Raw genomic sequence first — 129,035 nt, 5'->3', positions numbered from 1 at the left:
GTGGCCTAAAGGAGGCGAGGTTTTAGGCTTTTTAAAAGGTTGATGGGCAAGGTTTTTATGGGGGGTTCCAATCAAAGGGGAGGGTTTCTTGAAGTTTCGGCGAGTGGTATTCCCATGCAAGTTTACCTTTGGAGGAGAGGGTTTTTAGGGTTTTGAGCGGTGGGAGTTGTTAGCGGGCTTCTTTCGGGGGGGTGAAAGAAGCTTTTTCATTTGTGTGGTGACTTCATGAAGCACCAATTTTGGCATTAAAAAGAAATCAAAGCCAGCGAAACTTGCGAGAAAAGATAGTGACCAAGGATGTGTTTAGGGGGGGGGGGGGTGGCTGGGTGGATAGAAACAGAAACATGTATTACACCAAACACGTTTTGCTTAATAAGCTCTTCAGTGGTGTAAACAATAGGAGGATATGGAGGGGGTATAAATAGTGAGGTGTGGCTAAAAAAACTGCAATAGGTACTAAATTAAAGAGGGGTAGTACCCATTGAAAGACAGATAATGACCACTCTTTAAGTGGGTACCTTACAAGAAAGGAGGGAAAGGGAGGGAAAGGAAGAGGGTTGGTAGGGTAATAAAGTTTGTGCATGGGCTGCTAAAAGGAGTGGCTAGAAATGTACAAAAAGGGAGAAAATTCCAAGTATGTTGACTCTGTCTAGGGAATGGGTGTAGTTATTTAGAGGGGTTGCACATAACCGAGAGGTAAAAGATTATCGAAGTAAGCTGAGGCAGGGTTTAGTAAAAAATGAAGGGTGGAATTCCTATTTCCTTGGGGGGGGGGGGGGGGGGGGGGGGAAGAAGGTTTAGAGAGAAAAGTGCCGAGATTGGGCGCATTTGTACAACATATCAAAGGTTTAGGTAAATACGCGTGGTCGGTGTTGGATTTAAGAAGCTTAGTGAGGGGTTTGATAATGGAACGGGACAAATTGAGATGGCGTATTAGAGGTGAGAAAGGAATCTTGATGATGCTTGGAGCGGGTTTGGTTTTGGACACAGATTGGAGGAGAGAGGGTCTCAGGTTGTAGGAAAGGTATCGGAAGCAAGCTTCCAAGAGGGGAGAAGGATAACCTTCCCTCTTAGCCTAGCAAGAAAAGGTTACGAATGGAGATAAAACTTGAAAGAGAGCTTTCTCTAATAATGTATCTCTGAAGCTCTGAGAGAATAAAGGCGATCTTTTGGTGCGTAGGGTGCCAAGATTGCCAAGGGATGTAGTTGTATGAATTGAGGCTTTTTTGGTAGCAATGTGTATCTAAGAATCCATAAGCGCCAAAAGAGGGTCCCTTGAAGAAGTGAATATCCAGAATAAAAGCTTCTTGCGAGGATGTCGCAACGGAGATTTTGATATGTTCTTGGAGAGGGTGTCCATACTTTTGGAGGAGCTTGTTTAGGCTAGAGAGAGGACTGTCCCATATTCCAAAGGCATCATCTACAAATCTCTTGAAATAAAGAAGGGAAGGGGAAGAATGGAGATTCAAGCCCTCTTCTAAAAAGCAAAGAAAAAGGAAACCATATACCACCGCAAAGATTGACCCCATAGCGGTGCCCTTAATTTGGTGCCAAAATTGTCCATTGAAAGAGAGATAATGGTGGTTGAGGATAAGAGAGGCTAAGGACAATATAAAGTGGATCTTAGGAGAAGGGAAGAACCCCTTGATGGAATGCTTAAGGGCAAAGAGGCCATCTTGTATGGGGATACTGGGATACAGAGACTCCACATCAAAGGTGAAGAGGATAATGTTGGGAGGAAAAGGAATAGAAGCTAGGTCTAAAATCAGAGAGTGAGAGTCCTTCAAGTGTTGTCTTTTGGACAAAAGAATGGGGTAAAGCTCTGCATGGAGCCATTTAGAGGCATTCTCCAAAATGTAGCCTTTGTACGAACAAATGGGGCGGCCAACGAGGATGGGTTTGTGGATTTTAGGTAAAAGAAAAAAAGGGCAAGGTTTTGGGTTTTCATGCGAGGAGGAGAGGATGAAAGCTCTTTCGTTGCCGGGAAGAAGAGGGTAATTAGTGACAATAGAGAAAAGGAGGGAGAGTACAAAAGGTAAGGGGGGTGTGGAGATTTTGGAGTAGGTGAAAGGGTCCATGAGATGACGCAAAGCTTCAAAACAATACCAAGACCTAGAGAGGATTACGGGACCTAAATTCTTATCTACAGGTTTGATAATAATGCTACTATCCTCTCTTAATGATGAGATGCAATTCATTAAAAGAGGTTTGATAATAATGCTACTATCCTCTCTTAATGATGAGATGCAATTCATTAAAAGAGGTTCAGAGTGAAAAGGAGGAAGAGAGGAGAGAAGATTCCTAAGGAGAGAAGAGGTAAGCTCAAAGGTTTGGCTAAGAGAAGTGGAGGGAGAGGGAGGATTCCAAATAGGATTAGAGATAGAGAAAGGGGAGGGAGGAAGAGAGGGTTCATTTTTAAAGAACATTTTGAGTTGTAAACCACTTTCTAAATTGGAGTAAGCTTGAAGAAAAGAGGAGAGGGGGAGAGGGGGAGAGGGAGGAATGTAAATGAGACCCAGGCCTACAAGCCTTTGTTCGGAGTGGGAGAGAGGGCGATTGGAGAGATTATGGTAGGAGAGGTTGGTAGCCTTGTGCTCAAGGGAAAACGTAGTAATTTTGCTAAGAGACAAAATCTTAAAAAGGTGGGGGTTAGAGTGGGGGAGCCAAAATTTACAACGCTTCCTACCCGAGTAGGGGAAGTGGGAAAGGAGAGGAAATATACACGGAGCAGGGGCTTGTGAGAAGAGAAAATGGACCCAAGTGGTAGGTGCTCTTTCCCTACTGCACTCTCCTCCATTGCAAGTTTTTTGAAGTTCTAAGCAAACTGTGCTTAGGGTGGAGGGGCTTGGATTGTTGCGTGAGAGAGTTGAGGAGATAATTGGGGATTTTGAGTAGAGAGGGTAGGGGCACGATGTTGGATGAGGATGAAGATGGAAAGGAGTTCTTTGGAGTGTTCAAAATGGGAGGATTGTAAGAGGGGAAAGTAGAGCAGGTGTGGCCTAAAGGAGGCGAGGTTTTAGGCTTTTTAAAAGGTTGATGGGCAAGGTTTTCATGGGGGGTTCCAATCAAAGGGGAGGATTTCTTGAAGTTTTGGCGAGTGGTATTCGCATGCAAGTTTACCTTTGGAGGAGAGGGTTTGTAGGGTTTTGAGCGGTGGGAGTTGTAAGCGGGCTTCTTTCGAGGGGGTGAAAGAAGCTTTTTCATTTGTGTGGTGACTTCATGAAGCACCAATTTTTGCAATAAAAAGAAATCAAAGCGAGCAAAACTTGCGAGAGAAGATAGAGACCAAGGATGTGGTTGGGGGGGGGGGGGGGGGGGAGGCTGGGGGGGTAGAAATAGAAGCATGTATTACACCAAACGGGTTTCCCTTAATAAGATCTTCAGTGGTGTAAACAATAGGAGGATATGGAGGGGGTATAAATAGTTAGGTGTGGCTCAAAAAACTGCAATAGGTACTATATTAAAGAGGGGTAGTACCCATTGAAAGACATATAATGACCACTCTTTAAGTGGGTACCTTACAAAAAAGGAGGGAAAGGGAGGGAAAGGAAGAGGGTTGATAGGGTAATAAAGTTTGTGCATGGGCTGCTAAAAGGAGTGGCCAGAAATGTACAAAAACGAAGAAAATTCCAAGTATGTTGACTCCGTCCAGGGAATGGGTGTAGTTATTTAGAGGGGTTGCACATAACCAAGATGTCAAAGATTATCGAAGTAAGCTGAGGCAGGGTTTAGTAAAAAATGGAGAGTGGAATTCCTATTTCCTTGGGGTAGGGGGGGGGGGGGGGGGGGGGGGGGGTGGGGCGGGAAGAAGGTTTAGAGAGCAAAGTGTCGAGATTGGGCGCATTTGTACAACATATCAAAGGTTTAGGTAAATGCGCGAGGTCGGTGTTGGATTTAAGAAGCTTAGTGAGGGGTTTGATAATGGAACGGGACAAATTGAGATGGCGTATTAGAGGTGAGAAAGGAATCTTGACGATGGTTGGAACGGGTTTGGTTTTGGACACAGATTGGAGGAGAGAGGGTCTCAGGTTGTAGGAAAGGTATAGGAAGCAAGCTTCCAAGAGGGGAGAGGGATAACCTTCGCTCTTAGCCTAGCAAAGAAAAGGTTACGAATGGAGATAAAGCTTGAAGGAGAGCTTTCTCTAATAATGTATCTCTGAAGCTCTGAGAGAATAAAGGCGATCTTTTGGTGCGTAGGGTGCCAACATTGCCAAGGGATATAGTTGTATGAATTGAGGCTTTTTTGGTAGCAATGGGTATCTAAGAATCCATAAGCGCCGAAAGAGGGTCCCTTAAAGAAGTGAATATCCTGAATAAAAGCTTCTTGCGAGGATGTCGCAACGGAGATTTTGATATGTTCTTGAAGAGGGTGCCCATGCTTTTGGAGGAGCTTGTTTACGCTAGAGAGAGGACTGTCCCATATTCCAAAGGCTAAGGACAATATATAGTGGATCTTAGGAGAAGGGAAGAACCCCTTGATGGAATGCTTAAGGGCAAAGAGGCCATCTTGTATGGGGATATTGGGATACAGAGACTCCACATCAAAGGTGAAGAGGATAATGTTGGGAGGAAAAGAAATAGAAGCTAGGTCTAAAATCAGAGAGTGAGAGTCCTTCAAGTGTTGTCTTTTGGACAAAAGAATGGGGTAAAGATGTGCATGGAGCCATTTAGAGGCATTCTCCAAAATGTAGCCTTTGTACGAACAAATGGGGTGGCCAACGAGGATGGGTTTGTGGATTTTAGGTAAAAGAAAGAAGGGGCAAGGTTTTGGATTTTCATGCAAGGAGGAGAGGATGAAAGCTCTTTTGTTACCAGGAAGAAGAGGGTAATTGGTGACAATAGAGGAAAGGAGGGAGATTACAAAAGGTAAGGGGGGTGTGGATATTTTGGAGTAGGTGTAAGGGTCCATGAGATGACACAAGGCTTTAAAAACAATACCAAGACCTAGAGACGATTACGGGACCTAAATTCTTATCTGCAGGTTTGATGATGATGCTACTATCCTTTCTTAATGATGAGATGGAATTCATTAAAAGAGGTTTAGAGTGAAAAGGAGGAAAAGAGGATAGAAGATTCCTAAGGAGAGAAGAGGTAAACCTCAAAGGTTTGGCTAAGAGAAGTGGAGGGAGAGGGAGAAGTGGAGGGAGAGGGACGATTCCAAAGAGGATTAGAGATAGAGAAAGGGGAGGGAGGAAGAGAGGGTTCATTTTTAAAGAACATTTTGAGTTGTAAACCTCTTTCTAAATTGGAGTAAGCTTGAAGAAAAGAGGAGAGGGGGGGAGGGGGAGAGGGAGGAATGTAATTGAGACCGAGGCCTACAAGCCTTTGTTTGGAGTGGGAGAGAGGGCGATTGGAGAGATTATGGTAGGAGAGGTTGGTAGCCTTGTGCTCAAGGGAAAACGTAGTAATTTTGCTAAGAGACAAAATATTAAAAAGGTGGGGGTTAGTGAGGGCGAGCCAAAATTTACAACGCTTCCTACCCGAGTAGGGGGAGTGGGAAAGGAGAGGAAATATACATGGAGGAGGGGTCCAAATATGGGGAAAGAGAGGGGCTTGTGAAAAGAGCAAATGGACCCAAGTGGTAGGGTGCTCTTTCCCTACTGCACTCTCCTCCATTGCAAGTTTTTTGAAGATCTAGGCAAACTGTGCTTAGGGTGGAGGGGCTTGGATTGTGGCGTGAGAGAGTTGAGGGGATAATTGGGGATTTTGAGTAGAGAGGGTAGGGGCACGATGTTGGATGAGGATGAAGATTGGAAGGAGTTCTTTGGAGTGCTCAAAATGGGAGGATTGTAAGAGGGGAAAGTAGAGCAGGGGTGGCCTAAAGGAGGCGAGGTTTTAGGCTTTTTAAAAGGTTGATGGGCAAGGTTTTTATGGGGGGTTCCAATCAAAGGGGAGGGTTTCTTGAAGTTTCGGCGAGTGGTATTCCCATGCAAGTTTACCTTTGGAGGAGAGGGTTTTTAGGGTTTTGAGCGGTGGGAGTTGTTAGCGGGCTTCTTTCGGGGGGGTGAAAGAAGCTTTTTCATTTGTGTGGTGACTTCATGAAGCACCAATTTTGGCAATAGAAATAAATCAAAGCCAGCGAAACTTGCGAGAGAAGATAGTGACCAAGGATGTGTTTGGGGGGGGGGGGGAGGCTGGGTGGATAGAAACAGAAACATGTATCACACCAAACACGTTTTGCTTAATAAGCTCTTCAGTGGTGTAAACAATAGGAGGATATGGAGAGGGTATAAATAGTGAGGTGTGGCTAAAAAAATTGCAATAGGTACTAAATTAAAGAGGGGTAGTACCCATTGAAAGACAGATAATGACCACTCTTTACGTGGGTACCTTACAAGAAAGGAGGGAAAGGAAGAGGGTTGGTAGGGTAATAAAGTTTGTGCATGGGCTGCTAAAAGGAATGGCAAAAAATGTACAAAAAGGGAAAAAATTCCAAGTATGTTGACTCCGTCTAGGGAATGGGTGTAGTTATTTAGAGGGGTTGCACATAACTAAGACGTCAAAGATTATCCAAGTAAGCCTCTAAACGGCTCCATGCACAACTTTACCCCATTCTTTTGTCCAAAAGACAACACTTGAAGGACTCTCACTCTCTGATTTTAGACCTAGCTTCTATTTGTTTTCCTCCAAACATTATTCTCTTCACCTTTGATGTGGAGTCTCTGTATCCCAGTATCCCCATACAAGATGGCCTCTTTGCCCTTAAGCATTCCATCAAGGGGTTCTTCCCTTCTGCTAAGATCCACTTTATATTGTCCTTAGCCTCTCTTATCCTCAACCACCATTATCTCTCTCTCAATGGACATTTTTGGCACCAAATTAAGGGCACCGCTATGGGGTCAAACTTTGCGGTTGTATATGCTTGCCTTTTTCTTTGCTTTTTAGAAGAGGGCTTGAATCTCCTTTCTTCCTTTTCTCTTCTCTATTTCAAGAGATTTGTAGATGATGGCTTTGGAATATGGGATGGCCCTCTCTCTAGCCTAAACAAACTCCTCTAGAATTATGGACACCCTCTCCAAGAACATATCAAAATCTCCGTTGCGACATCCTCGCAAGAAGCTTTTATTCTAGATATTCACTTCTTCAAGGGACCCTCTTTTAGCGCTTATGGATTCTTAGATACCCATTGCTACCAAAAAAACCTTAATTCATACAACTACATCCCTTGGAAATCTTAGCACCCTACGCACCAAAAGATCGCCTTTATTCTCTCAGAGCTTCGGAGATACATTATTAGAGAAAGCTCTCCTTTAGGCTTTATCTCCATTCATAACCTTTTCTTTGCTAGGCTAAGAACGAAGGGTTATCCCTCTCCCCTCTTGGAAGCTTGCTTCCTATACCTTTCCTACAACCTGAGACCCTCTCTCTTCCAATATGTGTCCAAAACCAAACCCACTCCAACCATCATCAAGATTCCTTTCTCACCTCTAATACGCCATCTCAATTTGTCCCGTTCCATTATCAAACCCCTCACTAAGCTTCTTAAATCCAACACCGACCTCGCGCATTTACCTAAACCTGTGATATGTTGTGCAAATGCGCCCAATCTCGGCACTTTGCTCTCTAAACCTTCCCCCCCCCCCCCCCCGCCCCCCCCATCCCCCAAGGAAATAGGAATTCCACCCTCCATTTTTTACTAAACCCTGCCTCATCTTACTTCGATAATCTTTGACCTCTTGGTTATGTGCAACCCCTCTAAATAACTACACCCATTCCCTAGACGGAGTCAACATACTTGGAATTTTTTCTCTTTTTGTACATTTTTGGCCACTCCTTTTAGCAGCCCATGCACAAACTTTATTACCCTACCAACCCTCTTCCTTTCCCTCCCTTTCCCTCCTTTTTTGTAAGGTACCCACACTTAAAGAGTGGTCATTATTTGTCTTTCAATGGGTACTACCCCTCTTTAATATAGTACCTATTGCAGTTTTTTGAGCCACACCTCACTAGTTATACCCCCTCCATATCCTCCTATTGTTTACACCACTGAAGAGCTTATTAAGCGAAACGCATTTGGTGTAATACATGCTTTTGTTTCTACCCACCAGCCTCCCCCCCCTCCAAACCACATCCTTGGTCTCTATCTTCTCTCGCAAGTTTCGCTCACTTTGATTTCTTTTTATTGCAAGGCGTGTTACACATATTCTCAGCAATAGATTGACCGATGGTTTGAGCAAATGCTGCCAAATCTCCTAAATAAGCAGGTATAGTGGCCGCAGGTGCAGGTGCTCCTGGAACTACATGTGGGACGGGAGTTGGCCTGTTGGAATTAGGGTTGCAGAGAAACACACACAGCTTGGAGAAGACGAAGGAAGCTCAAGGCACACAATAGAGAGTATGTTACTTAGTGTGCAATGGAAAGATAGATAGCCCTAGAGTGATGGGCGTATATACAATGCACGGGGGAAAAAACCTCCTAAAGAGGGAAAAAATGCCCCGGCGGTCCTAGTGTGTTCACACACATCACTACCACATGTATATGGTAACAAATCCCCCCTGGAGTGATGCGGTGAACGAGAGCTGGCACATGAGTAAAGGGAAGTGCCATGCCCTGAGGACAGGATCAGTCCACAAAGGGGAGTAAGCCCAAAGCTTTGCGGAAAGCTTCAAGCTTCTCACGAGACAATGCCTTTGTGAAAAGATCTGCAAGGTTGTCCTGTGTTGGCACATAAGCCAAGCTGATCTCTCCTGCTGAGAGCCTCTCCCTGACATAGTGGTAATGCACCTCAATGTGCTTTGTGCGAGCATGAAAAACTGGGTTCCTCGCAACTGCCAATGCGCTCTGACTGTCAGTGTAGATAGTGTTGGCAGTGTCCTGTCCAACACCCAAGTCAGCCATAAGGCGTCTGAGCCATACACACTCAACCGTAGCTGTGAAGACTGCCCTGTACTCAGCCTCACAACTCGAAGTGGCCACAGTAGGTTGCTTCTTGCTCAACCATGATATACATGAACTGCCAAGCATGAAACAAAAACCACTTGTGGACACTCGCGTGTCAAAACAACCAGCCCAATCTGAGTCCGAAAAAGCATGTAAGTCTGGCGGCAATGATCCCCCCTTGGGATAAAACAAGCCAAGATGTAAAGTGCCACTAAGGTAGCGGAAAATCCTCTTGACAGCCTGCCAATGCTTAGACCCTGGGCTATGCATAAATCTGCTGACCTGCGAGACTGCAAACTGAATATCTGGCCTCGTGTTGCATACATAAATGAGGCAGCCAACAGCAGTTTGGTAAAGAGTGACATCAGCAGGATCGCCAGCATCATGTAGACTCAACTTCAAACCTGTTTCCATGGGAGTGGCAATAGGTTTGCAATCCTCAAGTCCAAACTTACATAGCAATGTCTCTATGTAACTTTTCTGACACAAGGCAATACCACCATCACACTGCTTAAACTGTATACCCAAGTAATGATGCAACAGCCCCAAATCTTTCATCTTGAAAGTAGCATTCAAATCAGCCTTAAATTCAGCAATATGTCTCTCATTTGGTCCAGTGATCAGCAAATCATCAACATAAAGAACCACAATGAGAAATACATCATCCTCACGCTTTACATACAATGTGCTTTCTGTTGGACTGTTACGAAAGCCTCGTTTAACCAAATGAGTGTCAGCTTTCTCATACCAAGCACGAGGAGATTGCTTCAACCCATACAAAGCCTTCTTACATTTGCACACTTTGTCCTCTTGTCCTTTTATGACAAAACCGCGAGGCTGCGTTACATAAACTTCCTCAAATATGTCACCATTCAAGAAAGCAGTAACAATGTCTGATTGATGTACATCCCAACCAAAATGAGCTGCCAATGCACATAGAAAACGCACAGTAGTCATACGACAAGTGGGAGCAAAAGTCTCTTCATAATCTATGCCTTTTTGTTGTGCATAACCCTTTGCAACAAGTCGAGCCTTATGGCGATCGATCTCACCATCCGGCTTGCGTTTCAACTTGTAAACCCACTTCGTACCAATGGCCTTTTTGCCAGGAGGCAAATCACATAAAGTCCATGTGTCATTTTCTATAAGTGCATCATATTCTGATTTCATGGCAGCAATCCAATTTTCTGAATTCTGTGCTTCATCAAAAGACAGAGGCTCCTCAACATCATGTAAACTAGACACAGCCAAAGCATAACAATCTGATGCATAAGATGCATGGCGAGAGCCTGAACGAGTACGACTAGATAAAGGTGCATCCAATTTACTGTCACGCAAAGTGTGCACCAGCCATTTTGGCATACCTCTAGCCTGCTCATTTTCAGCCCTTTCCTCATCAAGTACATCATGTACATCTGCATCAGTAATAGGCTGTTCTAAAACATTTTCAGAAACCCCCATAGGCTGTACATTTGCCTCATTGGAACTTACATTCGTATTTCCACCACTGAAAAGAGGCAACAAAGTGTCATAAATGTCCTGTGAGCTTACATTACTGTCTCTAGTACATGACAGCAAGGGTTGAACAGAATCTTCCACAAACACTACATCCCGTGAAACCAAATACGTTTTGTTTGCGGGTGATACAACCTGTAACCTTTGCTTTCAGCACTATAACCAACAAAAATACATTTGACAGCCTTATCATCCAATTTTTTGCGCTGCACTTGTGGCACCAAAGCATATGCCAAACAGCCAAAAACACGCATGTGCTCAATAGAAGGTTTTCTATCATGCCATGCTTCATATGGAGTAATAGACTGCAAAGCTTTCGTAGGACACCTGTTAAGTACATAAGTGGCACACATGATGGCCTCAAGCCAAAAAGAATGCGGCAAAGCTTGACTTTTGACCATACATCGTGCCATTTCCGTTAGTGACCTGTTTTTCCTCTCAGCAACACCATTTTGCTGAGGTGTATAAGGCACTGTACATTGGTGTTTTATCCCACGACTAGCCAGAAATGCATTAAATTCATGAGACATATACTCCCCCCCTTGATCGGAACGGAGGGTGCCCATAGTACATTTTGAGACATTTTCAGCCATAGCCAAAAATTGTTTGAAGCACATAAAAACTTCGGACTTCGCTTTAAGCGGAAATACCCACGCATGCCTGGAGTAATCATCAATGAAAGTCACGAAGTACAGGTAATTGCCCAAGGACGGAGTTTGCATGGGCCCACAAACGTCACTATGCACAAGCTGCAACCTGCATGTGGCCCTAACTGAACCATCCTTTGGAAACTTAGAACGCTGCATTTTACCCAGAATACAGCCTTCACAAACATGTTTGATAGGTGCTTCAAGAGGCGGCAAAGAAGCAACCATATCAGATTTCTGCAAACGCAGCAAACTGGCAAAATTCAGATGACCAAAACGTGCATGCCAAAGTTTTGCATCTGAAATAGCCCTTGAATCTGCAACAGCATTTGCAAAATTTTGTCCACACTTGTCATACAAAGTGAGCTTATACAGCCCACGGCACAAAAGCCCAGATGCAACAATTTCATCACCAAAACTGAGACCATGAACTGTACATCTGTCATCCACAAATTTGACTACAAGTCCAAGTCTAGCAAGTGCGGATACAGACAATAGATTCTTCTTGATCCCAGGTACATAAAGTGCATCAACAAGTGTGAAGGAACTGCCATTAGCAGCAGTGAGCACAATCTTTCCAACTCCCTGAACTGGATAAGAGGCGTTGTTGGCACAAGTGACTGAATTCCCATGAGGGACAGACTCGAGAGAGGTAAACAATTCACGATGTGAGGTAATGTGCTTTGTAGCACCACTGTCGAAATACCACACATGTGAATCTGCAGCAACTGACAAGCATGCATCATGGACAGCAGGATTGTAAGTGCACTCTGCGCTAAAAGCCCATTCTGCATCAACATCAGCATCACAATCTCCTTTCACAGAAGACTCAACAATGGCTGCATTTGTAGTGGAACCAGCATTTGCAGTGGAACCACCCTCTTTCTTCTTAGCCTCTTTGGCCTTCAACTTAGGACACGACTTGATCAAGTGATCATTGGCTTTACAATAATGGCAACGCATCTTCTTTTTGCCCTTATCACCAGAATTGCCAGACGAAGTGCTGCCAGCAGAAGCATTAGGAACAGAATTTTTGCCACTCGCAGCAGAACCATAAGAAGTGGCTGCATTACTGTTACCACCCTTTCTTTGAGAAGCAATAAAAGCCTGTTCAACTGCACGCTGCCTAGTCCTGTTTTTTCTAGAAAGTGACTCTTGCAACAGCAATGTGCATAATGCATCAAACTTGACAACTTCAGGATTTCCTTGGGTCATCAGTCTCCAAGTACTAGCAAAAGTCTGGTAGGAATCTGGTAAGGCATCAAGAACAGTCTGCACAAGGGAACTGTCAGAAATGACTTCACCTGCAGAAATGAGTTGCTCATTGATATCCTTGACACTAGCAAGGAAAGTGTCCATATCATCTTCCTCATGCATAATCTTCGACTCTAGCTCTTTACGCAGCAAAGCAATTTTAGCCTCATTGCGGCTTGCATAAAGACCTGCTAGAATATCCCAAGCCTGTTTTGCAGATTTTGCTGAACGGATGTGAGGAATAATGGTGCGCTTCACAGACAACGCAATCAATGCATGAGCCTGCGCATCCTTAACATCCCAACGAGCTTGTTCTGCTGTAGGCAAAACAACTCTAACAGCTGCAATCCTTGCAGCAAGACCTGCAACATCCTCAATATCGCCTACATCTTCAGAACCAGGACGTACATCAATGCCCTGCACAATGTTCCAGACACCTTTTGACACAAGAACGTGTTGCATCATATAAGCCCACATAGGGTAGTTGTCCCCATCCAACATGTCCTCAGCAGCAAACATCTTGAACACATCTGTGTTGTTGTTGTCAGCCATGGTAAATGCTGCACCTGATGTGAAAACTGCCCGAAAATAGGAGAAATGGAGCGGGAACAACTTGTGCTATATAGCACAAACCGTAGAAGACTATAAGGCACCTGTTATGCAGAAAACGGCACTGACAGAAAATCTGCACAAAATGACGAAATAGCCTGTGCAGTACTGCCCGTAGTGGAAACGGAGGCCGAAATGAGCCCAAATCAAAATTCTGAGCAGACCGAGCTCTTCGAGCCTTCCCAAAATATTTGTCGACCTGCGAACGCTCGCCAAAGCTCACTGAAATCGGAGAAAGTGAGCAGGCGTGTGCTGGAGCAGCTGGCGACTAAGCCCGGGAGGACGTGACCTGCTCTGATACCAATTGTTGGAATTAGGGTTGCAGAGAAACACACACAGCTTGGAGAAGACGAAGGAAGCTCAAGGCACACAATAGAGAGTATGTTACTTAGTGTGCAATGGAAAGATAGATAGCCCTAGAGTGATGGGCGTATATACAATGCACGGGGGAAAAAACCTCCTAAAGAGGGAAAAAATGCCCCGGCGGTCCTAGTGTGTTCACACACATCACTACCACATGTATATGGTAACATGGCCTTGGCCTTGGCCTTGGCATACATGCAGCCTTGGTATGGTGGTGTAGAGAGAGAGAGAGAGAGAGAGAGAGAGAGAGAGAGAGAGAGAGAGAGAGAGAGAGAGAGAGAGAGAGGGAGAGAGGATTGAAGATGATAACTTGATTAGAAACTAATAACATGCATACACTGGGTTGGATTAGGTTGGAAAGTGTATACAAGAACTTGCTACTTATAGCCCATATGGCTCGGTGCACCTCTCAAGGGTCACACATGTATCTTTCCCAACGGTCAAGGGGAAACTCTCAAAGTTCAAGAGTGTCTCCTTAGAATATTAAAAGCTAGGATGACTAGGAAATCTTTTTGGACTCTTGTACAACTCATGTGCCACATGTGCTAAGCCATGTGCCCTCACATGCTTAGATGATGACTAGACTATTGAATGTACAAGAGATGATTCTCACACTAGTTGTTGGTATAGGCCAAAGGCCACAATCTCAACAAACCTCCCCTTAGACCTCAGACTAGACTAGTGACCAACTACAAAGAGTATTACTGCCATGGATTCCATACCATGTAGGTTATAATGACTCAATGGACTATGGTGCCATGCAAGCTAAAGACATCTCCCCTTGGACCACAAGTCTCCTTGGACCAATAAATCCAACACAGACCTATATTTCCTCCAAGATGACTCCAAAAATGAGGTTGGGACTCACCTATATTTTGCTTACAAGTTGCCACTATCACTGCAAAGTCACAAGATATTGGCTTTACATTCATCCCTTCTATAGTGCTATTGTATCGATGCAACTTATGTTTCTATACTTGGAAGAGGGATCCCCCATCTTTCCATAGTGTGTACATGCTTTAATCTTTCAGCAATCCTTTGCTAAGTGTCCGGGATTTCTACATTTGTAGCATTTCTTGATACCTTTATTAGATGAAAGACTAGATGCGGTGCAAGAAAAAATAAATGCATTGCAGTTTGATGGTTTTGATGCTCCTCCCTTTAAAGAAGGCTTTTTCTTTTCTCTCATGGTGCCCAATGGAGCCATCTTACCACTTAAAGAATCTGCAAGGTCATTGTATATCTCCTTCCATTAACACACAACCAAATCATCTCCATAAATGAGGTTTTGGACATACATTGCAATGTGTTGTAACATAGATGCGGAATTTGAATTTTGAATTACAATAGTTTAGTGTGAGAGAGATTATTTTGAAGCTCAAGAAAATTCACAATTTGAACACCCTATGAAGCTTCTTCTAAGTTCTTGATGCTTTGGAAAACTATTCTTGGAAGCTTGACAATGCCTTTCCTATTGTTCTTTGACCTTTTGTAGGTGTGAAGTCCCCTAAATTGCTTTGTGAGTTTTCACCGTTGGGCACTATCCCTTGGGTGGAGCCATAGATCTTGGATGGGGCAGGTAACATGGGAAATGCTGCCTCCACATTTTTTTGCTATCGTGGGAGCACCACATTTGACATACACCAAGTACGATATTTCTTCACCAAAAATCATCAACAATCTCAATGTGAGAAACCCTTACTTTGCACTTGTCTAAAGTAGCCTAGAGCACTCCAAGAGCGCATATCTTGTAGTAACAGCCCCTGACTAGAAATCACATCATGGATTCTGATACCCATGTACCAAGCACAACATCTTTTTTCAACAAACTTTGACTAACAATATAGTTGTGAATTTTTGTGCCCATATCAGCATCTTGCGCCTTCAAGATACATGCAGAGGTGATTGCATTTGGAGAGAGGCCCTCGCTTTGCATACTTATCAACCAAGATAGTGCCAAGCACTACATCTTTTTTCAACATCCTCTGACTAACAATACAATTGGGAATTTTTGTGCCCATATCAACATCTTGGATAGAGCCATATGCCTTCAAGATGCATGCATAGGTGATTGCATCTGGAGAGAGACCATCGCTTTGCATCTACTGAAAAAAAATCAATCCGGGGAGAGGCCCTCACTTTGCATCCACTAAAAACAAACTAGAGCTTTCTGCCCTTACCCCTGCCTGCCTTTGTAGGACAAATCTTGCAATCAGTGCATTCCAAGTATCCACACTCCAAACAGGAAGCTCCTCGAGCACTTGCGTAGATCCAAATGCCTTTAAGATGTAAGCGTATCATTCAAGACAAAAGTATAGGTGATTGAATTTCGAGAGATACACTTGCTCTTGCATCTATTGAAAACAACCTAGAGCTTTCTAGCACTGCTCTTGTTTAGCACATCCCGCAATTAGTGCATTCCAAGAGGCAATATTCCGGACAGGAAGCTCCTCAAGCACTTTTTGTGCTTTCTCATGCGCACCACATTTAGCATACATAACAACCAAGACAGCACCAAGCACGGCATCTTTTTTTTTGCATAGAGCCACATGCCTTCAAGATGCATACGTAGGTGATTGCATCTGGAGAGAGGCCCTTGCTTTGCATCTGCTGACGTTCCGAACAGAACACCGGAAAATTGCAACTAAAAGGGACATTCCAAGAGGATTCCAAGAGGCGACATTCCAGACAGGAAGCTCCTCAAGCACTTTTTGTGCTTTCTCATGCACACCAAGGCTCCTCAAACACTTTTTGTGCTCTCTCATGTGCACCACATTTAGCATACATATCGACTAAGACAATGCCAGGCATGGCATAATTTTTCTTGCATGGAGCCACATGTCTTCTTTAAGGTCTCTTGGGATGGTTTCCTACGATGTTAAAAATCTTTTCTTCTTCTTCTTCTTCTACGCGTCATGTTTAGACCAGTTATGCCACTTTGAATTGTCTGACTTGAAGTCAACTTAGTAGGAGGAATCTTCAAAATATTTTTCCACAAGAGCAGCTCTGCCTACTCATGACAAGTTCACCTTTTATATCTTCAATGACAACATTACGCACTTTTCGCTTTTGGATTTTCATTAGCAAGTGCATCCAATTTCTTTTTCCATCACATTCACCTCTACTCTCAAGGTTTAATTATGTGTTAATCATCATGTGTGCTTTCTCACATCTTTTGTTTTAGAAGGCATTCCTGCCCTTAGCCTAGTGACAACATGCTCTCGCAATTGAGAGAGAGAGAGAGAGAGAGAGAGAGAGAGAGAGAGAGAGAGAGAGAGAGAGAGAGAGAGAGAGAGAGAGAGAGAGAGAGAGAGAGAGAGAGCCCAACCACAGCTACCACTCTAACAGGTATTTGGGCAAAGCAAGAAGAGAAGAAGAGAAGTTTTAACGTTGTAGGAACAATCCCAAGAGACCAGTTGTAACGTTGTAAGAACAACCCCAAAGATCTGTCCGGGGAGAGAGAGATGATATAATATGTTAATCTCTTCAAAAGGTCCACATGACCTATGAGACCGGAAAAAGTTACAAAGTGGTGAATCTGATACAAAGGTCCGAGTACCAAAAAAGACCAAAAAGTACAAAAACTAATGTAATACCCTAAACTGCGGGAAGTGAGCTAAGCAGCTAACTAGAACTGTGTAGGGTATGAGTAAGTGTTGATACAATGAGTGAGGGATGATACAATGAGTGATACAATCTCACTGGAGGAGGGTGGTTAATGGGTGGGGTGTGTGATCATCATCAAAGTCACAAGATATCCCTCATCAGCCTTTCAAGTATTCACATAGGCCTGGCAAGCCTTTTTTCCTTTTGAGATATCACTATGTATATTCTCAAGATAGGCTCCTATCTTGAAACATCGGAGTGAGTCCCATAGGTATGGTTGTTGCTGCCCTTCTACTCTCCACGTGTCTGTGTGCACACGATCATGCAAGAAACAATAATATTTGTAACTTAAAATGCCTTCTTTCACATTTCTTCCAACAATTTCATGCAAGAATGTCATAATAACTAATATCTAATTCTCCTAAATGATTTTCTCATGTTAAACTGATCATTTAATATGGGGAAGTTCTAGGGGAGAAAAAGCTAGAATATTGGTTAAGCTGGCAGACCGTCCATAGTAGGGATCCAAAGGAGGGAAAATAGGGATCCAAAGGGGGGGCCATCTGCAAAAGAGAAATGTACAACAATAGGCTTTAAAGACCCTAAGGTTCAGCCCATTAAAACTTCCAAAACTCTAAGGTTCCAAAATTCAAAGGTTGTGTCCAAAGATCAAAAGCTTAGGAATATTGGATGCGTTGTGTGTGTACCAAAAGTCTTCACAAATCCTACAAAGGAGGGGGCGAGCCCTGCAAGTAGGGGATGAGAGAGAAACACACACACACACACACACACACACACACACACACACACACACACACACACACACTCATAAGCCTCCTTTACACAAAGGGAATGAGGGACACATGTTAGCTCCCTAGGCCAGATGCCCACAAGGTGTACTCAAATCCTATTGGATGGCCATGGACGTGGACCAATGAGAATTAGGCTAGAGTAAATCTAGTTTAATTAATTTAAAAGCACTTAATAAAAGAACCAATAAGAATTAAGCTCTCTAGAAGACTATTGGAAAGTCTCCCAAGTGGTCCAATGAGCATTCAGCAGCCCAATGGCTTGCCTGATTTCTATTGACCAGGAGACAAAGGGGTCCAATGAGAGTTTAGTTGGATTAATTAATTACCTAAAGCTCTTACAAAAGGGGAAAGGGGAACACATGTCAGAAGGCTATCACGTATGCTACTTAACTTTCATTGGCTAAGCTGGGAGAGGTCCAATGAGGTGCTAGCAAGAGCAAATAGCAAGAGGGATCGACCAAGAGAAAGAGAGGGGGCTGAATTTTACAAGGCATTATGGCATACACACTCACACTAACTCATGTGTGAAGCAAGAAGACTCTCTCTCTCTCCTTCTCAAGCTTTAATGGAAAGGTTATCACCCACTCCAAGCTTGTGAGAAAGGAGGCCTACACCAACAACTCTTGGCTTTGTGATGAAAATCCAACCAAGAGCCAAAGCTTGAATGCATGCTCATCTCCTATACCATGCTAATTACTAAGCTATGCTATGTTAATATGAGTGATTATGTGAGGAGATGTACATCTTTCTCGTAAGACTACTCCTTCTTCCTCTCAATCTACTCTCATACTCCGCTAGCTCTCACCATCTTCGAAGGTGTGTGAGTTCTTGGGTCTTAGACTGTGAGGGAATTGGTGTTGTGTTTTATAAGTGTTTTGCTTAGTGCTTGAAGCTTGCATCTTCATTGCACTAGCTAGTATTGAAGGAACACAAACAATTGTATTGTAAAATGTTACAATACAAAGAATTGTATTGTAAAGTGTCTCTCTTTATAAGATAAACCATAATACAAAGCCTTTTGGAGGGAGGACCGGCTCCATGTAAATCTGGTCCTCAACTGTTGTCAATAGATTAATTTCTCTCTCTATTGAAATATTGTTCATGCTATCTAACTAGGTGTTATACTTTTTGTTGCTCTCTCCACCCAAGCACTCTTGTTATTCTCATTAGGAATCTATTCTAATGAAATGCTCACTATGTTCATGCTATTTTCTGCTACACACAAGTTACTAGGCCATTAAATGTTACATTGGTATCAGAGCACAAGGTTTCTCTTTTCTTGCTCAAGAAGGGAGGTCCTCAAGCCAGCTATAAATGGTTGTTATTATTAATTGCAAATGAGTAAGTAGAATAGGGATTTTTCAGCCTTGTAGTGTGTCTGCCTTTGTGCAGATAACGGGGAATCACCATCGAGAGCTATGGTCTTATTAGTGGAGTCCTACGGGGCTTGCCTACGGCTTAACCACTATTGAACTATTAGAAGCTTGATAGGAGCCGGTGTTGTTTTGGTGTTGAACGGCCTTCTCTTCTATTCCTTGCAATTAGTGGTATTCGAGCCACGGGTACAGTAGCTTGAGAGCTTTTCTAAAGGGGTAAAGAGGAGTAGCAACTAGGGCTTGAAGTGCCAAAGTACACCTAAAAAGTTTACACCTAAAAGTTGTTAGAATGGCTGACAATAGTAAAGAGAGTGAAATTAATGTTGATAACTTTGATTTTGCTAATGAGCAGGCTACTAATGATGCCCCTATGCTTATTAACTACCTTGTTTCTAGGCTTCAACAAGCCATGGGCAATCCATCCCTCCAAAGTGCAGTGCAACGGTAGCTTCGTGCTCATGGGATTCTTCAAACTCCCCATCATGACGAGAGAGTACCTAGGAAGCCTCTTGGTGAGACTTCCAAAAGAGGCCTCTCTCCGATTCAGGAAGAAGAAGAGGATCCATACGAAGGGCTCAAAATTTTGCTTCTTGATGATGCATCTCCTTCTCAAAGGAGAATTCAAGAGCCCCCACCGAAGGAACGAGAAAGAAGTGAGTCTCCTGCCACCTCGACGAAGATGGTTCCATGAAGATGACGAGCTAAACGCTCTCCATTACCTCCAAAACGGAGAAGACCATCGCACAATTCTCCACATCATAATTCAAAGAGGGATGACAAAAATCAAGAGAAGAAAAAGGAGAGAAAGAGGACACCCTCTTCTCCATCTTCTTCATCCTCTTCCTATTATGAAAGTGATGGTGCATACAAAGAAGATCAAGGCAAGAAATAGGCGAGAAATAGGTCACCCTCTTCTCCATCTTCCTTGAATTCTTCATCTTCTGAAGAAAGCGATAGTGCAACTTTTGAACCATCGAAAAGAAGAGTCCATAGGAAATCCTATGCCACATGGAAGAGGTCATCCAAGCTCAAGAAGTTCAAAGAGGGAGGAAAGAGCATCTCTTTCCTTACCTACGATGGCACCTTTGGTGCTACGGACAAAGTCTTGGCCTTTATCCAACAATTCGATGCGGCGTTTGGAGATGAGGGCTTCACGAAGTCCTCTAAGCTACTCCATGTAGCTATGCACTTTCAAAAGTCCGTCAGGCAATGGTGGTCTAGTCTACAGGCCAATGGTGAAGCTCCACGAACATGGAAAGCTTTAAGAGCTTCCATTATGAAGCAGTTTTTGGCCACCAATGCCAAAGACAAAGTACTCACCGAATGGAGAAGCTTGAAGCTCTCTCCCTACGAATCCATTTACAAATATGTAGACAAGTTTTGGGACCTACATTCAAAGACACTGTCTTCAAAAAGATGGATTTTGGAGAGCAAAAACAACAATTTTGTGTGGGCTTAACTGAAGAAATGGTGAGTATGTCAACTCCCAAAGGCCATGCACCATATCGGCGGTTATACACCATACTATGGTGGCTTCTCGAATTAATTTCCAAACAGGGCCTAAGAGAAATTCTAACCCCACGGAAAACAAGGGTTCCAATGAGCCTAAGAGGAAGGACAATGTCCAAAAGACTCCTAAGGGCAATTCCAACAAAGCTAAGGAGAAGGGAGTTTACAAAGGCAAAAACAAACTCTCTCCTGAAGAGCTTGAGCATTATCGCAAGAATAACCGATGTTTCAAGTGCGACGAACAAGGGCATGCTACCGCGCTTGTCTCCAAAAGAACACCCGCCATGAGCCTCCTAGAGCTACCTTTGTTGAAATCCAAGAGGAGAAAACTCACCACAAAGGATCTCTTCTATGCCATGCTTGGGAAAAGGTAAGAGAACATGATGCTTTTATTCTCTTTGACCATGGTTGTGCTCACAATTTCATATCCACAGAGTTGGCCACCAAGCTAGGCATCCAAGCCTATGAGATAGGAGATGTCCTACCCGCAGATGGTGATTTCAAGGGGCAAGAAGCTTCAGCCACTCCCTTAATCGGAAAATTGAGGCTCCATGTCTAAAGCTATGTGGACAAAGAGGACTTCTTTATCTCTCCTCTCAAGCACAAGGATGTAATCCTAGGGGCACCATGGTTTGATAGCATGGCTGCCAATGTTAAATTCCCTGAAAGGAAAATCTACATTAGGTTAAGGAAAAAAAATATGTACATAGATGCTAAAGAAATGGGTGACACCATACCCATTGTACATGCGCCAGCTTTCAATAAGTCAATAAAGAGCTCTATTTTCGTGTACATGATTTTTGTTAAAGATTCTCAAAATGAACCTAATGTTTTAGCAAAAGAAAATCTACACACTCACAAGGAATTATAGTTATCCAATTTTCTCAAGGGGTTTCAAGATGTCTTTATTGACGACATCCCTTGTGAACTACCTCCTAAACGAGGCAATGATGACCATGCAATTGAACTTCTTCCAGGAATTTCACCACCTAATAAATCTCCTTATAGAGTTTCTCAAGCTCAAACAAGAGGAGATTATGCGACAAGTGCATGAGTTAGTTGAGAAGGGCATGGTTAGGCCTAACTCATCTCCATTTTGCTCACCTATGCTATTAGTGCAAAAGAAAGACGACACATATCGTATGTATGTCAACTATAGAGCACTAAATAGGATCACTATCAAGAATAGGTTTCCCGTTCCACGGGTAGAAGACCTATTTGATAAGCTACAAGGGTCCACCTACTTCAATAGGATTGACCTAAAAAGTGGCTATCATCAAATAAGGATAGTTGATCAAGAGATTGTAAAGATCGCATTTCGCACTATGTTTGGTCTTTATGAATACATTGTCATGCCTTTTAGCTTGACCAATGCACCAACCACATTCAACCGCTTGATGAAGAAGCTATTCAGGCCTCACCAAACCTTTACTGGAGTGTTCTTTGATGATATTATCATCTACTCTAACTCACTAGATGAACACAAGCAACACCTCCAGGTAATATTTCAAGTTCTAAGAGAGAATAAACATTATGTTAATCCAAAGAAAAGTGAATGTTTATTGCAAGAGATTCAGTATTTAGGTCACATTATCTCTCAAGATGGCATCCAAATGGATCCATCAAAGTTAGAGGTAATAAAAGGATGGCCTAAACCAAGGAATCTTCATAAACTAAGAAATTTTATAGGTATGTGTGCATACTATAGACGCTTCATATAAAAGTTGTCACAAATTGCAGGACCATAATATGAGCTAACAAAGAAAAACGTTAGGTATATATGGTCTGCCAAGGAGAACAATGCTTTCAAAAAGCTTAAAGAAAATGTTATCTCTCAACCTATGCTTACACTTCCGAATCTCCCAAAGCCATTTGAGGTCCAATGTGATGCTTGTGGTGATTGCCTTGGAGTTGTTTTGCTCCAAGAAGGGCATGCCATAGCTTATGAAAGTCGAAGGCTCGACCCTATTGAGCAAGCTCTAGGCATATATGAAAAGGAACTCCTCGCAGCTCTACATGCCTTAGACTCAAGGAAGCACTATTTATTGGAGACTCCTTTCATTCTGCGAACGGATCACCAAAGTCTTAAGTACTTCATGACGCAGACCAATCTCTCCGACAAACAAATGAGGTGGGCAAATTTCCTTCCGCAATTTCATTTTCATATTGCTCGCATTGCTGGTAAGCAAAATCAAGTAGCCGATGCACTCTCAAGACTACCAAGAGTGAATGCGGTTTCCATAGCAACTCACAATGATCTATCTTCTATGATAGATGAGTATGCTATTGATCCCAACTTTAGAGATGTGATTTCAACCCTTGCACTAGGGAAGAAAGAGGAACCATTTACTTTACAAGATGGTTATCTTCTCTATGGCAATAGACTATGTGTTACTAGCTCATTACGTGAGAAAGTAATGAATCTCATGCTTCTCCTTATGCAGGGCATAGAGGGATTCAATCTACCCTAAAAGGGATTGAAACATATTTCTATTGGCCTACCATGAAAGCAAACATACAAGAGTATGTTTCTAAATGTGTGGTATGCCAAAAGACGAAGTTTTATAGAGGGAAGCAACCTGAATTGCTTCAACCTTTGCCAATCCCTAATTTACCATGGGAGAGCATATGTATGGATTTTATCTTTGGATTGCCTAAGTCTATCCATGGGAATATGGGAATATGGACGATAGTAGACAGAGTCAGTAAACAAGCTCATTTTAGACTTGTCAAAGAGACTATCAAAGCCATCAAATGGCAACCATCTTCATTTCACAAATCTTCAAGTACCATGGCTTGCTTAATGTCCATAGTGTTGGACAGAGATCCTAGAATGACCAGTAATTTTTGGAAGGGTCTCTTTGAGAATTTAGGAACAAAGCTAAATTTCTCTTCGGCCTATCACCCGTAAACGGATGGCCAAAGTGAAATAGCTAACCTAACAATTCTCGATCTACTAAAAGCCTATGTAACGGAAGTAGATCAAAGATCCCAATGAAAGAAGTACTTACCCTTAGTGGAGTATGCCTACAATAACACTGTACATACTTCCACGAGAAAAGCACCATTTGAGGTAATTGAGGGAAGATCAAAAAGTCTCTTGCTGCTACTTAAGGTACACGGGAAGATCTTTGCTACAGATGAGTATAGCCGAGACCTACAAGAATCTTTCCAAAAGATTAAGAATGCTATCTCTATCTCACAGGAAAGGCAAAAGGTTGCTGCTGACAAGCACAGAAGAGCCCAAGCCGTTAAAGAAAATGATTGGGTCTTACTCAAATTTCCCAAGGCTCGATTAAGGCACACGACAGGCAAGAATCCTACGGAACACCAAAAGTACTATGCTAAGTTAGCAAAAAGGTACATATGGTCCTTCCAGATTCTTAGGCCAATCAATGAGATAGGCTATCAACTCAAGTTGCCCAACCATTGGTTCATATACAATGCTTTCCATGTGAGCCTATTATAGCCTTACAAAGGAGAGCCACCTCAAGAACCAACTATGGAAGACCCATCGAAGATCGAGGACCAAGAAGAGGTGCTGCAGCCCGAGTCCATTCTCCGACATGGAGACAAGGTACTAAGAGGCAGTAAGACTATCCAATGATATATTATTAAGTTTAAGAATTATCATTTTGAAGATGCTAGATAGATGCAACGCATACAATCAAAGGATAACCTAAACCTTGTCAATGCTTACAATGCTTCCCTAGAGTAAGCAAATGTACAAATGTTTAAAATGAACAAAGTTTTTGTCTTATAAGACTCTCTTTTTCTTTATTGTGCACAAAAATGAAGTAGTATGCATGCTTAGACCAAGTTTGCGGAGATGACGTCTCCCAAACACTCAAGTAGAGCTTGTCACTTTACTATGGAAGATTGATAGGACTAATGTGCAGACATGCTTGAAAGGCAGCTTAGGCTCTCAAGCGCCAAATGGACTAGTCATCCATTCTGGAACGATGTCATAGGGTAACATAGGGATCCTCTCCCGCTAGAAAAAGGACTAATGAATAGGCTTTATCTTCTCTGCCCCATAATCGAGGACGACTATGATTTCAAGAGAGAGGTAATGTCATAATAACTAATATCTAATTCTCCTAAATGATTTTCTCATGTTAAACTGATCATTTAATATTGAAAGTGTCAGGAGAGAAAAAGCTAGAATATTGATTAAGCTGACAGACCCGGCCACAGTAGGGATCGAAAGGGGGGACCATCTGCAAAAGAGCAATGCGCAGCAATGAACTTTAAATACCCTAAGGTTCAGCCCATTAAGACTTCCCAAACGCTAAGGTTCTAAAATTCAAAGGTTGTCTCCAAAGGTCAAAAGCTCAGGAATATTGGATGCTTTGTGTGTGTACCAAAAGTATTCACAACTCCTACAAAGGAGGGGGCGAGCCTTGCAAGTAGGGGATAAGAGAGAAAAACACACGCACGCGCGCACACGCACATGCACACATACACACTCACAAACCTCCTTTACACAAAGGAAATGAGGGACACATGTCAACTCCCTAGGCCAGATGCCCACAAGGTGTACTCAAATCCTATTGGATGGCTATGGAAGTGGACCAATGAGAATTATGCTAGAATAAATTTAGTTTAATTAATTAAAAAACACTTAATAAAAGAGCCAATAAGAATTAAGCTCTCTAGAAGACTATTGAACAATCTCCCAAGAGGTCCAATGAGCATTCGACAACCCAATGGCTTGCCTGATTTTTATTGGCCAGGAGACAAAGAGATCCAATGAGAGTTTAGTTGCATTAATTAATTACCTAAAACTCTCACAAAAAGAAAAAGGGAGACACACGTCAAAAGGCTATCACTTATGCTACTTAACTTTCATTGGCTAAGCTGAGAGAGGTCCAAAGAGGTGCTAGCAAGAGGGGTTGACCAAGAGAGAGAGAGAGCTGAATTTTACAAGGCATTATGGCATACACACTCACACTAACTCATGTGTGAAGCAAGAAGACTCTCTCTCTCTCTCTCTCCCTCTCCTTCTCAAGCTTTAATGAAAAGCTTATCACATACTCCAAGCTTATGAGACGGGAGGCCACACCAACTCCTCTTAGCTTTGTGATGCAAATCCAACCAAGAGCCAAGCTTCAATGCATACTCATCTCCTCTATCATGCTAATTATTAAGCTATGCTATGCTAATATGAGTGATTATGTGAGGAGATGTACATCTTTCTCGTAAGACTACTCCTTCCTCTCAACCTACTCTGATACCCCGCTAGCTCTCACCATCTTCGAAGGTGTGTGAAGTCTTGGGTCCGAGACCGTGAGGAAATTGATGTTGTGTTTTATAAATGTTTGCTTAATGCTTGAAGCTTCCATCTTCATTGCACTAACTAGTATTAAATACAAAGAATTGTATTGTAAAATGTCTCTCTTTATGGGAGAAACCATAATACAAAGCCTTTTGGAAGGGGATTGGCTCCATGAAAATCCGGTCCTCAACTGTTGTCAATAGCTTAATTTCTCTCTTTTGAATTATTGTTCATGCTATCTAACTAGGTGTTATACTTTTTGTTGCTCTCTCCATCCAAGCACTCTTGTTATTCTCATTAAGAATCTATTCTAATGAAATGCTCACTATGTTCATGCTATTTTCCACTACACACAAGTTACTAGGCCATTATATGTTACAAGAAACAATAATATTTATAACTTAAAATGCCTGCCTTGATCTCTCTTCCAACAATTTCAAGGGATTAGGAATACCTATCCAGCCCCACAAAAGCATTTTCATTCCATGATCATCGGCGTATGAATACAAGGATTTTTCATAGCACTATCTCCCGGATGAAATCATCCGTCGCTAAGCTTTTTGTTACATTGTAGAGAAAGGATATATACCAATATTAGCCTCTTTGTGGGTCAACACTACAACTCTACATGCGAATTATCAATCATAAGCATGGATTTACATAAAAAGAATCCCATGCACCAAGGTGATACGCTAGCCTAAGATTATCATCACCATCTGCAACTCAGAAGGGTCCACAAGCTTCCATGCTGAGTGTGGCGGAGGCCAGAGTAGGTTGTGAGATAAATTCTTATCTATATCCACAAAATCTGCCCTCCACAGGTACCATGTATGGTCACTTTCATTTGTACTAATCTCTGCCTCTGCCGTCCCCATTTGTGTTCAGCTCTTTCTCAGGCAACTAAACACTAATAGAACCCATAAATCTCTCTTTTTCGTGTGCTGTTATGCTCATGATCTCTAGCACTTCAACACAAAATGGAGCTCCAATCACCACAAGGGGGTCATGATTGCACAGATTTTCCAATCTACCCTTCTGCAGGCACATTCAGATTGAAAGCGCCAGTTCACTGATTGACCCACGAATCTTTCTATGACGAATGATCTCTATCCCTTTGGGACAAAATGAAAAATGATCAGGCCATGGTGGCACCGGCTCTCCAAACCCTCCTTTTTGCGGACGCATATGAATCCCAAGCACCAACTGCCCATGAAAACATCATTAGAAGCCAATATATTGAGATCTCAAGCGCTTCGCCCACCAGCTTTCTTCAGCATTCCACTCGGCCATGGAAGCATTTCCAAGTCCTGATAGTCTGGCTGCCAGCAGGGCCTCAGAAATTGGGCCCTGTTTGATCATCGCATCCTTGAGTAGTTCTGATGTGCTCTCTTCTGTTTGTACACCATCTTCCAGACATATTTGTTTCAGAATGTCCTTCGACTGAACTCCCTCCGGAAGCATTCGCATGCTCAGCACTCGCAAAGCTTCAACAGCATCTTCTGTCTGATGGCAATTCAAATATGCGGAGACCACAAGTTCACAGATAGATATTGTAGGCTGTACCTTTTTCCGGTGCATATACTCCACTAAAAACTCAATCATATCCAGGCGCTCCTGTAAAAAAGTCGAAGTGCTATCAGTGGAGAAATATCCAAATAACAAACTGATGAGAAGAGAATAGTAATCCCAATAATCCAAGCCTAGGAAACTTCAGCAATGAATAAACATAAAGAGTGGTCATAACAACTCATGATAGGACGATACAACTGACCTATAATGAAAAAAAGCATTGAAATGGAATGGCTTAAACCAGTGGGTTTTCACTGCCTCAGCTCTTGAACAGCTACAATTTAAACACTCAACAGCAGCAAATTGAACAAAGAACTGCTAAGCCTGCAACACAATAGCGTGTAGTCATCATGCCCTTCCAGGGTCTGCACACCCAAATGGCATCATTGCCACGGCCATAGTTTCCCCATACGGTAAAACCATAAGGGAATGGAAGTATGATTGGAGTATGTTTCAACTCTTGAACTTGAAACATACTTTATTTCAAAAAAAATAAAATTAAGTGAGCTAGCAGTGTAAGACCCTGGGCATAATTTACAAGATAACAAACAAAGTGCACAAAATGAGAATCAAAACATAGCACCGTACCTTAAGCGAAGCACAGTGAATCAGAGTAACAAACGTTGCTTCGTTAAATGCCAATTCCAACTTTTCCATGTCTCTCAGAAGCTTGACTGCTGCATCCAGATCACCAGCATAACAGTACACCTTCACGAATAATACCAATTGATCAATTGATCAGTGATGTATCAACAGCGTCAAGCTATCATGCACATGCTCTTTCCTCACAATAATAGGACGTATTATTTATTCACACAATGTTTACACCGCTCATTCAGTCGGGGTGAGTGTGTGACCATTTTCTAGCGTATGTGCACAGAAGTTTTTGCCAACTTATATACCTTTATTAGCGTGGTGTAAGTGATAAAATCCGGCTTGAGATTCTCCTCGTGCATTTTATCCAAGTAATAAAAGGCGTCAGCAATCTTCCTCTGTTCAGCACACCCATTCATAAAACTGTTGTATGTTTCTCTATCCGGCTTCAAACCAAGAACTAGCATTCTATTGAAGACGTCCTTTGCTGCAGCCCACTATAAAGACACAAATGTAAAACACACTATTCAAAATGCTAAATGTACTATCAGTTTTGACAGATAAAAATACCTTTTGAGCTCGATTGCAGGCCGTTATTGCAATGTTGAAGGTAACAGTATCAACGATGGGAAGGCCATCACCACCTACACAACCCTCTGCAACATGCAATCGCCGTAGTACAGTGTCTACCATGCCTTCTGTAGAAAATGCAGCCAACTACAAATCAAACAGCCCAAATTTAGCAAATTGAAATATACACTGAATGTTAAGATGTTCAAAAGTGCTTGGATGAAAACAAGGATAAAGAGGCAAGCACATAAATTCATACAAGGTATTTCCAAAAGAAGGTGGTGAGAGGTAAATGCACAATTTTCTCAAGCTTGAGAGAAAGTGCATGCATGAATAATACACGGCTTAAGAGTTGCATTCACAAGTGCTAAAACTTGCAGCAATGCTCTAGTTGCTCTTTGTACAAAAGACTAGATGGAGAATCCTACCACAGTATTGAAGGTTCGGAAGTTGTGATGCAAATTGCGTCGTTCCATGTAAGTTTCGATGGCTTCAAGCCTCCGAGCAAGCTCATTATGTGATTCTGGTGTTCCATGCTCAAGCGGAAAGTTGACTCTTCCAAATGCTTGCACTAAGTAGAGAACTGTGACTACATCTGGCTCGATATCAGCTTCAACCATTTTTGAAAATACACGCAAAGCGCTTATAGGATCATCCTGCAAGAAAATCCAAATGGACACTTTGCTTAAGTGGCCTCACTGAACTGACTGTTCACTCTTGTTGGAACCTTTTAAACATTTAGGCCACGAATATATGCAAGAAAACGCAAACCAAAAACCAAGTAATAATGGAATATAAAACATCTCCCAACCTCATACCAAGGTTCCACACGCTTTCAAGATTAGGTTGAACGATATTGCCGAAGGCCCTTGATCTCCGCCAGTCTTCAGCATGCGCTCAAGCAGAGCCTCAGCCTTATCAACCTCCAGTTTTGCACAGAAACCGCTTAAGATAGCATCGTAAGTTCTTGTATTGGGTTGCACACCATTTACCTCCATAGCTTTTACCTGCAAATATGTGGTTGTTTACTTGAAATGGGCCTTAAGCTTTCAAATCACCAAGAATTTTCTTCAATGAACCAGTTTGTAACTTGGTAATGCATATAACAAAACAGAGCCTGCATGCACATGACTTCTTCATTCTAGGTGATGTAGTGAACTAGTTGCTTGAAGGTCTGAATCTAGAAGCAAATTGCCTGCCCCTTTAAGTGATAGCATTTTAAGCCTCCACATTTTTACCTTACGTGTGTACCAAATGAGGTTTATAACTGAGTGAAAACCAAACCTCCTTGCAGCAAAATGAGTTCCATGTACTTATCGAATGATTCAAAATTCAAAACTCACCACCTGAAAGGCCTGCTGAAGTCCTTTCTCTTTAACTACAGCTGTTAGCATCGAATTGTAGCTGCTGACATCAGGCTTTAATCCAACAGCGCGCATCTACAAAATGCCCACACGAAAACCACAAGATTCAGTAAAGTCAATCAAACAGCCTTCCGGTGATATTTGCAAGCTTTTCAAGGTACCTGAGTAAACAGTGCTGCAGCTAAACGAAGCTCTCTTTTGTGAATGACCACGCTAAGGATGGCATTGAATGAATCCACCAACATATTCTTCAACCTAGAAAGCTTATCTTCATATGGCCAAGTCATAGGACTTTCTAATGACTGCCGACTCTCAGGAAGCTCTTGTGATTGTGACTGCTGTAAGTTTACCATGGCAAGCCTTGTCCAACCAAGAATCTGGCTAAGAAAAGATTTATCTGGACTAACCTCATCTTCCCCTTTAGTGCGAACTGGAGCATCCTCCTGAAGCAATGCAGTTTTACACTGTGTATCTATTTGTGCAGATGCACCCTGTTCAGATGCATCAAGCTTGTCACTTTCATCACAAGCAGCTTCATCACCTAATTGGTCCCTGCTGGCAATCTTATCGCCTGAAGCAAGGGGTTCCTTTCCCAAACAGCTTTCGAACACTTCTTTTCCCTCCATTATCTTTCTGATCTCATCAGAATGTTCCATCTCTTTACTATTGAAAGGAGAAAGTATCCCCAGTTTCCTCTCAGAAAGGAGAAAGCCCTCGTTTCTTGCAATCAGTCGTACCATTTCCCGCAAGGTAAGAAGAGCCTCTTCTAGTGACTTTATTTTGCACAAGGCTCTTACTGCAGCACAATATGACTGCATAGAGGGAAGACCAGGTTTGCAACATCTCAACAAAAGAGACCAAGCTTTATGAACAGCTTTCAAGTCTCTCCTCACACCTGCAAGCTGCAAAACCACCAAGTTAGCATACCTTGATAAAGAGAACCTTTATTTGCACCAAAAAATTTATAAGTCCTTTCATGATGACATTCAGAATCCATTGCACTTAATAAATGCTTATGGGCACTGTTGGAAATGCTTTAAAAAGGGCTTGCCTTCAGCAGTTCAAGGTACACTAATTCATTCTCCTTCAGGCCCTTCTCTTTGATATAATGCAAACATTTTTCGGCATGGGAAGCACTTTGTGTAGACCAGCACCCGTTCAAATAGATGCTGCATAAGTCAATGTGCGGCTGCACATCAATACCTTTGCCCAGCTTATACAGCAGCTTCAAGGCCTGGTACAAATAAAAGTGAAGATAAGAACTTTCGGGCTTCAAGAGACACAAGGTGAATTAACTCTTATATTACACAGGATCTTCTATTTCTTCTATCATGCAAGCAAATTCACAAAATCACCAACGGCACATAATGACTCTGAGAAGCAACAAGCTTTCAGAATTGCATGTGCTTGAATTATACTGCCCGTCTCTGAGCAAACAGTCGTTATTAAATGCCCACGCTTCACCTATCTTCACTGACTGAATAACATGCAGCGTGCATATATTATTTGCAAAAGATAAACAAAGACTATCACAAGAGAAAAGGGGGGAATGTTTGTGCCTCCCATACCTCATCAAGTTGTCTACCTCGACACAATGCATGGAGTAAGCATGCTACTGTGTATATGTTTAGGCTAATTTGTTTCTCCAACATAAACATCCATATTGATTGCGCTACCTGCTGCCAATCTTCGAGATCAGAATGCTTCTGATACAAACCACCTTCACATATAAAACAAAACTATACTACTTCTGCACAAAACAAAACAATATTCTAAGGTGAGAATGAGCATCCCAATAACCTAGAAAAGGGGCACGTAAAAAAATTGTCCACACCTTTGTTACAGACATGCAACTTGACATAGCAAATGTTATATTAGGACATGGTTTTATGACAAACAAGACACTTTGTAGGCAATTGTTAAATTTCGGCCTGTTTGCTATCGTGTCGGTGATGCTGACCGGCTCAGGCAGTCACGGCACCTTTTTTGGGGCACTGCACTTTCTGAATAACAAAAGTAAGAGGCTACATCTCCTTTGCATGCGCACACATGTTGCGTAGAGGTTAGAGCACTCATTTCTCATCGGAGAGGTGCTTGGTTCAAACCGCGTGGAGAATGCCGTGTTGACTTTTGGTCAAAGTTTTATTGCCGGTTGAAAGTGACGGGCAACAGGGTGGGTCTGCTTCGCCACGATGGCAAGCAGGCCGAATTTAACTAAAACCCACTTTGTATTTAGACTATGTTCATCACTCTCTGTTTTTGTAAAACATGACATGCCTATCTATCTATTTCTTGCTGTAACCAGTTTTCTGTAAATAATGTTTGCAATACCAATTGTTACAGCTTTGGAAACGTTCAAGGATACTAAGTCTTCGGGTGTGGGTTTTTATCATTGTTTTCCATGTCCATGGCTGATTCACTGGTACTTGGCATGCCTATCATACTAAACTTTGTAAAAATGATTCTTGTGCTTCTGTAGAACTTCGAATCTGCGATTGTCCAAGAAATCATGATTTCAAGGTCGTATTTATTGATGATCTGCCTCCAGCCTTACCACCTTCAAGATAAGTAGATCCTGCCATCAAAGTGGTAGGCGGAAGCCAACAATTTTCGAAGCAACCTTATCAATTTAGTAAAACCAAGAAGGATGAGATTCAATAACACCTTCAAAATTCTTTTGATTGGGGGTTTGTTCGACCTCCTAAGTCTCCATGGGGAGCACTGCATACCTTTCTCGAAATAAAGATAACACTATATGCACTCCTTGATTAAAAATGTCTAAACAAACTCATTCTCAAGAATAAATATACGCTCCCTCGCATGGACGATGTGATGGATCGAAACGTAAAATGTTATACTTCAAACCCTAACTATACAAGGGGCCAACGGGGCAAGATTTAGATCTAGACAGACAATACTAGGAGCTGGAGAAAATGTGAGAGTGACAGGTCTCAAGGACATAAACAATGTGGAGAAAGAGGTCACAAGCCTTTCATCCATGATGGGGATGGAGAAGCCTTTGCACACAAAGGCATGGAGGGTAGGTAAGAAAAGTGATGGCACGGGAGAGTCTTCAAAGGGGAGAGCTCTCATACTACCCTTCTCCTCGTTGGAAGAGAAGAAGGAATTCTTGAGGAAGAGGCCTACTCTCAAAAAGACAGGTATCTTCCTCGGTGATGACCTAACTCTCTCGCAGCTCGCACATATGCGAGAGGTAATGCCAGAGATTACAGCGGTAAGGGAGAAGGGAAAGATAGCCTTCTACAGAGATGGACGGGTGGTGATTTTAGAGTGGCGCAATGCATGACGGTGCGAGACCTATGGGACCACGCTAAAGATGGCTACCTGGAATTGTAACGGGTCTATGAGGTTAGACGTGGGTGCATTTGAGGACAGTTTCAAAGACAAGGATATTGTATTCTTCTCAGAGACTTATCAGGCCCCTGGACAGGTGATGCCACATGTGGTGGGATACAGATGGGAGACAGCTCACAGGACAAATGCGAGATCGGAGCATGGGAGTAGAGGTTCAAGAGGAGTAGCAGTGTTATTCAGAGAGGAACTAAAACCATTACTGCATATTGTACGAAGAGATGATCATGCTAGGTATATGTGGGTGAGATTGAGAGCTGACACAGGCCAATTCCTATATATTGCCATATGTTACTTTCCTCCCAGTACATCAGTGTATGCTGTATCCAGAGGGTAGTCGCCTTTCTCTGTTCTAGATTATGACATTTGGGAGTTTTCTAGGGATGGTGATATCATTCTCCTAGGGGACTTCAATGCTCGAACGGGCAACTCGCAGACAGTCTTCTACAACACTTCAGATGAGATGCTTAGAGAGCTGGATGTGGGTGAGTTGAGACTTGATAGACGCTCAGATGACAGAGAGCAGACGGAGTATGGGAGATACCTCAGGGAAATGACGACTACACATGGATTAGCCATACTTAATGGCTTACAACGATTTCCTGGAGCAGCCGGTTTCACATGCTTTCCGCACAGACAGGGGGCAAGTACAATGGATTATGTTATGACACAACCGAGCTTTGTCCCCTGCATTCAGGATTTTACAGTGGGAGCCAGGCAAGTGGACATAGCAGTAGATCATGCTCTCTTGACACTGTTCGTTAAATTTCAGTATAGTACAACCGAGACATCCGGAGGCACGTCACACACCCGCTATACATTTACACCAGAGACTGATTTCGTTTATACAAAGGAGATCTGGGATCGTTTATTGGAAGGCACAGCTGGCACAAATGGTACAGGCCTCTCAGTGGAGGAGTGCACCACTCTACTGACTGAGACACTGCATGGGGCTGCATCGGTGGCATACCCACACACTCAGCCGGGCAAGAAACGACACTCTGGGAGCATGCCCCAGAATAGTTGGTATGATGAGGAGTGCAGAGAGATGAGAGCCTAGCTTCAGAGGGATCTTCTCTTAGGAGTCATCACTTACAAACAGTCTCGGATTGCTTTTCGACGCCTTGTGCGACAGAAGAAGCGAGCTTACCTAGCTCAGATGGAGCGAGACTTATATCAGATGTTCTTGAGTAGGGACTCAGGAGAGGCATGGCGACTCTTCCATGAGCACTCCCCTCTCCCAGTGATTACTTCACCTGATGTGTGGGGCCAATATGCGACATCATTATATACGGTTCCTGGACAAGAACCCCTTCCAGACCCTACCAAGCCTTGCCCAGCTAAGAGCACTTTCTTTATACCTGAGATGGTACAAAGGGCCATCGACAGGATGAGGACCGGGAAGGCATATGATCATGACGGTCTAGTAGCGGAGCACTTTATACATGCCAGGAATATGCTGATGGAGGTTCTTGCAGTGTTGTTCAATCGTGCCATGTGTGAGGGATTACCTGAGACTTGGAGGTTGTCTAATATTGTGCCCATCTTCAAGGCTGGTGACCCTATAGAGCCTAGGAACTACCGCACTATTATGGTGGGACACACATTGGCACGGTTGTATGCATCTATTCTGGAGCAACACTTGAGTAATTGGGTAGAAGGCGAGGGTGTACGAGCAAAGGGTCAGGCCGGCTTCAGGAGGGGTTTCTCCACTCTTGATCATATTCTGACACTCAGGGCCATCATTGAGAAGGGCAGAGCACATGGGAGACGGATCTATTGTAGCTTTGTGGATTTTCGCAAAGCATTTGACATGGTACCAAGAGCTCGATTGATGCGCAGACTACAGGAGATGGGGGTGCCCATAGAGGTGATTTGGGGGATTATGGCTTTGTACAGATCGGTGATGGGACATGTACGCACTCCGAAAGGGGTATCTGATTTAGTTCACTCTACTATTGGAGTGAAACAGGGCTGCCCATTGTCTCCTACTCTACTTGGTATGTATGTTGATGAGGTGTCGGATTACATTGACAGAGAGGGTGATAGGGGGCGCAGCTGGCGGGGACGTGGATCCCATTGTTGCTTTATGTTGATGATATTGTGCTGATATCTGACTCACCAGAGGGTATGCAGCGACATTTGGATGCACTACGCAGTTTCGCAGAGGATAGTGGATTGTGTGTAAACCTAGGTAAAACCGAGGTTCTGGTGTTTAACACCACACCGCAATGGGTCAAGAGATCAGTACCTACTATTGGAGTGAAACAGGGCTGCCCATTGTCTCCTACTCTATTTGGTATGTATGTTGATGAGGTGTCGGATTACATTGACAGAGAGGGTGATAGGGGGCGCAGCTGGCGGGGACGTGGATCCCATTGTTGCTTTATGTTGATGATATTGTGCTGATATCTGACTCACCAGAGGGTATGCAGCGACATTTGGATGCACTACGCAGTTTCGCAGAGGATAGTGGATTGTGTGTAAACCTAGGTAAAACCGAAGTTATGGTGTTTAACACCACACCGCAATGGGTCAAGAGATCAGTACCTACTTTCAAATATGGTCAGGAGATGGTGGAGTATACAGATGCATACACTTACCTAGGGGTAGTCTTTACTGGGCCGAGATTTTCTTTGCGAAGAGCAGCAAAGACTAGACTAACTAGAGCTGGTGCGGCTCTAGGAGGAATGGGAGGATGTGTTCGCAGGTTCAGTCCCAAGAACCTAGGACAAAGTTATGGCTCTTTGATACTTTGGTTGCCTCTACTATGTTATATGGGGTGCAAGTTTGGGGACCTTCTATAGGCCAGGATGGTTGGAGGCGTATGGAGAAGTCCCTGGTATCTATGATCTCTCGGCTGATTAGAGCCAAGGCTTCCGTACCGCACGATATCATTCGAGCGGAATTAGCTGCCCCCCCTATGGAGATTGAGGCGCTTACCAGATCAGTCTCCTTTGTACACAGTCTGTGGGATACTACCAGAGACAGATATGCCAGGGTAGCTCTAGAATCCTCCAAACAAGTAGCTCTTAATGGGGATACATCATGCTGGTATGCACAGATGGCATCATCGTTTCAGACACATGGTTTCACCATAGACAGGTTGCCTCCTTTTCAATACTCTCTTCAGGCACCCATGAGGTCTCTGACGCGGGTAGAGATTAATAGACTCATTCGTCAGGATCTGATCCAGCTCGACACCAGAAGGACATGGATAGAGCCGATACAGGAGTTGGGCACAAAGATGGCTTTCTATAGAGAGCATCTTCTCCACCTCACGGGGGATGGGTTTGTGATTCGACCTAGCTATATGGACACGCATCTTTCTCATGGCTTGCGTTGTGCCATTGGCCAGATACGCACGTCCTCACATCAGCTCGAGATTGAGACTAGCAGATTCAGAGGGACACCAGCAGATAGCAGGATATGCCGCTTGTGCCATCTAGAGCCAGAGACAGAGGTACATTACATATGGCATTGCACAGTGTACTATGAGATACGAGGCCGTTTTCATTGTCTATTCAGAGAAGGTTTTGGGCCTCTATCTAGGGTCATGAGTTATGAGGATCAAGGATGTCTTGGGCTATATCTACTTGAGTTACACAGACATAGAGAAACTTTACTGAGGAGAGTTGAAGAGAGACAATCCCAGAGACAGATCACAGATTTCTTTACACTAGATAATGTACACCCAGAAGAACAGACAGAGGAGCAACCAACAGTGGATAGGTCTGCCCGCACTACTAGCATTCTCATAGACCGAGCATTGGAGCTAGGGAGATCTAGACGACCCCGATGGAGAAGAGGAGCTACACAGTTTCGAAGCAAGCTACAACAAAGGATTCGAGCCATACTTTTTCGTCGTCCAGAGTGCAGATGAAGATGGATCTCTACTTCCCTCCCATATTGTCTACCCATTGTACTGCTTAGTTCACACATTTCACGCCTTTCACTTTTCACACCTATCAGCTTAGCTTAGGACTCCGCAATATTTATATTTTGTTATCATAGTTTAATTTATTTTCTTAATCTGACTTTGTATCAGATACACCGCATTGTAACTTTCTGGTCTCATAGGTCACTTTGGCCTTTTGAGGACGTTAATATAACATTTCATTTCTCTCTCTCTCTCTCTCTCTCTCTCTCTCTCTCTCTCTCTCTCTCTCTCTCTCTCTCTCTCTCTCTCTCCCCAATAGTGGGGCTTTGACCCTTTGCATTACATAAAATTGACCGCAGATCCATATATAAGAAAATGGGAAAAATCCTAAAAGGTATACAAGGAGATCATCCCAAATCAAACCACAAGATACATCTAGGGATAAAGATACTCTAATCAGGTCATGAAGTATAGCTATCAAGTTACAGAAATCTGCCCGAAGCTCTCTCCACCTCAGGCGCTGTAGCAAAAACCACAAATTTCCGTATTGAATATCTAATTGATAAGAAGCATCCGCTGTAAAAACTTCCTGTAGCAGCTCACAAAAGCCAAGGGACTATGAAACCCCTAGGCCTCCGCATCCACTATAACATGACCTCATGATGTACCCTACAAAAGGATGTGGACCTACAACACAACCAAAGTATAAGAGAGGCAGGAGGGACCCAGTCACTATCCACCTCAAAAGCCAAGAGAAGGTACCAAGATGCACATCTCTCTGACCATACCAACTGCCCTAATGCCTCTCTAAATTGACTCTCAATCAAATCTGCAAACTGTCTGATATCCATAAAGTAATTGGCGTAACCATTGTCTGCTCCTAGATGGTATAATAGACAACCTCCCTTGTTCAAAAGGAGTCATCATGTAAAACCTGCACTCTAAATTTGATCATGGAAGCTCTCTTTGGACCAAGGAAAATGTGACGTGCTCTTGACAACTGTAGGAAAAACATGTTGACACATAGTGGCCCACTCCTCAACGAAACATCTGGAGATCTCCAGAGTCCATGGGCCAATCGCAAAGAACTGAGCAGGTAAGATATCAGAAACCGGAATATCTGCTATAGATGTGAAGCCTGCTAAATAGTTAAAATCCTCAACAAATTGTGAAGACTCACTCTCCTGCACCCCTTGAACAATGCCTACTATAAGAGGCAACTCAAGCTACGCTTGGACTGCCATCGACTACAGGTCCTCTATCTCTTTGTCCAGCTGTCCTTGTACCTCCTCTCGATCTTGATCTGGTAACCTCTGCTCCAAGGGTCTCTCTCGGGGCTACTCTGCCTCTGTCGACCTCTATCTCACTACCAGTTTGTAAACAAGGATAGGTTGTGCATGTACCTATCTGCCTTCCTGTCTCTGTCTCTTTGTCTGCTCAGCATTGTGATGCTGCTTAGCACTCTGCACAGGGCCCTGCTGCTATGCAAAACTCTGTTGGGTTTGTTGTGGCTCTGAGGGTTGTCTCCCTCTAGGTTAATCCCTCACCAAGTGCCCCATCTCATGATATCTAAGGTACTGGTTAGCCATAATCCTTTACAAGTGTAGCCCCCCTTTCCACTCAAACATGATAGTATCTGGAAAGACTGTGGAAGGGTTGGTAGCCACCTTTATAGATGGCACAGATGCTTGGATTTGCATTGAATGCATGAATGGTTTGACAAAGATAGAACCCATCTGCCTCAACATGTCTGGCAACCAAAACTGTGTAGGCAACTCTAGAAAAGCGATTTTTACTCGATACTTTGGGACCTGACATCTATCCTCAAAAGCAGCTAATGTAAAATCCTCGTACCACGGATGCAAAAAAACCAATCTGTTCCGAAGCCGAGAGAAGTGTAGCTGATGACTCTAGAGGTGAGTTCCTTTGATGAGATACTGGCAATGAAAGTACCTCTGCCTAGCAAGATGATGTCCTCCACTTCGCCTTCATCCGAACCAGCTAGAGTGCACACGAGCCACTCCCAGACGTTGACATGAGCATAGGAGCATCCCCCCAAGCGGACAACAGCCCCTCTCTCGATACAATCACCAATCTTGCATTGTAGATGTTCTGAAATAACCACAGACGGTGCCATAATACTTGAAAAAGAACCCAATCGATGAAGCTTGGAAGTTCAACCTTTAAACTTGTAGAAACCGATGGTCCGACAAATGAATTCCCAAGCCCGAAACCACTTTCCCTTCCCACCCCCTCAAACCTGTGTCCCACAAGAGAGAGAACCCGTGTCCCGAGAGAGAGAGAGAGAGAGAGAGAGAGAGAGAGAGAGAGAGAGAGAGAGAGAGAGAGAGAGAGAGAGAGAGTGTGTGTGAGTGTGAGTGAGTGTGAGTGTGTGTGAGTGTGAGTGTGAGTGTGAGTGTGAGTGAGTGTGAGTGTGAGTGAGTGTGAGTGTGAGTGTGTGTGAGTGTGTGTGTGTGTGTGTGTGTGTGTGGCAAAAGAGGTGTAATACGAAAGGGAAACTGCTATGGGGACAAATTTTAATTTCTTTCTTTCTCCACTGCCCAGCAAAAAACAGAAACAAAGAGGACCTCCATGAGCATCCAATCAGCAAGCAGTACAAATATCTATAATATCAAATACGAGCAAATCACAAAATCACATACCTTGCGAGTTTGTCATCTCCAATTTGCATCATTATATCACTCAAAATAGTTGTTGTAGTTGTTACATCATGAACTACTTTGTATGAACATGAGTATGTTGTTTCTTTCGAAATGGCCAGAACAAAAGCTTTACCTGTGTGTTGACATGAGACCAACATGCTTGAAGCATTTGATTACAGTCCAATAAGCTAACATTGTTTAGTTTAAAAAAACTACGGAGTTGCTTCCTTGCCATATCTTCCTCTTTGCTTTCCAATGCACGAAATATTCTTAACTTGATTGCATTCTTCATAACGGCATCCTCTACAAAGGAGATATTTCAGCCTCTCTCTCTCTCTCTCTCTCTCTCTCTCTCTCTCTCTCTCTCTCTCTCTCTCTCTCTCTCTCTCTCTCTCTCTCTCTCTCTCTCTATATATATATATATATATATATATATATATATATATATATATATATATATGGAGGAGATTGATGAGATCCGCCAACGACCGATGCTAGATCTCCTGTGATTCAGCTATCCCAGCAAGCCGCCCATTTTTGCTTAGTTCACATCAACCAGTCTAGGATTCCATAGTATATATCTTTGTTTTGTTTTGTTATGTTGTTATTTTGTTACTCTGACTTTGTATCAGATCCACCACATTGTAACTTTCTGGTCTCATAGGTCACTTTGGCCTTTTGAAGACGTTAATATAACATAACATTTCATTTCATTTCATTTCTCACAAAAAGTGGTTTTTGACCCTTAGTGTTAAATAAAATCTGACCATAGGTCCATATACAAGAGATATGGGAAAAAGGCTGAAAGATACACAATGCGATCATGGGGGAAAATCCCAAAAGAAACCCTAGGATACATTAAGAGATAAAGATATTCTAATCCTTAAGTGATAATGAAGCTCTCTTGCTGTGAAAAGCCTACACAAACCTGCCAAAAGCTCTGTTTGCCTCGGGTGATGTAGCAAAAACCACAATGTCCAGTGCTAGGTATATGATTGATGTGAAGTATCGACTGTAAAAAGACTCCTGTAAAAGCTCACAAAAGTCAAGGGACTGTGAAACCCTTGGTTGTGCCTCCAAAATCATCCGCATCCACTCTAACATATCCGGATGTTGTACCCCAAAAAAGGATGCACATCTATGAACAGCCATACAATAAGAGAGGCAAAAGGGACCCAATCATTGTCCACCACAAAAGCCAAGGGAAGGAGATACACCTCTTTCTAATCACTAAACTGACTCTCAAACAAATCTGCAAACTATCTGATATCCATGAAATACCTGGTCTCAACCATCGTCTGCTCCTATACGGTATCAAAGACAGCCTCCCTCGTCCAAAAGAAACCCTCCTGTAAACCTACACTCTAAATCTAATCATGGGTGGTCTCTTTGAACCAAGGAAAATCTGATGTCCTCCTAGCAATTGCAAAAAAACGTGTCGACACGTAGTGGCCCACTCCTCAAATAGACATATAGAAATCTCACTAGACCAACTGCAAAGAACTAGGCAGATAAAATCTCAGGTATTGTAACATCTGTTGGTGATGCAAAACCTACTGAACAGTAACTCCTCTGCAAAGAACTGAGAAGACTCTCTCCTACTCACCCCAATAGTGCCTACTATAAGAGGCACTTGCGACTGGATCTCCAAGGAATCCAAAGACTGCTAAACTGGCCTATCCTCGGACCTCAAGCTGCCTGCAATTGCAAGTCTTGCTCTATTTGTCTGTCTTGCTGCTCTCTCTATCCTAATCTGGTAAACTCAAAGGAACAAGGGAGCTTTTCACTACTAGAGATATAAAATTCCTTGATCGTGGAATACAAAATAAATAAATTAATGCACCTGGGTGTCCGGCTGATATACACCCGGCTTTGTCTAGGCCAGAGCACCGCCTGTGCTGTGCACACATGAAGCACTAGTGTCACCATCATCGTCATCATCGTTATCTTCTTATTCATGCCAAGACCCGTCCTCCACTGCAAGATATGTTATACGCCTGCAGATTTCTACTAATCGATCGAATGAACAAATGACTGGATGGCCTTTATATACATCATTTCGTACAAGGGTGAGAAAACCTTGCAAAATCTTCCAAAGTTTAATGTAAAAACCTTCCAGTTTAGCTCTAGAAAAATTTGCAAGTGGGACGCCAGTTGGAAATTAGTAGGGCTCAAGTTGACTAAACTGGAAAATTTCAAGTACATTAAATTACTTCTTCAGATTTCACAAGGTTTATAACTTAGAGGTACATCTCAACCTTTGGAGCCAAGAGAGGAGGCAATGATGCTAGCCATGGGAATGGTTCCTCTGCTAGGCTGATGTGCAAAGCTACTGGCCGCAGGAACAAAGGCTTGCTTATTTTTTGGGAAATAGCAATTGCCCACGGAATGCCTTCAAGAGCTGTGTGTGAATGCCGCCGGTGGACCTGCTGGAAGGTTTAAAACTTTGGGGGGATTTAAAGTCCGTATGCGAGGCTTGAGTCATTGGGTGTGTGTAGGTGACCTTACGAACCCGAGAACCTTTGAAAGCCAACTAATGGGGCACTAAATCCGTGTTGACCACCAAAATTAGCACGACAGAGTCGACCCCACGACCTCACCGAGATAGACTTGAAGCCACCGCTCATTTTGGAATGGTTTTGAGACTTTAAGCCCTCGGGCTCTGTTGCAAAAAGAATATCTTGAAACCAAGAGAGAGAAAGAGCTCCGATGGCCTAGCTAGAGAGATGATGCAAATGCAAACCTACTAGGATCTAGTGCTAGACAAAAATCGATCTAGCTTTAGGCTCTGATATCACTTGATAAGTAAGTTGATTAGGGTGGATAGATTAGGCTTGCATTCATGATGATGGTGAGGACATCATGTGCAGCCACACTAAGCACAATTAGGAGACTCGATGCACATAGATAGTGGACACAAATTGGATTGATTATTGAACTAGAGTGCAAATACATAGTGAGCCATTATATAGGCTTCTGGGCAAAGCTTTGGATGACATCATAGGTGATGGTAGGCATCAACATCAGCCCAAATCTCTTCTGTGTCGTGCATACTTCTCCATGAGTGTGTATGTGGGTGTGTGTACCATGTGGAGTCAATGCAAGCATCAACTAAAAGTGGTAGCCAAGTCTAGTAGGCATATACATTGAATCTAGACAAAATAAAGTAAGGGGAGAGCTCCATGGTGTGGGCTTAGGCACAAATCCTAACACTATTCTAGACTAATAGCCGATAGATTCAAAGATGTGGGCCTTTGCCACCTGGCAAATAGAGCTTTTGAGGCATCTAAACAGCTTGGTGAGTCAAAAGATAGAGGATTATGATATGCACGTACTCGTTCACACAAGATAGGATATACATGGATCATCAGCTACCCTTCAAGTATGGCTGGGATGCTCCACATATCATCCTCTCACCCATTGAGAGGAACAAAATATTGAGGCAGGGTCTTCAAGAGCTCTATATACACGAGAGACATGGATATCACCTAGCCGGCCACTACCGCCAAAGATGCTATACTATTGCACTCTCTTCATGAGCATTTTGGAGGATGGATTCAAATTTCATACAAAGATCCATATATAATCATATATGGAGGGATTCCTCCCATATGGTGCTAGAGTAGCAATTGGCCAAGACAGAGAGATGCAGATTGTGCCAAGGGTAGGTGGAATCCAAGGAGCGCAATGTTGGCAGATGCAGAACACATGCCACCATTAGAGAGAGGTTTTACACTATTTGAAGAGCAAATTTCAATGCTCCCTACGACAACCCTTGGGATAGTTCACACTAGAGATTCAGCACCACAAGCTGATTTCCCTATAAGCTCAGATCCGACAAGGGGGAGGACTGCAACCACAGCACATCAAAGATTTCTTTAAGAGGAACCCATTGCCCACATAGCCATGGGTCATATTACAGCAAGTAGAGAGTCTACAAGTCTGTACGCGACCAAAAGCACCAAACTATCAGATACCCAGGGCTTTTCAGAGAGAAATGACAGAGCATGACACCACAAGGAGATAGAGGAGAGATGGATACAGTTCCACTAAAATCTAGGCTTATTCTTCAAAACGCTTTTTACACCCCCCCCCCCCCCCCCCACCCCCACCCAAAAAAATACACAATGTCACTAGATAGGCCATGCACAGTCATATAGTTTACATTTTGAGCCGCTAGACATAGAGCTCCATCCTTCTCTACATCACATCAGCCCAGAACACCCTCTCTTTGTTGCATTATTATAATCCACAACCAACTCTTATCTCCCATTTTTAATTTTTTCAATCAATGTTTCCCCATTCCATCTTCAACTTGGTTTTGTGATTCCTTTCCAAGATGACAAAGAGCCTCTCTCAGTTGTACATTGATGTCTCATAGGTTGAGGTCCGCCTTCATAAGACTCTCTCCAAGGTGGTTCAGAACATATTGTATGTGGCGTATATGTAGTATGTACGTATTGTACGTTGTTTCGTACAGGAAAAAAATTTATGTAAGTAAAAATACGTACTCTTGTAAAAAGAACTCAATTTACCAAACTTCCTAGGACTTAAAAAACAAGAGAGGGCAACAACTTTAGAGACATTTAAAGACATGTTTTACAAGACAACCACATATTGTATAACTATTGCAAGAGACTTCAAAGTTTAGACGATATTGATGATTGAACAGGCATATCAAAGCTCAAATAAGAACTGGTTTGATCACCCATAAGTCAGCAAAAATGCATCAAAAACCCTCGGCCACAATCATCTTCCAAAAAAAAACCCAAAAAAAGTGCCCTGTACGGATCGATTTGTGCTGTACGGATCGTATAGTACGTCTGTATGGTCCGTACGGAACAGATCCGTACATTTTGAAACAACCTTCTCTCTCTCTCTCTCTCTCTCTCTCTCTCTCTCTCTCTCTCTCTCTCTCTCTCTCTCTCTTTGTGTTTTGGCCAGAGAGGGGCTGTATTCTATGTACAAAAGAGACCTCTGGAGATGCTCAATGGCCTATCGTCCTCTCTCTCTCTCTCTCTCTCTCTCTCTCTCTCTCTCTCTCTCTCTCTCTCTCTCTCTCTCTCTCTCTCTCTCTCTCTCTCTCTGTGTGTGTGTATGTGTGTTTTGGCCAGAAAGGGGCTGTATTCTATGTACAAAAGAGACCTCTGGAGACGCTCAATGGCCTATCGTCCCCTCTCTCTCTCTCTCTCTCTCTCTCTCTCTCTCTCTCTCTCTGTGTGTGTGTGTGTGTGTGTGTGTGTGTGTGTGTGTGTGTGTGTGTGTTTTCGCGAGAAAAGAGGTTGTATTCTATGTACAAAAGAGACCTCTAAAGATGCTCGATGGCCTATCGCCCAAAGAAAGTACAAAAGCAAGGTAACAATGTGTACGCTATGTAAATGTCAAGGTGGTTTGTACGATGAGTGTAAAATGAATCACTGGGGATAATGCCATGTGATGTGGGCATGATCCTGATTGCAAAGAATTGACAATCTCACCCATGTGTGAAGAAAGATGCATCGACACAGCTTCGCTACAATGGAGGACCAAGATGAAGAATCCCATTGACTGCGAAGAGTATGCAGTAGCTGAGTCCAAATGGCTCAAAATGGTGGAACTGTGAGCCCAGAATGTGGGCACATCGAACCTTCCACATGGTTCAAAGCGGGATGCTCCATATCGTGGTGAAAACTGTCTCGCGCTGGCAGAAATCCAAGCGATGACCTGCATCTAGGATCATATGTAGAGTGCCCACTCTATATCCTAAGGAAGTAAGCATGAAGACCATATATGTCGCCAAGCCTTGAAAAGAGGGGTGTGACCCCTAAAATTGCAAAAGTCATGCAATTGCCCCCCACATCACGAACCCATCATGGATGCCCACTCTAATCAACATCCAACAAATTGCCATCCACTTTGGCTGCGCATATGAACAAACCCAAAAAAAGAGCCTCAAGGACTTGGGCTCTAAAGTACATCTCTAACAAGTCAGATCATGATTAGTGACTGCAACCCCAAGTGCCATGTGCTATCATCCACATGAAAAAACATATCCTGCGGCTGATCCTAAGGATCCAAATGCATGACCAAAACTGTCGTTGGAAAGTTAAGAGGATAAGTTGATCCTCCCATACCTCTAACTAGCGCGGACCGTGAGGAGGGTGCCATGTCGACAATAGAAGTGTAACAAACTGTTGACGTGTCAAGGCCTAAAGAATGGAGCCAACTTACAGATGTGGGCCGAGGGGCCTAAACCCTAAGAAGAACAAGTAACAGAAGAAGTCCTACCAACTTATGGGGACCCCGCCGATGGGGCCCCACTGACAAAGGGATTAAAATAAAGCAGGACCTGCACACACGCAAAAACTGATGACGTGGCACATTTCCGAAAATTGCGCTGACATGATGACGTGGCAGGCTGTACGGATTTCCGCGTTTTGCGCGGGCTGATGACGTGGCAGGCTGTACATATTTCCGTAAATTGTGTTGGCAGCTTTTTGGCTTTGCTATTGGACCAGAAGCTTTTGAGTTTTAAAGGCTTTTTACAGTAACTACTTTTCAGGCCAAGGGCCTTTAAATATGAGGCTAGGGCTTATTCTCTGGCATGCTTCCTAGAGAAGGTGCAGAGTCTGGAGTACCGGCTTGTACTTTGATGATGCAATATAAAGAAATACCCAAAGGGGCACCAAGGTTTGGGGCCAATACTCTCTGGGGTGGAATTTCGCCACTCCGTGTCGCGTGTCGTCTCTGTCTTTCAATTCATTTGTTATTGAAGTGCTAAAAGTCTGTTCGGTCTGCTCTTTTCTGTTGGCACGTGGTGCCCATCTTGTGACAAGAAGCCTCGATACAATGTACTCAAAATAGGATAGAGGAGCCCCAACATCGCACAACAAAGTCCACTACCACTCACTAAGATCCTAGTCCAACTGAACAAGGGGCTTTCCTTGCCAAATCCACAATCTCCATAGTGGTGCCTCATCAGTAGTGCACCGACCAAGGAAGCATATGACCAATGGCGTAAAGAGCTTGCTGGCCCATCATCCCATCTAGCCTAGTTAATATGAGTCCTCTCGCTTAGCTGACACCCTTCTGAATCTGTCACATATGCATTCCAAACAAGTAGTTGCCTCGCTACCTCCTCGACATAAGAAGGCGGGTGTCGCATCAAAGCAAGACGTAATTCCTTCCAAATCCACAATAAGCAACACATAGATGGTGCCAAAGAGACATATCCAAAGGTGCATTTGTGAAGATGAATATGATGGTCACACACCAAACACCCGGCAGTATATTGCATATACTTGCTGAACAAAAGACTAACTTCATTACCTTTAATTGCACAAGAGTGATACAAAAATAAATTTCCCTTTCCCCCTCGCACACACAAAACACGACAACAAAAAACACAACTACTTAAAGAACAAATAGTAAATTTAAAAACGCAAAGATCCAATATCCAAGATGAGGAGAGGTATGTCACAAAGCATGGTGCAGAAATAGTTTCCAAGGCTCAGCCCCTGGAAACAATCAACATCTTATGAGCTTAGCAAGCAATGACTTGCTCTGTAGCTCTCGATTATTAATCCCCAAGCCTCCCTCCTCTCTAGGCAAAATGACTTTCCCAATAGACTTGTGGTTTGAGTGTCAGTAGAGCATCTAGGCCAGCCCACAAAAGTTGTGTACAAGGCACTTCAAATGCACCATGATGCTAAAGTGAAGAGCCATGCAGGATGAAGTGAACCAAGCCGTCGTAAGAATAACCCAATTCACCACAAGGGCTCTGCCAGCCAAAGACAAATGTAAGGATAACATTGGCAAAGTTTCTTCCTGACAGACTGTAGTACGGGTGCAAACTGCTGCTCAACTGACACATCCAGATTCCATGCCAATATGGAAACCCAAATATCTACAAGTCAGTCCTCTAGGTAGCCAAGTGAAATTATCCTACGCACCCACTGACAATCCTCATTCATTCCATTGAGAGAACCAAAACAATTGTGTCACTTGACGAGAGCACCACTGGCCAAGCAAAAGGTATCAAAAGTATCCCGTAGACTGTCCAAGGTGGGTGTGTCATACGGTACAAAGAGCATAGTCTTCATACTCCTGATCCAGCAAACCTCGCGAGTAATCCAAAGGCATAGTAAGACCTCTCAACTGTTTAGTCCTGTGGTGCAAGAAGAGAGACATGGCCTCGGTTAAAAACGGAAAGTAGGCTGCCAAGGGACATCCCTATCAAACTGAACAAGACAGAGGAAAGCGCCATCCAATTGTGGCCTCTAATAGTGACACTGCTAGAGTCAGTAAGGTATAATGCAGATATACACTGCAAGGGGAAATCCATCCCTAAATGCCCTCCAAAAAACCCCAATCTACTCTTATCATAAGCCTTCTCAAAATCAAGAAGCATGAACGCTATAGGCTCTGTTTGACAAGCCCATTCAATTGCCTCATAGAGTGAAGATGTTATCCAAAATACAGCGACCTTGCACAAAACCTGTTTGTGAAGCATGGATGAGATCAGACATAAAGAATTTCAAGCGCATATTGATCATGCAAGCAAAGATCTTATCCACGGAAGACATGAAAGTGATCGGTCTCCACTGTCGGAGGGACGATGTATCTCCATCTTTCGGTACAAGAGAAATAAGTCCTGAACACATAGAGGCAGGCGTTTCTCCTATGTCAAATATATGTTGTAAACCTAAAAGCATAGTGGGGCTTAGAGCATCCAGAACTGCAAAAAGAATTTGTCTAGTCAGCTTATCCTCTAAGAGGCACCATCGAGGTCAGTAACGTATGGCACATAACCTCTGTAACCACTGGCTGCACATGAGACCAAGCCTCTTCTCCGGCAGGCAAAGACTTGCGTCCCTTTCGGTATTTCTTTATTATTGCTCGCCGCAACAATACAACTCCTGAGGGTCCTCTGCTCTTAGACTCTGCATCTTGATGCTCTGCAGAGTGAGGCCCCAGGGACTCTTATAAATAGTAAAAGGGTTGCCCAAAAGCACTTCACCCAAAAGCACTAAACCAAAAAGCATCTAATCCCAAAACCTAGCGTCAAAAACCGCTCAAAACAGCCATCAAAATTTGTGAAAATCCATATAGCCTGCCATGTGGCATTGCCAATGCAAAACGCAAAAAATTCGTACAGCCCTGCCACGTCAACATCCATACAATTTTCCACGTCAACACGACCCAACTGTAAAGAAATGGCAAAGAGGACAAGGGAAACTAAACCCATAGAACCAAAGGAAGTTCTACACTCGGAAGGAATGTGTAAGGTGTAGCGGAAGTGATGTTGAACTTTGCTCAAGATGAGTGCTCCGAACTGTGCTCAAGGGTTCCTTTTACTTACGAAAGGGAGAGCCTTCCGTTCCTTTAGTGAGAGAGTGCAATGGACACAAACAAAGTGGATGAACACTGTGAATGAAGGTACTGAGACTGAGAGATAGAGAGAGAAGAATACGACACTAGAATGTTGTCAAACCCTCCTCCAAAGGCCCCACTCTCTATGGCAAGAGCGGTCTACTATTCATTGCACAAATCTCTACAATGCTTGGACTTGCCGACGATGTCGACGACGATGAGGACGACGGCGATGCCAAGCCATAATGACATCTTTATATTCTTCCGATATCCAAGTTGATGCGAAAATTTTCTTAAACTTCACCCATTGTCATAAGTGCTTCTCTGCATAACAACAAAGTAGACCACCATGTCTGTACATTTCCTTTCAAATAAGATGTCACCCTTTGCACCTTGGAACGTTCCGAGAACCGACCTCCTGAGAAGGAGGCGGCAAACTACTAAACTCAAGGGCTCGATGGGTGTCCTGATAGCCTGAAAAACGTGTCAAACCTGACGGCCTGACCCCCTTCCTTGAATTCCTTGGTCTTCTTGCTCATCTATTCACTGTCAGAAGAGGACAAGCTCTCCTCCTCTGAACTGCTAGACGGCCTCCCATGCTGTCACATGACACATCCAACCCTATGTGTCCGTGCACAAGCTACAGCATGACCAAGGTTCATATCAATCAAGTCAGTCTAGAATAGGAAGTGATCTAGCACCTTTGTGAGTCTGTTCGCAAACCGTGCATGTCCACACACTTAGATTAGATGCATATCCTCCGGTTGCACACAACATGATCATCAGTATTCCCACCAGAATCCATCAGGGGAATTTTCCAGTGCATTAAACCTATTTTCCCTATTTTTGATATTTTTCACTTATTAATTAAGTGACTTTTGTTAGGAACTAGGTAGGGCAATTTTGCTAAGTTTGTATATATAGAAACCTAGCGCTAGCACTTTCTGGCAAAGGAGGCAGCAGGAGCACCTTGCTCAACAGGCAACTTCTCAGCAAGACCCCTCCACATTAGCAAGGCTAGCGTTTTTGCATCTGCAAGGACCTAGCGTTTTCATCCACACGCAGCCTTGCGTTTTGTGCACGGCAGATCAATCCCGCCAGCAGCAAGACAAATTAAGAAGCCTAGCGTTTTGCATTTGCAGGACAACCAGCAGCAGAGCAGAATTCAGCCCTAGCGTTTTTGGTTTGCAGATCAACCTCAACGTTTTTGCAGATCTTCGCGACGGAATCAGCCCTAGGACCAGCGTTTTCAGTTTTCAGCACTTACGTACAGCAAAACAAGTCCAGAACCTCGCAGATGCAACAGATCCTCGCCGCACGGTCAGATCCAGCAAAGTTCGTAGTTTCAGCGCGTCGTCATCGCATCGTCGCCATCGACATCGTCATCGACATAGAGTCAAAATTCAGCAGATAAAGATTTACAGATTTCAGCCTTAGCAGTTTCAGATTCCAGCCCGTCTCGTCGTCGACATCGTCGGCAAGTCCAAAGCATTGTAGAGATTTGTGCAATCATAAGTAGACCGCTCTCGCCATAGACAGTGGGGCCCTTGGAGGATGGTTTGACAACATTCTGGTGTCGTATTCTTCTCTCTCTATCTCTCGGTCTCATGCACCTTCACGCACAGTGTCGTATTCTTCTCTCTCTATCTCTCGGTCTCATGCACCTTCACGCACAGTGTCCATTCACTTTGTTTGTGTCCATTGCACTCTCTCATTAAAGAATGGAAGGCTCTCCCTTCCAAAAGAAAAGGAACCCTTGAGCACAGTTCGGAGCACTCATCTTGAGCAAAGTTCATCATTCATTCCGCTGCACCTTACACATGCCTTCTACACTTTGTAAGAAATCTACTTTTCTTGCTTTTTCTCCGCTTCTTCCACCTTTTCTCATCCTCACTGGAACTATAGGATGACGAATTGCTCTAAAGACAATGAAGGTCATTCTCAAAACGAGCACGCTTCTTGGATCTGCTTGCCACCTTGTAAGTAGACTTTCGGCCCAAATAACGGGGAAAGTCTACCAATTTCGTCTTCTTCTGAGAGTGCTTCAAGCCTTTCATTATCTGGTTCATCTTCTTTTCAAGAGCGTTGTCCAACTCTTTCTGTGAATGCAATTTCCACTTTTCTACACTTGACTCGTCTCTCGGTTGCCTTCCCGAGTTGAGAGGAGAATCAATGGTCTCTCGCCATCTCGAGTGAATCTCATCCATCGGGTAAGTCTTCAGATGCTTCACATATTGCGGGTTCTGAGAGTAATTTATCAATCTTTTCACACACTAGTCAACCTGCAGTTGACGTAGTACTCCGCTCTAACAAAGTTCGTTGCCAAAAATTTGTCTGGTCTTCATTGGTTTTTGTAGTTCCCACACATGATTTCAACTCCTCTTCACCTTCCCGCAGAGAGGAGTGGTTTCTGTAGGATTCCATGTGTGTTGTAGAAGGGATCGGATCCTCCGTAGAAGAAGAATCTTTCTGAGCTCTCATACCACTGTTACAGGCTTGGACACTCCAAGCGAGAAATCAATAGCAACACACGAACAGAAACTGCAAAATCGGCGAACTTTACACAGAGATAGAGAGAGACAGAGAGAGAGAGAGTCGACACGGCACGGCGGAGTTCCACGCCAAGACGCACTGGCCCCAAAGACGCGCCCCTTTCTTTATTATTGCTCGCCGCAACAGTACAACTCCCAAGGGTCCTCTACTGCGTCCAGATGCTCTACACAGTGAGGCCGCAGGGGCTCTTATAAACAGTACAAGGGTTGCTCAAAAGTACTAACCCCAAAAGCATCTGATCCCAAAAGCTAGCATCAAAAACTGCTCAAAACAGCCAAATTACTAACTTGTGATCTCATAATGCCTGAAAGACTTGAAGCAGATGATCTCTAAAGAAAGTGCCAACAAACAGCCTGTACTCTCGAAAAATCCTGTCCATCATTCTAAATGTCGCAAGAGCATTGGTTAAGCCAAAAGGCATCACCAAAAACTCAAATAACCCAAAAGTCGTTCGAAAGGCTGTCTTGTAGACGTCTTCTGGCGCGATTCGGATATGATGATATCCACTTTTCAAGTCGATCCTGCTAAAGCACGAGGATCCCTGAAGTCGGTCAAATATATCATCGATTCTAGGAATCGGAAATCTGTTCTTGATGGTGATTTTGTTGAGAGCTCTATAATCAATGCACATTGTCCAAGATCCATCTTTCTTCAAAACCAACAACATTGGAGAGCAATACAGTGAAGTACTAGGCTGGACAAGACCCTTTTCCAAGAGGTCTTTCACTTGGTTCATAATCTCTTCGTTCAGGGCTCGGCTCACACGGTAAGGTGGCCGGTTCGGTGGTGTGCTTCCAGGTATCGGATCAATGGTATGATCTTCAAGACGAGTGGGTGGTAACTCGCCTAGCGGGCCCTCTGAGAAGCAATCAGCATGAGACTGGAGAAAATCTTGGCATTCTTTATCAAGTTCAGACATATTTGTCCTATCCTCATCACTCAACTCTTCCATAAAGATCGAGTAAACAAACAGACTGGATTTCATTAACTTTGAAATGGCCGAAGCCGATACAATAGGGATAGACTCGCCCTTTGTTAGGGAATAAAGGCCTAAGTGCCTTGTACTTATAACTTATAAGTTAAAAGGACTTATAAGTGAGGGGGCCCAAGTGTGAATGGCCCCCTAGTCACTTACTCATATACTAAAAGGTGAAGCCCAAATGAAGCATAGCGTGACTTTTCCCAAATCTAACGAGCTCTCTCTCTCTCTCACGTTCTTTCTCTGCGCAAGCTTCTTCTGCACCACTCTCCCCTTCTCCTTCACTCTCATTGCATAGGACAGCAAGTGGGCTCTCTCTCCTGCTCCCCCACACATGGTATCAGAGCTTTAGGGTTTCCAAGAGAGCCATCTTCGCAACACAGATCAGAATTCTGTTTTTGCTCGCTGCGGGAAGGATATTCAACCGTTTTCAATCAACTCTGTCGCGAAGGGATCCTCTCACCGTGTAGAATCGACCTCCGGTGACAGTTTCCCCAAAATTAGGGTTTCAAAAACTGGCGAACAGCAGCCTATTTCTGCTGAAATTGACCAATTTCGGGGCCAATTTGATGCAATTTCATTAGGGCAAGTCTCACAGGTCAATCTTACAGGTGTTTCCACCAACGAGGTTCTGAAAATTCAGCAAAACAGGTGTTTACAGGTCTGATTTTTGCCCTAAAACAGGGAATTTCAGCAAGCAAATGATGTATACACCTTGTGGAAACCTTTGGTAAGGGTTTGGCAGTGAATGTACGCCGTTTTGGGGTGATTTCGCGTGAAATTTGCTCGCTGTTTTTTTTGTAACAGCAAGCTGTTTTTTGCCCGATTGCGCACATTTGGGCGTGTTTAGGTCGGCAAAACAGGGTTTCAGTGTTTGCAATCACTCAGAATGGTTTCTAGCAGTGAAAGTGGCAATTTGTTGCACATTCGCAAGCTTGAAGGTGCCCATAACTTTGCTATATGGAAGAAGCAATGTTATAATGTGATGTTGCAGAAGAAACAGGCGAAATCTATTAAGTTACAGGGTGTGAAACCGGTTGATATGGAGATTGAAGAATGGGAAGAAGTGGATGAGTTGGCTCGCTCCACGATCATGCTTTCGGTGTCTGACAATTTACTCTTCAATGTAGAGAATGAGCAGACAGCATGGGGCATGTGGAAGCGTTTAGACGAGTTGTATGCACAGCAGAGTGCTGCCAGTAAAGTGTATTGGCTTAAGAAGCTTATGGATCTCCGTATAAAAGAGGGCACGCACATGTCAGTGCACCTCAATGAATTCAATTCTATTTTCAGCCAACTGACGGAGCTGAAATTCACGATTGATGAGGAGTTCAAAGCTACTTTTCTGCTATGCACATTGCCCGAGAGTTGGGATATATTCCGGACAGCTCTTAGTAACTCAAGTGCGTCACTTAAGTATGCAGATGTAGAGAGTTCTCTCTTGATGGAAGAGATGAACAGGAAGAACACCACAGGTGGGTCTTCTAATGCATTGCACTTGAGAGGCAGGTCTCAACAGAGGGAGAAATCTAACAGTAAGGACAGGGCACGCAGCAAATCTCGTAGGAAAGATGTTGTGTGTCATCATTGTGGAAAGAAAGGGCATTATAAACGGGAATGCTATGAGTGGAAGAAAGAGAAGAACAAGGGTGCTGAAACTGATGCAAAGGACAAGGGAAATGCCAAGAAGAGCACTGTGTTGATTGAGGAAATCAATGTTGCTAGTAGCTGTGACAGTGACAGCAGCACTGATGTACTCAATGCCTTTTATGTGGATGCACATACCCTTGCTATGGGTTCTGATGTGGACATGCATACTTGGATTCTTGATTCAGGTGCCTCCTTCCATGTAACACCTCATAGGGATTGGTTTACACGGTACTCAGGTGAGGTGCAAGGCACTTTATTTGGGAGACAACTATGCATGTGACATTGCAGGTATTGGCAGTGTCCAGTTTTCCTTTGCTGATAATATGACTTTTGTTTTGCACAAAGTGCGCCATGTGCCACAACTCAAGAAGAGTTTGATTAGTACAGAGCAGCTAGATGATGCAGGCTATCACACCACTTTTGGTGATAGCAAGTGGAAAATTTGTAAAGGGGCCCGGATTGTAGCCAAGGGTTGTAAATCGAACACTTTGTATCCTTTGCATGTATCTAGTGTGCGTGACCATGTTGTCGCCGTAACCGAGCAGCCAAGTGTCTCTTTGTAGCATGGCCGGTTGGGACATGAGTAAAAGAGGAATGGAAACTCTGTCTCGTTGTGGTTATTTGCTGTGTTTGAGGTATGCTGATTTTTCTCATTGTGAGCACTGTATTTATGGTAAGCACAGTCAAACACCGCACAAAAGGTCACTTTTTTTGAAGTCTGACAGGTTAGACTTAGTGCATTCCGATGTATGTAAAATGCCACAGTTGTCCTTAGGGGGAAAGAAATATTTTGTCTCGTTTATCGATGATGCTACACGTAAGGTGTGGGTGTATCCAATACGTGCTAAAAGCGATGTTTTGGATACTTTCAAGAAGTTTCTTGCGTTTGTTGAGAATCAAACTGACAAGAAGCTTAGGTCTTTGCGCTCAGACAATGAGGGGGAGTATGTATCAAAAGCATTTATTGACTTTTGTGCTACTAAAGGTATTAAAAGAGAGCTCACGGCTCCTTTTAATCCCTCTCAGAATGGAGTTGCAGAGAGGTTGAACCGGACTATCCAAGAGAAAGTTCGGAGTATGCTGTCACATGCTGCATTACCTCATGGTTTTTGGGCAGAAGCTGTGCAAACAGCTATTCACTTGATTAATCGCTCACCTAGCAAGGCTTTGGGTGGAAAGGTGCCTGAGGAGGTGTGGTCTGGCAAGCCACCCTCATATGCACATTTAAGAGTGTTTGGTTGTGAGGCCTATGTTCACATCCGCAGTGAACTGCGCACCAAACTAGAACCAAAGTCTCATAAATGCATTTTCCTAGGATATGGTGAGGATGGTGAAATGGGGTATAGATTATGGGATCCCGCATTACGGAAAATCATACGCAGCAATGATGTCATCTTCAATGAGAATTGCATGCACAAACAGCCCACAAAGGTCGAGGAAGTGCGCCGGGTTGTTTTTCGTGAAGATGTTACATATGGACAGCCAAGAAGGCCCAATGTTCAGCAGCCTTTACATGCTGAAAATGCTGCTGAAAATCAGCCATTAGCTGCTGAAAATCAGCCCCAACAAGTTGCCATTGATGCACCACAGGTAGGGGAACAGGTTGATGCTCCTAGACCGCCCGTTGTTGCGATGCAACCGGCTGAACAGCCTGCTGTTTTTGATGGTTTACAGGCTGAAAATCCACCTGTTATGGATCATTGGGTGCGTAGGTCTACTCGGGTGACAAGGCCCCCCGATAGATATGAACCGTCTTTGGACTATGTCATGCTTACTGATTGTGGTGAGCCGTCTTGCTATAAAGAGGCTATGCAACGGGAAGACAGTAAGAAATGGTTCAAAGCAATGGTTTCGGAAATGCAGTCTTTGGAGAAAAACCATACATGGGACTTGGTTGATTTGCCTAAAGGGCATAAGGCTCTGCCATGTAAATGGGTTTACAAGACCAAGGTCACATCTGATGCTTCTTCTAAGTACAAAGCACGTTTGGTTGCTAAAGGGTACAAACAAAAGCATGGTGTTGATTTTGACGAGATTTTTTCTCCTGTTGTAAAGCTTGCCACATTACGTCTTGTTTTAGGCCTGGTTGCTTCTGAAGATATGGAGTTAAAGCAAATGGATGTCAAAACAGCGTTTTTGCATGGCGATTTGCTTGAGATGATCTATATGATGCAGCCAGAAGGTTTTGTGTCAAAGGGGCAAGAGAAGAAAGTATGTAGACTCTTGAAGAGCTTGTATGGTTTGAAACAGTCTCCCCGTGCATGGTATCACAAGTTTGATACATTCATGAGGTCTCAAGGATACAAAAGAAGTAATTCTGATCACTGTTTGTATATCAAAACGGCAAGTGATGGATCTCTTCTATTGCTGATTTTGTATGTTGATGACATGCTTATTGCGGGTAAAAATGTCACGGAGTTGGATGCATTACAGCAAAGCTTAAAGAATCGCTTTGACATGAAGGATCTTGGTAATGCTAATCATATTTTGGGCATGCGTATCTCTCGAGATAGACCTAACAGGCGTCTGTATCTATCTCAACGAGATTATGTTAATAAGGTGCTACATCGTTTTCATATGGATGGGGGAAAGGCACTTGGTACTCCGCTGCCTCCATATGTAAAACTGACTGCACATGACTGCCCAAACACAGATGATATGCGGGCTGAAATGGCCAAGATTCCTTATGCATCAGCCGTTGGCAGTTTGATGTATGCTATGGTTGCTACACGTCCGGACATTGCATTTGCGGTGGGAGTGGTAAGCAGGTACATGAGCAATCCTGGCAAAAAGCATTGGGAAGCAGTGAAGTGTATCTTGAGATACTTGAAAGGCACTAAAGACTTGTGCATTTGTTTTGGGAAGAGTGAGACATCTGTGCATGGCTTTACAGATGCGGATTTTGCTGGACATCCAGATTGCAGGAAGTCTATCTCTGGATATGTGTTTACATTCACAGGAGGTGCAGTTTCTTGGATTTCTAGACTGCAAAAATGTGTTGCTTTGTCTACCACTGAGGCTGAGTATGTGGCTGCCACTGAGTCACCGGTTCCTGTGCTACACTGTGATAGTCAGAGTGCTATTATGCTTGCAAGGAATCCTGTTTTTCATGCCAAGACAAAGCACATAGAGGTGAAGTATCATTTTATCAGAAGTGTGCTTGATGACAAGAGCATTACACTTGTCAAGGTGCACACAGATGACAACCCTGCAAATCTTTTGACCAAGAGTCTTCCAGCAGAGCAGTTTGCATATTGCCGACAGATGATGGGTGTTGGATGAGTAAGTGCATGATCAGCTGTTGTATCATAGTTAGCTGATTCTTTGATCTCCCAAGGTACATTGCCTTTAGGTGGGAGGTTGTTAGGGAATAAAGGCCTAAGTGCCTTGTACTTATAACTTATAAGTTAAAAGGACTTATAAGTGAGGGGGCCCAAGTGTGAATGGCCCCCTAGTCACTTACTCATATACTAAAAGGTGAAGCCCAAATGAAGCATAGCGTGACTTTTCCCAAATCTAACGAGCTCTCTCTCTCTCTCTCACGTTCTTTCTCTGCGCAAGCTTCTTCTGCACCACTCTCCCCTTCTCCTTCACTCTCATTGCATAGGACAGCAAGTGGGCTCTCTCTCCTGCTCCCCCACACCCTTAAGTTTAATATCAAGTACAATGGTTCTGCCCTTCTCTGTGGTCAAAGTCGCTTTCCTCGTCCGATAGTCAACCACAGCGTTGTTCTTGTGGTACCAGGGAATTCCCAAGAGGACATCACAACCTTCCAAAGGCATTATGTAAAAGTCCTCATGCCCCAAATACCCCTGACAATGCAACCGAAGTTTGCCAATGAAAGGTGTAGTGGCTACGTCCCTGTCGCGTGCCGCTAGAACTACCTCCGCAAGTGGTCCCATCCGATCGGGAGTGATCTCGAGCCGCACCGCCAATTCCGGTGAAATGATGTTGACCTTGGCTCCTCCATCAAAGAAGATCAGGGCTTCTTGGTCTCACTTTGCCCCAAGCTCGACAAAGTTTTGTACTCTCGTCCATCGTGTTAAGATCGATACCCACGCAATCTAGAACCAGTCCTGTTTCATCTTGCCTTTTCTTCCACGTTCCTCAGCTGCTCTCAAACTCTCAGGCCTTTCGTCATCCTTGTCGTTCTGTGCCTTTTTAGGGCACTTAGCAGAGAGATGTTTAGTTTCCCCGCATCCAAAGCACTTTCCTTCCCTGATGTAGCGAGCTCTCTCCTGAGGAGTGAGTTTGGGTCGTGCATCTTTCTTTTCTGGATTGCTCTTCCTCTTTCTACTTTCATTTGTCGAAGTCTATTCGGCTCTTTGTGTCATGATCTCATCGGTGGGGTAGCTCAAGCTGCCAGAGTGAATGGCAAAACCTCGTTTCGCATGACTCATCAATTCCTGAATGGAAGCTGACTTTTGTTCCAAGTAGTGATCTCAGATCTCTGTAGGTAGACCCAAGGTAAATCGCTCAATCTGCTCCTTGAACGAGATCTTCTTAAATGAAGAGGCGGGTAGAAAAGAGCTCCAGAATCTCTCACAATAAGCGTCCACAGTATCTTTCTTGGTCATCTGAAGATGGTTCCAAGCAATTCGTATATCGCGTTCATACTCTCGAGTCAGCTAAGAAGAAATAAAAATCCTCTTGAATTTCAGCCATTTAACCGGTGCAGTCTTGTTAAATACAAGCGTGGACCACCAAGTTCGAGCATTCTCCTTAAAGTAAGAGGCAGCTCTCCGAATCTTAAGAGTGCTCTGAGTAACGCCCTCCCGCGAAAGCGATGTCAAACTGTTGTACAAAAGACAAAGCCTTCGAAGCATCTCTATAACCGAAAAACGTGTCAAATTTAATTGACTGTCGACCTTCCTTAAACTCTCGGACTTTCTTACTTTTGTCTTCCAGAAAGTCATACTGGTTGGCTTTATAAAAATTCTTCTTCTTTGCATAAAAGTTGTTGTCATCAGAGTCCGAACTGTTTGTATACAGTCCTTTGTAGACTGTCAATCACGGGGCGAGATTTAGACTTTTTTGCCTTTTTCTTGCCCTTTCCGAAGCGTTGCTTTTTGCTTCGCTTTTTGCCTTTTCGGTCTTCTTCGCTCGAATCAGATGAGCTAGAAGAACTGTCAAAAGAAGAAGAAGAAGAAGAACTGGGTACTCCTTCAAATCAAACACGCTTCTTCTGCTTTCTTGCCTTTCAAAAGTAGACTGACGACCCAAATAACCCGGGAAGTCAGTGCCTTTCTTTTGCTTTTTGTCGTGCTTTTTAGCTTTGTTCTGCGCATCAAAAATCTGAGCAATTCGTGCATCAACCACCTTTTCTAATTCTTTCTCTGTATACTTCCTGGAGGTAGGAGGTTTCTTGAGAGCGGGTTTGGGGGGTGGTTTTGTGGTCTTCTGCCACTGCGTGTGCACCTCATCGAAAGAGATCTCGCTCATATATTTTGCAAATTTTGGATCCTTCGCAAAATTGAGCATTATCTTTGTTGCGTCGCCGATCAATCGTTGACGCTCCACCGGAGTAGGCCGAGGCGGGCCGTACTCCTTGCCTGAATCTTCGTTGTGATCCCTTCTCGCATCTCCGCATGCAGAGGGAGTCGATTGATCTTTGCCTGAAGCCATAAGTGCCGCGGAAAAAAAAAAGGGATCGGATTTCCTGTAGAAGAGAAATCGGTCGTTACCACGACACCACAAATAATCACTTCAAACAATTCACAATTGCTTCGACACTGGCCCGGCGGAGTTCCGTGCCTAGAGATATTGGCCCCAAAGACTGGCGCCCCTTTCGGTATTTCTTTTTGTATTACTCTGTGTTCAAAGTAAAGAGAACGGGCAGGCGCTCACACTCAGACTCTGCGTCCAGATACTCTGAGTTATGAGAGGCCCACCCGCTTATTTAAAGTGTTTACAAAGGGATTCTAAAAGCTGATCCCAAAAGCTTCAAAAGCTGAAAATCAAAAGCTTGAAAAATAAAGAAAACGCTTTCTTTGCCTCTCTCTCTCTCTCTCTCTCTCTCTCTCTCTCTCTCTTCAATTGGGTAGAAAAGCAATGCCCGTGATTTGCACCGCAAAACGTGGAGACTACCATGTCAGCAAGGTCCATACGGTGGATAGTGCCACGTCAGCATTTCGCGTATCCGGGGTCTAGTGGGCATCCACATCATCAATTTGTGACAAATCCTACGCTCTCCATTGACAATCCTCCTCAACTCCAACCAAAAAACCAAATGACTTGTGCGAGTTGATGAGAGCATCATTGACCAAGCAAAACATAGTGAGAGCCACCCATAGACTGTTCAATATGTGGATCATACTGAGTAAAAAATAGAATATTCTTGGTCTATCAAAGCAAGATACCCTTCAAAGGTCATATGGAGACCGTACAACAGAGGAGCCTAGCCTCTCAAGTAAAGTGGCATGGCCTCAGCAAAGAATAGAAATACATATGGGCCAGCGGGCATCCCCACACACGGTGCGAAATACATGACATCGTCATGACTCTGATAGTGACAGCTCTCTCTCTCTCTCTCTCTCTCTCTCTCTCTCTCTCAAACAGATCAGAAAATACCAACCTTGAGACTGCTCCATCGAGGTGGTAGAGCAAAATGCAACCAGGATTGTGGGGTTTTGTGAGAGTCTTCTCCGTGGCCGCGACAAGGCAGAAGATGTTAGCTTCCACATAGTTAACTTGTCAGCAACCAGAAATTTTCGACCCCTTCGCTCTCGCGGGAGCGTTCAAACCCCGGTTTGCAGTGTTGGTCGAAATGTAATCTAGGACATGATTTATTTGGACCTTAATTTTCAATCTCAACCAAATATAGTGGCCACGATCTTGGAAAAGTTGGTATTAATCGGAATCTACTTATATTCTCACGGATGGCAGTTCCTCTTTCTCATGCAACACACACGTGGAGCAACACTTGGATCTGTTCTTATTCTCTTGCAGTTGACAATTCCTCTTTCCCATGCAGAACACACATGTGGAGCGACACTCTCTTTCCTCTCTCCACGTTGGCATGTATGGCGACCCTTGACCCTTGGTGACCCTCTTACTTCTTTGTTTGATGAAAACCAACATTGTTGCGGACGTGGGAGGGTAGGTGGCCTAGTCGCAAGCTATATAGGCGGGATGCAATAGTGTAGGTGTGGCTGCAAGAGGCATGGTCATGAGGCGGGAATTGGGGAAGCCATGGACATTGGATAGGGAGGAGGAACAGGCAACCTCTCTCTCTCTCTCTCTCTCTCTCTCTCTCTCTCTCTCTCTCTCTCTCGTTTGGCTTGCAAGGCGATCGTGGCGATGGTGTTTGAGATCTGACGAAAGGAGTCATGATAAGAGTAAGGGAATCTTTGAAGAAATGTATTTTTTTACGAGCGAGCGAGTATGTCCCTATGTCTCCCCAATCTTGAAAATTTAAAAATCCTTTCAAAACATCTCGAGTGCATAAGTGAAGGGTGAGTTTAGCAAATGAAAAGACCATGGAGGTGAAAAGTCAAAAGACTTTTTGTATGCATATAAATAGAAATGGTCAATGCACCTTATACATTTGTGTTTTTCTTCTTGATTATCTTTTCTCTAGTGTTTTCAAGCCATTAAAGCCATTAGGCCTTCCCAATCTTGAAAATTTAAAAACATCTCGAGTGCATAAATGAAGGGTGAGTTTTGAAAATGAAAAGACCATGGAAGTGGAAAGTCAAAAAACTTTTTGTGTGCATAGAAATAGAGATGGTCGAATGCACCTTATACATTTGTGTTTTTCTTCTTTATTTTCTTTACTAGCGTTTGAAGCCATTAGAGCCATCAGGAAAGCCTTTTATTTTTTTTAGAGCCTATAGGAAAGCATTATAGTTACCACTCCCCATTAACAACCTAGATTTTGGCATAAACACAAATTATAAGTTTGCCCTTGAGCTTGAGGCGGATAATGTTTTTTTTTTGGGGGCAATGTGTTAAGTTATATTAATAAGGACGTACAATGAGGACTGCATTGCCTTTCAAAGTTATGCATGTGAGCATGCTGAGTTTAACATGCCATAACAAATAACGAAAATGGGCTTTTTCTTCTATCTTCTAGTTCAAACAAAGGTATATGAAGTTTTGAAAGGAAGTTTTGAGGTAGTATATAATTTTCCTCCTCTATTTTGTTGTCCAAACAAAAAGATATGCAAGATAGCAAACGTCAATGCATTATGTGAGATAGAAACAAGTACTAAGTGGAACTAGATAGGTTTATTACACAAAAAAGCAAACATAACTAAGCATGTTAGACAACAAGAAGTGTATCCTAATTAAGTGGAACTACAATTATCCCACAATTGTAAAACCAATGGCAAATACTCATGGGAACATGCCATTGTTGTGAAATCATGAATCTTGGGATGATTGTATATGCAAAATGAAACAATAATTAAAAATATCAAGGTGTGCAATTGTCTTCTACTTGACACACCAAAGCTTCATATCAAGCTTTTTCCATGTATCAAACTCCAAAGCATAGCATAAAGTTCACAGAGTTTGATTTCCCAAAATTCCATTGGAAACATAGGTAACCAATTTATATGTGAGAATATATTCTACCAGCACCTTTAATATATTGATCATGAATATTTTTTAAATTTTCTTATAAAACTCTAGTTGTCAAGATAGGCATCTATAGATAGATAGGGATGTTGTGAAGAACATCCCTAAATCTTTTACACAACTCACCTCATTGTAATACTTTGTCAACAATGTTGTAGACGAATGCTTCTTATCAATCCAAAAAAGAACAACATTGTCAAATAAGACCGTTCTTGCTCAATGTACATTTGAACGACTAATTGCATTGCACTGGCAGTCAAAAAATCTTCATATATACATACATCACGGTTAAGAATACTCACAACACTTGCTAGAAAAGATAACAGATAATAGGCACACAACTTACAACAATCAAGGGAAACATCACATTTCCAATACATGTGCCACAATGATTATCTCTATATCCCATCTTTTATTGACATAGCCCACTAAATTTTTTTTCTCATTTCTAAACCACTCACCATGTAATATCGTGTACTAAATTTATCGGGTCTTTTAATTGCTTGGTTGAGGTAGTAAATTTTTCTTGCTTATAACATTTGAAATGTGATATAGAGATAAAGGGAGTATATTTGATGAGTGAGAATTCCTCTCCTAATAAAAGACCATCCTTAGTAGGTAGGACTCAGGATGATGTGTATTGAAAATTAGGAAAAGTGTAATAATTGACCATGCGTGGTAGTTCAAAAAGAAGAAACAACCATTCAGTATGTATCTTTAAAGAATATGGTCATGTGTGACAAACTATATAAAGACATTCTTTAAAGAACATGGTCATGTGTGACAAATTATAGAAAGGCATTACAGGATTCACTAACAAATTTACACACAAACTGTTACTTTTTCATACTAGGACAACTGTTGGAAGGGAGATAGGGAGAACGGTTGCTTGCTTCCAATTCCCAATCTTGCTCGCACCTTTGCTTGTCAACCTTTCACCAACCCTTCCAATTACCAAGTACTCACACACACCTGGACCATGACAACACACACACACACACACACAAAAGAATAAATTGACAAGGGAAGAGTGTAAGAGAGTGTAAGAGGGGTTGTAACAGATGTAGACATAATCATGGAGTACACAGAGTAATACAACATAGCATAAAAGAGAGGGAAGGGAAAATTTTGAGCATTTACACAATAAAGGCCTAAAGATTGCAGCCCCAAACTCCACGGCACCTCTTGTGGAGTTTGGTATTTGATATTTGATATTATTGTTGGTGCCAAAAATTGGAGGGCCCTCTTTTACACTTTAGTCACACTTTAGTTATGAGTGGAATACATTACTTATTGCATGACCCTTTTGTTTCCAAATTTTCAAAGCATGTACAATACATTTAACTCTTTGTCATATGTACTAAATTTTACTTTAGACAGTTTAAACTTACGACTTTCAAATGTGAGTGGGTGGTTATCTTGCATAAGGATTGCACCGATACCTTTTCCACTAGCATCAGTGACTACGACAAAGAATGGTCTATCAAACTCAGGCAATTGCAGTATTGATGCATTTATCAAAGCATTCTTGAGTGCTTTAAAGGAACTTTCTTGCAAATCATACCATACATAAGGAGAATTTTTCTTTAATAGAAGAGTAAGGTAATGAGATTTCTAAGCAAAGTTACATACAAACTTCTTGTAATAACTGCATAGACCAATAAAAGAACAAAGTTCATGCAAATTTTTGGGTCTAGGCCATGGCTGAATGGCTTCAATTTTCTTGGGGTCTACATGTATTTCCTTACCCGATACAATGTGTCCCAAATATTGAACTTCAGATTGGAAATATGAATTCTTTTCAAGAGTCAGACACAAGTGGTTGTGTGCAAGATACAAGTGTTAAGTGCTCTTTATGTTCTTTTTCCAATTTACTGAATACAACAATGTCATCAAAGAATACAATCACAAAATATTGATGGTCAATGAAAATTCTATTCATCATGCGTATAAAAGTGGCTGGTGCATTCGTTAGACCAAATGGCATGACAAGAAATTCATAATGTCCCGTTTGTGTTCTGAAAGCAGTTTTGTAGACATCTTGATGAAACATTTTGACTTGGTGATACCCTGATTTGATGTCAATTTTGCTAAAGATGTTTGCCCCTTTCAATTTGTCTAATAGATCATCCACTCTAGGAATAGGGAACCTATTCGTGATGGTGATCTTGTTTAAAGCCTTGTAGACAATACACATACAAAAAGTTCCATTTTTCTTCTTGATTTGAGTTCGTATCTTCTTGTGTGCAATTGGATTTACACGATACCGGTATAATATCTATTTTGTGGTCTTCTTGGCGTGAAGGTGGAATTTTAGGTGGTACTTTTGGGTGTGAAGGTGGAATTCCAGGTGGTAGATCATGCATGAAACAATTCCTAAACTGTGAGAGAAAATCATCATGTGAAGAGTTATGTGAGGTTTCACTTTCAATGGAAATTTGATTTAACAGCACCATATATGTTTTCCCTTGTTTTCAAATTGCTCTTTTTGCTTGAGTGTGAGAGAGAGAAGTGGAAATTTTTGATGTGCTAGTGTTGCTTAGATGGATAATTTTTTATTATTATGATTGAGAGACATGGTACATGTTTTATAATTAATCAACAAATCAAATTCATGACAAAATGGCCATCGAAGGAGTTTGTAAAGGGCCTGCGAAGGTTGTCGAAATTGGGAGGCTACTTTGTTGTTGTTGTTGTTTTTTTATATTGAGAGGTTCAACGAACGCAATCTCATGGGAAAGGAACCTCATGTGTTCATCTAGTTTACTCACCCACATGGAGCAACTGAGAGCTTCATTGACAATTGAATGAAGCCCGTGTGCTCACGATGGTTGACCAAAAAAATTGAAGGGAGGGGGTGAAAGAGCCCTTAACTCCTGAGTGGGCGGCCAACCAAAGGTGGTTCAATTGATTTTTAAGCCACACCTTTTATTCAAAAGGTGTGGTTATCAAAAACCCGGTTGTTCGTAGCCTTTTAGACATGTTTGAAGTAGCAAATCCGATGATTTTTGTTGAAATAAGCAGCTCTTGGCTCTTGTTCGCCTTCCCCCCCAAAAAGGTCATTCTTAAAAAAACCTATCCTCCAAGTCCTTTGGACTACTCATTACTTATGGATGATGATGCAATGTAGACAGAGGCTAGTACAACAAGGATTGCATTACTTTGGACCCATTTGCAAATCTTTCTCGTCAGGCCGTTGATCATCGGGCATTCCTTGAAGAGATGGGAAAGGTCTTCGCTAGCCTACACCTTACCGCAATTTTTTTTTGGCAACCAATTGGGAGAGGTTTTGGTAGCTTTATAATACATAGTAATCTTCTAATAATAACTCGTATTTCTAAACTCTTTGTGCTTGAATCAACTTCTTTGAAACCCAAATCTAAGTTGCAGAAGCTTGTGATTTTGTGATTTTCTTAGATGTTGTTGCAGGCTTCGATAGTTTTTCTTCTGGCGTTGGAGCTTGTGATTTTTCATCAAAGATCTTTGTCTTCTTGATCCACACCTATTTTTGGCCAAGCTGGCTCTTTGGTATCCAGATTTGTCAAACTTTTTGGTTCTGACTTGTTGTTCTTTGCTTTTGGTCTTCCTTGGTTGTTACTGAAGCTACTAGTGATGGTGATGACCTAAGTTTCTAGTAGGGGATGTCATAAGAATCATCACTATCGCTGCTGTTCTTAGCAAGGTTGTATTCTAGCACTTTCCCTTTGTGGTTTGACTGGTTATGGAAAGTTGCTATCTGTTTGCTCTTGGATTGCTGTTTTTGGGATGACTTTTCTATTCAATTGATTAGAGTGTTGTTAGCTTGTTGACATGGTTGTGTTCTTCTTGGTTGGGTCTTTTCTTCTTGTATGGGAGCCACGTATGAGGATGCTTGTTGTAGTTGCATCACCACTAGGGATTTTGGAAACCACTCTTGATGTACTTTATTCTTATAGCAGTGACATTGGTTCTTGGGTCTTTGATTTGGACAATCATAAAATCGTGCATTTGTTAAAGTGTCGTTTATGTCACTTGCTAGGTTGTCTAGATTTCTGTTGTTGGCAATATCTTCTTGAATTCCAAGTTTTCTACAAAGTCATAGAACTCGTCTTCTTCTTCGCCTTTGTTCCCTCATTGCAAAGTAAGGAACAAGATCGTTGCCATCTTTATGACAAAACTTTGTTGTTGGACCATCTTGAATATCACCCACATCCATAGTAGCCAATATGTGTCCCCATTCTAGTGGCTCTAATACTTCTTCAAGAAATGGTTCTAGAATATAATCCTTATCTGTGATTGCCCTTTTTAGGATATATTCCTCTCGCTTTAAGCTTCTGCATTGCAAAGCTCTGTACATCCATAGTTCTTTAGACTTACCCAACCATGCTGGAAGTTTTGATCCTGCTATTGTAGCGGAATCAAACTCCTCCATAGGGGTTCTCGTCACATCCTTGTAACTATAATCCTTCAAATTTATTCTTGTCATGGTTTCCATATGTCTCAGGTAGATATGGTCATAACCTCAGTCTTGGACCATTTTCAATTGTCAATGGTCTTCCTAGAATGATGTCATAGTTAATCTTTTTGCCAAAGTCAACAATAGCAAAGGTTTTCTCATATTCAATTCCACAAGAAGTAACAACTACAGTCCTAGGGGCCTTTCCATGTGTCCATCTGCAAGCTGCAGTTTCATCTTGGTAGTCCTCACTGCTGGTTTTGTCCATTTTTTCAGATCTCTTTTGTTGCGATGGCAACACCAACTCCACTGTCAAGGATTGCCATGGTTTTTACAAATTGGAATTCCACAGGAAGAGTGTAGTTTCCATTTTCTCCCTCATAGTACTCTCTAACCTTGTTTGATGTCACCGATCGAGTGTTTAGCTAAGGCATTTCGAGCTCTTTGATCCCTTTTCAATTTGAGTCATTGGTTTTTTAATGCCAAATTTCTCTAGGCATTTTTCCATCGTAGCCCACATGTGTGGTCTTATTTTGAGCAACTACCCGAGACATATGGAGACCAAACGTTATTGTATAGGTGATTGGTGTTGAGAAAATGTCTATTAGCCCTTTTGAATCGATGACTTTGTTGGAAGACAATCTTTGTGATGGGATTGCAACAACATTTGACTTGGCCTTGTACTCTCCCGTATAGGACGGTAGTGTTCTTAGCGAATGGGGTTGATTGTCCATAGACTGTACATATCCTTTTTCTTCCCAATACGATTGCACTTCTAGATTCATTTGAGATCCAGTCTCAAATTCCTCTATTGATGGAAGAGACACTCCTCTTCCATCACCCATCTAGTTTACTCGTCTGCTTAGCTCACGCGCTTCATTGGCCTCTCTGACTTGTTTCCACAATTCGTCAAGACCATCTATTTCATTACAACTGTCAGGTGTAGCTATGTTAAATCCCTTGAAAGAGTTATCCATGGTATTCAACGGTATCCTTGGCTCTGATGCTAGGTCCTTGAGCTTTGGTCTGTGCTCGTGACTAGATTCTAGCTCTTTTTGTTCATGGTTTGGTGGGATTACTAGTGTAGGTGGGACAAGGATCACACCCTCAAGTTTTTCAACTGGTGGTTCTAGTAAAGCTTGGGCTGTTTGAATCATTGTCTTGAACATTTCAAGCCTTTGCTTTTCTAACTCTGCATATAAATGTCGTCCACCTCAGTTTTTGGGTTTGGTTGTTTTTAGCCGTGTTTCATGGCTTTTAGGAGGGAGTCTAATGACTCATTGACTTTTTCTACCAAGACTGATCCTCCTGAGCTAGCACTTCTTGGTTTCTTATCTGTGGATGGCTCTTTTGGAGGCTGAGATGTATGCATAAGAGAAGGTGAAACCCTTTCCTCATGTTGTTTGATCTTCTCTTTAGCTTGGGTAAGCTCCTTGGCTAGGGATTTCTGCTCTTGTTCCCTATGTGCTTTCATCCTAGCCTTTCTAGCTTTCCAACTATTCCGTTTACTCTTGGTTTTCTGACTAGATGCATCAGTCTTTGGTTCACCATCTCTGGTCTCGCGTCAGTTTTCGTTTTCTCTGTCACTGGGTTCTCCTCAGCTTTCTTTTGATCTTGCGCTCTCGTAACTACGTGAGTTGGCACAACATTTTCATTTCTCGAGCTACTGGGTAGCTGAACAATTCCTGAGACATTCGTTGTGATCTTTATGACTTGGTTTGGGTTTTCTTGACAGTCGGAGATCAAGTGAACAATGCCACAGTCTAGACAATGGGCATTTACTTGAGTGATCTCCTCCGAGGACATTGTTAGACCAAGTGGTTTGCCACAGCTTTTGTTACAATCTATCTTTGATTGAGGAGCTTCTTCTTGCATTTCCTCTTGGTTGTAAACAGGCTCTGACCTAGCTAAGCCTCTATTAACAATGAACCGCGATGTCCTTTCATCCATCTCATACCTTCTTTCTTTAGGTTGAAATGCAGGAGGTGGAGATTGATTGTACATGCCGCACCATTCCTTGTGTTTCTCTCATCTTCTGTCTCTTTGAAGGACAATACCCTCTTTGGTTTTCATAATACATTATAGTTGGTACTAGCACTTGTTTATTAGATGCTTCCATCATCATCGTGTATCTCATGTCTACAGGTATTCTAGCACCTGGCCATGGAGGTTGTTGTCCTAAGACAGGATGTGGTCTTGAAACTCCTACTGTTCCTGGCGCATTCCCCGTAACATATCTAGGTGGAGTAGGTGCTACTGGGATATGTTGTGCATACCTCTCCCTAACATATTCCATGCTATAGTGACACTCTTCTCTCATATGGTTTGTCCATTTTCTCTCAATTTTGCACCACTTAGGCTCCCCCAAATCAGACTTTACAAGAGGAGTTAACCTCTTGGCCATTTCATCGATAAACTTTTCTTGATCGATAGGTTTTGAAATGGACTTAGTCACCTGTGAATCACTGTGCTAAGAGGACGTGTCGTCCTCTTGACTCTTATAATCCGTTTTTTTTAATTCCTCACAATTATCCACTAGATAAAGAGCTTAATTGATCAATTTGTTCAAAGCTAGGCTCCTTATCATATACAGATCCTTCTGAAGGCCTGCATGTCTTGTTCCCTGGATAAAGATAATCATACCTACGTAGGCATCAATCATGCCTACGTAGGTAGTTCCACTCTTGGATAGAACTTTCTTTCTACTTACATCTGTGAATTTGTGAGACCGTATTGTGAGCTATGCCTTTCTACGAGAATTCCTCAATGAATTCTTCAAATAGCTAGTTATGCTCAATACAAGCATGAATCATGCCCAGTTTCTGTCTTCTGGCACTTTTTAGCCCAAATGTGCTTCAAATGCAATGAAATTTTGGCTAGGGACTTCTCCTATGCGCTAGGACACTAGGGTATACTCAGATGTCTGGTTTGACCCAGGTCTGGTCTCTAAGACATCATGCATGTATGATGTCTTTTAGCTCAGATTTCAGTTTTATTTCTACCCAAGGTACTCCTTGATACATACAACAAGAATATGTGATCACAACAAATTTTGGATGTAAAAATTGCTCAAAATCACTACTTTTTCACCTTTACCTTCTTGGATCTACAAAAATCTCCTTAAATTCAAAGTTGTGTGTAAATGAGATGCAATTTTGCAAACAGGCTTAAATCATCATTTCCCAACCTCTTATGTGGTCAAAAGTGCAATTGGACTTCCAAATCTTGACTTGAGACATCATACGCGTATGATGTCTAAAGGGCAATTTTAGGGACCAAAATTGAAATCAGAGCATATCAGGGTGTTTAGCACCATAAGACAAGCTTAGAGACCAAGTTTGGGCCAATTCACGGATCATCGTTCTTGTTGTGGTTTGACAAAAGTACACACAATGGAGCACACACAAAAGCAAGAACGACAACAAAGACTACATCGACATTGACAACCAAGTCATGTCAAGGACGACATGAATTCGGAGGGGGGAGTGTTGACCCATGGGTCAACAATATGACATAACTCAACAAAGCCTTATTTTTTAAAGTTATGGAATGCTGCGGATTATGGTTATAAACATCATTTGCAATGAGTAGCTATTCTGGTTGCAGAAGCCAAGGTGCAATGGCACTTTCAGATTGTAAATACAAAGCCATTTCACCCCTTGAACTTTATTTTAGGTTTAACCTATGGTAGCCTTAGTATATAAGGTACCTGGGTCAGTTTGTAAAGAGAACTTTTATCATAATCAAGGTTTGGAGCTGTCATCAACTGTGTGTGTGTGTGTGTGTGTGTGTGTGTGTGTGTGTGTGTGTGTGTGAGAGAGAGAGAGAGAGAGAGAGAGAGAGAGAGAGAGCTTCATCTTGGCGAGTGCACCTTGCTCGCTCATCGCATTGGAGATCTGACTGCACCATCGTGAGAGGCTCGGTGAGAGCTACACGTCAACGCCAAGCCTTCCACATGGATGGAGCACACACGCTCACGCATCTACGAGATATTTGTGGTCACAAGTATATCAAATGATGTCTGTTTTTTGCGTCCAAGTAGTCATTAGGATCATGGCGACATAAGCTAGCATAGGTACTCATAGATTTCAGTTTTGGGCACTTCTGAAATTCGGCTCTATCTTCATACGCGTTTTTTGTAGATGGGTTTAGAGTGAGGCTTTTGAGTGTAGAGGCTTTGGGACAAGTGTATCCTAGTGAGGGGACCCTTAAGTTTCGTACACTTCTGGTATGATTTGGTGAGTTTCTTTCCATTTGTGTGTATGTGGGTTGTGTGGTGTAGTTGAGAGCAGTGAGATTCTTGATTGTGGTTTAGTTATCCTTCCAGAGTGTTGTATGCATGGGATGGTCTCAGTATGACAAGATAAAGAGATTTCCTCCATTTTCCTATCATGTCATCTGTGTCCTCGATTGACATTATGTTGATTTAGGTTGTGTTGCATGCACTTTATAGGTGGTGTGATTTGCTCCTGCAACACATAACCTTAAAGTGGGATATTTTGAAGTGTAGGTTCCAATAAGAAACTTTAGAATTGCAATAAGCAAGTACTAGTCAGTAGCAAGTATAGTTAGGCAGCTACAAGTGTGTGTGTGTGTGTGTGTGTGTGTGTGTGTGTGAGAGAGAGAGAGAGAGAGAGAGAGAGAGAGAGAGAGAGAGAGAGAGAGAGATACATGAAGGGAGAGTGGTTTAGAGAGAGAGATAGAGGAACTTTGATAACAATGAAAATTATTATTAAACTCACAAATATTCAACCCCCCTTAAGATTTTATATAAAAGATAAGAAACTCCTATCCCAATATCTCTCTCTCTCTCTCTATATATATATATATATATATATATATCTATCTATTCGTCTCTCTCCCCCTGTTCTTGTGCTCCATAGGAGGGTGCTAAGCACTCAATTATAGAGAGCAAGAAGAAGGAGAGAGAGATGAAGGGAGAGAGAAAGAGAGAGATTGAGAGTTGGTCTTGGAAGAAAAATATTAGTAGATTATAATCAATTAAATATAATAGTTTCCTCTCTTTGACTTTAAGGTTTTCTTCAACAATCAAAATCAAATGAATAAGCTCCTCTATGCGTGTGTGCGTGTGTTCTGTGTGTGTGCTCAATGAGCACGCGCCTGCTCATTGAGAGAGAGAGAGAGAGAGAGAGAGAGAGAGAAGGGTTTAAAGTATATACACCCCATTCAATTTCTACCTCTCTTTCTCTACTTGCCCCACCCCCTCTCTCTCTCTTTATCTCCCCTTTGCTCATCATGATTGGGTGCCTGGTCTCTTATTGCCCCACTACCTATTTCCTATAATTGGTCAATTGAATATTGTTTTTAATTTCTCTTTGATTTAAGTTCTATTTAATCACTTTTTGAGCTAAAAGTCCTCTTTCTATGCCTTTCTCTCATCTTTGCTATCAACCGACTAGAAAACTTTGACTCCCCCTCTATCTTGTTCTCTCTTGCACAATATGCATATGGTGGTGATAAGCTCCCAAATAACGTTAGAGATAGTGAGAGCGAGAGATAATCAATGTGGAAGAGAGAATTTTATATTATCTCAACTTATAGCTTTCTCGACCTACCCCACCCTCTCTCTCTATCTCCTCTTTGCTCGTCACCTAGTCTCTCCATGCCCCACTACCTATTTCCTATAATTGATCACTTGAATAGGGTTTTTAATTTCTCTTTGTTTTAAGTTAAATTTACGCACTTTTTGAGCTGAAAGTCCTCTTTCTGTGCCTTTCTCTCATCTTTACTATTAACCCACTAAAAAAATTTGACTCCACCTGTTAGGGTCAACACAAACTTGGGTAGCCAAGGGTGTGTGAACATATTATCAACCTTATAAAGGTCTTTTAAGCTAATAAAAAATCTCTCTTTCATTTGCTCCCCATCTATATCTTATATTTTCATCTCTTCTCTGTTCTCTCTAGTCTGGTCGCTCTCCTTGTCATGTCTGTGAGAGAAGCAGTCGCTTCCTACTGCAAGCCCTAACACCACCTCTATCTCTTTCTCTCTTGCACAATATGCATATGGTGATGATAAGCTCTTGATTAACATTAGAGATAGAAGAAGTGAGCGATAATCAATGTGGAAGGGAGAGTTTGAGTTTTGTAGAGAGAATTTTAACTTATCTCAACTTACAGTTTTCTCCCTCCCCCACGTTTATAAATTGCGATACTGGTGAAAATATGGATAAATTTGTGAATGTAAATTGTCTATAAATACACCTTCATATTGTGCAATTATCAACTAATCAACATTCCTTGAGACATGGATTCTTCATCGTCTTGCAAGGTTATTTTGTTTGTGGATACTCTTTGTAATGAACCAATTCTCTTGGACTGTCCAACAAGATATGCAATGGTAAACCTTATAGATTTTGGGGGAACCAGTAACAATGAAATGTTTGATATCGTATCTACACTAGATGGAGACATGCATACACAATTGAGAGATGGTGTTACTTTAGGAACTCAAATGTAGTACAACCAGCTCTTGATGGTGTCTCCAAAATGGTTGGAATGGAACAGATCTATGATGGCCATTGTTGGGTGAAACAATGAAGTATCGAGAAGTATCGAGATATCATTAGAAGTAGTTAATGTGGTGGACACTTCATCTCTGCTAACACTACATATCTAATCGGAATAATGAATGAACGTGCTAATGAAACTTCTTGGATAGGAAAATTGGTGACATCAATTGCTTCAATGGGCATGCTAAGCTCAACAAACAGAACCCTAAAATGCTTCCAATGTGTAAGAAGTCCAATTTTGCCCTTGCACAATAGTTTATTTACTAGGGATAAAAAATAAAGTTTTATCTGTTTTTCCACTAGCAAGACTTGGTCGTGTTGTCAAATTTGTGAATGATAGATATACAATTCATGATCTCAATTTTGGTGATGAAATTGTTGCATCTGCCATTTTGTGCCATGGGCTGTATAATCCCACTTTATATGATAAGTGTGGGAAGATTTTTGCAAATGCAGATGTGGATTCAAAGGCTGTTTCAGATGCTAAACTTTAGCATGCATGTTTTGGGCATCTGAATTTAAGTAGTTTGCTTCATTTGCAAAAATTTGATATGGTTGCTTCTTTGCCGCCTCTTGAAGCACCTTCTAAGCAAGAAGGCTTTATTTTGGGTAAGATGCAACATTGAAAGTTTCCAGATGATGGTTTAGTAAGGGCTATGTGCAAGGTTCATCTTGTGCATAGTGATTCTTGTGGGCCTATGCAAACTCCATCCTTGGATAATTATGTGTACTTCAAGACTTTCATTGATGATTACTCCAGCATGCATGGGTATCTGCTTGAGGCTAAATCCGAAGTGTTCATGTGTTTCAAGCAATTTCTGGTTACGGCTAAAAACATCTCTAAATGTACTATGGGCACCCTCCATTCAGATTGAGGGGGGGAGCATATGTCTCAAGAACTTATTTCATTTTTGGCTAGCCATGGGATAAAACACCAATGTAGAGTGTCGAATACATCTTAGTAAAATGGTGTTGCTGAAAAGAAAATAGGTCACTTACGGAGATGCCACAATGTATGGTCAAGAGTCAAGCTTTACCACATTTGTTTTGGCTTGAGGTTGTCATGTGTGCTACATATGTGCTTAACAGGTACCCTACAAAGCCTTGCAGTCTATTGATCCTTCTAAAGGATGGCATGATAAGAAGCAACCTATTGATCACATGCATGTTTTGGTTGTTTATCCTATGCTTTATTGCCACAAATGCAATGAAAAAAATTGGATGATAAGGCTGTCAAATGCATTTTTGTTGGGTACAATCCCAAAAGCAAAGGCTAGAGGTTATACCATCCACTACAAAATGTATGACCAGTTTCTATATGCAATGGCAAATCATTTTGGATGGAATGTACACCAATTAATCATTGTTACTGCATTCTTGAATGGTGATATGTTTGAGGCAGTATATGTAATGCAACCTCGTGGTTTAATCAAGAAAGGACAAGAAAATAAAGTATGAAAATGTAAGAAAGCTTCGTATGGGTTGAAGCAGTCTCCTCATGCTTGGTGTGAGAAAGCTAACACTCATTTGGTTAAACAAGGCTTTCCAACTGAGAGAACTTTGTATGTCAAATGTGAGGGTGATGTATTTCTCATCGTTGTTTTATCTGTAGATGATTTGTTGATTGCTAGTTTGAATGAGACACACATTACTGAATTCAAGGTTGATTTGATTGCCACTTTCAAGATAAAAGACTTGGGGCTTTTGCATCATTAGCCTATAGCTTAAGTAGTGTGATGGAGGGATTGCTTTGTGTCAAGAAAAATACATAGAAACATTACTATGTAGGTTTGGACTTGAGGACTCCAAACCTATTGCTACTCCAATGGAAAGAGTTTTGAAATTAAGTCTTTATAATGCTAGAAATCTTGCTAATGTCACTCTTTATTAGACTGTTTTGGATGCCTTATTTATGTATGTAATACAAAGCTAGATATTCACTTTGTAGTCTCACATGCCATCAGATTTATGCATAGATCAGGGTCTAAGCAATGGCAAGCTATTAAAATAATATTTTGCTACTTGAGTGGCGCTTTACATCTTAGGTTGTTTTACCCCAAGGGGGATCATTATCGCCAAATTTGCATGCTTTTTTTGACTCAAATTGGGCTAATTGTTATGACACAATGAGTGTCCACACATGGTTTTTGTGTCAGCTCCCTAGCCCAGATGCCCACAAGGTGTACTCAAATCCTATTGGATGACCATGGAGGTGGACCGATGAGAATTAGGCTAGAGTAAATCTAGTTTAATTCATTTGAAAAACACTTAATAAAAGAACCAATAAGAATTAAGCTCTCTAGAAGACTATTGGACAGTCTCCCAAGGGGTCCAATGAGCATTCAGTAGACCAATGGCTTGCCTGATTCCTATTGGCCAGGAGACAAAGGGGTCCAATGAGAGTTTACTTGCATTAATTAATTACCTAAAGCTCTCACAAAAGGGGAAAGGGGGACACATGTCATAAGGCTATCACTTATGCTACTTACTTTTCATTGGCTAAGCCTGGAGAGGTCCAATGAGGTGCTAGCAAGAGTAATTAGCAAGGGGGGTCGACCAAGAGAGAGAGGGGGGGACTGAATTTTCAAAGGCATTATCTCTCACACTCACACACAAGCTCATGTGTGAAGCAAGAAGACTCTCTCTCTCTCCTTCTCAAGCTTTAATGGAAAGCTTATCACCTACTCCAAGCTTGTGAGAAGGGAGGCCTACACCAACAACTCTTGGCTCTGTGATGCAAATCCAACCAAGAGCCAAGCTTCAATGCATGCTCATCTCCTCTACCATGCTAATTACTAAGCTATGCTATGCTAATATGAGTGATTATGTGAGGAGATGTAAGAGAGTGAAATTAATGTTGATAGCTTTGATTTTTGCTAATGAGCAGGCTACTAAATGATGCCCCTATGCTTGCTAACTACCTTGTTTCTAGGCTTCAACAAGCCATGGGCAATCCATCCCTCCAAAGTGAAGTGTAACGGCAGCTTCGTGCTCATGGGATTCTCTAAACTCCCCACCATGACGAGAGAGTACCTAGGAAGCCTCCTTGTGAGACTCCCAAAAGAGGTATCTCTCCAATTCGGGAAGAAGAAGAGGATCCATACGAAGGGCTCAAAAATTTGCTTCTTGATGACACATCTCCTTCCCAAAGGAGAACTCAAGAGCCCCCACCAAAGGAACGAGAAAGAAGTGAGTCTCCTGCCACCTTGGCGGAGATGGCTCCACGAAGACGGCGGGCAAAACGCTCTCCATCACCTCCTAAATGGAGAAGGCCATCGCACACTTCTCCACACCATAATTCAAAGAGGGATGACAAAAGTCAAGAGAAGAAAAAGGCGAGATAGAGGACACGCTCTTCTTCATCCTCTTCCTCTTATGAAGAAAGTGATGGTGCAAAAAAAGAGAACCAAGGCAATAAAAAGGCAAGAAAGAGGTCACCCTCTTCTCCATCTTCCTCAAATTCTTCGTCTTCTGTGAAAGCGATGGTGCAACTTTTGAACAATAAAAAAGAAGAGGCCATAGGAAATCCTATGCCGCATGGAAGAGGTTGTCCAAGCTCAAGAAGTTCAAAGAGGGAGGAAAGAGTATCTCTTTCCTTACCTACGATGGCACCTTTGGTGCTACGGACAAAGTCTTGGCCTTTATCCAACAATTTGATGTGGTGCTTGGAGATGAGGGCTTCACGGAGTCCTCTAAGCTACGTCATGTAGCTATGCACTTTCGAAAGTCTGCCAGGCAATGGTGGTCTAGCCTACGGGCAAATGGTGAAGCTCCACGAACATGGAAAGCTTTAAGAGCTTCCATTATGAAGCAATTTTTGGCCACCGATGCCAAAGACAAAGTACTCACCAAATGGCAAGCTTGTAGCTCTCTCCCTATGAATCCATTCACAAATATGTAGACAAGTTTTGGGACTTACATCTCTAGCCACTGTATTCAAAAAGATGGACTTTGGAGAGCAAAAGTAACAGTTTTGTGTGGGATTGACTGAAGAAATGGCGGAGTATGTCAACTCCAAAAGGCCACGTACCATATCCCTGGTTATACACCATAGTTTGGTGGCTTCTCGAATCAATTTCCAAACAGGGGCTAAGAGAAATTCTAAGCCCACGGAAAACAAGGGTTCCAATGAGCCTAAGAGGAAGGACAATGTCCAAAAGTCTCCTAAGGGCAATTCCAACAAAGCTAAGGAGAAGGGAGTTTACAAAGGAAAAAACAAACCCTCTCCTAAAGAGCTTGAGCGTTATTGCAAGCATAACCGTTGTATCAAGTGCGGTAAGCAAGGGCATGCATACTGCGCTTGTCCCCAAAAGAACAACCACCATGAGCATCCTAGAGCTACCTTGGTCAAAATCCAAGAAGACGAAGCTCACCACAAAGGATCTCCTCCATGCCATGCTTGGGGAAAGGTAAGAGAACATGATGCTTTTATTCTCTTTGACCTTGGTTCTACTCACAATTTCATATTCACAGAGTTGGCCACCAAGCTAGGCATCCAAGCCTATGAGATGGGAGATGTCCTACCTGCAGATGGTGCTTTCAAGGGGCAAGAAGCTTCAGTCACTCCCTTACTCAGCAAATTGAGGCTCCATGTCCAAAGCTATGTGGACAAAGAGGACTTATTTATCTCTCGTCTCAAGCACGAGGATGTAATCTTAGGGGCACCATGGTTTGATCGCATGGCTGCCAATGTTAAATTCCCTGAAAGGAAAATCTACATTAGGTTCAGGGAAAAAGATATGTACATAGATGCTAAGGAAATGGGTAACATCATACACATTGTACATACGCAAGCTTTCAATAAGTCAATAAAGAGCTCTATTTTCGTGTACATGATTTTTGTTAAAGATTCTCAAAATGACCTAATGCTTTAGCAAAAGAAAATATAAACAATCACAAGGAATTAGAGTTATTTAATTTTCTCAAGGGGTTTTAAGATGTCTTTATTGACGACATCCATTGTGAAATACCTCCTAAACGAGGCAATGATGACCATGCAATTGAACTTCTTCCAGGAAGTTCATCGCCTAACAAACCTCCCTATAGAGTTTCTCAAGCTCAACAAGAGGAGATTATGTGGCAAGTGCATGAGTTAGTTGAGAAGGGCATGGTTAGGCCAAACTCATCTCCATTTTGCTCACTAGTGCTATTAGTGCAAAAGAAAGACGACACATATCGTATGTGTGTCAATTATAGAGCACTAAATAGAATCACTATCAAGAATAGGTTTTCCGTTCCATAGGTAGAAGACCTATTTGATAAGCTACAAGGGTCCACCTACTTCAGTAGGATTGACCTAAAAAGTGGCTATCATCAAATAAGGATAGTTGATCAAGACATTGTAAAGACCGCATTTTGAACTATGTTTGGTCTTTACGAATACGTTGTCATGCCTTTTGGCTTGACCAATGCACCAACTGCATTCAACTGCTTGATGGAGAAGCTATTCAAGCCTCACCGAACCTTTACTGGAGTGTTCTTTGATGATATTATCATCTACTCTCACTAGATGAACACAAGCAACACCTCCAGGTAATATTTCAAGTTCTAAGAGAGAATAAACTTTATGCTAATAAAAAGAAAAGTGAATTTTTCTTGCAAGAGATTCAGTATTTAGGTCACATTATCTCTCAAGATGGCATCCAAATGGATCCATCAAAGTTAGAGGTAATAAAAGGATGGCCTAAACTAAGGAATCTTCATGAACTAAGAAGTTTTATAGGTATGTGTGCATACTATAGACGCTTCATAGAAAAGTTCTCACAAATTCCAGGACCATTACATGACCTAACAAAGAAAAACGTTAGGTATACATGGTCTCCCAAGGAGAACAATGCTTTCAAATTTTTAAAGAAAAGCTTATCTTTCAACCTGTGCTTACACTTCCAGATCTCTCAAAGCCAATTGAGGTCCAATGTGATGCTTGTGGTGATTGCCTTGGAGCTGTTTTGCTCCAAGAAGGTCACGCCATAGCCTATGAAAGTCGAAGGCTTGACCCTGTTGAGCAAGCTCTAGGCTATATGAAAAGGAACTCCTCGCAGTTCTACATGCCTTAGACTCATGGAAGCACTATTTATTGGAGACTCCTTTCATTCTGCGGACGGATCACCAAGTCTTAAGTACTTCATGATGCAGACCAATCTCTCCGACAAACAAATGAGGTGGGAAAATTTCCTTTTGCAATTTCATATTTTCGTATTGCTCACATTGGTGGCAAGCATAATCAAGTAGCCGATGCACTCTCAAGATTGCCGAGAGTGAATGCATTTCCATAGCAACTCACAATGATCTATCTTCTATGATAGATGAGTATGCTATTGATCCCGATTTTAGAGATGTGATTTCAACCCTTGCAATAGGGAAGAAAGAGGAACCATTACTTTACAAGATGGTTATCTTCTCTATGGCAATAGGCTATGCGTTACTATCTCACTACGTGAGAAAGTAATGTATGAATCTCATGCCCCTCCTTATGTGGGGCATAGAGGGATTCAATCTACCCTAAAAGGGATTGAAACATATTTCTATTGGCCTACCATCAAGACAAACGTACAAGAGTATGTTTCTAAATGTGTGGTATGCCAAAAGACGAAGTTTGATAGAGGGAAGCAACCCAGGTTGCTTCAACCTTTGTCAATCTCTAATTCACCATGGGAGAGAATATCCATGGATTTTATCTTTGGATTGCCTAAGTTTATCCATGGGAATTCGAGAATATGGACGATAGTAGACAGGTTTAGTAAACAAGCTCATTTTATACCTGTCAAAAAGACTATCAAAGCCCATCAAATGGCAACCCTCTTCATTTCACAAATCTTCAAGTACCATGGCTTGGGAATGTCCATAGTGTCGGATAGAGATCCTAGAATGACAAGTAATTTCTGGAAGGATCTCTTTGAGAATTTAGGGACAAGGCTAAATTTCTCTTCGGCCTATCACCCGCAAACGGATGGCCAAAGTGAAATAACTAACCTAACAATTCTTGATCTACTAAAAGCCTATGTAACGGAAGTAGATCAAAGATCCTGTAATGGAATTTGCCTATTCAATGTGAGAGTAGCGGAATTTAATGAGAGTACTTTCAAGAAATGATTTTGTGAGCATAGCGGGTTGACATAATTGAAGATAGCAACATAATCATAGCAATTAGTTAACTTGGCATAGACAATACTTTTGCAAGAGAGAGAGTTTAGAGAACATGACAACAGTTGAGGACCGGATTTATGTGGAGCCGGTCCCCCCTCCAATAGGCATTTGTATTATGATTTCTCCCATAAAGAGAGACTTGTTACAATACAGTCTTTGTGTTCCTTGTGACCTAGGTGATGCCATGAAGATGGAAGGCTTCGTGCATCACAAACATAACATAAACTTGAAGAAAGCTTTAACTATCCCAAGCCTCAGTCCCAAGACCTCAAACACCTTCGAAGGGGGAGAGAGCTAGCAGGGAATGAGGGTAGGGAAGAGGAAGAAGAAACATTTCGTAGGAGAAAGAATTAGTTCCTCACTTATCATACTCTTGTTGCTAGCATACATAATAGCATAGTAATGAAGAAGAAGGAGATGGCAAGCTTAAGCATTGAAGCATGGCTCTTGGTTGGATTTGCACTCCATAGCCAAGAGTGTTGGTGTAGGCTCTCAACCTCTACTTGCTTGGAGAAGGAGAGGGAGCTCTTGCCTTTGCATAGTACATAATGAGAGTGCTTGTGAGTGTGTGTGGGTGAGTATACCCCCTAAGCACCCCCCTAGGTTGCTTGGGTCGACCCACCCTTGTAGCTCATGCTTGAAGCTCATTGGACCCCTCCAGGCCTAGCCAATCACAAGCAGAAGGCCTTACAAGCAACAGGGATAGCCTTGGGACAAGTGTCCCCCTTTCCCCTTTGAGAGAGAGGACTTGATAAATGCAAAAACAATTAGATAATTCAAGTAATTTATCATTGGACCCCTTTGAAGCCTAGCCAATAGGCTTCAAGCAACACATGAAGGTAACATGGGTAGGGACCTGACATGTGTCCTTGCTGCCTCTTCAAGCTGGGGCTTCCCTTGTGAGTGTGAGTGTGTGTTCTCTCTCTAATCCCTAGGAAAAGGGCTCGCCCCCCCTCTTGTAGGGATGCTTTTGACTTTAGGAGCTCAAGCACCTTAGTCATCAAGCATGACAAAGCACTTGGACTAGGGGGTATTCCCACAAGCATCTCAGGCAAGCATCTCAAGGCACCTCAAGCACCTTAATCAAGCGGCAAGTCAAGCATCTCAAGCATGGAGTAAGTCAAGCACCTCAAGCAGCTTAATCAAGCACCTCATGAAGGACAAACACCTCAAGCACGATAAGCACCTCAAGCAGGAATAACACCTCGAGCTTGGGCCGGGTTCCCACCTCAAGCTCAGCCCTAGCTTACCTAAGGTCAAAGGACTTTTACACACATTATTGGAGGTCTTCAATGAAGCTAACCCTAAGGTCTTATGCTCCATTGGTTAGCCTTGCTCTTGATAGACCATCTCCCATTTGGGCCCCTTTACTATTGGCCCCGTGTTAAGATAGATCTATAAGCACATATCTATATCTTAACACTTGTTCCCGTTTATTCTCCCACATTAAGTGATCAATTTAATATGAGAAAATAATTTGGGTTGGTTAGATATTAGATTTTATGACATTACCTCTCTCTTGAAATCATAGTCGTCCTCGACTATGAGGTAGAAGAGATAAAGGCTTAGTCATTAGTCAATCGTACTTAGCAGGTAGAGGATCCCTTTTTTACCCTACGACATCTTTCCAAGATGGATGACTAATCCATTTGGTGTTGGGAGACATAGCTGCCGCAAGCATGTCTGCTCTTTAGTCCATTTCATTCTCCCAAAGTAGAGTGACAAATTCTACTTGGTGTTTGAGAGACGTCGTCATCACAAACATGATTCTAAGCATGCATACTAGTTAAATTTGTGCATAATTAAAAAAAAGACTAGTCATATAAGACAAAAACATGAGTCATTTAAAAGAAATTTGTACATTTGCTTACTCTAATGTAGCATTGTAAGCATTGACAAGGTTCATACTATCCTTAAGTTGTACTCCTTGCATCCATCTAGCATCTTCAAAAGGATAATTTTTGAACTTAATAAGATACCGTCGGATTATCTTACCATGTCGTAGTACCTTGTCTTTATGCCGAAGGACAACTTCGGGTTGTAGCACCTCTTCTTGGTCTTCAATTTCAGGAGGGTCTTCAATAATTGGTTCAATTGGTGGCTCACCTTTGTAGGGCTTAAGTAGGCTTACATGAAAGGCATTGTGTATAAGCCAATGGTTGGGCAACTGGAGTTGATAAGCCGTCTCATTGATAGGCTTCAAAATTTGGAAAGGACCATAGTATCTTTTTTCTAGTTTAGCATAATACTTTTGATGGCCCGTAGGATTTTTGCCCGTCGTTTGGCTTAATCGAGTCTTAGGAAACTTGAGTAAGACCCAATCATTTTTGTTGAACATTAAGGCTCTTCTGTGCTTATCAGCAACAGCTTTTTGCCTTTGTTGAGAGATGGCTATAGCCTCCCTAATCTTTTGAAAATATTCTTGTAGGTCACGGCTATATTCATCGGCAGCGAAGATCTTCCCATGTACTTTGAGTAGCAAGGGACTTTTAGGTCTTCCCTCTATGATCTCGAAAGGTGCTTTCCCGGTAGAAGTATGGACAGTATTATTGTAGGCATACTCTTTTAGAGGTAAATACTTTTCCCATTGTGAGCGTTGATCTACTTCGGTAACATAAGTCTTGAGTAGATCGAGTATCGTAAGATTGGCTATCTCACTTTGGCCATCCGTTTGTGGGTGATAGGCCGAAGAGAAATTCAATCTTGTTCCTAGATTTTCAAAGAGACCTTTCCAGAAATTACTGGTCATTCTAAGATCTCTATCTGACACGATGGATGTGGGTAATTCATGGTGCTTGAAAATATGAGATATGAAGAGAGTTGCCATTTGATGTGCCTTAATAGTCTTTTTGACAGGAATAAAATGTGCTTGCTTGCTAAACCTGTCGACTATTGTCCATATTCCTGTATTCCCATGGATAGACTTGGGTAATCCAAAGATGAAATCCATGGATATACTCTCCCATGGTGAATTTGGAATAGGCAATGGCTGGAGTAATCCAGGTTGCTTCCCTCTATCATACTTGGTCTTTTGGCATACTACACATTTTGAAACATACTCTTGTATGTCCACTTTCAGGGTAGGCCAATAGAAATACGTCTCTACTCCTCGGAGAGTAGGTTGAATATCTCTATGCTCTGCATATGGAGGAGCATGGGATTCATACATAACCTTCTCACGAAGGGAATGGGTAACACATAGCCTATTGCTGTGGAGAAGATAACCATCCTGCAAGGTGAATGGTTCCTCTTTCTTCCCCAAAGCAAGGGCTGACATTATGTCTCTAAAGTCAGGGTCAGTAGCATACTCATTTATCATAGAGGATAGATCATTGTGAGTAGCTATAGACACCGCATTATGTCTCTAAAGTCAGGGTCAGTAGCATACTCATTTATCATAGAGGATAGATCATTGTGAGTAGCTATAGACACCGCATTAACTTTTGGTCGTCGTGAAAGTGCATCGACAACTTGATTGTGCTTACCAGCTATGTGAGCAATATGGAAATTAAATTGTGAAAGAAAATTTGCCCACCTCATTTGTTTGTCGGAAAGCTTGGTTTGCGTCATGAAATACTTGAGACTTTGGTGGTCGGTTCATAGGATAAATGGAGTCCCCAATAGGTAGTGCTTCCATGTGTCTAGGGCATGTAGAACAACTAAAAGCTCTTTCTCATAAATGCCCAAGACTCGTTCATCACTATTGAGCCTTCGGCTCTCATATGCTATGGCATGCCCTTCTTGAAGCAAAACCGCTCCAAGGCAATCACCACACGCATCACATTGGACCTCAAATGGCTTTGAGAGATCCGGAAGCACGAGGACTGGTTGTGAAGTAAGCTTCTCTTTGAGTTTTTCAAAAGCATTTTGCTCCTTAGCAGTCCATACAAACTTAACATTCTTTTTTGTTAAGTCGTGTAGTGGTCCTGCTACTTGAGAGAATTTTGCTATGAAGCGTCTATAGTATGCATACATACCAATAAAGCTTCTTAGCTCATGTAGATTCCTTGGGTTAGGCCATGATTTTATTACCTCTAACTTTGATGGATCCATACGAATACCATCGTGAGAGATAATATGACCTAGATATTGAATCTCTTGAAGGAAGAATTCACTTTTCTTTTGGTTGAGAAAAAGTTTGTTCTCCCTCAAGGCTTGAAAAATCACTTGGAGATGTTGCTTATGTTCCTCCAAAGACTTGGAGTAGATGATGATATCATCAAAGAACACTCCAGTGAATTTACGATATGGTCTAAAAATTTTCTCCATGAGATGATTGAAAGTAGATGGTGCATTAGTCAAGCCAAAAGGCATGACTAGATATTCATAAAGACCAAATGTTGTGCGAAACGCGGTCTTTAGGATATCTTCATCCACTATCCTTATTTGATGATAGCCACTCTTAAGGTCAATCCTACTGAAGTAGGTAGAGCCTTGTAGCTTATCAAACAGATCTTCTACCCGAGGCACGGGAAATCTTTTTTTGATAGTGATATGGTTTAGTGCTCGATAGTCCACACACATACGGTATGTACCATCTTTCTTTTGCACTAAAAGGACTGGAGAACAAAAGGGAGAGGAACTAGGCCTCACCATCCCTTTGTCTACCAATTCCTGCACTTGCCTCATAATCTCCTCTTGTTGAGCTTGTGAGACTCGATGAGGAGGTTTGTTAGGCGGTGAACTTCCTGGAAGGAGCTCAATACGATGGTCATCATCCCTTTGTTTTGGAGGTAGGTCCATAGGGATATCATCGATGAACACATCTTGGAATCCTTTTAGAAAAGTAGACAAGTCTAACTCTTCTTGATTCCTATCATTTTCATTTGATGAAACATTATTAGCTTTTAGAGACTCTTTGACATAAATCATGTACGCAGAAACTGAGCTCTTCATTGATTTATCAAAAGAAAGAGGATTTACAAGTGGAATAGTGCGACCATGCTCACTAGCATCTATATACATGTTCTTTCCCCTGTAGGTGAAGTAAATTCTCCTTTCAGGGAACTTCATGTTGGCAGCCATGCGATCAAACCATGGTGCCCCTAGGATAACATCCTGATGTTGGAGAGGAGAGATGAAGAAGTCTTCTTTGTCGACATAGCTTTGGACATGAAGCCTCAACTTCCCAATCAAGGGAGTAACGGAGGCTTGTTGTCCCTTGAAAGTTGCATCGGCTGTTACTATATCTCCCATCTCAAAATCTTGAATGCCCAACTTGGTGGCCAACTCTATTGATATGAAGTTGAGAGTAGAGCCTGGGTCAAACAAGATGAAGGCATAATGCTCTCTTACCTTTCCCCACGCATAGGAAAGTGATGATCCTTTGCAATGACCATCCTCTTTTGGAGCTCCGATGGTGGAAGCCCTAGGAGTCTCATTGCGAGTATTCTTCTTGGGGCAAGAATGATAGCCATGTCCTTGCTCTCCACACTTGAAACACTTATGGTCCTTGCGAAAAGCTTCAAGCTCTTCAGGAGAGAGTTTGTTTTTACCTTTGTAAACTCCCTTCTCCTTGGACCGATTGTTGTTGTTGTTGTTGGAAGTGCCTTGGGAATTATTTTGAGCATTGGATTTCCCCTTTGCATCATTTTTATCTTTGTTTTCCATGGGCTTGGCATTACGTCTAGCCCCTTGATGGAAATTGATGTGTGAAGCAACCATGGTGTGGTGGATTACTTCGGTAATAGTACCGGGCCGTTGAGAGTTGATGTATTCGGCCATCTCTTCAGGTAATCCCGCACAGAATTGCTGTCTTTGTTCGGCAAAGTCTATCTTTTCAAAGACAGTAGCTTTGAGATGTAAATCCCAAAACTTGTCTACATACTTGTTGATAGACTCATGAGAGAGAAGCTTCAAGCCGCGCCATTCGGTAAGAACTTTATCTTTAGTATCACTTGGAAGAAATTGCTTCATGATGGAAACTCGTAGAGTTTTCCATGTCTTTGGGGCTTCTCCATTGCCACGAAGGCTAGCCCACCATTGACGAGCTGATTTTTGGAAGTGCATAGCTACATGGCGTAGCTTGGAGGACTCTGTGAAGCCCTCGTCCCCAAAAGCCGCATCAAATTGCTGGATGAAGGCCAACACTTTGTCGGTAGCACCAAAGGTGCCATCATAGGTGAGAAAAGAGATACTCTTTCCTCCCTCCTTGAACTTCTTTAGCTTTTGTGACCTTCGCCATGCAGGAAATGATTTGCGATGTCCTCCCCTCTTGTATTCTCTAGGAGAATAGCCATAACTTTCATCGGAAGAGGAAGAAGGTGAAGAGGGTGACCTCTTCCTAGCCCTTTTCTTCCTTTGTTTCCTCTCTTGCCTTTTAGAGTGATGAGGAGAAGGACTATAGGTTGCTCTTTTCCTCTTGGGAGGAGTAGGCGATCGTCTAGACCGCCGTCTTCGTGGAGCCACATCTTCAGAAGAACTTAGACTGTCATTGCTTTCTTTCTCTTTGGATTCCTCCTCTCCAATGGGAGAGAGTCTTCTTTTGGGGGTCTATTCAAGAGGCCTCCTAAGCTCTCTCTCCTCTGGGAGAGGAAGGGAAATTCCATAAGCACGAAGTTGTTGAGTAACTTCGGCTTGCAAAACAGGGTTGCCCATAGCTTGTTGCAACCTAGTGACGAGATAATTCACAAACATGGGAGCATCATCATTAGCACCTTCATGTGCAAAATCAAAGCTATCAATGTTCATTCTACTCTCTTGATTATTGTCAGCCATGTTAACAAAATTTATGTTTATACTTAGTGTATGCTTTGGCAATACAAAACCTTAGTTGCCACTCCTCTTAGCCTTTGAAAATCGGCTCTTAAGTATCTACACCCACGGCTCAAAGTGGTTAATTATAGAGAGTAGAGGAGTAGGTCTAACATAGCAGAGTTGCCAAGGGTTAGCTCCTTTCGGACTTCTTATGGCTCAATAATGGTAAAGCCGTAGGCAAGTCTAGAGAGACTCCATTATTAAATCCAAAGCTCCCGAGGTGTGCACCATCCCCCACATAGTGGGCTCAACAAAACCGATAATAGATCCCAATTCCACTTACCCTATTATAATTAACAACATCAACCATTTATAGGCTACTTAAGGACCTCTCTTCTTAAGCAAGAAAAGAGAAACCAAATGCTCTGATACCAATGTAATGGAATTTGCCTATTCAATGTGAGAGTAGCGGAATTTAATGAGAGTACTTTCAAGAAATGATTTTGTGAGCATAGCGGGTTGACATAATTGAAGATAGAAACATAATCATAGCAATTAGTTAACTTGGCATAGACAATACTTTTGCAAGAGAGAGAGTTTAGAGAACATGACAACAGTTGAGGACCGGATTTATGTGGAGCTGGTCCCCCCTCCAATAGGCATTTGTATTATGATTTCTCCCATAAAGAGAGACTTGTTACAATACAGTCTTTGTGTTCCTTGTGACCTAGGTGATGCCATGAAGATGGAAGGCTTCGTGCATCACAAACATAACATAAACTTGAAGAAAGCTTTAACTATCCCAAGCCTCAGTCCCAAGACCTCAAACACCTTCGAAGGTGGAGAGAGCTAGCAGGGAATGAGGGTAGGGAAGAGGAAGAAGAAACATTTCGTAGGAGAAAGAATTAGTTCCTCACTTATCATACTCTTGTTGCTAGCATACATAATAGCATAGTAATGAAGAAGAAGGAGATGGCAAGCTTAAGCATTGAAGCATGGCTCTTGGTTGGATTTGCACTCCATAGCCAAGAGTGTTGGTGTAGGCTCTCAACCTCTACTTGCTTGGAGAAGGAGAGGGAGCTCTTGCCTTTGCATAGTACACAATGAGAGTGCTTGTGAGTGTGAGTGTGTGTTCTCTCTCTAATCCCTAGGAAAAGGGCTCGCCCCCCCTCTTGTAGGGATGCTTTTGACTTTAGGAGCTCAAGCACCTAATTTGCCTATTCAATGTGAGAGTAGCGGAATTTAATGAGAGTACTTTCGAGAAATGATTTTGTGAGCATAACGGGTTGACATAATTGAAGATAGCAACATAATCATAGCAATTAGTTAACTTGGCATAGGAAATACTTTTGCAAGAGAGAGAGTTTAGAGAACATGACAACAATTGAGGACCGGATTTATGTGGAGCCGGTCCCCCCTCCAATAGGCATTTGTATTATGATTTCTCCCATAAAGAGAGACTTGTTACAATACAGTCTTTGTGTTCCTTGTGACCTAGGTGATGCCATGAAGATGCAAGGCTTCATGCATCACAAACATAACATAAACTTGAAGAAAGCTTTAACTATCCCAAGCCTTAGTCCCAAGACCTCAAACACCTTCGAAGGTGGAGAGAGCTAGCAGGGAATGAGGGTAGGGAAGAGGAAGAAGAAACATTTTGTAGGAGAAAGAATTAGTTCCTCACTTATCATACTCTTGTTGCTAGCATACATAATAGCATAGTAATGAGGAAGAAGGAGGTGGCAAGCTTAAGCATTGAAGCATGGCTCTTGGTTGGATTTGCACTCCATAGCCAAGAGTGTTGGTGTAGGCTCTCAACCTCTACTTGCTTGGAGAAGGAGAGGGAGCTCTTGCCTTTGCATAGTACACAATGAGAGTGCTTGTGAGTGTGTGTGGGTGAGTATACCCCCTAAGCACCCCCCTAGCTTGCTTGGGTCGACCCCCCCTTGTAGCTCATGCTTGAAGCTCATTGGACCCCTCCAGGCCTAGCCAATCACAAGCAGAAGGCATTACAAGAAACAGGGATAGCCTTGGGACAAGTGTCTCCCTTTCTCCTTTGAGAGAGAGGACTTGATAAATGAAAAAACAATTAGATAATTCAAGTAATTTATCATTGGACCCCTTTGAAGCCTAGCCAATAGGCTTCAAGCAACACATGAAGGTAACATGGGTAGGGACCTGACATGTGTCCTTGCTGCCTCTTCAAGCTGGGGCTTCCCTTGTGAGTGTGAGTGTGTGTTCTCTCTCTAATCCCTAGGAAAAGGGCTCGCCCCCCCTCTTGTAGGGATGCTTTTGACTTTAGGAGCTCAAGCACCTTAGTCATCAAGCATGACAAAGCACTTGGACTAGGGGGTATTCCCACAAGCATCTCAGGCAAGCATCTCAAGGCACCTCAAGCACCTTCATCAAGCGGCAAGTCAAGCACCTCAAGCATGGAGTAAGTCAAGCACCTCAAGCACCTTAATCAAGCACCTCAAGTAGGACAAACACCTCAAGCACGACAAGCACCTCAAGCAGGACAAACACCTCGAGCTTGGGCCGGGTTCCCACCTCAAGCTCAACCCTAGCTTACCTAAGGTCAAAGGACTTTTACACACATTATTGGAGATCTTCAATGAAGCTAACCCTAAGGTCTTATGCTCCATTGGTTAGCCTTGCTCTTGATAGACCATCTCCCATTTGGGCCCCTTTACTATTGGCCACGTGTTGAGATAGATCTATAAGCACATATCTATATCTTAACACTTGTTCCCGTTTATTCTCCCACATTAAGTGATCAATTTAATATGAGAAAATCATTTGGGTTGGTTAGATATTAGATTTTATGACAGATCCCAATGGGAGAAGTACTTACTCTTAGTGGAGTATGCCTACAATAACACTGTATATACTTCCACGGGAAAAGCACCTTTCAGGGTAATTGAGGGAAGATCAAAAAGTCCCTTGCTACTTAAGGTACACGCGAAGATCTTCGTTGCATATGAGTATAACTGAGACCTACAAGAATCTTTCCAAAAGATTAAGGATGCTATCTCTATCTCACAGCAAAGGCAAAAGGGTGTTGCTGATAAGCACAAAAGAGCCCAAGCCTTTAAAGAAAATGATTGGGTCTTACTTAAATTTTCCAAGGCTCGATTAAGGCACACGAAATGCAAGAATCCTATGGGACACCAAAAGTACTATGCTAAGTTAGCAAAAAGGTACTATGGTCCCTTCCAGATTCTTAGGCCAATCAATGAGATGGCCTATCAACTCAAGTTGCCCTGCCATTGGCTCATACACAATGCTTTCCATGTGAGCCTACTAAAGCCTTACAAAGGAGAGCCACCCAAGAAACAACTATTGAAGACCCACCGGAGATCGAGAACCAAGAAGAGGTGCTGCAGCCTGAGTCCATTCTCCGACATGAAGACAAGGTATTAAGAGGCGGTAAGACTATCCGACAAGATCTTATTAAGTTTAAGAATTATCCTTTTGAAGATGCTAGATGGATGCAAGGCATACAATTAAAGGATAACCTAAACCTTGTCAATGCTTACAATGTTTCCCTAAAGTAAGCAAATGCACAAAAATGTTTAAAATGAACAAAGTTTTTGTCTTATAAGACTCTCTTTTTCTTTATTGTGCACAAAAATGAAGTAGTATGCATGCTTAGATCAAGTTTGCGGATACGACGTCTCCCAAACACCAAGTAGAGCTTGTCACTCTACTATCGAATATTGATAGGTCTAATGTGCAGACATGCTTGCGGTAGCTCAGGCTCTCAAGCACCAAATGAACTAGTCATCCATTCTGAAACGATGTTGTAGGGTAACATAAGGACCCTCTACCCGCTAGAAAAATGACTAATGAATAGGATTTATCTTCTCTACCGCATAGTCGAGGATGACTATGATTTCAAGAGAGAGGTAATGTCATAATAACTAATATCTAATTCTCCTAAATGATTTCTCATGTGAAACTGATCATTTAATATGGGAAACTGCCAGGGGAGAAAAAGCTAGAATATTGGTTAAGCTGGCAAATTGACCACAGTAGGGATCCAAAGGAGGGAAAATAGGGATCCAAAGGGGTGGCCTTCTGCAAAAGAGCAATGTGCAACAATGGGATTTAAAGACTCTAAGGTTCAGCCCATTAAGACTTCCAAAATGCTAAGGTTCCAAAATTCAAAGGTTGTGTCCAAAGGTCAAAGCTTAGGAAAATTGGATGCGCGGTGTGTGTACAAAAAGTCTTCAAAGAGTCCTACATAGGAGGGGGCGAGCCTTGGAAGTAGGGGATGAGAGAGAAACACACATACACTCACAAGCTCCTTTATACAAAGGTAATGAGGGACACATGTCAGCTCCCTAGCCCATATGCCCACAAGGTGTACTCAAATCCTATTGGATGACCATGGAGGTGGACCAATGAGAATTAGGCTAGAGTAAATCTAGTTTAAGTCATTTAAAAAACACTTAATAAAAGAACCAATGAGAATTAAGCTCTCTAGAAGACCATTGGACAGTCTCCCAAGGGGTCCAATGAGCATTCAGTAGACCAATGGCTTGCCTGATTCCTATTGGCCAGGAGACAAAGGGGTCCAATGAGAGTTTACTTGCATTAATTAATTACCTAAAGCTCTCACAAAAGGGGAAAGGGGGACACATGTCATAAGGCTATCACTTATGCTACTTACTTTTCATTGGCTAAGCCTGGAGAGGTCCAATGAGGTGCTAGCAAGAGTAATTAGCAAGGGGGGTCGACCAAGAGAGAGAGGGGGGGCTGAATTTTCAAAGGCATTATCTCTCACACTCACACACAAGCTCATGTGTGAAGCAAGAAGACTCTCTCTCTCTCCTTCTCAAGCTTTAATGGAAAGCTTATCACCTACTCCAAGCTTGTGAGAAGGGAGGCCTACACCAACAACTCTTGGCTTTGTTATGAAAATCCAACCAAGAGCCAAGCTTCAATGCATTCTCATTTCCTCTACCATGCTAATTACTAAGCTATGATATGCTAATTTGAGTGACTATGTGAGGAGATGTACATCTTTCTCGTAAGACTACTCCTTCTTCCTCTCAATCTACTCTCATATCCCGCTAGCTCTCACCATCTTTGAAGGTGTGTGAGGTCTTGGGTCTGAGACTGTGAGGGAATTGCTGTGTTTTATAAGTGTTTTGCTTAGTGCTTGAAGCTTCCATCTTCATTGCACTAGCTAGTATTGAAGGAACACAAAGAATTGTATTGTAAAATGTCTCTCTTGATGGGAGAAACCTATAATACAAAGCCTTTTGGAGGGGGGACCGGCTCCATGAAAATCCGGTCCTCAACTGTTGTCAATAGCTTAATTTCTCTCTCTTTTGAAGTATTGTTCATGCCTATCTAACTAGGTGTTATGCTTTTTGTTGCTCTCTCCACCCAAGCACTCTTGTTATGCTCATTAGGAATTTAATCTAATGAAATGCTCACTATGTTCATGTTATTTTCTGCTACACACAAGTTACAAGGCCATTAAATGTTACATACTCTCACTCGAGGCATCCCACTTGTCAAAAAATTTGTCAGTATGGCTCAGTTCTATGCTTGATAGGAGCAAAATTCAACTAAAATTTTACAAAAAAGCAAAAATTTAAGTAACAAAACACACTTAATACGATGTACACATAATCTCTCAACATCTTGCACCTTAATATCTTACAATATGCTGCTCCAACTATTGTAGCCACTATTATTTCCCACTCTGAGTCACCTCGACGAGCTTTGTGCGATGTGCATGGGGCAAAAATAACGTGTCTATGCAAGGGTGTGAAATATGGGCCTACCATGCTTATAGAAGAGATGCATGGGGTAACATTGATGTGCAAGATGTGGGTACTGAATCAATTGTTCAGTGGTTTTTGCTGGCGAGGTTTCATCCTGTTATTTTATCCGAATTGAAGTTGTTGAAGATGAATTGCCTTCTCTTGAATGCTTGGTTTGGTGAATATCCATTGTGTGTGCAATATCTGATTCTTGAAGTTTTTCCATCGGCATGGTTTAGGATGTGATGTCCTGTTAATCAAGAAGATGGATTGCGGCGAGAGAAAAGATTGATTAGCAAGCATTGTTTTGAGTATCCATATCTTTTGCGCACTTGAAAGTTAGTCTTCTGCATCATTCTTAAAATCCTTGCTACTTGAATCATGGCATTCATCCTCAAAATCAAGTGGAAGGTCTTGTACAGAAACTTCATCCACTATATGTTTGAGAATCGATTGTCTCTACTGTCTCGGTTTAAAAATATTTTTGAGTTCAAAATAGTGGTTACCAATTGAAAGGGCATTATGTCGTAACCATCCTAGTTGCAAAACATCGTAGTGGTTATATTGTTTACACAAACATCTAGCATTTCCAGTACTTTCTCCCATTCAAAGTGTTCAAACAAATCCTCTAGAAATGGTTCCTTCATGTAATAGCTATCTTCTATCAAGCATTTTAGGACACAATCCTCTTTTCTTAGGCTCCCACATTTTGATGCTCTGCACATCCAACCAAGCAGGCAACTGTGTTCCCACATCCGTAGTGATAGCAAAGTCTTCTATGGGGGTTTGTTTACATCCCTATAACTATGGTCCTTTGTGTTAACTTTCATTGTGGTTCCCTTGTTCCGTAAGTAGAGGTGGTCATAGCCCCAATCTTGAACCATCTTGAGTTGAACATAAAGGGTTGCCACAAAATAATTTTAAAGTTGCTGCCTTTTTCAAAATCAGCCACAGTAAATGTATATTCATATTCTATCTCGCATGAGGATACAATTACTTGTTCCAACATTCCTAAGGGTTTTCTCCACATACCCATCAACTAGTCGCATTTCATGCGTGTTTTTCTGAGAACTAGTCTCCCCCATTTCTCCCAGATTCCTATTGTAGTGATGGCTATCCCAACACCATTGTCAAGTATCACTATTGTCTTTACTCCTTTGTATTCTAGAGGTAAGGTGGTGTTTCCTTGTTCTTGTTTGCAATAATCGCCTACCTTATCCACAGGGACAGGTTCTGCTTTGGATTTCTCAAGATGATTTGTTTTCTCAATTTTGTCCACAAGGTTATCTTTTAAATGGATCTTCAATTCCATTTTTTCTAGATTCTTGCTCATTTGTCCCCACAAATATGGTTTTATTTTTAGAAGTTCTGCGAGAGTGATTGTGCATCTTATTGGAGAAGACATTAGATCATGTAAGCTCTTTGTATCCGTCACCCGTGGAATAGAATTCCATTGTGTTGGCACAATTCTTACTTCACATTTTGTCTGATATTTCCCTATAAAGGACGGTAAAGTTCTTATGATCATTTGTTTACTCTCTAGCGTTACCTCCATTCCTACATCACCATACAACAATTGAATATCTCCCGGATAGATCTCCATGGTCCATGTTGATTTCAGAGATTGGTGCTGACAGCAATGTGGTGCTTTTGTCTTTTCTATTTTTGATTGTCTCCCACAATGATTGTCTCCATGGCTTGTCTGCTTCAAGGATTGGCTGCATCTCCACGGATTTAGCATTATCAGTTGTTTCCGTGACAACCCTCGTAGTCCATGGTTCCTCCTTGTCCACTTTCGTAGGTTTGATTTTGTTGTCTGGATTCTTTGCGCAATGTATGGGTAGATGATCACTTCCACAACGGTCACAAAATACCTGGAGTTTAAGTTTTTTGCATAAGTTAGTTTCCTCATGGGCCCGTGTTTATCTTTTCTAGCTCATGCATTACTGACTCAAGAGCTTCCAACTTTCTGGGTGTATCAAAGCTTGAGCAACTTCTATGAGTTTTTCACACATCTCCCTTTGTTTGGTTTCGAATTCAGGATGCGGATAGGTCAAAAGTCTTTGTTCCAAAGTTTGATTGTTCTTCAATCTTACCTCATAGGCTTGCAACATGGTATCTAAATACTCGTTTACCTTTTCCACTAAGACCGATCCACCAAAATCAGTCTTTGACTCTTCCAACCCTTTTGTGTTTTCCTTGCTCTCTTGTTCATGTCTAAGTTGTTTCTTCATTTGGTTTAATTCCATTTTCAAAGCTATTTTTTCCTTCAGCCTCTTTGCTTTCATTTTGCCTCGTTTGGATTTTCATAATTTTCTTTGATTCCTAACTGACCCATTTTCAAATTCTGTTTGTTTGAGAAGTTTTAAATCATCCACCATAGTTTGATTTTTTGCAATTTCTTGAGCTTGAGCTCTAGTCACCACTTTGACTGGGACTGCTGGCTCAAACTTGGCTCCGCTCGTGGACGGTAGAATTCCACTGACATTGACAGTTGCCTTCCCTAGGTTGTTAGGATTCTTTGCACAGTTTTGAATCAAGTGATCTCTCCCACATCCGTCACAAAATTCAATTTTTTTTTTCACCGACTTTTTATGTGGACACCCTCATGCCCAATGGTCGCCTCCACATTCATAGCGTGGGCCTTTCGGCTAGGTGGTTGGTGGTGCCCTCACTAGTTGGCTTGCCCTTGGCACATATCCTCTAGGTTTGTAGTTCTAGTTTGCTATGAACATGAGCGTGTTTTCATCCATTGGGAATTGATTTCTAGCAATTTGAGTCACATATGAATGTTCAGGAGCTTCATCAGTGCTAGCCTAAAATGAACTTTCTCCAAAGCATAAGCTACACCCTCTGTCTCCCTCACATGGTTTTCTATCACTTACTCATAGTAAACAGTTGGTGGAATCATTGCTGAGTAATGAGTGAATCCGTCAGTTGCACATAACGCACAATGGCTCTATTGTCATGAGGCAAAGGTGGATGTTGCCCCAACAAAGGTTGTGGTTTGTCTCCTCCTTATACTGCATTGTTGAGTCCGATCTGATACTTCGGAGGTGGTGGCAATTGATGTATTGTCGGCGGTCCATAAGGGCTTTTCCTCACGTAATTCCGGTCATAGAAGCACTTATTAGTGTTATGATTCATGTATTTCTGCTCAATGGCACACCACTTCAACACTCTTGGAGCATTGACAACTTGTGGTTGCTGTAGCCTCAGGTTGGGTTTCTGTCTGTAGGTCTAATTCATTCTGCGGACCACTTCTTTGACTAGATGATCCACATTTTGTGTGATTGAAGCAGGAGCACTACATTTTGTAGTTGACTCACTGGTGGTTGAAGAGCCACTATTGGTGTTTGTCTCTATGTCCTTCGTTACCTCCTCGTATGTTTTGCAACAATGCTTTCCTACTAACTTGTTTGAATGTTGTGCATGCTTTTAAGTGTAAGTCCTTTTTGAGAGTTTTGTTTCTCAAGCCCTCTATAAAGAGAATCAATAAGCAATCGTCTGTTGTAACTCTCACATTGGACATCTTTAGATGTATTGCTTGAAGCAAAGTGAAGCTTCTTTCACCTTTTCATTTTCCTTTTGTTTCAAAGCAGAGATTTGAGAAACCGTCTTGTGCTTGATTCCCATCTTAGAGAATCTTTTGGCAAACTCTTGCAAGATTTGATCAATGTTCAGAAAATCTCTACTATTTAGTGGTTAGAACCAAATCAACATTGTTCCTTCCAATGTCAAACCAAAGCCTTCATATTGAGTATGGAAATCCGAGACTTGTTTTTCCCTTAAGACTTGCTTAAATATGGAAACATGAGCATACGGATCTCCTGCTCTATTGTACTTCTTTGGCACACATTTAGCCACCTAAGAAGGTCGCATTCTTTGAGTTTTTTCTACCATTATCATCATTGTAGGTTCTCCTACCATTACATCTCTCGTCTTGACCACTGACATGTGCTCTAGAATGGGTTTGGTCAGTCACCCTTCCCTCGGGTCTTACATCTCAACTTTCGATTCTGATATCCAGCACCCTTGTGCTGAAAATCATGTCTGGGATTTCACTACCTCGATGTGTAGACATAGGAATCCGAGAATCCAAGGATCCCATCGGTTTCGGTTTAGAGAGATGTGGTTGACTGAAAGAGTCTCTCACATGAGATTTTAGAGGACTCGCTCTCGTAGTTTCCAATTGTAGAGGACTCACTCTCGTAGTTTCCTCGTATTTTAGAGGACTCACTCTCGTAGTTTCCAATTGTGTTGTTTTTGAGACAGTAGGTCTTTGCATGTTGGGGGTGACATAGTACTGATGGAGTGGTCCCCCAAAGTATGTATATCCCTCAAGCTTGTTACGACGCACTACCGAATACTTCCAACCATACTTGTCTAACATGACTATCTTCGTATCTCTCTCCACTTCAAATGTAAATACATACAAGCCCTTCTACTCCATTAACTCCCTCACATTGGGCTCCTGACACCTGTAATAGAGCGAGTAGCCACATTTACTCATCTAAGCTTGGCATTAGGAACATCTTTGACGGCTTCTCAAGCTCTACGTGAACCTTTTCTTTCGTGCTTGTTAATCCCCACTTGTCCACAATAAAGGGATTAAGCACAACTACATACATGGTTCCCTCCTCATCAAAATATCGATCGCCATTATAATCTACGGGTACTACGAGCTTAAGCTCACTAAGTATCTCTTGAATTTTGATGCAATAATGATCCATAATGCTTTTATAGATTTGACTGTTCTTTTTCAAATTGGTATTGTAGGTGCAAAAGTTTCAGGTTTGGTGCAGGCTGCAACGTTCTTGCTCCCATTTTGGTTTCTTCCTTGAAACTCACACTTTTGGATCCCTCTGCCATATAGGTATGAGATCTCTTCAAAGAAGTATCAAAAAGAATTTTCTTCAATATTGGCTCTAAGTAGGTATGGTCCCTTGATTGAGACTACCCTCTGTTGAAATATGGCTTGATTGGTCTCTACCATAAGGGTTTCTATTTTGATAAAACTTGCCTGATCACAAATACATCAAGAAAATGAAGCTTACAAAATTGTGACCTATTACCTTTTATGGTGCATGTAGACCTCCAATAGCAAGCAAATTGTGCTGCAACTTTGACTCTCACAACCTGTACAAAAATCACTTGGTGGCTATACTTTTACAGTCGCTTGGTTAGTCAACAATATGCTCAAATCAAAATTTTATCACACTTTTGATGCAAAATCCTATTTTGCTTGTAATTTGCACGAATCAATTCCAATTTGAATTTTGAAAACACCATTATGCTAATAGGGACTAGTGCTAACTCTGGTACCACTCTGTGCTCTTTTTGTAATAGGGGGTCATGGATCAGCATCAAAATCTCTTGAAACTTAACCCAAAGGTCTCTCACAGCCTCTTGATCTCTGTTATATGATTTTAGGTGGTTTGATCCCTCTTATGTCTGCCAAAAGTCACTTTGTATGTCCGTTTTACGATTTTTGGTCTTGAATGACTTTGGCCTTGTTTGACCCTCTTCTTGAAGTTTTTGGTACCCGTTTCTTTTGGATAAGTTGTTTGTGTTGATCTCTGTCACAAAACTGTAAGGTCACAATCCAAAAAATCTAGCAGGAGGACATGGATCACGATCCATGTTCCATCAGATATGAACTCCAAACTTGGCCTGGTGGTTACTTGAAGTCTATGGAGTCTATCTATCCACTTATTTTTGGATTTGAAAACCTTTTGGATGAAAAGCAAAATTTTGTGTCTGCTTGCGGTTTTTGACTTGCAATTAGTATTTTGGTGATTTGGTCAACTTCTTATTGTTTCTTGCTATGATGATCTTTACAAAGGTTGTCCCAAATGATGACAGCTACCCACTACCTCAATCTCAGCTTCAGATGCCTCAGGGGGTCATGGATTGCAATCCATGCTCCATCTCATCTAGACATGAAATTTGATCAACTGTATGCTTGTACCTTATAGAGGTTAGATTTTCACTTATTTTTGAATTTGGATTCCAAAATGTAAAAATGCCCCAATTTTTTAATCTATTTTCAAGGTTTGTGTACCTTTTGCCAATTCTTGATTTGGATGAGTTTGTGTGTCAATCTTCCATCAAAACTGTATATCTTGTGATGTGGAACCTCACAGGACCCTTTGGTATGATATTTTGTCCAAATTATCTCAGGGGGTCATGGATCACAATCCATGTTCTTACACATTTTGGCTTAAAACTTTCCAGGTCAGCTTTTTTTTGGCTTGGTTGACCCCTTTTTCCACTTATTTTTGGGTTTGTATTTGCTTTTGAGCTCCATCAGATTTCTAAGATTTCAGAGTTTATGATCTTGACAACCAAAATATGGTTTTGGGAGTTTTTTTTCCTGATCCTTTTTGCTCAGATTGGTGGTTATAGATGTTACCTAACCTCCTCCTTATTGTAGAATTGAATCCTATGACTAAACAACAACAAGTAATGCCAAACTTGAAGGAAAACAAAATATGGAATAGTACTTTGAAAGCATCAAAAAATGTGCGGAATGATTTAATGCTTTTGAATCTCACTCACAACTCCTAATACCTCTCAAGAGTAGACCTAGCAAGTCCCTGACTTCTAATCTCTACCAAGCACTAAACCGCGTATCTAGCTGCCTGACTGCTAAAGTGTAAATGAATTGAAAATCAAAATCAAAAGTCTATATGTGAAAAGCTACGACTAGGTACTCGCCACCTAAGGATCACTATCAATGTGTAGCATAGCTATCTGGCACTAACATAATGTCAATACTTAGGGAAGCGACTCGGATGGGACTCTGAGACTCTTTGAGGGTGTCAACCTCAAGAAGTGAGCCTATGGAACGACAATATAGTCCTAGCAAATCTATCACTCTTGAATCTGGCAACATGTCTATGTCCTATGTCACCACACTCAGCCATCAATGCATTTTGGCACTCGAACGAAGTCGAAATGTTACGAAACTTTGGGAGAAGGTCTAAAACATTTAGGGGCACTAACCTACCGAGTTTGGTCGCAATTCAATGAGGTACCAAAATCACAATCCATCATGATCAAGGTCCTGGAAACTGCAATAGAACATACCAAAAAGGTCACGCTATGGTCTAGAAACACTCTCCTATGGTCAAAACATCAAAAAACAGTCATTAACGCACGCAAAATAGCAGATTTAACCTACTAACATGTAGTCATAAAACACAACAATATTGACAATGATTATACTTCAATGAAAGAGCAGTAGACAAGGAACACATTGCAAGTTTTGGAATCAAAATGTGATTACCAGATCTCAAGATATGATAATTACAAAGTGCATGAGATTAGCCGCTCTCATTTGTACGCTCGAAAACTCAAAAATTTGATAATGATAAGTGTCCTTTCCCACTTTACAAAATGAGTTTTATACCTAGGGCTTTCTTGGCCAGTGATCGACTTTACAAGGCTCAAACTCATTTATAAATTATACAACTAGGATGTAGCACATATAGACTCAAGGTGATCTAAATAAAATGAGAAACTTTCACATAATTACAAATCTTTCTAAAAGATAGTGGAAATCAAAATTTTGGGGCTCAAAATGAAGAGGTTGACTTAAAGGACGGTCATCTGGTTTGACTGCCAACAGATGTGGACAAAATATAGTGGCATGTGGCAAAGGGACTCCCCCACCATCATTTGAGGGATATAGAAAATATCCAAATGGGTTACTTAGGCAATGGTTTTATTTTGTCCCAACCATGTCATTCATTGTTATGTGGTGGACCATACCATAGAACCAAAGCCAGCTCCTCCACTGACAATTTGGCCACTCAATCTAGGAACAAATCTCATAGTTAAAGAAGTTGAGACATTGCTTGAAGGAGGATTTCAAGTAGACATAGCTAGGATAAAACAAATGGGTTCATTTACAATGAAGACCCCTAACGCGGTGGAGGTGATGCCTCTTCAGCTTCAACCAAAGAAGGTAGTAGTATAATATTAAGAAATGGCATAAGAGTCAAATTTTGCACTTTCATTTTAGAGGAGGCGGCAAAGAAAATTTGCTTAGCTCTTAGTTTGAAGGAAATTGTGATTAAAGATAAAACCATCTTAGAAAATGCAAATGAAGTCTTCAAGGTGGAGTACATGCAGGAGACAGACATTTGGGGGTGTAGGATGAGCCCTATTGCACATGCCATGTTTTCACAAACAAGGAAATCAAGAAAAAATCTTATTTGGCTTGCAAGAACTTGTACTTCATTTACTTTGAAAACATGTTCATACATCAACCAGTGCTAAATCAAGGCAAATATCTAGAACATTCTGAACCATGAATACACATATCCAAACTTAGAATAAAGCCCAACAATAAGATAATTCTACGACTCCTTTTTCCGCTATGTATTGACTCTAGCAAAGTTGGTTTGGATTATTTTAGTTTGAGAGAGATAATATTTTTTTAATGTACTCACTCGACTTCAAAAAAACACTCGTTGGAAAATGCTCGCCAAAAAAACATGTCCGATCATAGGCTAGCCAAGAGCCCCAGAGAAGATAAGCATCATGGATCCTCTTTAATCTTCTTTAGTGTGATGGCATTCATAAATTCCTTGAACTCTAGATTAGTGACATACACACCTACCATAGTGGTAAGATCATTGTAATAATCACAAGTTAGTAGACTAATGATATATAAGAATGATTCAAACGTTGAATTGTGCTTCCTAATAAGGTGAGCAATAAAAGTATAGCATAAAAGAAAGTTTCCACACCTCAATTAGTTTTCATAGAGTCCATCCAATGTTCCTACACACAAACAAGAGTTCTCAAAGGCAAAAAAATGTTGCCCAAGGAGATTCTATGCATGCTAACAAACCTATGTTGGATCCATTGGCTCTAGTAGAGCTCCAAAGGACTCGTTTACTAGATATAATGCACCATTCATGTGCATCCTCAGACAAACAATGATTGAGTTTCTACAAGAAAATCCCTTGGGGGGAAGACGATTTGGCTACATTTTAGAAAGTTTTGGATTGAGATGGTTCTATGCTGAGAGTGAATGAGGTCAAAATCTATGACAATTTCTCTCGTAGCTACCATGATGCACTAAAAAAAAGCACCCTAGTAGCTTTGTTGTAGCTCTAGTTTCTTTTCACCATGGGGAAGGGGCACTCACTTTCTTCATTGCCTCCATGTGTCAAGGATCATTGAATGTACCGTTGTGATTAGCATTGTCAACCCTTTGGTGGAAGACCTCTTTCCCATCATCTCTAAGCAACAACTACATGCACACCTTTGTGAAGTCTACCATTACCTCATTGTTTGTAGCTTGACCATGAAATTGAAACTTTGGGTCCAAGACAAAAGCTATACCATGTAATGGGGGTGTGCATCTAGGCCTCGGGCTTGCTAGCTATAGCCCCTAATAGGCTCTTCACTCTGGTTGTTGTGAAGTGCAGACAGTCCTTGATAGCTTGGTTGGATTCTAACATCAGCCAATAAACCTTGCCAAACACAATCTTGTCAATGTCCACAATTCTTAGTAGTTCAACATCTAAATGTCTTGCAAACACCCAATACTTTCTCTAGATTGCATTAAAAGGGAGAAGATTGCAATATTTAAGCACACCTTCTTGCGGCTTGTAAGAACTAGTATATTTTGTGATCCAAACATCCCAACAAAAGTGAGCGATAGTCTTATTGAAAGCATGCCGATAGCTTTCAATACAATCAACACATAAAAGAATGTGCCAAACCTAGCTATATAGAATGTATGTACTGTTTTGGTGGGAGACCTATATCATGATAGAGTGTGAGGAAATTGATAATGGTATACTATGTCGACTTTGAATAGGTCACTATTACATTAATCAGGGCTATTTTTGATAGTCAATCTGTCGATCAAATGCGATTGTGCAACCAAATATACGGACAAATTTGAGGACTGTTCTGCTATATTATTGTCACAGTTTGGCTCTTGATTTACTTACATACTTATTGCACATCTTGTTGCAGTTAAGAATCACAAGACACTTCTTCGCTATGTTTTTCAAAGCATCCTAGAGGATTTGATATTAAAGGACACTGAACAAAATCCCATGTGCCATGAATGCCTGGACTTTTTCTCAAAAGGGACATGCAAAGTCTCTTGCAATGGTAGCTCAATGTCCATGGGCTCATCATTGTTGCAATTATTGAAGCTAGAGATTTGCCCCCATATAGCCTTTGTGGACTTTTTTTGTTAACCAAATTTGTAGAAGCATTTATCTTTGTAGCATACTATGTCAACCTCACATGAAATATTTGTTGAGGTTGCCTCACAAGGGTTGATAATACCCACCAGTGTGAATACGTGCTCTTTGATATGGGATGCACCACCATAAAATAAATGTCCACAACTCTTACATCTAAGGTGAGATATTGTCTTTCCATGTGCTAGGTCCTCCATGCAGTTCCATTTTGGACCATCACCCATTGTTCCAACCCACACGAGAATTCCTACAATCAATTTATGAGTCACAAATTTGTCCACAAATCAAAATATTAGAGTGTACTATAGAAGATAGTGCAACAAAATATGTAGCATGGCATATCTAAATTGGAATATACTTAAAAATCACAATTTAACTCAAAGCTTCAAGCTTGGTTTCCACTCACAACTAGATATAGTGGACTACCTAGCACTAATTTTTTGTCCTTTAGAGTGTGAGCTTATGCTCTAACACAAAGACAAAAAAGTCAAAAACTATATTGCTAATTTTTTGATAGTATGAACACCTAAAAGCTCTCTAACACAATAAGAATAATCTCATTGAGCATGTCAAGTATATCTTTTCCAAAGGTTGAGCAATCTTCTTTGTCCTTTTTTTCATAAATCTATATACATCTCCGCTTATCCGAACATAAAATGAAAGACTCATTCACCTACTAATAAATATCATTGATGATATTCCCTTAGAGGTACAAATCAAACCTCTAGCACAACCACTTATAATATTAATTGCTATAGCCTACACCTAAGCTTACTTGGAGCATGAAAATATGCTCTAACATAATTGATACCATGGTTCATGGAGATGCCCTCCTTATATAGTGCTATGTGTGGGTGGTAGATAAAAGTGTGTGTGTCTATGTGTGGCATGTGCAATATTGACTTCACCAACCCACTGCCAACATCGGCCACCGGCCATAGTACTAATGACATGTTCATATGGCCTAGTATCATAGGAAATATGTTTGGAGATAGCAAGCAACTTGTGATTGGCAGAGATTCTAGTAATTGGACTCCCAAATCATATCCATACGATCCATTATCACAAACAAAGACATTATCAACGTGCAAGCTAGAATCCACCAAATATATGTGCACTATTGGCTTCTCCTAATATAGGGGCCTTACAAATTGTGCAACATACATGATGGTGGGAAAAACTAGTAGGTGGGGATTGTAGGCATATCAACAATTTGTATTATTCTGTTCACGACACATAGATTGCCGGGTCTATGAGCTACATTGGCTAGAGGACCATATTTTGACCATTGGTAGAAGTATGAAGGTCACTTTTCAAAAAAACATTGCAAGTTTTTCAAACATAATTGATCATCGTCTATCTGCATGCTTTATTTGCTCATTTCTCCCTCACATGAAGTCTTGTTTGGCATCTGGAAGTAGATTTATGATTTCAAGTGAAAGCTTTGTGCATCAATGTAAGTCTCGCATTATTTCCATGGTTTTGGTGTGGCCCTTTGGAGCATACCATTCTTAGTAATAGCTTGTGATTTAAGTATTTATTTTGAATTTCAAAAGTAGTTGTGGATTGAGCTCAGCATTATTGAGTTATAGAACAAAAAAATTGTCAAAATTGACCTACTAAAATCAAGCTGACTATAAATTATTTTTAATCCAACATCTTGTTGATGGATTGAAGATTCTAGATAGGTTCTACATGATCTTGTCTATCTCTTTTAAAGTTTTGGTTGCGATTAGATCACTTTAGCTTGGTGAAATTCTTGTGCTTGACTCATAGTTGTAAACTAGCTTTCAGTGATGTGGGAATCACTTGAGATCAGCATTTGATTGTATTATGTTGTGACTGGGTTTTTTGAAAGTTTGACACCGTCTTGTAATCTTCCACTACTAATCAGGTCACTTCTAGGAGCTCTTCAATGTCATGACGCTAAGCATCCCCAAAGGTTTTTGATTAAAAAGTTGGCATTGAAATTTGCGTTGCTATTAGCGTCGATACATGCGTCAAAAATATCGATTGTGAAACAATGCACAATTTGATGCTAATAGAGACACAAGTATTGATGCTTTGAGAGGGCAAAAAAAATTTGAAGCATGTTGCGAGCTCATTTTGAGTTAATGCTCACAAGGGTTTCAACTTCTCCAAACTGTGTTGCAGGTAAGCATCATCTCTCTCTCTCTCTCTCTCTCTCTCTCTCTCTCTCTCTCTCTCTCTCGTATTGTGTACAGAAGAAGCACAAGATGTGCGCACACATACACACTTATACACACACACTTACACTATAGATTCGTACATATATTGTTGCATACACATATGTGTACACAGACATATATGCACACGAATTTAAAGAGAATTTTAAAAATCCATTCTTTAATTTATCATTAGATTAATGAAATAAATTTTGATTTTAGATATTTTACAAACGTAATTTTGAAAAATCTTGATTGTTTTGCATTACTTGTTGCTACATTAAACTTTTTCATAATTTTTGTTATTTATAATTAATTTTTAAATCTATTTTAAATATAATTTTAAGAATAAGCTTTTGATTTAACTTTAATTTATAAGTTTTAATTTTATGTTTAGAATTTAAGGTTTTAATTTGGATTTATTTTTAAAATTTTAAGCTTGCATTTAAGTTTGCATTGTTTATTTAGGTTATGCAAACAACGCGTTCGGTTATGTTTTAGGTTAAAGTTTTGGCTTTAGGGTAAGTTCACTTGAACTTTTTGAGTATGGTGTTTAATTCTTAAGTTTAGAGTTTATGTTTAATTTTTTTTATTTGTAGATACGTATGCTATTTAAGTTTAGGCTTAGGTTTGCAGATATGTATGTGGTTCAAGTTTATGTTTACGCATCTTAGTCTAAATTAGGTTAAGGTTAACAATTTGCATTTTTCTATTTAAATTTATGGTTTGAATTAAATTCAGATTTTTTATGGTTGTGTTTTTTAGTTTAAGTTTAGGTTAAGTTTCTGGTTTAAGGTTTGCATTTTAAGTTTAAGTTTAGGTTAAGTTTTTGATTTAAGTTTTGGTATGTGTTGTAGCTTGAGGTTTAAGTTTATGGTTTATGGGTTAGGTTTTTTTAAGTTTAGGCTTGGGTTTACTATTTTGGTTTAGGTTTACATTGTAGGTATGCATTTGAAGTATAGGTTAGGGTTACAATTTAGCTTTAACTTTTTGGTTTACATTTTAATTTAGGCTGTAAGTTTAATTTTAGATTTAGAATTATGGTTTATGTTTAAATTTAAGTTTAGGTTTAGGGCAATGGTTGTACGTTTAGATTCAAATTGTAAGCTTAAATTTAGGGTTACAATTATAGGTTAGGTTTAAGGTCTAGCTTTAGGTCTTTGATTGTGAAGGGGGCACCACCGATGCTTCTACACCACTTCGGAATCGTCAAGCTCCCATACCTCCCCTCTCTCTTTCGACTCCGACAACTGCTACAAGGTCTCCATCTACTATTGACTTTTGCCCAACAATCAGCCACTCCTCGCTTCACACCAAAGGAAGCACATTACTTCATGCCAAAGGAGACACCACTTGTGACGCCCCTTGAATTGGAGTTGCCGCCACTTGAGTTGAGGTTTGGAGGGAGATTTTTGAGCAAGCATTAGAGGGAGATTTTTTTGGAAATACCTTCACTTGACACAAATTGGAAGAAAGCTCTTTCAATGGCCCACCAAAAAAAGCTCGTTAAAAGCAATGCCAAAACACTTACAAAATGACCCTCAAAGCTCATCCATCCACCCATTGGAATTGGGGTTGCAGGAATGCAAACACAACTTGGAGAAGATGAAGAAGCTGAAGGCACGTAATAGAGGGTGTATTGCTTAGTGTGCAAATAGAATGATAAGTTAGCCCTAGAGTGATGGGCGTATATATAGTGCAGTGGGGGGGGGGAAAACCTCCTAGTGAGGGAAAAAGAGCTCCGGCGGTCCTAAGTGTGTTCACACACGTCACTACCACATATATGGTAACAAATCCCCCTAGGAGTGATGCGGTGAACAAGAGCTAGCACAGTGTATAGGGAAGTGCCATGCCTTGAGGACATGATCAATCCACAGAGGGAAGCATGCCCAAAACTTTGCATAAAGCTTTAAACTTCTCATGAGGCAATGCCTTTTTGAATAGATCTATAAGGTTGTCTTGTGTTGGCACATAAGCCAAGCTAATCTCTCCTATTGAGAGTCTCTCCCTGACATAGTGATAATTCATCTCAATGTTTGAGCATGACAAATTGGGTTTCTCACAAATGCCAAATGCGCTTTAACTGTTAGTGTAGATGATGTTGGAAGTGTCTTGTCCAACACCCAAATCAACCATAAGGTGTTTGAGCCATACACACTTAGTTGTAGCTATGAAGACTACCCTATGCTCAGTTTCACAACTAGAAGCAGCCACATTAGGTTTCTTCTTGCTCAACCATGATATGCATGAACTATCAAGCATGAAATTGTGTCCCTCATTCCCTTTGTGTAAAGGAGCTTGTGTGTGCGTGTGTGTTTCTCTCACATCCCCTACTTCCAGGGCTCACCCCCTCCTATGTAGGACTCTTTGAAGACTTTTTGTACACACACCAAGCATCCAATTTTCCTAAGCTTTGACCTTTGGACACAACCTTTGAATTTTGGACCTCAGCATTTTGGACGTCTTAATGGGCTGAACCTTAGGGTCTTTAAAGCCCATTGTTGCACATTGCTTTTTTGCAGATGCCCCCCCCCCCCCCCCCCCCCCTTTGGATCCCTATTTTCCCTCCTTTGAATCCCTACTGTGGCCGGTCTGCCAGCTTAACCAATATTCTAGCTTTTTCTCCCCTGGCACTTCCCCATATTAAATGATCAGTTTAACATGAGAAAATCATTTAGGAGAATTAGATATTAGTTATTATGATAGAGTATGTATATACAGTATGAGGAATAATTTTAGCAAAATTTTAGCCGATTAATAATAATTTTGTTTCTCTTTAAACCTATTGATGATAAAAAATCAATAAACAGAGCTAGGAAATTCGGAATCAAATTTTGAAAGCAAATTTTGAATCTACAAAGCAAGAGCTTCAAGCATGTCAAATATGGAAATTTTGGGCCAACTTACACGAACCAGAATTGCAAAATCAAGGGAAAATAATGATTAGGTGTCCAAATGATGACTCGTTTGATCTGCAGGTGGTATGACATGAGAAATGTAGCCAAGTAAGGTAAATATGCAAAATTGTACTCGGGGTAAGTCGAACAATAAAGGCAAAAATGGGCAAGTTAGACCTCGTTGTAGTCAGACACCTTCACACACACACACACACACACACACACACACACACACACACACACACACACACACACACACACACACACACACACACACACACACACACACACACACACACAGAGAGAGAGAGAGAGAGAGAGAGAGAGAGAGAGAGAGAGAGAGAGAGAGAGAGAGAGAGAGAGAGAGAGATCTTTTTGACCTAAAGCTCTTTGCCAGACTTTTGCCTGCTATACAGCCACCTGAGACACTTAGACCACACCAAATTTCACAAGTATGCTCCTTATTAGTGCATGAACAGTCATGTATGGTCAAATGTGCACAAAAACAATCAAGAAATTTGAATCAATCAAATCAAAATCAAGAAATCCCTAAACTATCAAAAGAAACTTTTGGGAGGGCAAATGAAGTCCAATTTGAATTATATTTTCACTAAAAGACTCCATTTTTTGGGTAGAATCACGCCGATCTTTCACAATTACCAAAAGGGGTGGAACATGGATCGCGATCCACGACCCTCCATCTCCATTTGTAAGAATAAGTGGTGCAAAACAGTGCTTTTAAATGCACCTCTACACTGCAGTAATCACATATGAAAATTGTTGTTGAAGATGGTATGTGATCAATGTCCCCCAACATGACATAATAGGAACATGTCAGTACATTCAATTTAATACTGTCTTGGGGAATGTGCCCTACAAATGTGACATAAATGGACACTAAAGTCATAGAAAATCAATGGAAATTGGGATTTTAGTCTTCAAATCATTATATTCACCCATGGTTGGAAAATTTTGACCCAAATTCAATAAAAAATGCACCAATAGTTTAGGGATGATGCCTGGCAGCTACCCTATAAGTTTTGTGCAAAATAGTGTCTAAACATGGATCGTGATCCATGACCCCCTAAAGCAGATTGGTTAAGAAATGAGTATAGACTGTGTGCAATGATTATTTTTTGGAAAGTGTGTCAAATTTTTAGTGTTTAATCATGTCAAGTGCTTTAGTTGTCAAGTTTAGCAAAGTCAGAGTGTCATGTGCAGAACTTGTGGTCCTAGGCAAAGTTGTGGCATCAAATGAAAAATTGGAACTTGTTGTAACTCAAGAAATGCTAAAAAGTGCCTAAGAATTGAGTCAAACTTGCCAAAGGGCCTAGAGGGTCCAAACAGACTCCAAATGGGTTGGAATCCAACAGACAGTTGGGATTGGGATTCTTCTTCAATTCCAAATCATAAGAAGAGCCACATGCTAAATAGATTAATCACAATCAAAGATCAAAATTACAAATCAAAACCAAATATGGGAAAGACGGACCGAATTGATCCATAACTTGGGAAACTGGGTGAACGAGAAAGAAACCTATCCAAACTAGAAAATAACTTCACCAGTGTGCTAGGATATGCTATGGGAACAGGTCCCCCAAGTTTCACCTCAAATGGCTGTTGAACATGGATCGTGATTCATGCTCCCTACAAGCTTCCCAGGCCAAAACCCTACTCTCAGTATCTAGATGTCAAATAAGACCTAATTTTAGAACTCCAAGTTGTTTGAACTTCAAAAGCCTTGTCAAAATGTCAGAAATATTTAAGTCTAAGAAAATTACCAAAAAATGGCATGAATTTCAAACCAATGATCGAAATTCCAAAAGAAGTGAACCATAGCCTCCCCAAAGCATACTTTACCAGATGGTATCATCAAAAGTTCAAACTTAGTCCCAACATGGATCTCGATCCATGACCCCCTAAGCCAGAATTGACCTGCAACCACCTAATCCAGTTCATGTAGTAGTCCTAGATGCACTGGTGAAGTTTGGTCAAGTTTGGACTTGTTTTGATCAAGTTATGCTCATTTTTCATTTTAAGGTTAAGTTTGCATTTTACCAACTTTTCTCCACAACTTTGGCCAAAGCTGCAGATAATGACAAAGCATTTGTCAAGCAACAATGACACAATTTCACTTACAAGGACTTGGTATACTTAGAGAAGGAGTTGCCGTTGAGACTCATATCCCAGCATTTCAAAGTCCAAAAGTCACCAAGGTACAATGAGCCAAACTTGCACATTGCAATAGTGATGGCCATTGGGCTCTCAAAGCAAAGAATGATTCGCTGTGACCTAGGAACATATATACTGGAAAATCTAGTCGAGGCCAACCTCAAAAGCAACAAAAGGAACAAGGCATACATGAATGGAGGGCCAATGCTAACTAGAATTTCCTATCAAGCACTTGGGATGATATATCAATTACCACCATTTGAGCCACAGCTTGACCTCTTGCACAAGTCAAAGCATGTAGTCAGATGAGTGGTGGGACCCTCGGTAGCTCAAGCACCAAAGAAATCAACATGACAAAGCTCTCAAAAAAGACATCTGATGGTGAAGAAACAGAATCAGATATCAATTTTAGTGGGGAAATCAAACAAAAAAATAGAGACATGCCTTTAAAATATCAGACCTCTAAGGGCAAAGAAGATGACAAATAGGAGGAAGAGTACACTCTCCATTGAGTGTGGGTCAAACAAAAGTCAGCAAAACAGAGAGAACACGTCTCTATCTCTCAGACAAAAAGATCCATGAAGAAGCTCAGATGCAAAGAAAGGAATTAGGAAAGAAGGTAGCAGAGGAGAAGAAAAATGTGGAAGCATACAAAAATGATGAAGGAGATGATAATCAAGATAAACCATTGGAACAATGAAAGGCAGAGAGACTTGAAAACATAAAGTAGTACAAGAGGATAACTGCCATGGTTAATGTGGAGCTTGCTGGCACCATGTGGCAATGCATCCACAATGAGCTTAAGCATAAAGCTACAAAAAGAGCACAAAAGGAGTCAAAGAGGCAGAAAATTGATGATCTCAAATCATCAAACGACTTCTCTCAGTTTCATAACAAAGATAAGGTTGAAGAAGAACAACTAAGGGAGGAGACGAGTGTGGAACCTTTAGAAATTCACACTAAAAATGTGCTACCCCTCTTCACCCAACCAACCACCCTCCTCCTGCTCAAGAATCCACTGACCAAGCAGAAAAGTAGGAGATAAATCCTGAACAATTGTCGTGGGTGCAGCCTATTGTCAAAGATAAGGAAAAGGTGGAAGAACCGGTAAAGATGAAATCAACTTTCCAAACAAATCAAAAGCAAGAGCAGCAGAAGACTAGATAAATGCCAAAGGATAAACATATAGAAGTAGGCACCTCTAGCATATCAAATACATAAGAAAGAAGACCAACGTCTCCTCGCACAAAAGCAATTATCGAGGATGGAAATAAGCTCATCCACTCTTTCGACATTGATGAACACCTAGAACATGCTAACTGGAGGTGGTAAGGGTGTTGTTTGCACAACATTTTGGGCCCTAGGGACTATGTGTTGTGACGGTTGTTCAAGAGGTGGAGCCGGAATCAATGCAGGCACTTGAGGTGTGTCCGTCCATTCTAAGGTTTGTCTGTTGGCCATCGCGTGTTTAAATACTATGCAATCCTTAGCTTGGTGACAATATCTTCCACATGCATTGAAATTCCCATTAAATTTTACTTTAAACGTAGCGCATTCACTGGTACTATGCATACCATACCAAACTGAGCACCATTGTTGCTCCCTTCTTGGATACATACGATTGTTTTGTGGAGCACGATTGTCTCTAAGACTTTCTTGAATGGCCTTGGTGAGATCTGCTAAAGTCATCTCATATATCTTTGGCACTTTAGCAATAGGCTTTAGGATCATTGGCTCATGCCCCAATGCTTGCGAGCTAGTAGATTTAGGCTCAACATACATTCTTTCTCCTTGAATCATTAAGTTGTCCTCCAATTGGATCGCATTGGTGGTGATTGCTTCCCAAGTGGTGATTCCTCTAATGACTAGGCCATTGTAGATATCCTCATGTCGTAATCCCCTAATGAATCTATCAAGCAATTGGTTAATACTGAAGTGCTCATTTGGATAACAACACGAATTCAAATTCTTCAAGCGACTAATAAAGTCTCTTACGAACTCTCCTTCCTCTCGTTGGGCTTTTTGGAGTTGAGATGCTACACCCCAAAGCACTCCCTCTCGTATGTACTCTTTCAAGAACAGTCTCCTAAGAGTAGGGTAAATCGTTTTCTCTTCTATCCTTAGGATTCTATACCAGTGTCCAACCTTTCCACTCAAGGTCAAGCTTAAAGCATTACTCTTATGCAGGTCATTGTGTTCTCCTAGGGAATCACATATTTGTTCAAACACTTCGATATGCTTTCTCACATCCCCATCTCAACTAAATTTTTGTGTGCTATTTGCACTGCCTTACTTCTAGGATCTATATTTGGCGTGTTACTAGCTGATATGGTCCCATTGAAATAAGGGCTTGGACATTGTGGTCGTGGAGCATAAGTTGCACGAAGCAGAAGAAGATAGAGAAAGAGCAAGAGCACTTCTTAGCATGCACCTCAAAGGATGAGGATTTCAAGTCAAAATAGACCTTTTATAACAATCTGATCCATTCACACATGGGTGCCCACAGTGGCCGATCATAGTAAAAATATATGAAAATAAAATAAGTGGTGCACATCTCATCAACAATCACCTACATATCTATTGGACCGACAAGCCCGATCCATGACTCAATAAAATAATGAGAAGGCATCCGTCGAAGGTGATAGGGTGTCCGTGAGGGTTAACAATAGCCAAGAGTGTTGGTGTAGGAACTCAAATTCTCAACAAGCTCGGAGATGGAGATGGAGTTCTTGCACTTTCACCAAGTGAGAATGTGTGAAAAATGAGTGTGTGAGAGGCCAAGCACGCTCCTTGTTTGCATTGGTTGACCCCTCCTTGTAGCTCAAGCTTGAAGCTCATTGGACCCCTCTAAGCCTAGCCAATCACATGCACAATCCATTTCAAGCAACATGGGTAGTCTTTGGACAAGTGTCCTCCTTACCCCTTTGAGAGAGAGAGAGAGAGAGAGAGAGAGAGAGAGGGAGAGAGAGAGCTTGAAAATATCTAGATATTTGTTGCATTGAACTAGAAGCTCATTGGACCCCTCTTTTAGCCCAACCAATAGGATTCAAACACACCATGTGGCTAAGCATAGGGAGAGCCTGACATGCGTCCATGTGCCCCTTAAGAAAGGGGGTGCCCTTTGGCTGAGTGGGAGGTTAAGTCAAAGATTCCCCTAACTTTGGGGCTTTCCCCCTCCTTTGTAGGGTCTCTTTTTGACTCAAGCCCCTCAAGTACCTTACCCCCCTATGCATAGGGAAGCTTCACAAGCACCTTACTATCAAGCATGACAAGCACCTCAAGCACCTTAGTCAGCAAGCACGACAAGCACCTCAAGCACCTTACTCATCAAGCATGACAAGCACCTCAAGCACCTTAGTCAGCAAGCACGACAAGCACCTCAAGCTTGGGTCGGGTTCCCACCTCAAGCTCAATCCTAGCTTGCCTAAGGTCCTAGGTCTAAGGACTTTTAACACTAACCTTCGAAGGTCTTTGATGAAGCTAACCTTTTAAGCTCCATTAGATGCACGTTTCTGTATGATAGACTACCTCCTTTTGGACCCCTATTGAGATGTAACTATCTCTCCTCTTGGTTCCCTGCTGAGATAAGTCTAGCAGCACTTATTTCACATTGCTCTTTGGTAGACCGTCTCCTTTTGGACCCCTATTGAGAAAAAACCATTTCTCCTTTTGGTCCCATGCTGAGATAGGTCTAGAAGCTCATATTTATATCCTAACTCTTGTTCCCCTTTTATCTTCCTATATTAAATGATCAGTTTAATATGAGAAATAAATTTGGTAAACTTAGATATTATATTTTATGACATTACCTCTCTCTTGAAATCATAGTCGTCCTTGACTATGAGGTAGAGAAAATAAAGCATAGTCATTAGTCCATGTTTCTTAGCGGGTAGAGGATCCCTTTTTACCCTACAACATCATTCCAAAATGGACGACTAATCCATTTGATGCTCAGGAGACTTAGCTGCCGCAAAGCATGTATGCTCTTAGTCCATACCATACTTCCAAAGTAGAGTGACAAGTTCTACTTGGTGTTTGGGAGATATCGTCACCACAAACATGATCCTAAGCATGCATACTTCTTAAACTTTGTGCACAATAAAAGAAAGAATGAGTCTTATAAGACAAAAACATTGTTTATTTAAAATGCATTTTCATTTGCTTACTCTAGTGTAGCATTGTAATAATTTACAAGGTTTATATTATCTGAGATATCATTGGATAATCATACTGTTTCTTAATACCTTGTCTTCATGTTGTAGGATGGACTTAGATTAAAGTACCTCTTCTTGATCTTCGATTTTTGGAGGGTCTGCTACTATTTCTTCTTTTGGTGGTGCGTCTTTGTAAGGCTTAAGTAGGCTCTCATGGAAAACATTGTGCATGAGCCAATGGTTGGGCAAATTTAACTAATAAGCCATCTCATTGATTGGCTTAAGAATTTTTAAAAAAGGACCATAGTATCTTTTTGCTAGTTTAGTATATTACTCTTGGTGGCCCATAGGATTCTTGCTTGTAGTGTGCCTTAGACAAGCCTTGAAAAACTTTGGCAAGACCCAATCATTTTCCTTAAAGGCTAAGGCTCTTCTTTGGTTATTAGCAGCAACCCTTTTTGCCTTTGCTGTGAGATGGATATAACCTCTTTAATCTTTGGAAAAGATTCTTGTGAGTCTTGGCTATATTCATCAGTAGCAAAGTCTTTGCATGTACTTTAAGTAGTAAGGGACTTTTGGATCTTCCCTCTTTAAACTCGAAAGGTGCTTTTTTTATAGAAGTATGTACAATGTCATTGTACGCACACTATTTAGGAGAGGTAGGTACTTCTCTCATTGAGAACATTGATCTACTTCTATGACATAGGCTTTTAATAGATCAAGAATCGTTAGATTAGCTATTTCACTTTGGTCATCCGTTTGGGGATGATAGGCCAAAAGAGAAATATAATCTAATTCCTAGATTCTCAAAGAGACCCTTCCAAAAGTTATTGGTCATTCTAGGATCTTTGTCCGACACTATGAATGTTGGCAAGCCATGATACTTGAAAATTTGAGATCTGAAGAGGGTTGCTGTTTGATGTGCCTTAATAGTCTTTTTGACTGGCATAGAGCGTGTTTTCTTGCTAAGCCTATCGACTAAAACAATCCAAGTTGCTTCCCTTGGTCAAATTTTGACTTTTGGCATACCATGCATTTTGAAACATACTCCTCATGGTATGTTTACTTTTCATGGTAGGCCAACATAAATACATTTTTACTCCTCAAAGAGTAGAGTATGGAATCCTTCTTTGCCCCTCATAATGAGAAGCATGGTATTCAAACATGACTTTCTTATTGTATGGGTGAGTAACACATAGCCTATTGCCGTTTGGAAGATAACCATCCTCCAAGGTGAATGGTTGTTTTTTTCTTCCCTAATGCAAAGGTTGTAATTATGTACTTAAAGTCTCGATCAGTAGCATACTCATCTACCATAAAAGATAGATCATTGTGAGTTGCTATAGACACCACATTTATCCTTGGCCGTCGTGAAAGTGCATCGACCACTTGATTGTGCTTGCCAGCAATGTGAGCAATATGAAATTTAAATTGAGAAAGAAAAATTTTCCACCTCATTTGTTTGTCGGAGAGGTTGGTTTGCGCCATGAAGTTCTTGAGGATTTGTGATCCATTTATAGGAAGAGATATTGTATCCACGTGTCTAGGACATATAGAACAGCTGGTAGATCTTTTTCATATATGCCCAATACTCGCTTATCAGAGTTGATTCTTTGACTCTCATATTCTATGGCATGCCCTTCTTGAAGCAAAACAGCTCCAAGGCGATCACCTCAAGCATCACATTGGACCTCAAATGGCTTTGAGAGATCTAGTAGTATGAGCACACATTGAGAGATAAGCTTCTCCTTAAGCTTCTCAAAAGATTCTTGCTATTTTGCAATCCATGAATACTTAACATTCTTTTTCATTAAGTCATGTAATGGGCCTGCTATTAGCAAGAATTTTTCTATGAAGCATCTATAGTATGCACACATACCTGTAAAGCTTTGTACCCCCTATAGATTCCTTAAGATTATGCCATCCTTTTATTACTTGTAACTTTGTTGGATCCATATGGGTGCCATCTTTAGAGATAATGTGACCTTTCTCTTGTGGGAAACATTCACGTTTATTTTGGTTAATGAAAAGCTTATTCTCTCACACAACTTGAAAGATTAACTAGAGGTTTTGCTTGTACTCCTCAAAGAATTTGAGTGGCCTGAAGATTTTTGTCAATCATGAGTTTGAATGCGGTTGGAGCATTTGTTAGGCCAAAACTTGTAACTTATCAAATAATATTCTACCCACGGCACGGGAAATCTTTTTTTTTATAGTGATTCTATTTAGCGCTCTATAGTTGACACACATGTGATATGTGCCATCTTTCTTTTGCACTAAAAGTAATGGTGAAAAAAATGGAGAGGAGATAAGCCTCATGATCCCTTTTTCCACCAATTCATGCACTTGCCTCATGATCTCCTCTTGTTGAGATTGGGAAACTCAATAAGGAGGCTTGTTAGGTGGTTAGCTTCCTGGTTGGAGCTCAATTGCATGGTCATCATCCCTCGTTTTGGAGGTAGCTTACTAGGGATGTCATCAACAAAAACATCTTGGAATCCTTAGGAAATTAGACAACTCTAATTCCTCTTGATTCCCTTTATTGCTACTTGTGAAAACATTAGAATCATTTATAGATTCTCTAACAAAAATCATAAACGCAAAAATAGAGCTTTTCATTGACTTGTCAAAAGCAAGCATATTTACTAGGGGTATGGCATTCCCCAACTCATTATCATATATATACATGCTTTTTTTCCTGTAGGTGAAGTAGATTCTCTTTTCAGGAAAGTTCATGTTGGCATCCATGCAGTTGAACCTTGGTGCCCCTAGGATAACATCCTCATGTTAGAGAGGAGAGATGAAGAAATCTTCTTTGTCAACATAGCCTTGGACATGAAGCTTGAATTTCCTAATAAAGGGAGTAACTGTGGCTTCTTGCCCCTTGAAGGCTCCATTGGCTACAACCACATTTCCCATCTCATGAACTTGAATGCCTAACTTGGTGGCCAACTCCGTTGATATGAAATTGTGAGTAGAGCCAAGGTCAAACAAGATAAAGGCATCGTGCTCCATTACCTTTCCCCAAGCATACAAGAGAGGTGATCCTTTGTAATGAGAATACTCTTTTGGAGCTTTGATTGTGGAAGCTCTAGGAGTCTCATTGCGGGTATGTATTTTGGGCAAGAACGATAGTCATGTCGTTGCTCCCCACACTTAATGCATTTTTGGCCCTTACAAAAATCTTCTAGCTCTTTAAAGACAGTTTATTTTTACCTTTATAGACTCCCTTCTCCTTGGTCTTGTTGTTGTTGTTGTTGGAATTGCCTTGGGAAGAAGTTTGAGCATTGTTCTTCCCCTTCAAATCATTTCGATCTTTGTTTTCCATGGGCTTGGCATTCCTTTTAGCCCCTTGTTGGAAATTGATAAGCGAAGCAACCATAGTGTGGTGGATTATTTCTGTGATAGAACCAAGTCGTTGAGAGTTGACATACTCGGCCATTTCTTCATAAAATACCGCATAAAATTGTTGCTTTTGCTCGGCGAAGTCTATCTTTTGAAAGATAGTACCCTTGAGGGAGATGTAAATCCCAAAACTTGTCCATATATTTGTGGATAGACTCATTAGAGAGCAGCTTCAAACTTCGCCATTTGGTAAGCACTTTGTCCTTTGTATCACTTGCAAGGAATTGCTCCATAATGGAAACTCGTAGAGTTTTCCATTTCCTTGGGGCTTCGCCATTGCCACCAAGACTAGCCCACCATTGACGAGCAGATTTCTAGAAGTGTATAGCTACATAATGTAGCTTGGAGGACTCTGTGAAGCCCTCGTCTCCAAAGGCCATGTTGAATTGTTGGATGAAGGCCAATACTTTTTCGGTAGCACCAAAGGTTCCATCATAGGTGAGAAAAGAAACACTCTTTCCTCCCTCTTTGAATTTCTTAAGCTTTTGGGACCTTCGCCATGCAGGGCAAGATTTGTGATGTCCTCCCCTCTTGTATTCTCTAGGAGAATAGCTATTGCTTTCATCAGAAGAGGAGGAAGGTGAAGAAGAGGGTGAACTCTTTCTTGCCTTTTTCTTCCTTTGTTTCCTCTCTTGCCTTTTGGAGTGACGAGGGCAAGGACTATGCGTTGACCATTTCCTCTTGGGAGGGTTGGCGGCCGTCTAGACCACCGTTTTGTGGAGCCACATCTTTAGAGGAACTTAGTGATTCACTTATTTCTAGTTCTTTGGATTCCTCCTGTCATAATAATCAATATCTAATTCTCCTAAATGATTTTCTCATGTTAAACTGATAATTTAATATGCGGAAGTGCCAGGGGAGAAAAAGCTAAAATATTGGTTAAGCTAGCAGACCGGCCACAGTAGGGATCCAAAGGAGGGAAAATAGGGATCCAAAGGGGGGGCCATCTACAAAAGAGCCATGTGCAACAATGGGCTAAAAAGACCCTAAGGTTCAGCCCATTAAGACTTCCAAAATGCTAAGGTTCCAAAATTCAAAGGTTGTGTCCAAAGGTCAACCTTAAGGGAATTGGATGCTTTGTGTGTGACCAAAAAAGTCTTTGCATATCCCTACATAGGAGGGGGCGAGCCTAGCATGTAGGGGAAGAGAGAGAAAGCCACACACACACACACACAAGCCCCCTTTACACAAAGGGAATGAGGGACACATGTCAGCTCCCTAGGCTAGATGCCCACAAGGTGTACCCAATTCCTATTGGATGGCCTTTGAGGTGGACCAATGAGAATTAGGCTAGAGTAAATATAGTTTAATTAATTTAAAACACTTAATAAAAGAACCAATGAGAATTAAGTCTCCTAGATGACTATTGGACAGTCTCCCAAGGGGTCCAATGAGCATTCAGCAGCCCAATGGCTTGCCTGATTCCTATTGGCCAGGAGGCAAAGGGGTCCAATGAGATTTTAGTTGAATTATTAAATTACCTAAAGCTCTCACAAAAGGGGAAAGGGGGACACATGTCAGAAGGCTATCACTTATGTTGCTTAATAATCATTGGCTTGACTTGGGGAGGTCCAATGGGGAGATAGCAAGAGCAAATAGCAAGAGGGCTCGCCCAAGAGAGAGAGGGGGCTGATTTTTGCAAGGCATTATCACACACACACACTCACACAATCTCATGTGAGAAGTAAAGAAGACTATCTCTTCCCAAGCTTTAATGGAGAGCTCATCACCTACTCCAATCTTGTGAGATAGAAGCCTACATCAACACACTCTTGGCATGTGGATGCAAATCCAACCAAGAGCCAAGCTTCAATGCATGCTCATATCCTCTACCATGCTAATTACTAAGCTAAGCTACGCTAAAATGAGTCATTATGTGAGGAGATGTACGTCTTTCTCGTAAGATACTCCTTCTTCCTCTCAATCTACTCTCATACCCTGCTAGCTCTCACCATCTTCGAAGGTGTGTGAGGTCTTGGGTCTGAGAACGGGGATAATTGATGTTGTGTTTGCTAAGTGTTTTGATTAGTGCATGAAGCTTTCATCTTCATTGCACTAGCTAGTCTTGAAGGAACACAAAGAAATGTATTGTACAATGTCTCTCTTGATGGGAGAAACCATAATACAAAGCCTTTTGGAGGTGGGACCGGCTCCATGCAAATCCGGTCCTCAAATGTTGTCAATAGCTTAATTTCTCTGTCTTTTGAAAGTATTGTTGATGCTATCTAACTAGGTGTTATGCTTTTTGTTGCTCTCTCCACCCAAGCACTCTTGTAATTCTCATTAGGAATCTATTCTAATGAAATGCCCACTATGTTCATGCTAATTTCCGCTACACATATGTTTTTAGGCCATTAAATGTTACATTGGTATCAGAGCACAAGGTTTCTCTTTTCTTGCTCAAGAAGGGAGGTCCTTAAGCTAGCTATAAATGGTTGGTATTTTAATTGCCTGTGAGTAAGTAGAATAGGGATTTTTCAGCCTTGCAGTGCGCCTGCCTTCCTGCAGTTAACGGGGCATCACCGTTGAGAGCTATGGTATTAATAGTGGAGTCCTAAGGGGCTTGCCTACGACTTAACCACTATTGAGCTATTAGAAGCTTGACAGGAGCCGGTGCTGTTTTGGTGTTGAAAGACCCTCTCTTCTATTCCTTGAAATTAATGGTATTCAGCTGCGGGTACAGTAGCTTGAGTGATTTTTCTAAAGGGGTAAAGAGGAGTAGCAACTAGGGCTTGAAGTGCCAAAGTACACCTAAAAAGTTTACACCTAAAAGTTGTTAGAATGGTTGACAATAGTAAAGAGAGTGAAATTAATGTTGATAACTTTGATTTTGCTCATGAGCAAGCTACTAATGATGCTCCAATGCTTGTTAACTATCTTGTTTCTAGGCTTCAACAAGCCATGGGCAATCCATCTCTCCAAAGTGAAGTGCAACGGCAGCTCCGTGCTCATGGGATTCTCCAAGCTCACCACCATGACGAGAGAACACCTAGGAAGCCTCCTTGTGAGACTCCCAAAAGAGGTCTCTCTCCGATTCGGGAAGAAGAAGAGAATCCATATGAAGGGCTCAAGAATTTACTTCTTGATGATGCATCTCCTTCCCAAAGGAGAACTCAAGAGACTCCACCGAAGGCATGAGAAAGAATTGAGTCTCCTGCCACCTCAACGGAGATGGCTCCACAAAGACGGCGGGCTAAACACTCTCCATCACCACCAAAGCGGAGAATACCATCACACTCTTCTCCACACCATAATTCAAAGAGGGATGATAAAAAGCAAGAGAAGAAAAAGGCGAGAAAGAGGACACCCTCTTCTCCATCTTCTTCATCCTCTTCCTCTTATGAAAGTGATGGTAAAGACGACGAAGATCAAGACAAGAAAAAGGCGAGAAAGAGGTCACCCTCTTCTCCACCTTCTTCAAATTCTTCACCTTCTGAAGAAAGTGATGGTGCAACCTTTGAACCATAAAAAAGAAGAGGCCATAGGAAATCCTATGCCGCATGGAAGAGGTCATCCAAGCTGAAGAAGTTCAAAGAGGGAGGGAAGAGCATCTCTTTCCTTACCTATGATGGCACCTTTGGTGCTACGGACAAAGTCTTGGCCTTTATCCAGCAATTTGATGCGGCGTTTGGAGATGAGGGCTTCACGGAGTCCTCTAAGCTACGCTATGTAGCTATGCACTTTCAAAATTTCGCCAAGCAATGGTGGTCTAGCCTAAGAGCCAACGGTGAAGCTCCACGAACATGGAAAGCTTTAAGAGCTTCCATTATGAAGCAGTTTTTGGCCACCGATGCCAAAGACAAAGTACTCACCGAATGGTGAAGCTTAAAGCTCTCTCCCTATGAATCCATCCACAAATATGTAGACAAGTTTTGGGACCTACAACTCAAAGCCACTGTCTTCAAAAATTTGGATTTTGGAGAGCAAAAGCAACAATTTTGTGCGGGCTTAACCGAAGAAATGTCGGAGTATGTTAACTCCCAAAGGCCACGTACCATATCGGCGGTAATACACCATACTATGGTGGCCTCTCGAATCAATTTCCAAACGGGGGCTAAAAGAAATAATAAGCCCACGGAAAACAAGGGTTCTAATGAGCCTAAGGGGAAGGACAATGTCCAACAGTCTCCTAAGGGCAACTCCAACAAAGCTAAAGAGAAGGGAGTTTACAAAGGTAAAAACAAACTCTCTCCTTAAGAGCTTGAGTGTTATCGCAAGGATAACCGGTGTTTCAAGTGCGGCAAACAAGGGCATGCGTACCGCACTTGTCCTCAAAAGAACAACCGCCAAGATCCTCCTAGAGCTTCCTTGGTTGAAATCCAAGAGGAGGAGACTCACCAAACTCACCACAAAGGATCTCCTCTATGCCATGCTTGGGGAAAGGTAAGAGAACATGATGCTTTTATTCTCTTTGACCGTGGTTGTACTCACAATTTTATATCTATGGAGTTGGCCACCAAGCTAGGCATACAAGCCTACAAGATGGGAGATGTCCTACCCGCAGACAGTGCTTTCAAGGAGCAAGAAGCTTCAGTCACTCCCTTAATTGGGAAATTGAGGCTTCATGTTCAAAGCTATGTGGACAAAGAGGACTTCTTTATCTCTCCTCTCAAGCATGAGGATGTAATCCTAGGGGCACCATGGTTTGACCGCTTGGCTGCCAATGTTAAATTCCCTGAAAGGAGAATCTCCTTTAAGTTTAGGGAAAAAGACATGTATATAGATGCTAAGGAAATGGGTAACACTATCCCCATTGTGCATACACCAGCTTTTAACAAGTCAATAAAGAGCTCTATTTCCGTGTACATGATTTTTGTTAAAGATTCTCAAAACGAACCTAATGTTTTAGAAAAAGAAAAAAAAAGCAACCAAAAGGAATTAGAGTTATCCAATTTTCTCAAGGAATTTCAAGATGTTTTTATTGACGACATCCCTTGTGAGCTACCTCCTAAACGAGGTAAAGATGACCATGCAATTGAACTTCTTCCAGGAAGTTCACCGCCTAACAAACCTCCTTATAGCGTTTCTCAAGCTCAACAAGAGGAGATTATGCGTCAAGTGCATGAGTTAGTTGAGAAGGGCATGGTTAGGCCTAGCTCATCTCCATTTTGCTCGCCTGTGCTATTAGTGCAAAAGAAAGACGGCACATATTGTATGTGTGCCGACTATAGAGCACTAAATAGGATCACTATCAAGAATAGGTTTCCCGTTCCACGGGTAGAAGACCTATTTGATAAGCTACAAGGATCGACCTACTTCAGTAGGATTGACCTAAAAAGTGGCTATCATCAAAGAAGGACCAATGCACCAGCCACATTCAACCGCTTAATGGAGAATCTATTCAGGCCTCATCGAACCTTCACTGCACAAAAATTAGAGAAAGTGAGCAGGGGTGTGCTTGAGCTACTGGCGACGAAGCCCGGGAGGATGCAACTTGCTCTGATACCAATTATTTAAATTAGGGTTGTAAAAAAACACACACAACTTGGAGAAGATGAAGGAAGCTCAAGGCACACAACAGAGAGTGTAATACTTAGTGTGCAATGGAAAGATGGATAGTTCTAGAATGATGGGTGTATATACAATGCACGGGAAAAAGAAAACCACTTAAAGAGGAAAAAAATGCCCCGACGGTCCTAAGTGTGTTCACACACATCACTACCACATGTATATGGTAACAAGAATTAAGGAGAAATGTTCTACTTTATGTCTACATACTTTTGACTTTACAACACTATATACGAAGCTAAATTTGTAGGACCTTAAATTTAGAGTTAAGTCTTTGATTGAGTCAAGAGTTTTTATATACAAGCTTGAGAAGGATAGGTACAAGGTATTGCTAGCAGAAAATTCAGCCTTGAACTTTGACTTCTTATGGTTAAAAAATAAGAATGTAGCTCGTGTCTCTTTAATGCACTTTTGTATATGAGGAATGTCAAAAGGGTTAGTAGAGTTAGAGTGTGTGGGAAGTGTACACGCGGGTCGGCAATTGTGGCAGCCTTTACCCAAAAATCCCCCACTTAAAGGCAAATGCGGCCATAAGTGGTGACTAAAGCTAGTATGTACAACCGTGAAGCACAAAAACTTCACCCTTGTAAAAAAATTCTCAACCTACACCCATTAACTCAATGCAATGTGCAAACCGCTCCGGAGCTAGGCTCTTTGTAAGAGCATCTACTGGGTTATCATCAATGTGGACCTTGACAAGCTCCAAGTATCCATCAATGCATCTGGAATGAGATGATACCTCATCTCAATGTGTTTTGACTTGGAATGAAACACAAGATTCTTTGCCAAACCAATGTCACTCTGACTATCACAATGCAAAAGTGGAACTTGATGGATGTCTGAATCTCCTACTAAACGTGCCAAACATATAGCTTCCTTGCTAGCATCTGACACTGCAACATACTCAGCCTCTGTAGTGGAAGAATACGTACAATCTTGGAGAGATGATTTCCAAGAAATGGCTCATCCTACAAATATAAAAATGTAGCAAGATGTATATCTCCTAGTATCTCTGCAATCCGCATAATCTGCATCCGTGTAACCAACAATAGATGCATCACTATTGTCAAAGCGTAAACACTTGCTTTTTGTACCCTTCAAGTATCTGAGGATGTGTTTCACTGTTATCCAATTTTCTTGCGAGGATTAGCCATATACCAACTAACCACTCCCATACAAATGCAATGTTTGGCCTTGTCGCTACCATAGAATACATAAGACTTCCTACAGCTGAAGAGTATGTCACATTTGCCATTTATTATCTCTCAACATCTGACTTGAGAGAATCTTCCTTGCTAAGTTTCAAATATGACGGTAGTGGGGTACTCACTACCTTCCCCCCTTGCATATTGGACTGCTGCAAAACTTTGCGGATATAAGATTTTTGAAATAACTTGAGAACGTCTCTTTTCTTGTCTCTCTTGATACGCATACCAAGAAAATGATTTGCTTCACCCAACACTTTTCATAGCAAAGTTTTAGCTTAACATTTGCTTCAGTTTGGAATCTCCTTTGTGGAACTTTCCTGCAATGAGCATGCCATCTACATATAAAATAAGAATGACCAAAGAATCATCACTAAGCTTCTTTGTATACAAACAATGATCCTCTTGACTCTTAAAACCATGGGACCACATAAAAGCGTCAAATTTTTATACCATTGCCTAGGACCCCGCTTTAAGCCATAAAGTGCTTTCTTGCGTTTGTATACAAGCTCCTTTCTGCTAAGCTGTTCAAAACCTTTAGGTTGCTTCGTGTAAACACCCTCTTCTAGATCCCCATGAAGAAAAGCTGTCTTCAAATCTATTTGGACAAGCTCCATGTCCTCTATGGCTACTAGGCCAAGCATTGTACGCAATGTAGTCAACTTGATGCTTGGTGAGAAGATTTCATCAAAATCAACTCGCTTTTGCCGCTTGAATCCCTTAAGAGCCAATCCAGCCTTGTACTTAGGCTTAGGATCACCAGTTACAAACTTCTTTTTGTAAACCCATTTGCAAGGTAAGTCGTGGTTTCCTACTTGAAATTGAACCAAGTCCCATGTCTCATTGTTCACAATCGAGTTATACTCAAATTGTATAGCTTGCTCCCACTTTATGCTATCTTCCATTTGAATATTTCTTTGTAATAAGTGGCTCATCGCAATGAATGACTAACATATAGTTCAATCCTAGCTCAAAACGCTCAGGTGCACAAGAAATCCTCACTACCTGGCTATTGGATTTTGTTCTCTCTGGAGCACTACTAGTGGCAGGAACTTCACCAGTAGACTGAGTTGGTTTTCCAAAATTTGTGGAGTCCTCAAATCTGACTTTCTGATATTTGGCCTCTTTAACAGGTTGTCTATGCATTTTAGACATATTGAATATCACTTGTGAGCTACAAATAACCATTCTATTTGGGTGCTAGAGACAATATCTTATCTCTCCGTTTGTGCCATAATCAATCAAGATGCACTTGTGTGACTTAGGATCTAGCGTCTTGCAAAATTCTTTGGGAATGTATGGGAATGCTTTACACCCAAAAACACCTAATCTATCATAAGTTGGCTTCTTGCCAGTCCACATCTCTTGCGAAATCTTGAAATTCAACAGAGTACGTCAAAGCATGAATGACCTCTATACAAACCTGCACGTACTCTTGGGCACTAACGATGTGAGTAGGGATGTCATAGTTGTTGTCCAATCTATGCATGATAAAGGTGATGATCTTATTCTTCATGTCTGGACAAGCAGCGAAGTTGAGGTCATTTGGAGCCTCTTCTTTGTAGGTTTGTAGTAGTATCCATTTCTCGTGTTTAGCTTACATTAGCACTTAAGAATTTGCTCCTTTAGAAGTTGTTGTGTGGAGTCTAGGATTAAGTATTTGAGATGTTTTATCCTTTTTAGTTTAAAGTTGAAACTTGTTTTAAGTTTTTTCCAAGTAAGCTGTTCAACTTATTTTGCGCTTGCCTTTTCTAGAATCATTGCTAAGTTAATACTGTTATGTTTTCTCTAGTTTTGTTTTGTAAGCAAATCAAGTGATTTAGTTTTCTCTTTTCTTTTCTTGTCTTCCTTGCTTTTCTAGTTCTATGAGTGCTTTATCCCCTCTTATAATTTGTTAGTTCACACTATTATGAACTTATGAAGGTATATTGATTTCAAAAGATTATGTTATCGAGGAAATACTTGGAAGATAAGCAAATGAAGAGGCTATCTTATTAGCTTCATATGAGTCTACTGACATGGAGGACTTGGAAAATAAAGAAGGTAATCCAAGTCCATCCAAATCTAGCCTTATTCCTCCAAAACAAGCTTCAATGTCAATGACCATATGTGAGATCCCCAACCCGCCTACACCAAAGCGGGATGGGATCCTTGACACGTCTCTAGGTCTAATAGAAGTCAAAGTTTCTAAATCAAGAAAAATCTAGGGAATAGACATTTAACATTGACAATGGCTTGGGTCTATAGTCCGAGATGAAGACCTAGTCCCGTCTCGCAGTGGAAACGAGACAATCTTTTAAAAGTACAAAACTATTTCGGTTCTATAGCTTCCACAATTTGGGTTAAGGTATCCTCAACCAATGCTTTTTTTCCCCTAACATATGTGAGGGCTCAGCTGTTGATGGACTCCTCTTCCAAGTGGAGAAGTTTTCTAGACGTTTTTAGTGCACAAGAGTGGATAGTTACCTGACTAATTATGTCCACCCGTCCATGATTGACCACCTTAGTCAATCCCCACTTACCACCCCCGCACTCACACATGTTACTTTGTTATTTAATTACTACCACGTTCTTATCACAATTTAAATAATGAATCCTTTTATCTTTCATAACAGTAATTCATTAAAACAACCCTTGAAAGCAATATTGAAAACATTCTTTTACAAACAAACATATTTAGACTTAAGACAAGGTACTGTCAATCTAAAGTATCTTTGACCAGTACTGGCTTGTCTTAAGAACACCTATACAAGGGTGAAAAACGGCACCCATACCTTATTCATAAAAATCGGGGTGGAAAAGACATCACCCAAAGTCTGAGCGTCCATTCGCCAACCAGTTGCCCATACAACCGGGCGGTTCCTCTAGGATAAAAATGATATCCTAAGTAGTATCCAAAAACATAGACATGCACGGTGTAAAGACTTCACGTACACGGAGGTAACCGACTCATCCATGGCCGACTTGCCATCATTACTCATCACTTGGAGTAAAAATATTCCAAGGAATTAGAGGTGTCTTGAGACAAGCTATCTTAAGGATGATCAAAAATTCTTTCTTAGGTCAACAAATCTTAGCCCAAACAATTCTTTCCTAATTACAAACAATGCTCATTGGTTTCTTGGAAGTTACCTTCCATTTTCGGTCAATTATTCCTTTTCTGATTCGTACTTACTTCTTACGTATGCAATGTTTACTTATAAAAGAACTTAAACTATTTAAATAATTAATTGAATAAATGGAAACCCACCTGGGACTGATCAGCCATCCGCTGCTGCGCTGGCGTCTGAAGACTCTCCTCCGTAGGCCTACTACTAGGCCCAGCCTCATGGTCATGGGACGCCCTAGCCCTCTTGTGAGTTGTATCGTCCTCATTGGACTAAGGATTTCCTTGGGTCCTCTTTAGAGCCATAGTGGTAGCTTTATAAAAGGATACTTAATCCATTAGAGAACTAATTGAATAATGTCTCTTATTTCTTTTACCCAAATATAGGGATTTTTGGACTAAGCAAATATCTTTAATAAATATCTAGATGATATATTTTTTTCTTAACTTTTTGGTAGTATTATTGTGCTTCCATAGTATCTTATAATTATCGGAGTTATTTTACTAATTTCCATATTTAATTTCTCTTCAAAAATACCCTAATTTGTCTTTAGTAATTTATGAATTACTTATCTGATTGTGGGATATTTATCCTAGGTG

General features: G+C 41.6%; 1 protein-coding gene across 8 annotated transcripts; it reads right to left on the bottom strand.

The window, feature by feature from the left end:
• Positions 1-26,309: 26,309 nt before the first annotated feature.
• LOC147461860 (pentatricopeptide repeat-containing protein At1g76280-like) lies at positions 26,310-64,059 on the bottom strand. 8 transcript variants are annotated; one of them, XM_086509324.1, is made up of 12 exons: positions 63,816-64,059; positions 39,996-40,165; positions 31,516-31,623; positions 30,999-31,181; positions 30,109-30,849; positions 29,927-30,022; positions 29,402-29,590; positions 29,012-29,239; positions 28,584-28,730; positions 28,322-28,510; positions 28,008-28,127; positions 26,310-27,464 (listed from the first exon to the last, which is right to left on the bottom strand). In XM_086509324.1, exons 2-12 carry the CDS (start codon positions 40,152-40,154, stop codon positions 27,072-27,074), a joined length of 2,553 nt encoding a protein of 850 aa, XP_086365450.1. In that variant the 5' UTR covers positions 40,155-40,165; positions 63,816-64,059; the 3' UTR covers positions 26,310-27,071. The 8 variants fall into 8 exon arrangements, with proteins under 8 accessions (XP_086365450.1, XP_086365449.1, XP_086365448.1 ...); XM_086509323.1 differs by having other exon boundaries at positions 63,826-64,059; XM_086509322.1 differs by lacking the exon at positions 63,816-64,059 and adding an exon at positions 60,970-61,162.
• Between the last annotated feature and the right edge of the window lie 64,976 nt (positions 64,060-129,035).

This window comes from Adiantum capillus-veneris, chromosome 3 (genome assembly GCF_014529385.1).
Source record: "Adiantum capillus-veneris isolate H3 chromosome 3, ASM1452938v2, whole genome shotgun sequence".
In the NCBI taxonomy this organism is placed as follows: domain Eukaryota; kingdom Viridiplantae; phylum Streptophyta; class Polypodiopsida; order Polypodiales; family Pteridaceae; genus Adiantum; species Adiantum capillus-veneris.
The sequence above is the reverse complement of the archived record's forward strand: the minus strand, read 5'-3'. Positions and strand labels throughout refer to the sequence as shown.

What these genes read in the sequence shown, in the direction of transcription:
- LOC147461860 (XM_086509322.1), bottom strand. Translation starts at nt 61,078, where the DNA reads ATGTGGAAGCTAACATCTTCTGCCTTGTCGCGGCCACGGAGAAGACTC. An exon ending in TGAAAGCGTGTGGAACCTTG is followed by an intron (nt 29,240 to 29,401) that starts GTATGAGGTTGG and finishes ATTTTCTTGCAG; the next exon opens with GATGATCCTATAAGCGCTTT. An exon ending in CTTACACCACGCTAATAAAG is followed by an intron (nt 28,128 to 28,321) that starts GTATATAAGTTG and finishes TTATTCGTGAAG; the next exon opens with GTGTACTGTTATGCTGGTGA.